The sequence below is a fragment of the Microcaecilia unicolor genome, chromosome 3, assembly GCF_901765095.1.
Source record: "Microcaecilia unicolor chromosome 3, aMicUni1.1, whole genome shotgun sequence".
Lineage (NCBI taxonomy): Eukaryota > Metazoa > Chordata > Amphibia > Gymnophiona > Siphonopidae > Microcaecilia > Microcaecilia unicolor.
In genome coordinates this window covers 213,111,517-213,222,438 of record NC_044033.1, presented here as the reverse complement: position 1 = coordinate 213,222,438, position 110,922 = coordinate 213,111,517, and the positions used below count along the sequence as shown (strand labels likewise).

At 45.7% G+C, this 110,922-nt stretch overlaps 2 protein-coding genes across 2 annotated transcripts; both read left to right on the top strand.

Annotated features, from left to right (window-relative positions):
• The first annotated feature begins 13,057 nt into the window (after nt 1-13,057).
• LOC115464953 (gastrula zinc finger protein XlCGF26.1-like) lies at nt 13,058-35,507 on the top strand. The gene is made up of 5 exons (XM_030195344.1): nt 13,058-13,169; nt 14,568-14,681; nt 14,798-14,911; nt 28,795-28,914; nt 33,913-35,507. The coding sequence occupies exons 2-5, from the start codon at nt 14,576-14,578 to the stop codon at nt 35,223-35,225; spliced, it is 1,653 nt and encodes a 550-aa protein (XP_030051204.1). The 5' UTR covers nt 13,058-13,169; nt 14,568-14,575; the 3' UTR covers nt 35,226-35,507.
• Nucleotides 35,508-40,337: 4,830 nt separating this feature from the next.
• On the top strand, nt 40,338-100,101 carry LOC115464344. Its single transcript, XM_030194733.1, has 15 exons — nt 40,338-40,382; nt 44,829-45,293; nt 49,799-49,894; nt 51,601-51,831; nt 55,040-55,062; nt 55,372-55,481; nt 61,301-61,330; nt 62,781-63,307; nt 72,702-73,142; nt 79,473-79,568; nt 81,983-82,213; nt 84,800-84,822; nt 85,568-85,677; nt 91,116-91,145; nt 98,877-100,101. The coding sequence occupies exons 1-15, from the start codon at nt 40,338-40,340 to the stop codon at nt 99,419-99,421; spliced, it is 3,003 nt and encodes a 1,000-aa protein (XP_030050593.1). The 3' UTR covers nt 99,422-100,101.
• Nucleotides 100,102-110,922: the final 10,821 nt, after the last annotated feature.

Here is a 110,922-nt window from a genome sequence, read left to right as displayed (position 1 = left end):
CTTAGTGAAAGGGCTCCTACATTTGTAGAGCCAAAGGAAGAGTAAACCTTTCAGAAATAATGATACATATAGAGCTACTATCGTAGACCTATTTCATAGCATCAACTGATCTAAAAGTACAAAAAAAAAAAGTGTTGAAGCCTGAAAGCAAACATCCACAATCCGGTTCCATCATTAAACTTGGACAGGCACCAGTTTGGACTGCGATGCTACACAGAGCCAGAAGTTGTTTGCGTGAATCGAGAGCCCTGCTAATCAGTATAAATGAGACGTGGACACATGTCAGCTGGATTTTATGAAATCAAAACAGTGAATACAGTGAAACTTGAAAAACTCCAAATGACCACAAAAACATAAAAGTGGGTATTTGGGGGGGGGGGGGAGGGGGGGAAAGGAGGAAAAGACCCATGTAAAACTGGTGCAAAATCCCTTTGATTGGTTAAAACATTTTTTTTCTTGAGTCAATCGTGGCTGCAACCAATTAAAAAGTAATCATTGCTCAGAAAAACCTCCTTTGTAGTGTTCAGAAACAAAATGTGCTCTTTTATAGACCAAAACTTAACTATAATTATTCCCGTTTGTATTTAAGTAGCACATTTTGGCTTAATTGAAGTCTCGTAGCAAAAGCACTCTCCATCCGTATGGCTGTCACTTTTCACGCAGCTCTTTTCTGCTTGAACTATGAGGCTGGACGGCATCGGTCCCAACGGGGACCCGTTTCGCCAACAGCTTCTTCTGGAGACCACAACCGTGCTCATGCTCCCGTTGCCTTTGCTGACTCAATTCTTAGCCCCTTCCCCTCAGATTCTATGTGGCACGCCTAAAGATCGGCGCTGAAATTGGCGCAGATTCTATAACTGCACATAATTTAACAAGCTAATGAGCCCTGATAACGGCACTTAACAAGCAATAATGAGCACTGATTGGAACTGATTAGAATTTACACGCACAACTCGCTAAGCGTATTCTGCAACTAAGTGCGCCGAACTTCTGACACGCACAGGCAAAAAGGCGTGGTTACGGGCGTTCTAAAATTTACATGCCTAGTTATAGAATGTGGCCTAGTGTGCAAGGATTTACACGCAAGTTTTCGCTGGTGTAAATGCATGCGCGTAGGTTTAGGCGCTGAAATATGAACCAAGTGTATTCTGTAATTGGAACCTAAATCTAGCCACCGATTATAGAATATGCTGAGTCGGCACTGATTTCAGCTCCAATTTTATAGACTGTAGAATCTCCTCCTTTGAGTTAAGTTTCACTGTATTGACTATTTTGACTTCAGGTTGCACCTATTGACTTTAGTTAGACTTTACAGCCGGGTCCCTCCCCTGGACACTGCTGCGGATACCTTTTGGTTCTTGACCAGTGCTTGTCGCTATTTTTGGCAATAAGGGATGGTTGGGGAACCTTTGTTCCTAATTTTGTTTTTTGTAGTTGTTCTTTACAATAAAAGACTTAATTAAAAAAAAAAAACGAGGACTGACATTCTGACAAACTGAAAAACAAATCAATTGATCAGGCAGTAAAACTACATCTCCTCCCAAAGGGAGATCAAAGTAACGTTCCCAAAAATTACAGACCAACAACTTATCTATAAACTATTTGCTGCAATAGATGCTGACAGAGTATATGATCGCATTGATCAGGGGTGTAGCCAGACCTCGGCGGGAGGGGGGTCCAGAGCCCAAGGTGGGGGAGCACATTTTAGCCTGCCTCCCCCAGCCGCCGACCCCCCTCCCACTGCCGCCGACCCTCTGTCGTCGTCGCCGCCGCCATCGCCAGGTACCTTTGCTAACTGGGGTCCCCAGCCCCCACCAGCCGAAGTCGTCTTCAGCGCTGGTCTCTGGCGCGTTCACTGATCTGTTTCTGTGAGTCCTGACTCTTGACGTCCTGCACGTTACGTGCATGCAAAACGACAGGAGTCAGGACTCTCAGAAACAGATCAGCGAACGCGCTAGAGACCGGCGCTGAAGAAGACTTCAGCTGGCGGGGGTTGGGGAACCCTTCCAGCAAAGGTACCTGGTGGCAGGAGGGGGGGGGGTCGAAAGTAGAGAGGGCCAAGGCTAAATCTGTGAGGGCCCATGCCCCTGTGGCCCCACCTAGCTACTCCCCTGGCATTGATTCCAATACGTTCATGGTGTTAGAACCAAAGACTAGTTAACTGTAAAGAGAAGGTCCCTGAATTTGTGGTTTCCCTGTACCAGGTGCCTTTTGGGTGAGTTTATTAGAAACTTGTTAGTTACAGCAAATATAGGGCCCTGTTTACTAATCAGCGTTATAGGCGTGTTAATATTTTTAGCGTGCATTAACCATATACATAGTAACATAGTATATGACGGTAGATAAAGGACCTGTATGGTCCATCCAGTCTGCCCAACAAGATAAGCTCATTTACATGGTATGTGATACTTTATACCCGAGTTTGATTTGTTCTTGCCTTTCTCAGGGCACAGACCGTAGAAGTCTGCCCAGCACTGTTCTTGTACTAAGTTATGGAGCTAACATCGAAGCCCCTTAAAATTTACACTCCATCCCATCCCTATCTGTTCAGTCATAATCAGGGCATAGACGGTAAAAGTCTGCTCAGCTCCCATTTTGTTTCCCAATTACCATCGTCGCCACCCAATCTCCGCTAAGCATCTGCAGAACCATTCCTTCTAAACAGGATTCCTTTGTGTTTATCCTACGCATGTTTGAATTCCATTATCGTTTTCATCTCCACCACCTCCTGTGGGAGGCCATTCCACATATCCACCACCCTCTCCGTGAAAAAATACTTCCTGATATTAGTCCTGAGTCTGCCCCCCTTCAACCTCAATTCATGTCCTCTAGTTCTACTGCCTTCCTGTCTCCGAAATAGATTCATTTGCGGATTAATACCTTTCAAATGTTTTTTTTTTGTTACATTTGTACCCCGCGCTTTCCCACTCATGGCAGGCTCAATGCGGCTTACATGGGGCAATGGAGGGTTAAGTGACTTGCCCAAAGTCACAAGGCCTGTGCCTGAGGTGGGAATCGAACTCAGTTCCCCAGGACCAAAGTCCACCACCCTAACCACTAGGCCACGTCTGTATCATGTCACCCTTGTTTCTCCTTTCCTCCAAGGTATACATGTTCAGGTCGGCAAGTCTCTCATACTGTTTGCAACGCAAATCCCATACCATTTTTGTAGCTTTTCTTTGCACCGCTTCCAGTCTTTTTACATCTTTAGCAACATACGGCCTCCAAAGCTGAACACAATACTCCAAGTGGGGCCTCACCAACGACTTGTAGAGGGGCATCAACTCCTCCTTTCTTCTGCTGGTTATGCCCCCTCTACGCAGCCTAGCATCCTTCTGACCACAGCCGTCGCCTTGTCGCATTGTTTCTTCACCTTCAGATCCTCAGACACCAACACCCCAAGGTCTCCGTCTGCTGAGTTGAGCTTACTAATCTCTCCTCTCCTATTCGTTATCTCTCTTTTGCCTACAATGTCCCTATAGATGCCTACACGGTTAGCGCACGTGCTAAAAACACTAACGCACCTTAGTAAACAGGGCCTATACAGAGTGAGAAATGCAGAAACTTAGAGAAACAGAGGAATAAGGAATATCCATTTGTATTACACATTATGGGCCAAATAGCAAAAAAGAAACACCAGGAGCCTTCAAAATCGGGACACAGTTCCTTTAATCATATAACTTGAACATCAATCTTCCATTAATGACCCAACACGGGCTGTGTTTCGGTGCACAGCGCCTGCATCAGGGGTCAAAGGTGTCTTGACATCTAATAGATTCAATGTTCAGCACCGGAGCGTTGTCCCATGCACATTACAAACTAATCGCTCAGTGCGTAAAAACTCCTTGAAGCTGATGTGTGGATGCTCTTCTAGTTTCACATTCTTTCTGTCTCCAGTCCTAACATTTCAAAACAAAACTTGGAAATCTGACCTCCAATTTTGATTTATATTAATAAAAATATGGGGGGTGGGGGTGGAAGTGTGAACACTATGTATTTGTTGAAAAAGAAAATCATTGGGGGTTTTTTTTTTTTTTTGTAAACCCAATTGTATTGATCTGGTGAAGAATGAGAATATTTTACAGTTCATAAATATGGAAGATTACAAAGCAAATATGCAGAACTGCAAGAATGTGGCCAAGAAAAAAAAATCAAAGTTTGGAGTTTTGCTAAATCCCCACTAGAACAAATGATCAAAAATCCTCCCAATCAGCAGAGCCCATGATTAATAATTATACCCAAGGAAAAGGAGAGGAATGATTTTTATGGTGGAAGAGCAGGGTATCATAGACCAGTGTTTCCCAATCTTTTTGCACTCATGGACTGCCAATTGGCTGAGAAACTCTGTGTTGGCTGCTTCTTCCCCCCCCACCCTTGCTGTCTGTCCTCTCTCTACTTAAAAATATCTGCGCTGGCAGGGTTCCTGAGCTCCTCCAGGTGAAGACTTCTCCCCAGTGGAGCCAAAATTACTGCTCTCCATCTCTGCAGCAGCTCTCTGAGCCATTTCCGGTGCTAGGGAAAATAGGTCTCTTTTTTTTTTTTTTTTTTAATCACAGCAATTACCTGGCAGTAATTGGGCAGCACTGTGCACCGCCTGGTTACCGCCATCTCAGTGGCTGGACCAGTGGCGTAGCCAAGGGTGGGCCCAGATCCACCCACTTTGGGCTTAGGCCCACCCAGTAACAGTACACCTATGATGTGGCTGGCAGGGATCCCCAAGCCCCACCAGCCGAAATCCCCCAACAACTGTTCCTCCTGCACACCTGCAGCAAGCAGTGACTGATACATACTGTTCGCACCTGATGTATTCCTGCTTTTGAGGAAACAGGAAGTTGCATCAGAGGGAAGGCTGTGGAGCCAACATGAGCAGTGTGTATTAGTTGCTGCTTGCTGCCGGTGAAAATCTGCTATTTAAAAGATATGCGGGGGAGGGGGAATGTTTGAGAGACTAAATGGCATGCAGGTGAGAGAGGGAGAGACTAAATTACTTGTGGGACAGGGCAGAGTTCTGCCCACCCATCTTGGGCCCAGGCCCACCCAAAATTGGGTGTCTGGCTATGCCCCTGGGCTGGACAGGAGCATTCCAATGCCCAGCGAGATACCAGCATTGCCTAATGGCCGACAGGCAGAGCATGAGTCTACAGGATGGGCTGGAGTGGCACCATGGTTGGTGCTGACACCCTCAATGCCCTAGCATCATGCTGAGCCAGGATGTGTCTCATCTCCTCCTGCAACATGACCTAGAGCCACTCTTTGAGGGCAGGCATTAGTAAAGGTGGGGTTGGTGCTGATGTGGAGACAGCATGTGAATATATTGGAACTGAATCAGAGGCAAAGTTCCAGCTTCACGGAGCCTGGCACATGGGCATCGCTTGTATGGAGGGGAGCAGTTCTCATGGCACCAATGCTTCGGTGAGGCGGGTGTCAACGGAGCTCCTGGCCTCACCGCTCGATGCCCAGTATCAGGGTCCTTTGGTTCTGATGAGGACAATGCAGAATCCTTACGAGTCCTCGGTGCTGGGTCCGATGATGCTAGATCCGAGCAGGCTCTACTAGTGCCGGACATTGAGGCAGGAGGAGACCTCCTTGATGTCGATGTGTCTCCAGTGTGCGATGCAGCTCCAGCAGCTGTACGCACCGATGCCCTTCAATGCCAACATCGATGGACCGCAGACTGCCAAAACGTCTCTCACGCAGAGCCTCTTGACTTTTCTGTGTTCTCTTCTGCATTTGAACGCAAACAGAGCAATGAGAGGACTTACATTCAGGGCCCAGACAGGTTAAGCACATGTCATGAGGGTCAGTCATCATAGGTGTCCTATGTACACAGTCTGTGCATTGCTTGAACCCACTGGAAGGTTTCTGGGACACGACAGGGAAGATAGCTACAGTATAATGGCTTGATTATCAAAAATAGTTGTTGGTTTGTTTTGGATTTGGGTTTGTTTGGTTTTTTTTTAAATCAAACCCAGCTGGGAGCTCAGGGCTAAGGAGGCTCTGAGCTGTGGAACAAAAAAAGAAAGCAAAAGGGCCAAAAAAAAAGAAATATAGGTACAAGGGAGAATATAGCAAAAAAATAAATGGTCCTGTTATGGTATAAGCCAATTGTCAGAATTCAGAGTTATTGATTTTATCAATATAAAAATGCAGCTTTTAAAAGATGTATTGAAACTGCATTTCAATACCTTCTTTCCCCTTTTCCTTGGGAACTTCTGATAGCAGGACTAGTCAATTACAAACACTTAACAGAGACAAAAGGGTACTGTGCTTCAAAGAGAAATAAAACTCTCTCTGCCCTCCCACCTAAAAAGACTGAACAAAAGCATGACTAAGGTGGATACTTGAAGAATCACATAGACATCTCCACCAGCAGACAGACAGTCTGGAAAAGGCATAACTCCAGCTATTGATAACAAAGACTTCAGAGGTGAAACCATAAACAAGACATTTGCTTGTCAAACCATTTGGTAGTTACCTCAGATATGTATACCTGCCCCCTCCCATCAGCTTTCAGACATGTGCAGAAAGGAAGGACTTATAATGTGTATCTGCTCCAGAGACTGAGCAGGAAGCCTTTTCACATCAAAAGACCATTTGTCAGCAAGATCCAGACAGCAAGTCTTGTGATGTCATAAGACATGAGACCAAGATACCACAATGCTTTGCAAATGCCCAAGGGTCGTGTGCAAACCAGGAAACCAAGACAGAGATTCACATGGCATGTCTTCCTGCAGCTTGCAAGAGTATAAAAGATAGAAGAAAAACTGCGAGTCCCACACAAATGCATGGTCGGGCCTGCCAAAAAGCTTCTGGGCAGTGGCCACACCAGGGCAGTAGCGTACCAAGGGTGTGGTGGTGGAAGCGGTCTGCCCTGTGTGCAGACAGCAAGGGGTTGCACAGAGCAGTCACATGGCTGTCGGCTGTGCCGGTCCCCTGCCCCCTCTGACGTTACTTCCTGTTCCGGGGCAGAGGACCGGTGGAGCCAACAGCCATTGCTCTGTGCAACCCCTTGCTAGGAGGAAGGGTGATTGGGGTGATGCACTTTGGGGAGGGTATGATGCACCTCGGAGGGTGACACATCAGAGTGGGGGTGTGACGCGCATCACCTTGGGGGGGCAGCAGCGACCCACCCTGGGTGACAAGCAAGCTAGATAGGCCACTACACCAGGGTTCCATGAGAAAACTGCCGTTTGTCCTCGGAGAATTTATTTTACTGCAGTATTTTGAACACATTGAAGTCTGTCTTTTAATATCTTTTTGTCTAAGGCTGGTGAAAAGAGTGTTACAATATTAATTCATTTATTCATTCAAGCACTCATATATATATATCAGTTTCATTTTACAGGGTACTGGGTCTGTCCCTAGTGGGCTCACAGTCTAAGTAGTACAGTAATCTGAGGGGTCCTTTTTACTAAGGCACGCCCAAAAGTGGCCTGCGCTGGTGTAGGCGTGTGTTTTGGATGAGTGCTGGTCCATGTCCTGAGCACGCTCGGAAAAAAACGATATTTTTAATGTGCCGGAAAATGGACGTGCGGCAAAATGAAAACCAGCAGCCATCCATTTTCAGCCTGAGACCTTAACACCACCCACTGACTTAGCGGTAAGGTCTCACAAGCTAACCAGGCGGGAAGCATTCTGTGCACGCCAACTGCCGATTACCACTGGGAAAACGCCCCACGGTAGAAAATAGAAAATATTAAATATTTTCTACCACGTCTTTTGGGCGTGCCCCAAAAATGGAATTAGTGCCCAGGGCATGGGATAGCCGGGCAGTAGCACCAATTTGACGCACATTGGACATGCATTAGCGCCTACATGACTTTGTAAAAAGCCCCTAAATGACTTAAAACAAAGGCATGTAGTATTTCCTAAGGACATTTTGATGAAAAATACCTTTATGGAGCAAATTTGCTTAATTTTAGAGAAGCATTTTTGAATTATTGAGAAAAAACGCATTTATTAGCAGAGGTCATCATTAATAATGGTACCACAAGATGGTTTTTTGTGTCTATTCAGGCTATGCCAAGGACTTTTTCTCAAACCAGTCGCAACAAGGGTGATAAAAGAAAGGGCTGCAGACGATATCATCACAATTCTCACCTTTATTGATCATCCAAGACTCTAAATGAGTTGTGTTTCAGCCAAAAAGGCCTTCCTCAGGATTCTTACGTAGGATGTGTGTTAATAAATATGTATCTGAGCCCTATTCCAAATGGAATGATCGATAAAGTCTTGCTATTGAAATTGGAAAACACACAGGCTGCTTGAGGTTGCGGTAATTCTATTTGGAATTGGGCTCAGATACATATTAACATACATCCTACTCCTGAGGAAGGCCTTTTTGGCCGAAACACAACTTGTGTCAACTCTTGGATGATCAATAAAGGTGATAATTGTGATAATTGCTAAAGTCTCCAATGATCTGTTCCTGGCCAGATCCAAAGGTCTCTATTCTATTCTATCCTCATCCTTCTCGATCTATCTGCTGCTTTTGATGCTGTTGATCACAGCCAGGGCCGGTCTTAGCAAGTGCGGGGCCCTATGCAGACCAATTTGATGGGGCCCCACCCTAGCCCTGCCCCCACCCTAACTCCACCCCCACCCTAGCTCCAGGGCCCGCCACCCCTCCCTCCGAGCTCCAAGGCCCCCAGCTCCAGGGCTTGTCGATCCTGCAGTCAGTGCCAACTGAAAGCCATGTCTTTTTCACAAACACAGATACACCCTAATCCACTATAGAATAAGTAATCATAAACTTTCTATTTAGACAAAAAATAAAATGAAACCCCAAGATGCCAGACTCTGCATACAATGCAACACCACAGAAACAGAAAATGTCCCCTAGTACTGTGCAAAATATAAAGACAGCAGATGTAAATTTGAAAAAAAACTAACAAATACCAATCACCACTTTACAAATTAACAAATAGAAATAAAACAAATATAGAAAATAAAATACCATTTTATTGAACTAATATATTTAACTTTCAGAGGCCAAAACATCCTTCCTCAGGTCAATACAGTATAGTACTGTTACAGTATCCTATCCTGACCTGAGGAAGGGGGTTTTGTTCTCCGAAAGTTAGCCAAAATGTATTAAAATTAGTCCAATAAAAAGATTACCTTGTTTGCATGTTCTATTATAAACATTTATTAACATATCTACAATACTACTTTATCCTAAAGCAAAAAAATTTAAATATATATTTTATTTACAGTTTGTTGCCTCTGGTTTCTGCTTTCCTCATCTTCTTTTCACTGTCTTCCTTCCATCCAGCATCTGTCTTCGGTCTCTCTCTCTGCCATCCAGTGTCTGCCCTCTCTGCTGTCCCCTCCATCCAATGTCTGCCCTCTCTTCCTGCTCCTTTCATCCACATCTGCCCTCTATCTCTGCCCCTTCCATCCACCATCTGCCCCTGTCTGCCCTCTCTCTCTCTCCCCCATCCATTCACTGTCTGCCCTTTCTATCCCTTCAATCCACTGTCTGCCCTTTCTCTCTGCTCCTTCAATCCACCATTTGCCCTCCCTCCCCATCCATCCAGGGTTTGCCCTCCCTCTTGCTCCCCCATCCAGGATCTGCCCCTCTCTCCGCCCCTTTTTTTCAGCCCCCAGTTCCAGCCCCACTATCCCACCAGTCCCCCATTTCAGCCCCAGCCCTTTTCTCCCACCAGTCCCGAGCTTCAGCCCCCCAGCCACTTCTCCCTGTCCCCTTTTCAGTCCCCAGTTTCAGCCCCTGCCCCTTTTCAGTCTCCAGCCTCATCCCACCTAACCTCCTTTTCAGCCCCCAGTTCCAGCCCCCTTCATCCACATGCCTTGTATTAGGGCCCCCCTTTTCAGAACCATTCTCCCACCTGACTCACGCATACCCCATTTTCCCACCAGCCCCAGGCATGGCCCCCATTTTTCCATATTGCCCCTTCTCAGACCCAGTCCCCTTCTCCCATCCAAGAACCCCAGTCTCCTCCCCACCCGTCCCCTTCTCCCATCTGAGAACCCCCTCCCCTGTCTCTCCCATCCAAAAACCCCAGTCCCCTCCCCACCCGTCCCCTTCAAGCATCCAAGAACCCCCTCCCCTTCTCCCATCCTTGAACCCCAGTCCTCTCCCCACCCGTCCCCTTCTCCCATCTGAGAACCCCCTCCACAGTCTCTCCCATCCAAGAACCCCAGTCCCCTCCCCACTTGTCCCCTTCAACTATCCAAGAACCCCCTCCCCACCCCCTTCTGCTTCTCCCATCCATGAACCCCCTCCCCACCTCAGTCTCCTTCCCATTTGAGAACCCCCTCCCCCCACCTGAAAGCCCCACACCCTTCTCCCATCTGAGTCCCTCCCCACCTACCAGCTCCATTCTCCTGCCGCCCAGGCCCACCACCCTCACTGCCTTTAAAAAAAAAAAACAATTTGAAGCGCTGGAGTAACAGGCTGCAGCGCCTCGCGTCTGCCCTGCTACTAAAAATCTCTTCGACGACGTCATTGGGCCTTCCCACATTGAGTCCCGCCCGCCCTCGCGGTAATTGGAAGTTACCTCAGAGGAGGGCGGGACTCAATGTGGGAAGGCCCAATGACGTCGTCGAAGAGATTTTTAGTAGAAGGGCAGATGCCAGGCTGCTGCCTGTTACTCCAGCGCTTCAAATTGGGTTTTTAAAGACAGGACGAGCAGCGCCGGGAGCGGACTCGGAGCAACCCCCCCTCGCCACTGAAATCTGGGGCGGACCGTCCCCACCACGTCGCCGTCGCGCGTTTATCAACTTCGAAGTTCGGAGGGAGGGAGAGTGGTGCTCGGGCGGTCGGGGCGGGGCGACCTGAGGCGCGCTGCGCGGGGCCCCCCTGAGCGCGAGGCCCTATGCGGCCGCCTCGGTCGCCTCGCCTTAAGACCGGCCCTGATCACAGCCTACTCTTTGATACGCTGTCCTCACTTGGATTTCAGGGCTCTGTTCTTTCCTGGTTTTCTTCTTATCTCTCCCAGCTTACCTTTAGTGTATACTCTAGTGGATCCTCTTCTACTTCTATCCCACTGTCAGTTGGTGTACCTCAGGGATCTGTCCTGGGACCTCTTCTCTTCTCCATCTATACTTCTTCCCTTGGTACTCTGATCTCATCCCATGGTTTTCAGTATCATCTTTACGCTGATTACTCCCAGATCTACCTCTCCACACCAGAAATCTCAGCTGAAACCCAGGCCAAAGTATCAGCCTGCCTGTCTGACATTGCTGCCTGGATGTCTCAGCGCCATCTGAAACTAAACATGACCAAGACTGAGCTTCTTCTCTTTCCCCCTAAACCAACCTCTCCTCCTCCCCCATTCTCTATTTGTGTGGATAACACTCTCATCCTTCCTGTCTCATCAGTTCGTAACCTTGGGGTCATCTTCGACTCCTCCCTCTCCTTCTCTGCACATATTCAGCAGACTGCTAAAACCTGTTGTTTCTTTCTCTATAATATCAGCAAAATTCGCCCTTTCCTTTCTGAGCACACTACCAGAACCCTCATCCACGCTCTTATCACCTATCGCTTAGACTATTGCAACTTGCTTCTCACAGGTCTCCCACTTAGCCATCTCTCTCCTCTTCAATCTGTTCAAAATTCTGCTGCACGACTAATATTCCGCCAGTGTCGTTATTAGCCCTCTCCTCAAGTCACTTCACTGGCTTCCTATCCGTTTCCGCATACAGTTCAAACTCCTCTTATTGACCTACAAGTGCATTCACTCTGCAGCTCCTCAGTACCTCTCCACTCTCATCTCTCCCTACATTCCTCCCCGGGAACTCCGTTCACTGGGTAAATCTCCCTTATCTGCACCCTTCTCCTCCACTGCTAACTCCAGACTCCGTTCCTTTTATCTTGCTGCACCTTATGCCTGGAATAGACTTCCTGAGCCGGTACCTCAAGCTCCATCTCTGACCGTCTTCAAATCTAAGCTAAAAGCCCACCTTTTTGATGCTGCTTTTAACTCCTAACCCTTACTCACTTGTTTCAGAACCCTTATTTTATCATCCTCACCTTAATATTCCCTTATCTCTTGTTTGTCCTGTTTGTCCTAATTAGATTGTAAGCTTTGTCGAGCAGGGACTGTCTCTTCATGTTCAAGTGTACAGCACTGCGTACGTCTAGTAGCGCAATAGAAATGATAAGTAGTAGTAATATCATCATCTGCAGCCCTTTCTTTTGTCACCCTTGTTGTGACTGATTGTCTGTTTGACCACAAGGGTTACAGTTCTTCTGTTGCCTTGCTGAAGATTTTTTCCCCACTAAGGTCCTTGATTTGGCACAGATCATTGGTTGCATAAACATGTTTGCAGCAGATTTATAGGTCTCATCACAACTGTTTACTCCTCCTGGTCAGTCACCAGCTGTGGAACTGCATTTGCCGGCTGTGATTGGCCAAAGTGGAATTACTTACCTTTAGCAGGGGTTCTCCGTAGACAGCATGAAATGCAATCCCACATTTCCCTCTCCACCAGACAAATCGTTTAGTTATAGCATAAACTGAAGCACGGGAATGGTTTCGGAGCCAGAAGGACAAAAGGGTTCAGCAGAGCAGTTTAAAAATTGCTTACTGAGCTACAGAGAAACCTCCCCAGCTGTGGGCCTGGAGAGTGGCTGATTTTTCTTTCTTTATGGTCAGACTTTAACTATTTTTTATTTTATTTATTCATACTTGTATCCCACAATTATCCAAAAACGAGTTTCGGTTCAATGTGGCTTACATTTAACAGTTGTTACTTTTCAAAATTATTGGAGGTGCTAAGCCCAGTGAAAATAACCCTTCCTTGGATACAAAACAAGGAATTTTCTCAATATTGGGGGTGCTCAAGTACCCACAGAGTCGGCTCCTATGAGTTAGAGATTACATTGATTCAGATTCAGTTACATTTACAAGGTTGTCTGATGCTGGGTTTTACAGTGGTTGGCAAGATAACTATTAGGTCGTATGGAATAGACAGATCATTGTGGGGTGTTTCCCCTTTAAGAGTAGCCTGCCTTCTCAGATTTCTTTCTGGGTTTTTTTTTTCCCAGCTGCCTGAGAAGCTGAGCTGCAGGATATCAGCCAGGGGGGAGACATTTGGTAAAGAAATTGCAACCTTTTTGCAACTTCCAGAGGCTGCTTGAAGCAAGAGGCAGGGAGTGGGCAGAGACTCTTTTCTCTGCAGCTTCGGATCTTAAGTGGCTGCTGGTAAGTCAGAGCTTTGTTTCCCCTTTCCCTCACCCCCATTAGTGTCTAGTCCTCTTTCTGAGCCCCCTTGGGCTTTGGCTCTTTTCTGCTTCCTTTTCAGTGTCTGCCTGTACCTCGATGAGACCCGTAGGCTGCTGCGATCAGACATGGCTTCCTGGTTAGGGTTTAATTTTATCGTTGCAGTGTGTTTTCTTTCTTTTAAAGAGGACAGTGCTCCTCCATTATTGCCAGCAGACTAGGAAGAATGAGGACGGAGGGGATCACATTGCATCACTAAGGGAAATTTTTCTGGCCTTTAGGAAGGCGGTGTCCCTTCAAGTTCAAGGAGCTGTCTGGTGATATCTTGTAGAGTATGAGGCACATACTAAAGGCACTGGGCTCAATATTAAAAACAAACAATCAAACAAACAAACATTCCTACAGTAAGGGGCCCTTTTATTAAAGTGTGCTAACTGATTTAGCACGGGCTAAATGTTAAGACACCAATTATATTCCTAGGGATGTCTTTTCGTTAGGTTCCAAGGGGGGGGGCCTTTTACTAAGCAATACTAGACACTTACACACATATCTTAATACAGCAAATAAATGTGGTTACAATCAATGGTACTAAGCCACTTAGATTACTGCAATGGAATTTATGCGGGATGTAAAGAACAAACCTTAAAGAAACTTCAGACTGCTCAAAGCACGGCAGCTAGGCTTATATTTGATAAACGCGATTTGACAGCGCAAAACTCCTCTGCGAAAAACTACACTGGCTCCCAATCAAAGAACGCATCGCCTTCAAAATCTGCACCCTGGTTCACAAAATCATCTACAGAGAAGCCCCGAGTTACATGACAGACTTGATCGACTTACCAATTAGAAATACATCCAAATCAACACGATCTTATCTAAATCTGCACTACCCAAGCTGCAAAGGACTTAAATACAAAAAACCTTACGCATCTAGTTTTTCCTACATAAGCACAGAACTGTGGAACGCATTAGCAAAAGCCTTGAAAACAATGTACGACCACCTAAACTTCCGGAAATCACTAAAAACCAACCTGTTTAAAAAGGCATACCCTACCTATCCAACTTAAATGCCTGATCTCTGCAACACAACCAAACTAAAGCACGTAATGGACATAACACAACTCTTCCGTTCTCCGATTCCCTAATGTGGCTGTGCCACATGAACTTGATCTTACCACAACATCACCCTGTATTTGTTCACACCGGAGCCTACAAAGGCCTCTCCAGTACTATGTAAGCCACATTGAGCCTACAAATAGGTGGGAAAATGTGGAATACAAATGTAACAAGTAAATAAACTCTGAAATCTATGCACACTAAAAACATTTTCTACACCAGGTTCTACAATTTAAATGTAATTATACTACGTTTTATTGACAGGTTATACAATGGCTAGTTCTGATGTTATACTGAAGATTAAAAAGGAAGATGAGAAATATTTCACTCAATATTGTGAGTGGGAGGGAAAAGAGAACCTGAATGATCCCACCATGAGTAAGTAAATTTAAAAGACTTTGAAATTTCAGATCACAGGAGATGGGTCATTACTATCAAAATTGGAGGCTTAAAATCAGTTTCCTGATAATAACATGCTTGTTTCTTCATCACAGGCTTTCCGATCATAACGTCTGTGGTCTCCCTGAGTGTTAAACAAGAGGAAGATCCCTCACTAATGGATCATCTTAAATCAGAGACAACCGAAGAGATTCACCCTCCTGTAACAGGTAAGTATAAAATTCCTTGTAGATGTCTTTACTAAGGACAGTCAGTACCATTTAGCAATTGGGCACTGGAAGGGCCAAAATCTGTTCTCTTCTCATTTGTTTTTTGTTTTTTTTTGAAATCATGTTATTTTTATTAAGTTATATGGATGAATTTTAAATTTAAAGAAACCAATTAGTGATGTGATAATGATTTTTTACACTGAGTAAAAACTTTCAATTGAACAAGCAATAATGGAGGAAATATGAAAAAAAAAAGGGTCAATACTGCTTATGAAGTAAATTGTCTAAGCAATCTTTCAATGAATTCAGTACCATGATAAACTTGTTACTTTTATCATAATGTACAGTTCTGCAATCATTAACACACTATCCACCTTATAATTGAAAGAGAAAAACGCCTAGATTTCGACCCAAATCGTGAGATAGATGTTTATCTCACAAAAACGAATAAATCGGTATAATGGAAAGCCGATTTTGGACGTTTTCAACTGCACTCCATCGCGGAAGCGTACAAAGTTGACGGGGGCATGTCGGAGGTGTGGCGAAGGTGGAACTGGGGTGTGGTTATCGGCCGAGGAGAGATGGGCGCCTTTCGCCAATAATGGAAAAAAAGTATGCGTTTGTAGCTAGAATTTAGGGCACTTTTCCTGGATCCTGTTTTTTCACGAATAAGGCCCCAAAAAGGGCCCTAAATGACCAGATTACCCTCAGAGGGAATCGGGGATGACCTCCCCTGACTCACCCAGTGGTCACTAACCCCCTCCCACCACAAAAAATGATGTTTCACAACTTTTTATTTTCACCCTCAAATGTCATACCCACCTCCCTGGCAGCAGTATGCAGGTCCCTGGAGCAGTTGTTAGGGGGTGCAGTGGACTTCAGGCAGGTGGACCCAGGCCCATCCCCACCCTACCTGTTACAATTGTGCTGCTTAATGCTTAGTCGTCCAACCCCCCCAAACCCACTGTACCCCCACATGTAGGTGCCCCCCTTCACCCCTTAGGGCTATAGTAATGGTGTAGACTTGTGGGCAGTGGGTTTTGAGGGGGATTTGGGGGGCTCAACACACAAGGGAAGGGTGCTATGCACCTGGGAGCTCTTTTACCTTTTTTTTTGTTTTTGTAAAAGTGCCCCCTAGGGTGCCCGGTTGGTGTTCTGGCTTGTGAGGGGGACCAGTGAACTACGAATCCTGGCCCCTCCCACGAACAAATGCCTTGGATTTATTTGTTTTTGAGCTGGGCGCTTTCATTTTCCATTATCACTGAAAAACAAAAACGCCCAGCTCACAAATTGTCGAATAAAACATGGATGTCTATTTTTTTTCGAAAATACGGTTCGGTCCGCCCCTTCACGGACCCGTTCTCGGAGATAAACGCCCATGGAGATAGACGTTTTCGTTCAATTATGCCCCTCTATGTACTAGTTTTACTGCACTGCATAAGCAGTTATGCATTCAGCACCTAATTTGCTATATACCATTTTGAGGCTCATTTTCAAAGCACTTAGACTTACAAAGTTCCATGTGTTACTATATAATTTTGTTTGAAAATACTCCTAATTACAACAGAAATCTAGATTCTAATCAAATGTTTGCCTCATTTATTTCTCCAGAGGAAAATGTTCTCTTCTCTTTTGGTCCCACTATTTCTTTCCCTACTTTGGATAAGTAAAGCTGACCAAGGGGGTGGGAAGGGGCGACACCTGCTGGAGATGGGGAACGTGGAGCAGGTCATGTTGACCTCTGCATTGTCTTGGTGTTTTGTTTTGTTTTTTAATTTAAAAGAGGTATTTATTAGTTCATATATAGCAGCTTAATACACAGCTTCATCTGCGCATAACGGAACAAATAATTACTGCAATTATATGACATGAAAGCGCAAACCAAATTGTACAAACCATTTAAAATAGCTTCCTGGCATAAAATATTTACATAACCCATATCAGAGCACCACCATTTTTACACTGATTTATACCCATTTAAAGACCCCCCCTTATGTCAACAATCCCTTTTAAACTCTCAGTTGTCTCCCCCCCTTTAAATCCTCCCCCCAAACCACATTGTCATGGTGTGTTTCTTAAAAAAAAAATAGGGGTGGGCAACGATTAAATAATTTAATCATGATTCATATTAATCACACAATTAATCGCGGCATGCATTTTTATTTTTTGTTTTTGTTACATTTGTACCCCGCGCTTTCCCACTCATGGCAGGCTCAATGGGGCTTACATGGGGCAATGGAGGGTTAAGTGACTTGCCCAGAGTCACAAGGAGCTGCCTGTGCCTGAAGTGGGAATTGAACTCAGTTCCACAGGACCAGAGTCCACCACCCTAAGCACTAGGCCACCTTCTATTGAAGCACAAATCAAGGCAGTTTACATATATAACTATTCTGGTACTTGCACTGTACTTGTACTTGATGGGCTTACAATCTAAGTATATTTGTACCTGGGGCAATGGAGGGTTAACTGACTTGCCCAGAGTCACAAGGAGCTGCCTGTGCCTGAAGTGGGGCATTTCTCTCACTCTTTCCTACTGGCTGTCTCCTGTTGAGCACAATCATCTCTCCCTATCTCTCTCACCCTCTTTGTTTCTTTCTCTCATGTCTCTCTCCCCAGCCGTCACTCACATTCTCTCATGCCCCTTCACCAAGTTTCTCCATGCCCCCTCCCCAGCCTTCAGCCAGTTTGTCTCATTCCTCTTCCCCAGCCTTCACCCATTTGTTTTTTTTTAATTTATTTTTATATATTAAGGTTTTATAAATACTTCCATTTCTCTCTTTGTGTTATGTTTTTCTTTTGTTTTTTTATGATATTTTCTGGAAAATGTTGTAAAATTTATAAATATTCAATTTAAAAACACTCTAGCCCTGTACATGCCTCCCCCAAAAGTACATGGCTGTGTGTTATGCATATTTTTACACCTCATACTAGTTTATCAGAGCCATTTTAGATTCAGATAGGGCTAAATATATGCAAAAATAATTTAGATGTGGCTTTGACTTTGGACTTATTTGGCACTTCAGGCACAGGCAGCTCCTTGTGACTCTGGGCAAGTCACATAACCCTCCATTGCCCCATGTAAGTCGTATTGAGCCTGCCATGAGTGGGAAAGCGCGGGGTACAAATGTAACATTAAAAAAAAAAAAAGTTGTATGGAATGGGACTTAGAGGACATGCATTGACTTGGTTTATCTCTTATTTGAAGGGGCAGAATTTTCAAGTATGTGTGAAAAGGGTGACCTGAAGGATGTTTCCAGTCAGTAGGGGTGTCCTGCAAGGATCTCATTATCTGCTTTATTATTTAACCTGTATTTAACAGCTTTGGGTGAGGTATTTTGGAAATTAGAGGTTTTATACAGAATTTATGCAGATAACATTTCCCCCCCTTTGGATATAAGAACAACCATACTGGGTCAGACCAATGGTCCATCTAGCCCAGTATCCTGTTTCCAGCAATGGCCAATGCAGTTCATAAGTACCTGGCAGAAACCCAGATAGTAGCAGCATTCCATGTAGAACCCCAAAGAGTAGCAAGATTCTGGAATCCTAAAGAGTAACAAGATTCCATGCAGAACCACAAAGAGAGCAAGATTCCATGCTACCAATCCCAGGGCATCCAGTGGCTTCCCCATGTCTGTCTCAATAGCATATAGACTTTTCCTCCAGGAACTTGTCAAAACCTTTTTTTAAACCCAGATATGCCAACTGCTTTTACCACATCCTCCAGCAACAAGCTCCAGAGATTAACTCTTTGTTGAATGAAAAACGTTTCCTCCTATTCGTTTTAAAAGTACTGCAGTGTAACTGTGATTTCAATACTAGATTGACTGTTTACCTGGATGGAATTAATGCTTGGGTGAGTAGGAATAGGTTAACTTTGCATCTTGCAAAAACTGAAGTTATGTAACTACATCATTGTTTAGATGTTACCTTGCCAACCGTTATACAATATCGAGATGTATTGTTGCCTGTAAATCAGTAAGAATTTGGGTGTCTTGGATGCAGTCCCAGGTTCCTTCTTTTTATCAGCTGCAACTTTTGAGTAAATTGAAATTAATGCTTTCTGTTGTTGATTTTCAGACAGCGGTTCAAAGTTTAGTACAATGACACTTGGATTATTGCAACTTGCCAGGGTTGCCAAGAGACAGAGCTGGGGCAGGGCCACTGCCCCCAAACTCGGGCCACCATCTCCCCTCCCTTACCTTCCTGCATCTGCTCCTTCCTCCGTCTGTCACTCTCCTGCTCCTGTGTGCCAGGACCCAGGTTATCGCGTTAACGCAATCATCCGGGTCCCGACACACAGGAGCAGGGGACACACATACCGAGGGAGCAGAACCTTCTGACGCCAGGAATCTTAAGGGCCGCCAAGAGGAAGGGGTGGGGGGAACAAAATTCCCTGACCTCCAAGAGCATGGTGCCACCCTCTTACCTTCCTGTGTCTGACTGCTCCTCCCTCGGTCTGCCTCTCTGCTCCAGATTTATCTTGTTTGAAGTTATACATTATGGGCAGTAATAATGACATTTATGAGATATTTTATACGTTGACAGGGTACTGCAGTACATGCTTTGAATCTGTCATTGTAGTGTGGAAACCTATGTAGTAAAGTTTGCGTTCTTACTATTATTTGTATGTAATCTAGTTTGATGATGATCTTTGTTATGTGTTTATTGATTTTATGATATTTATTGTCTGTAGACCCCTGACGAAGGTCTTTCCAAAACTTGGCCAGGTTGGGTCCTGTTTCCATTAAAGTTGACATTTGGATAAACTCTTGCTTCGTTTGACCTTCCTTTGATCACTGCTGCTCTTTGGTTGTCTGTCATGCTTCTGCAGTAGACTGTCTCCTGTTTGTTTCTGCTTTAAAAGATAAGCACCTTCCAGACACTCAAAGCTGCCGAGAGACTGGGCCGGGCCCAGGGCAAGACCGCCCCCCTCCGTCCGCCACCAGGCCGGGCCCCCTGCATTGAAATCACAGCGCTTCTCAGAGGTGTGAAAGCGCTGCAGGCAGCAGGAGATTGCCTCCCTTCAGGCCCCCTCCTTCCCTCTCTGTGTCCCACCTTCGTCTGATGTTACACCAGACGAAGGCGGGACACAGGGAGGGAAGGAGGGAGCCCGAAGGGAGGCGATCTGCTGCTGCCTGTAGCGCTTTCACACAGAGGTGAGAAGCGCAGTGATTTCAATGCAGGGGGCCCGGCCCGGTGGCAGACAGTTGACGACGGAGGGCGGGTGAGACTGCAATGCTGGGCCCGGGGAATTTTGTCCCCCTTGCCCCTCCTCTCGGCCCGGCCCGGTGGCAGTCGACGATGGAGGGCGGGTGGGACTGCGATGCCGGGCCCGGGGAATTTTGTCCCCCCTGCCCCCCCTCTCGGCAGCCTTGCAGACACTTGAAACAGCACTCTCTAAAGTCTGTAATGACCTTTCTCCGAGGACAAGCAGGCTGCTTGTTCTCACGACTGGGTGACGTCCGCGGCAGCCCCCACCAACCGGAAAGAAGCTTCGCGGGACGGTCGGCACGCAGGGCACGCCCACCGCGCATGCGCGGCCGTCTTCCCGCCCGTGCGCGACCGCTCCCGCCAGTTCCTTTTTTTCCGCGTCTGGAGAGAGTCGTGCCTCGCCGCTCTCTCTGTTCAGCCGCCGGATTTCGATCGCGTTTACGCCGATCGTGCTTTTTTCTTTGTTTATTTCGGTCTAGTTACCGTCCGGTTTCTTTTTTCAAAAAAAAAAAAAGAAACCCTGCGCGTGTGGAGCACGCGCTCCCCTTTTTCCCTCGCTTCCAGCGGGGACGCTGCGTTGCGGCCTAGTGGCCGCACGGTCGTTTTTCCTTTTTGTGGTGTGATTTCAGCCACCATTGACGACTTTGACTTCGCCGACGCGATTTTTCCGTCGATGTCCTCGAAGGTCCCGAGTGGATTTAAAAAGTGTGGTCGCTGCGGCCGGCCGATCTCGCAGACCGACACCCACGCTTGGTGCCTCCAGTGCCTCGGGCCGGAGCACAATATCAAGTCGTGTTCTCTGTGTCTCGGTCTCCGGAAACGGACTCAGGTTGCGAGGCAAGTTCTGCGGGACCGTCTTTTTGGAACTTGCGCCGGCCCCTCGACGTCGACCTCGAAGGCATCGGTATCGACGCCCGGCCCTTCGGTACCGGTATCGATGCCCGAGACATCGGCACCGATGGCAGCGACCCCAGGAGAACAGGTCCCGTCGGCCCGCCGGTCCTCCGGTGAGAGTGGGGGTGAGAGGCCGCGTGGGCAGTCGGCCCCGGTCACTCCCTCAGCTCGTGGGCCACGGGACCGAACCCTGTCTGACCCGGTACCTCGAGACCGAGGGGGATCGACCTCCTCCTCCTCCATGCCCTCCGGCGCCGGTGACGGGCATCGCAAGAAAGATAAGAAGCGTCGTCACCGGTCGCCCTCGGTGCATCCGGATATCGGAGAGGAGGCGACGCCGAAGCGTCATCGTCGAGAGGAGAGGTCTCCGTCGGTTGTGGAGGTACCGACGCATCGGGGTTCCGGCACCTCGGTGCCGTCTCCTGGCCCCCAGCAGCTTCTGGCGCCGACACCCCTACCGGCCCCACCGCCTTTCCCGGCAGCGGGCCTGGACGAGTGCCTCAGAGCCATCCTTCCGGGGATCCTGGAAGGGTTGATGCGCCAGGCTGTGCCGGCGCCGGGGGTGCTTGCGCCCTCGGCGCCGATGACTGTGGCGCCGGCGAGCTCTAGCCCGGCGCCGGGGCTGTCGACACCGCCGCCGCTTGCGGTGCCGGTCTCGACCGCCACGCAGGTGGAGTCCCCGTCGACGTCGATGGAGGGAGCTCCGTCCCCGCCGGCGCGGGAGTCCACCGCTCGACGACACCGAGACCTTGGTGCCTCGACGTCGAGCCGGGCCCGGTTCAGGACTCAGCTACATGAGCTTATGTCCGACACCGAGGATGAGGACTCGTGGGGGGAAGAGGAGGACCCTAGATATTTCTCCTCAGAGGAGTCTACGGGCCTTCCCTCGGACCCCACGCCTTCACCGGAGAGGAAACTCTCGCCTCCCGAGAGTCTCTCCTTTGCCTCCTTTGTGCGGGATATGTCTATCAGCATTCCCTTCCCCGTGGTCTCTGTGGAAGAGCCGAGGGCCGAGATGCTCGAGGTCCTCGACTATCCATCACCACCTAGAGAGTCCTCCACGGTGCCGCTGCACAATGTCCTTAAGGAGACGCTGCTTCGGAACTGGGTGCGACCATTAACTAACCCCACCATTCCCAAGAAAGCAGAGTCCCAGTACAGGATCCACTCCGACCCAGAGCTAATGCGGCCACAATTGCCCCATGACTCAGCGGTCGTGGATTCTGCTCTCAAGAGGGCACGGAGTTCGAGGGATACCGCCTCGGCGCCCCCGGGGCGGGAGTCTCGCACTCTGGACTCGTTTGGGAGGAAGGCCTACCAATCCTCCATGCTCGTGACCCGCATCCAATCATATCTGCTCTATATGAGCATTCACATGCGGACCTATGTGCAACAACTGGCGGACCTGGTCGAGAAGCTCCCGCCGGAGCAGTCCAGGCCTTATCAGGAGGTGGTCAGGCAGCTGAAGGCGTGCAGAAAGTTCCTGTCCAGGGGTATCTATGACACCTGTGACGTGGCATCTCGTGCTGCGGCCCAAGGTATAGTGATGCGCAGGCTCTCATGGCTGCGTGCCTCTGACCTGGACAACCGCACCCAGCAGAGACTGGCCGACGTCCCTTGCCGGGGGGATAACATTTTTGGTGAGAAGGTCGAGCAGATGGTGGACCAACTGCATCAGCGGGAAACCGCTCTCGACAAGCTCTCCCACCGGGCGCCTTCAGCATCCACCTCCACAGGTGGACGTTTTTCCTGGGCCCGGCAGGCTGCACCCTATTCTTTTGCGAAGCGTAGGTTCAACCAGCCGGCCCGAAGGCCTCGTCAGGCACAGGGACAGCCCCAGCGCGCTCGTTCTCGTCAACAGCGTGCGCCTAAGCAGCCCCCTGCGCCTCCACAGCAAAAGCCGGGGACGGGCTTTTGACTGGATCCACGGGAACATAGCCGCCCTACAAGTGTCCGTACCGGGCGATCTGCCGGTCGGAGGGAGGTTAAAATTTTTCACCAAAGGTGGCCTCTCATAACCTCCGACCAGTGGGTTCTCCAAATAGTGCGGTGCGGATACGCCCTGAATTTGGCCTCCCTGCCTCCAAATTGTCCTCCGGGAGCTCAGTCTTTCAGCTCCCATCACAAGCAGGTACTTGCAGAGGAACTCTCCGCCCTTCTCAGCGCCAATGCGGTCGAGCCCGTACCACCCGGGCAGGAAGGGCAGGGATTCTATTCCAGGTACTTCCTTGTGGAAAAGAAAACAGGGGGGATGCGTCCCATCCTAGACCTGAGAGGCCTGAACAAATTCCTGGTCAAAGAAAAGTTCAGGATGCTTTCCTTGGGCACCCTTCTGCCAATGATTCAGAAAAACGATTGGCTATGTTCCCTGGATTTAAAGGACGCATATACTCACATTCCGATACTGCCAGCTCACAGACAGTATCTCAGATTCCGCCTGGGAGCACGGCACTTTCAGTATTGTGTGCTGCCCTTTGGGCTCGCCTCTGCCCCACGAGTGTTTACCAAGTGCCTCGTGGTGGTAGCGGCCTACCTACGCAAGCTGGGAGTGCATGTGTTCCCATATCTCGACGATTGGCTGGTCAAGAACACCTCGGAGGCAGGAGCCCTCCGGTCCATGCAGTGCACTATTCAGCTTCTGGAGCTGCTGGGGTTTGTGATAAATTACCCAAAGTCCCATCTCCAGCCAACCCAGTCTCTGGAATTCATAGGAGCTCTGCTGAATACCCAGACGGCTCAGGCCTACCTTCCCGAAGCGAGGGCCACCAATCTCCTGGCCCTGGCTTTGAAGACCAGAGCGTCTCAGCAGATCACAGCTCGGCAGATGTTGAGACTTCTGGGTCATATGGCCTCCACAGTTCATGTGACTCCCATGGCTCGTCTTCACATGAGATCTGCTCAATGGGCCCTAGCTTCCCAGTGGTTCCAAGCCACCGGGAATCTAGAAGATGTCATCCGCCTCTCCACCAGTTGCCGCACTTCACTGCTCTGGTGGACCATCCGGTCCAATTTGACACTGGGACGTCCATTTCAAATTCCACAGCCCACGAAAGTGTTGACGACGGATGCATCTCGCCTGGGGTGGGGAGCTCATGTCGATGGGCTTCACACCCAGGGTCTGTGGTCCCTCCAGGAAAAGGATCTGCAGATCAACCTCCTGGAGCTCCGAGCGATCTGGAACGCACTGAAGGCTTTCAGAGATCGGCTGTCCTGCCAAATTATCCAAATTCGGACAGACAATCAGGTTGCAATGTATTACGTCAACAAGCAGGGGGGCACCGGATCTCGCCCCCTGTGTCAGGAGGCCGTCGGGATGTGGCGTTGGGCGTGTCGGTTCGGCATGCTCCTCCAAGCCACGTACCTGGCAGGCGTAAACAACAGTCTGGCCGACAGACTGAGCAGAGTCATGCAACCGCACGAGTGGTCGCTCCATGCCAGAGTGGTACGCAAGATCTTCCGAGAGTGGGGCACCCCCTCGGTGGACCTTTTCGCCTCTCAGACCAACCACAAGCTGCCTCTGTTCTGTTCCAGACTTCAGGCACACGGCAGGCTAGCGTCGGACGCCTTTCTCCTCCATTGGGGGACCGGCCTCCTGTATGCTTATCCTCCCCTACCTTTGGTGGGGAAGACCTTACTGAAGCTCAAGCAAGACCGCGGCACCATGATTCTGATAGCGCCCTTTTGGCCTCGTCAGATCTGGTTCCCTCTTCTTCTGGAGTTGTCCTCCGAGGAACCGTGGAGATTGGAGTGTTTTCCGACTCTCATCTTGCAGAACGACGGAGCGTTGCTGCACCCCAACCTTCAGTCCCTGGCTCTCACGGCCTGGATGTTGAGGGCGTAGACTTCACTGCGTTGGGTCTGTCTGAGGGTGTCTCCTGGGTCTTGCTTGCCTCTAGGAAGGATTCCACTAAAAAGAGTTACTTTTTCAAGTGGAGGAGGTTTGTCGTGTGGTGTGAGAGCAAGGCCCTAGAACCTCGTTCTTGCCCTGCACAGAACCTGCTTGAATACCTTCTGCACTTATCAGAGTCTGGCCTCAAGACCAACTCAGTAAGGAATCACCTTAGTGCGATTAGTGCTTACCATTATCGTGTGGAAGGTAAAGCCATCTCTGGAGAGCCTTTAGTCGTTCGATTCATGAGAGGCTTGCTTTGTCAAAGCCCCCTATCAAGCCTCCTACTGTGTCATGGGATCTCAACGTCGTCCTCACCCAGCTGATGAAACCTCCTTTTGAGCCACTGAATACCTGCCATCTGAAGTACTTGACCTGGAAGGTCATTTTCTTGGTGGCAGTTACTTCCGCTCGTAGGGTCAGTGAGCTTCAAGCCCTAGTAGCTCATGCTCCATATACCAAATTTCATCACAACAGAGTAGTGCTCCGCACCCACTCAAAGTTCCTGCCGAAGGTGGTGTCGGAGTTCCATCTTAACCAGTCAATTGTCTTGCCAACATTCTTCCCCAGGCCGCATACCCGCCCTGCTGAACGTCAGTTGCGCACATTAGACTGCAAGAGAGCATTGGCCTTCTACTTGGAGCGGACACAGCCCAACAGACAGTCCGCCAATTGTTTATTTCTTTCGACCCTAACAGGCTAGGGGTCGCTGTCGGGAAACGCACCATCTCCAATTGGCTAGCAGATTGCATTTCCTTCACTTACGCCCAGGCTGGGCTGACTCTTGAGGGTCATGTCACGGCTCATAGTGTCAGAGCCATGGCAGCGTCGGTGGCCCACTTGAAGTCAGCCACTATTGAAGAGATCTGCAAGGCTGCGACGTGGTCATCTGTCCACACATTCACATCTCATTACTGCCTCCAACAGGATACCCGACGCGACAGTCAGTTCGGGCAGTCGGTGCTGCAGAATCTGTTTGGGGTGTAAATCCAACTCCACCCTCCAGGACCCGAATTTATTCTGGTCAGGCTGCACTCTCAGTTAGTTGTTCTTCGTAGGTCAATTTCTGTTGTACCCTCGCCGTTGCGAGGTTCAATTGACCTGGGTTCTTGTTTTGAGTGAGCCTGAGAGCTAGGGATACCCCAGTCGTGAGAACAAGCAGCCTGCTTGTCCTCGGAGAAAGTGAATGATACATACCTGTAGCAGGTGTTCTCCGAGGACAGCAGGCTGATTGTTCTCACCTACCCTCCCTCCTCCCCTTTGGAGTTGTGTGTTTCATCTTTTGCTAGTCATTCAACTGGCGGGAGCGGTCGCGCACGGGCGGGAAGACGGCCGCGCATGCGCGGTGGGCGTGCCCTGCGTGCCGACCGTCCCGCGAAGCTTCTTTCCGGTTGGTGGGGGCTGCCGCGGACGTCACCCAGTCGTGAGAACAATCAGCCTGCTGTCCTCGGAGAACACCTGCTACAGGTATGTATCATTCACTGTTCCTTGCCAAATCCAGAGGCCACTACTCCATCCTCATCGATCTATCCGCCGCTTTTGACACTGTCAATCATGATTTACTTCTTGCCACACTGTCCTCATTTGGGTTCCAGGGCTCTGTCCTCTCCTGGTTCTCCTCCTATCTCTCCCACCGCACCTTCAGAGTACACTCTCATGGATCTTCCTCCACCCCCATCCCGCTCTCTGTTGGAGTTCCCCAGGGATCTGTCCTTGGACCCCTTCTTTTTTCAATCTACACCTTCTTCCCTGGGCTCACTGATCTCATCTCATGGTTTCCAGTATCATCTTTATGCTGATGACACCCAGCTGTATCTCTCCACACCAGACATCACCGCGGATACCCAGGCCAAGGTATCGGCCTGCTTATCCGACATTGCTGCCTGGATGTCCAACCGCCACCTGAAACTGAACATGGCCAAGACCGAGCTTATCCTCTTTCCACCAAAACCCAGTTCTCCTCTTCCACCACTCTCGATCTCAGTTGATAACACCCTCATCCTCTCCGTCTCATCCGCCCGCAACCTCGGAGTCATCTTCGACTCCTCCCTCTCCTTCTCTGCGCATATCCAGCAGATAGCCAAGACCTGTCGCTTCTTCCTCTTTAACATCAGCAAAATTTGCCCCTTCCTCTCTGAGCACACCACCCGAACTCTCGTCCACGCTCTCATTACCTCTCGCCTTGACTACTGCAACCTACTCCTCACTGGCCTCCCACTTAACCATCTATCCCCCCTTCAATCCATTCAGAACTCTGCTACACGTCTTATATTCCGCCTGAACCGATATACTCATATCACTCCTCTCCTCAGGTCACTTCACTGGCTTCCGATCAAATACCGCATACAGTTCAGGCTTCTCCTTCTTACCTACAAATGCACTCAGTCTGCAGCCCTCATTACCTCTCTACCCTCATTTCCCCTTACATTCCTGCCCGAGACCTCCGCTCACAGGACAAATCCCTCCTCTCAGCACCCTTCTCCACCACCGCCAACTCCAGGCTTCGCCTATTCTGCCTCGCCTCACCCTATGCTTGGAATAAACTTCCTGAGCCCTTACGCCAAGCCCCCTCCCTACCCATCTTCAAATCCTTGCTCAAAGCCCACCTCTTCAATGTTGCTTTCGACACCTAACCTTTATACCTTTCAGGAAATCTAGACTGCCCCAATTTGACTGCCCCTACTTGACTGACTGTACATTTGTCCTTTAGATTGTAAGCTCTTTGAGCAGGGACTGTCCTTCTATGTTAAATTGTACAGCGCTGCGTAACCCTAGTAGTGCTTTAGAAATGTTAAATAGTATAGTAGTAGTAGTACTTAACCTGGACACCCTGTTTTAAAATTTCCCTTCCACGTGACTTTTTCCATAGCAGTAAAGTTAATGTGATATGGGTATTATATCCCGCCAACTCCGACAAAGTGGTTCAAAGCAGGTTAGAATAAGAAAGGAAGAAACAGAATACTTTTGAAATAAATAGGTCTTTGAAATTTTATGAAAACTCAAGTATGTTGGTGTCAGGATAGCTGGACATACGCTGGACATACTTAAAGTTAATATAGAGTATTAATATAGACCTCTGAGAACTCACCCCTCCCTCAGGAACCACTGAGGATGGCAAAATGGACCAAATGGTGCTCAGAGGCCTGATAGCCCTTTTGTTTCTCAGTTGCTCCTGATCAACATACCTTTTGTCCTATCTGGGAGCAGGGCTTGAGAACAACGGAAGCCAGACATAGAGGCTCCATCACTAGGGACTTCAAACAGGAGAACTTGTGAAAATTCTCACCTTTCCTGACTTCAGAAAGTAATCTGGAGTTTTGTAAAGGAAGTAACTGGGAAGGAGAGAAGTTTTTGATCTCACTCTCTGCTCCTGTTCCCCCTCTGTTCTTATTAGGTATAAAGCAGAGCACAGGGGGGCACTTCTCTCTCTGTCTCTCGACAAGCAGATTGCACTTCTCTCTTTTTCTTTCCCTCTGCCCACCACCATCTTGAGCCCCAGAGCATAGGGCTCTGGGGGCTGGCAGCTTCTCTCTCTTCCTTTCTCTCTGCACACATATATACCTCTTGCAGCCCAACCCCAAGGCTTCTCTCTTCCTCTGAACAAACACCCTATCCTTTCTTTCTCTCCCTAAACACACACAGATACAGCCCTGTACCATTTACCTGTACTAAGTGCTCTGAGCCTATACATATCTGCAAATATAATATACTTTATATATCCAAACCCCTTGAGGATTGCGTATTCTTTGGGAACCCACTGCCTCTGTGAACTGGACCTGGGACCAACCCTAGACAACAATGCTGACATTTGCCATTTTTCTGAGAGAGATAGGAAGAGAAGACCAGATCTTAACAGTCGGATCGTACTCTTATTTTTATCCAACAGATAAAGGATCCTGGAATAATAGCGAGGGACACAGAACATGCGATGGACAGCAGAGAGAGGAATGGACGCACAATGACCCCTCCAAGGACAACCCAGATCCTTCAGCTGACTGTCAAGCAGGTATAGTAGAGTCAAACAATCCGGGGGGGGGGGGGGGGGGAGCAATTCTATAACCAGGCACCTCTATTTAGGTTACACACTGGTGTGTTCTGACCATACACCAGTTTTATAAATCTGGATGCATACAAATTAAGGCACCATATATAGAGTGGGGATAGTGGATAGGGATCAGTTACGGCAGTGTTCCCCAAGTCCGGTCCTGGAGTACCCCTTCCAGTCAGGTTTTTAGGATCTCCCCAAAGAGTATGCATGAAAGAGATTTGCATACAATGGAGGCAGTGAAAGCATCTTCACCCAACAAAAACACATCAACCACATTGTCAACATAACACCAACCCCCCTCCTCACAAATCAACCCAAGTATATCTCTAACATCCCAAATAACCTACCTCCTATCCACCCATAACCACTTAAAACCAACCGAACAAGTAATTACTCTAGATCACCAGCTCCCCTTCCCTATCTTTGAAGCTATCACGACGTACCCTAGTATCTTATGCTCATCCTAAACGTAACTCACTACCCAATGTTCATCTTAAATGTATCTCTCTACCATGTAAAATGTAACACTCTATGATCTTCCATTGTAAGCCACATTGAACCAAACATGTTTGGAAAATGTGGGATACAAATGCAGCTATAAATAAATAAATACTTTTTCTTATGTATATTCATTGTGGATATTTAGAAAACCAGACTGGCTTAGTATGTCCCTAGGACTGGGTTGAGAACCCTTGCTTTGACTGCAGCTGCTCTTTCCTGCCTTAAGAAATTGCTGCCCTAGGCCAGTGGAGTACCCCTTGCCAGTCAGGTTTTCAGGATATCCACAAATATGCATGAAAGAGATTTGCATATAATGGAGGCAGTATATGCAAATCAGGTTCATGCATATGCATTGTGGAGATCCTGAAAACCCAACTGGCAAGGGGTACACCAGGACCGGACTTGAGAAACATTGAGTTATGGAATGTGTGCAAATACGATCCATATAGATAAATGAGAAATAAATCATGACAGCCGATGTGCAGACATGCTCCGAGGTTCATAACAGAACAAAGATATAGTGAAGAATAGTTGTACTCGGAGAAAAAGTATGGTGCTTATGTAAAAAGAGCAAATATATTCTAAAAACTTATGTACCAGCAATTATGGCAGACTATACAAATTCCTCTCTCAAGGATAATAACGCTACTGTGATTTAAGATCTGTGTAAAGGGGAAAGTCTCAAAAAATGAGATAATCTAGGAAATCATTCAGAGCAACCTACTATACAACATCAAAGAATACACAAGCCAGAAACACGTCTATCTGCCAAACGATAATCCAAAGGGAGGAAGTGCTCAATGTACTTCCTGTTAATCTATTTCCTGGTGGTGAAGATATGGGCCAGCAAAATTATTACTACTTAATATTAAAACACAATATTATGGTCATTCTTTACCGCAGGTACAGGGTACTAAAATCGCAAAAAAAAAAAATCCTTGTGAAAAAATTAAAAACTGCAGTGAAAAGGTTGAAAAGCACTGGGAACGCTATTTATTCCACACACCATGTATGCGTTTCAGTGATATCATACGCAAATGTGTCCCATCGGGCATCATGATGGAAGATAAATTCTGCAAGCACGAAAAACTACTAGTGGTAAAGGAGAAAAAAAACATAAGAACATGGTGAATCCGGGTCACAAGTACCTGGCAGAAACCCAATTAGTAGCAGCATCCCATGCTATCAGTCCCAGGGCTCCGCCATGTCCATCTCAATAATAGACTATGGACATTTCCTCCAGGAACATGTCCAAACCTTTTTTAAACCTATATATGCTAACTGCTGTTACCACATCCTCCAACAGCGAGTTCCAGAGCTTAACTATTCTTTGAGTGAAAAAACATTTCCTTTAAAAGTATTTCCATGTAACTTCATTGAGTGTCCTCTGGTCTTTGTACTTTTTGAACGAGTGAAAAATCGATTCACTTTTACCTGTTCTAGACCACTCAGGATTTTATAGACCTCAATCCTATCCCCCCTCAGCCGTCTCTTTTCCAAGCTGAAGAGCCCTAACCTCTTTAGCCTTTCCTCAAATGAGAGGACTTCCATTCTGTTTATCATTTTAGTCACTCTCCTTTGAACTTTTTCTAATTCCGCTATATCCTTTTTGAAGTACGGCAACCAGAAATGAACACAGTACTCATGATGAGGTCGCACCATGGAGCGATACAGAGACATTATAATATTCTTGGTCTTATTTACCATCCCTTTCCTAATAATTCCTAGCATCCTGTTTGCTCTTTTTGCTGCCGCCTTACAGATCTTGAAGAAACATTGGCATGTTTTTCATAGTATTACATAAGTACAAAAGTATTGCCATACTGGGACAGACCGAAGGACCATCAAGCCCAGCATTCTGTTTCCAACAGTGGCCAATCCAGGTTACAAGTACCTGGCAAGATCCAAAAAATTACAATACATTTTATTCTGCTTATCCTAGAAATAAGCAGTGGATTTTCCCCAAGTCCATTTTAATAATGATCTATGGATATTTCCTTTAGGAAGCCATCCAAACCTTTTTTAAACCCCACTAAGCTAACTGCCTTTACCACATTCTCTGACAACAAATTAATTACATGTTGAGTGAAGAAAAATTTTCTCCAATTTGTTTTATTGAATTGAATTTTTATTGTATTGGATCTTTCTCTGTAAAGGAGCTGTTGGTGGCATACAAAAAGAGTAATCACTATCACCAATAGTGCAAGTTAGATTTAACAGTATCGAGTCCTATAATTTCAAAAGACATTTAATTCACAGCGCTGTGTATGCCTTGTAGCGCTATAGAAATGATTAGTAGTAGTAATTCAGAGGGAAAAAAGACTTCAGAAGCTCAGTGTATTCTGCTAACAACACGCTGGATTTGTGGCTGAGCAGCTTCCTCATGAGTCTTTAAAAAAAAACCTCATTACTTTTTATGTCTTTTTTTTCTGTTCTCATCTTTTCAATTTTTCATTTAATCTTTTCTTATTTCATTAATTCTTCCAAACTTCTTATCCAGTGCTTTCAAGAATAAAATGTAGCGGTCACTTATCTTTATTTTAATTACCGATCCGCTCTACAGTGCGCCACCATTTCACTTAATACTTCATCAGGAGCGGCATTGATTTAGAGTTCACGAGCCATACCCTTCCAAACATTCTTCTACCGTTACTTGGATAAGAAGTTTGGAAGAATGAATGAAATAAGAAAAGATTAAATGAAAAATTGAAAAGATGAGAACAGAAAAAAAAAAGACACAAGTACGGAGGTTTTTTTTTTTTTAAAGACTACAAATCTAACGTGTTGTTAGCCAATTAGTGGTGTTAACAGCAGTTAAGTAATAACGAGCACTAATTGGCAATAATCAGAATTTACGTACACAACTCGCTAAGTGTATGTTGTAACTCACTGCTTCTAAATTCTAATGCACACATCCAAAAAGGGACGGAGAAGTGGGCATTTCGTGGATGTTCCCAAATTTACGTGCGTTGTTAGAGAACATGGCCCAGTCCGCGTAAATCTACGTGCAGGGATTTACGCCACACTTTCATTGGCGTAGTTTTAGGCGCTGGGATATCAACTAAGCGTATTCTATGTACTGTGTCTAAATCTTATAGACTACGCTTAGGCGAAAATGATTTCCACGTGGATTTTCCAGACGCCATCTATAGAATCTTCCCCCGTTGTGTGGAAGGTATATTGTTCCCAGCGTTTTCAACCTTTTCACGGCAGTTTTTAACTGTTTTGCAGTGAAAAATGACCGTACTATTATGTTTTAATATTAAGTAACGATAATTTTGCTGGCCTATATCTTCTCCACAAAGAAATAGATTGGAAGTCCTTCATGCAGTTCTTCCCTTTGGATTACTGCTTTGCACTGACGTGTTTCTGGCTTGCATAGTCTTTGAAGTGTAAGTTGCTCTGAATGATTTCTTAGATTATCTCATTTTTTGAGATTTTCCCCTCTTGTAGGTATTTAAAGCTGCTAGAGGGGGATTTCTTTGGGGAGGGAGTCCACCATGTGGTTGGTGCTAGCGCAGAGAAGGTCTTCCTTGTCATAAGTACATAAGTATTGCCACACTGGGACAGACCAAAGGTTCATCAAGCCCAGTATCCTGTTTCCAACAGTGGCCAATCCAGGTCAAAAATACCTGGCAAGATCCCGAAAAAGTTCAACACATTTTATGCTGCTTATCCCAGAAATAAGCAGTGGATTTTCCCCAAGTTAATTTAATAATGGACTATGGACTTTTCCTTTAGGAAGCCGTCCAGACCTTTTTTAAACCCCGCTAAGCTAACCGCCTTTACCACATTCTATGGCAACGAATTACAGAGTTTAATTGCATGTTGAGTGAAGAAAAATTCTCTCCAATTCATATTAAATTTGTCGGGGGGGGGGGGCTGTATTCGGGAGGTGTGGGTCATGGGGGGGACTAGAATTGGAGAGTATTTGTTGTTGGGGATGCCAGGGGGGATGTTCACCAGGATAGCTGAAGGGCTTGAGGGGACAGTACATTCCGATGTTTGTTTTTTCAGTGAAGCACACATTCCCTTTGTGAAATGGGGAATGCAGGTCTACATTGCAGGCCCACCCACACCACTCCCTTTCCCTGCCTTGTCATATGAACTTTAGTAGAGGAGTAGCCTAATGGTTAGCGCAGCAGGCTTTGATCCTGGTGAACTGAGTTTGATTCCCACTGCAGCTCCTTGTGACTCTGGGCAAGTCACTTAACCCTCCAGTGCCCCAGGTACAAAATAAGTACCTGTATATAATATGTAAATCGCTTTGATTGTAAAGCGGTATATCAAGTCCCATCCCCTCTCCCTATCCCCTTTACTTAGCTTTGTAGTAACTAGGTTTAAATGCTACCATTTAAACATCGGGATGCTTCTAAACTAAGGACTTTAAGATTTCTGAATGTCATAAATGTTTCAGCTGTCTGACAAAACTATAATATAAATTAACTCGTACAGGGAAGAAGACATTAAAATGTTCTGAACACGATAAAAGCTTCAGTCTAAAAGAGTACTTAAGAAGACACGAAAGGAACCACACTGGAGAGAAAGCGTTTGAATGTTCTGAATGCGATAAAAGCTTCAATGAAAAGCAAAGCTTAAGAAAGCATAAAATAATTAAAAATTGTCCTCAACAAAAACTGTTTCAGTGTTCTGAATGTGATAAATGTTTCTCTCAGAAATGGAACTCAAGAACACATGAAAGAAGCCACACTGGAGAGAAACCGTTTAAATGTTTAGACTGCGATAAATGCTTCAGAGAGCTATCTAAATTACCTTATCATAAATTAACTCACTCAAGGGAGAAGCCATTTAAATGTTCTGAGTGTGATAAAAACTTTAGTCTAAAAGCCAGCTTAAAAAGACATGGAAAAATTCATACGGGAGAAAAACTGTTTAAATGTGCTGAATGCGAGAAGTGTTTCAGAGATGTATCTCAGTTCCAATATCATAAATTAACTCACACAGGAGAGAAACCATTTCAGTGCTCTGAATGTAATAAAAGCTTCAGTATAAAACAAAGCTTAAAAAACCATGAACAAATCCACGCTGGGGGATCAGTATTTCAGTTTGCTGAATGTGAGGAGTGTTATAAGAATCTGTCTAGTTTACAATATCGTAAAATAACTCACACAGGAAAGAAGCCATTTAAATGTTCTAAATGTGACAAAAGCTTCATTTTAAAAAGTAGCTTAAAAAAACACAGAACTGGAGAGAAACGATTTCCATGTTCAGAATGCAATAAAACCTTCAGATTAAAACGGAGCTTAAGAAGTCATGAAAGAATACACACTGGAGAGAAACCTTTTAAATGTTCCGAATGTGAAAAAAGCTTCAGTCAAAAACAAAGCTTAAGAAGTCATGAAAGAATACACACTGGAGAGAAACCATTTGAATGTTCGGAATGCAATAAAACCTTCAGGTTAAAACAGAGCTTAAGAAGTCATGAAAGAATACACACTAGAGAGAAGCCTTTTAAATGTTCCGAATGTGAAAAAAGCTTCAGTCAAAAACAAAGCTTAAGAAGGCATAAAAGAATACACACTGGAGAGAAACCATTTAAATGTTCTGAATGCAATGAAAGTTTCAGTCAAAACCGTAGTTTAAAAATCCATGGAAGACACACTGGAAGACACACTGGAGAGAAGCCATTTAAATGTTCTGAATGTGATAAAAGCTTCAGTCTAAAAATTTATTTAAGAAGACATGAAAGTGTCCACACTGGAGAGAAGCCGTATCAATGTTCTGAATGTGATAAATGTTTCAGATGAAAAGACAATTTGAGGATTCATGAGTTTACTCATACAGGAGAGAAAAGATATGAGTGTTCTGAATGTGATAAACGCTTCTATCAAAAATCTGATCTCAAAATACATGAAAGAATCCATACTGGAGAGAAACCATATAAATGTTCTGAATGTGGCAAATGTTTCAGTCGAATTTGCAGCCTAAAAATTCATGAAACTGCTCACACAGGAGTAAAATTGAGAGACTGAGATCCATACTCCACATGACCTGTTTTTGGAGTGAGATTTATTCCAGTCATGGTATGCGCAAAGAATGTCAAAGTCCACTTGGATGGGTTGCCTATACATGTTACATCTTATGAACTCCAGAAGGAAGCTTTCTTTGGCACAATGCAAGTATTGTGGCACGCGTTAGCAGTAAATTTGAGAGACGGAAATCATATACTTGCCTCCTGGCTTAGGAGTGAAGTTAATGGTGTATGGAGACACGGAGGGGCATTTTTGATATGACATTCAAGTCCAATTGTAGACGTTTTGCTGATAATGTCTACAAATCTCATCCTAAGTGTCTACTTTTTTGTTTCGAAAATCACTATTTTCCAGATGTTTTGTACTCTGTATTTATATCTTTAGGTACCACTTTTAAAAAAATGTCCTAGAGAAAAACACACAAAAACAAGCCAAAAACAAACCCGTGTGTCACAGGTTTTCGGCACTAAAACTGGCCTGAAATTCAGATTCAGGTTTTGACTGAAAAAACATGTGCATTTTCAGCTGAAACTATTTTCTCCCCCCCACCCCCCCCCCGAGACAGCAGGTCTCACTGGGTCGCCGCTACCCCACCCTCACCCCCACCTCCACAGAGACCAGGTCCTGATAAGCCAAACTGGCCATCAGACCCCAGAAGAGAGCAGGTGCCACCAAGGGGGTGCCCTAACCACTCAAAGGCCCTCCCCAGGCCTACCTTTAACTGTCCTGGTGGTCTAGTCACCTCTTTGGGGCAGGAGCTATCCCAGTCCTGTCCCCGCCGGTTCCTCCTTAAAAATGGTTGCTGAGAGTTCCCACGGCAGCCTCACTCTCTGCTTGTCGGGTCCTGGTCTCTGCAGGGGGGTAGTGGTGGTGGCGGTAGCCTGGTGGGACCCAGTTTCTGTGAGGAGGGGATAGTGGCGGTGGTAGCCTGGCTGGATCTGCTCTCTGCTGGGTGGGGGAGGAGGTGCTGGTTTCAGATGAAACCAATCAGCAAATTTTGGTTGCTGATTTGGTTTTCACCAAAACTGAAAAGTTTTAGGTTGGCCTCTACTGGAATGTATTATTTGAAGTTGTTTCTCTCTCACTTTATCATGACAGGTTTTGTAAGCCACATTGAGCCTGCAAATAGGTGGGAAAATGTGGGATACAAGTGCAATAAATAAATAAATAAATTTGTTAATTTTCTTTGATTATTGCCTTCATTGATGTGGAGAATATTACCTTTACTTATTTTGGATATTAATGTTTTCTTGTTAGTCACTGGAGCTGCACTGACCTTTAAATAAATCAACAAATATTAAAATTAAAAATACTGTGTATGACCCAAAGGAGGATAATGCAGATTCACAAAAGGTCCAAGAAACACTCAAAAACAGCGTAATTCAACCGACCCAATGTCATCAAAAGACACCAGAACTTATTGAAACTATAACAAGCTATACAGCTAGTTTGTTCGCCAGTGGTGCATCTCGTTGAATTGAAGTTATATTCAACCGAGATTGACAGCGCCCACCTCCTCATCGGCCAAACAATACTATTATTTTAAATTTCTTAAATATAATATTATTCATAGGCTTACCGCTCGCTCTTCCAGGACTATCGCCAGGCCAACGCGGCTGCCAGCGGTAGTCCCTTGCCGAGCGCACTCCATTTCCAGGGGAAAAATAGAAATCAAACAAAATAAAACATGGAAAAGAAAATAAGATGATACCTTTTTTATTGGACATAACTTAATACATTTCTTGATTAGCTTTCGAAGGTTGCCCTTCTTCGTCAGATCGGAAATAAGCAAATGTGCTAGCTGACACCCATCCTGTTAGAATATCAATGATATGCTTTGATGTCCCCATGCATACCTCCGACCCACCCCCATCCTCCCACCCTGTCAGACTGTCATAGTAATGCTTGAATGTTTTCACTTATATACACTGTCAGGTAGCACATTTGCTTATTTCCGATCTGAGGAAGAAGGGCAACCTTCAAAAGCTAATCAAGAAATGTATTAAGTTATGTCCAATAAAAAAGGTATCATCTTATTTTCTTTTCCATGTTTTATTTTGTTTGATTTCTATTGATAACCTTAAGAGTGGACTAACACGGCTACCACACTCCTCTACAGGGGAAAAATAAAACCCCCGGAAATGGCTTGCACGGTGATAACCTGGTGGTAATTGGTCATCGCCGCGTACTGCCGGTTAGCGAGGGAGCCTTTATCGCCACCTCAGTGGGTGGCAGTAAGGGCTCCCCGTTGCATGGAAAATGTGGTTAGCGTTCTGCTACCACATGGCCATGTGTGTCTGGGGGCTTTTTACCCACTGCGGTAAAAAGGGTCCTGGTGCACAGGAAAAACAGCCCCCACCGCTAGCACAGGGCCATTTTTCCCGTAGCTTGGTAAAAGGATCCCAGTATACTTATTGGGCTCATTTTCGAAAGAGAAGGACGTCCATCTTTCAACATAAAATCGGAAGATGGACGTCCTTCTCCCAGGGACGTCCAAATCGGTATAATCGAAACCCAATTTTGGACGTCTCCAACTGCAGTTGCAAATTTCAAGGGGGCATGTCGGAGGTGTAGCGAAGGTGGGACTTGGGCGTGCCAAACACTTGGACGTCTTTGACCCATAATCGAAAATAACAAGGACGTCCCTGACGAACACTTCAATGTTTTCACCTGGACGTGCTTTTCTTACGAATAAGGCACAAAAAGGTGCCTGAAATGACCAAATGACCACCGAAGAGAATCGGGGATGACCTCCCGTTACTCCCCCAGTGGTCACTAACCCCCTCCCACCCTCAAAAAACATCTTTAAAAATATGTGGTGCTTGCCTCAGATGTCATACTGAGGTCCATGACAGCGCATGCAGGTCCCAGGAGCAGTTTTAGTGGGTACTGCAGTGCACTTCAGACAAGCAGACCCAGACCCATACCCCCCCTACCTGTTACATATGTGGAGGAAACAGCGAGCTCTCCAAAACCCACCACAAACCCACTGAACCCACATCTAGTTGCCCCCCTTCACCCGTAAGGGCTATGGTAGTAGTGTACAGTTGGGGGTAATGGGTTTTTTGGGGGGGGGGTTGGGGGGCTCAGCACACAAGGTAAGGGAGCTGTGTACCTGGGAGCATTTTATGAAGTCCACTGCAGTGCCCCCTAGGGTGCCTGGTTGGTGTCCTGGCATGTCAGGGGGACCAGTGCACTACAAATGTTGGCTCCTCCCACGTCCAAATGGCTTGCTTTAGGACGTTTTTGACACGGACGTCTTTGGTTTTGAAAATCGCTGCAAGTCAGAAGCATCCATGTCTAGGGACGTCCAAATCTAAGGATTTGGACGTCTCTGACGATATTTTCGAAACGAAAGATGGACATCCATCCTTTTTCAAAAATACGGGTTTCTCCACCCCTGGATTTTATCATTTTCTAAGGATGTCCAAATCGCAACTTAGACGTTTCTTTTGAAAATGCCCCTCTTTGTGACATTGTATTTTAACTTTACCTTTAAGTTCAATGAATCTTAATTGTTTACTTATCTTTATACAGAAATTTCCTTAATGGAAAAGGTGCCGGTCAGGGGCCGGATTGTCCGACACACATGTTTCGCTCCTGATGCTGTATCAAGGACTAATCCCCTGTCACATAATGCCACCAGTCTTACCGGACCAAATTTTCAAATATTTTCAGATTTTCGCCTATTACCGCCGCTTTAGTAAAAGGTATCCCCTGTGTGTTAACTGCAACTATAGTTCCATGCACCAGTGGTCTTTTAACATGCAACCTGCAAAAAAAAAAAAAAAAATGCTGTGCACACAGCTTAAAATGGCTTACTGGAAGATGCGCTCGGGCATCCTGTGGTAAGTTCTTAATCTGCAGCATTACCGCAAGCTAAAAAATAGGGCTTTTTTCCTGCACGGAGGGGCCTTGTCTGGGGGGTAGAGACTGGGTGTTTCTTCGCTAATCAATTCATGGAGCTACATTGTCGCGCACTGATTGACACGGGATTCCTGCGTGAGCCATTACCGCCCACAAAATAAATATCTGTAAGTTCTAGCATGGTAATTTCTTTTAATGGCAGCGTGCTCATGGTGACGCTAGTGCGTTTTTTAAATCTGACCGACGGCGTTTTTACAGGAGCTTAATGAAGCATTTGGCTGTTGTAGCTGAGACAACGCTTTTGCAACGATATCTTTCCAACTTTACACACTTTACAATTAAAAATTGGACCCCTGAGGCAGGCATAGTTGACGCCGAAACACAGCCCGTGTAGGGTCTCTTTTTTTTGTTGTTGTTACATTTGTACCCCACGCTTTTCCCACTCATGGCAGGCTCAATGCGGCTTAGATGGGGCAATGGAGGGTTAAGTGACTTGCCCAGAGTCACAAGGAGCTGCCTGTGCCTGAATAAAGGACTCCTGTTGTCTCAGTCTTGAAGGCCCAGTTGTGCTTTTTTTCTTTGTATACTTTCTGTGTATGGTGTATTTCCCTCTCTGTTTGCTTAGACGCTAGTGCTTGGTCATTAATGCAAAAAAAGAAAAATCGGCCATTTGACTGCTGCGAGAAAAACCTGTGTAAGGGGCACGCCAAGACCGCGTCATACCACAGCTTTGTAAAAGGACCCCTTACCTTTCTGTAACAGTAGATGAAATAGTGCCATGTTACCATGTTAGCCTGATTTAAAAGCAATAAATGGAAATGAAAAAAGATGACACCTTTTTTTGTTGGACTAACTTGATACCTTAATAGGTTAATGTATTAAGGGACCCTTTTAAAAAGGCAGGCCAAAAAGTAGCCTGCGGTAGTGTGAGCAGGCTGGACCATTTTTCCACGGCGTCTGGTAAAAAAGGGGGGATTTGGGACAGGAAATGGACGTGCAGCAAAATTAAAACCAACTCGCATGTATTTACAGCCTGAGCCTTTAATGCCACCTGTTGATGTACCGGTAAGCAGTGGCATACCAAGGGGGGGGGGGAGCGGTGGGGGTGATCCGCCCCGGGTGTACGCCGCTGGGGGGGGGGGGTGCCGTGCGTCTGTCGGCAACGCTTGTTCCCTGCCCTGGAAAATATGTGGTGCTTGCCTCAGATGTCATACTCGGGTCCGTGACAGCGCATGCAGGTCCCAGGAGCAGTTTTAGTGGGTACTGCAGTGCACTTCAACAGGTGGACCCAGGCCCATACCCCTCCTATTTGTTACATGTGGAGGAAACAGTGAGCCCTCCAAAATCCACCAGAAACCCTCTATACCCACATATAGGTGCCCCCTTCACCTGTAAGGGCTATGGTGGTGGCATACAGTTGGGAGTAGTGGGTTTTGGGGGGGAATTGGGGGGGCTGAACACACAAGGTAAGGGAGCTGTGTACATGGGAGCATTTTATGAAGTCCACTGCAGTGCCCCCTAGGGTGCCCTATTGCTGTCCTGGCATGTCAGGGGGACCAGTCTACTACAAATGCTGGCACCTCCCACGCCTAAATGACTTTGGATATTTTAGACTTGGACGTCTTTGCGTTCGAAAATCACCGAAAATCAAAGACGTTCACATCCAAGGACGTCTAAGGTATTTTTAAACACAAAGATGGACGTCCATCTTTTTTTGAAAGTGACCTTTTCCCCACCTCCGAATTTGGATGTTCTACAAAGACGTCTAAATTCCCCACCTCCGAATTTGGACGTTCTACAAAGACGTCTAAATTCCAACTTAGACATTGCTTTCAAAAATGCCCCTCAAGTCCCTTCTTACTTTTTTATTTTTTTTTTAGCATGGACCGAGCTAGATCTGTGAAAACTTCCACTTTGTAATTTCCCCAGGTGATGGGTTTTTAGTGTCTACCCTCTTCAGGGCTGATGTTAAACATTCATGGGCCAGAGCAGAAACCACGGAGGGGGCCCAAAAGGCTGGCCTTCTATCTATGTAGCCTTGGGACCCTCCATGGTATGGGGGTCCAGGGCAATTCCCTATTTGTCACACCCTAACACCGGCCCTGACCCTCTCCTTCCCCTGCAAATCATGGTAGCATGCTGTATCTCTAGGGCGATTCTCTTGTTGCTGTCCCAAGGCTCTGTGCGTCGTGTGCTCAATTTTAATATTAAGATTTCACTGCTTCCAAGTGTGGGCTGTGGAAGATCTCTGGACCCCCTTCTCTGTAGTCCACAAATTCTCTTATACACCTCTGAATCTTGGCCGGTTTCGTTGTTATATTCCATCTCATTTTTTGCAATATCTTCTTTTCTCTTGGAACCAGCTGCACAGCTCCTGTATGGGAGATGCTGGGAGATGTTTATCTGTCACTTCTCTGTGTCACTGCTCGGAGAGCTGCCCTCATCAGCGTCACTATGCGCGAAGGCTTCTGACCACTTGGAAAAAAGACAGATGAGAGGAGATATGATTGAGATCTACAAAATCCTAAGTGGTGTAGAACGAGTAGAAATAAATCGATTTTTTACTCGTTCCAAAAGTACAAAGACTAGGGGACACTCAAGGAAGTTACATGGAAATACTTTTATACTTTTAAAACAAATAGGAGGAAATATTTTTTCACTCAACAAATAGTTAAGCTCTGGAACTCTTTGCTGGAGGATGAGGTAACAGTGGGTAGCGTATCTGGGTTTAAAAAGGGTTTGGACAAGTTCCTGGAAGAAAAGTCCATAGTCTGCTATTGAGACATGGGGAAGCAACTGCTTGCCTTGGGATTTGTATTATGGAATGTTGCTACTCTGAGATTCTGCATGAAATCTTGTCACTCTTTAGGATTCCAGAATCTTGCTATTCTTTGGGATTCTACATGGAATCTAGTCACTCTTTAGGATTCCAGAATCTTGTTATTCTTTGGGGTTCTACGTGGAGTGTTGCCATGATTTGGGTTTCTGCAGGTACTTGTGACCTGGCTTGGCCACTGTTTGGAAAACAGGATACGGGTCTACATGAACCATTGGTCTGACCCAGTATGGCTACACTTATGTTCTTATGTAAATTCAAGCAACCATATAGAGCAGTGGTGTCACTTCCTTGTCCTCCTGGTGAGATGTTGAACACTGCTTTGGAGGATTTACTCTTCCTACTTGCTGACTCGGAGACTACAGAGTGATGTGATAGTTGAGGAAGATAGGATCTGGGGCTTTTTGTATCTTGTATTTCAGCTCAGGGCACCTGGAAGTGGGTGGTGTCAAGTAGCGAATCTGCCAATTAATGAGCTGAATATCTTGTAAGGTTTGATGGCTTTGGAAGGGCAAGGACCTCCTTGGTGGGTGAGATCGATGGAAAGTGGGTTGAAACAGGCAAGTAAAAGGTAGTCATCAGTATAATAATAGGCACTGAAACCATTATCTTGAATGAGACTCAGGAAAATATTGAATTATAAGGGTGCCACTGCCAAGATGGAGCCTTGGGGGGACACTGCATTGAAGGGCATACTGAGAGGATGTAGAATGTCCATTTGAGACTGATGAGAACCAGGGCCGCCAAGAGACTGGGCCGGGCCTGGGGCAAGGCAGCCGCCGGGCCCCACCGCCACCCCCCAAGGTCACCGCTGCCACCGCCCCCCCCCCCCCCCCCCCCGAGGCCACCGTACCACATTCCCCAGTCTCCACCCACCCACCCCCGGCCCTGTCGACAGCCCTCCTCTGCCCACCACCAGGCCGGGCCCGCTTCATTCAAATCACAGCACCTGACCTCCGTGTGAAAGCGCAGCAGCAGCAAATCGCCTCCCTTCGGGCTTTCCTTCCTTTTGTCCCGCCCTTGCGGAAGTTACATCAGATGAGGGTGGGACACAGGGAGAGAAAGCTCGAAGGGAGGCGATCTGCCGCTGCTGCACTTTCACACGGAGGTGAGGCGCTGTGATTTGAATACAGGGTACAGGGGGCCCGGCCAGTGGCGGACGGTCAACGGAGCCAAGGGCAGGCAGGTGAGACCGTGGACTGCGGCGCCGGGCCCCCTTTGGAGGCCCGGACCCAGGGAATTTTGTCCCCCCTGCCCCCCCCCCCATCAGCGGCCCTGATGAGAACCAGCAGAAGATTGTCCCAGTACGATTGGTTTTCCAAGGATGGGGGAGGAACACCAGCCCGGTTTAGATCTGCCTGGAAGGACGCCAGGGAATGAGCCCATGATGCCATAGAGATTTTTAGAAGGTGGTTTGGAGGCATAGTCGCAACCTCTGTGGACTGGGACCATTATTGAGGCTAGCGTGTACCCTGCGGTCCCCAGGAGGAGAAGAGTTTCTGTGAAAGAGCCACCAGTGACTGCTGAAGCTGGAAGGCACCGTCCTGCCCAAACCTGTGCAGTAGATGGAGGAAGGATGCTGCCTGACCCTGTGGTGGGGGGAGAGTTGGCTCTGGGGTGAATAGCTGCATGGAGGAGGCAAGAGTGGCTTGGACCCGGGATGCAATGGGCAAAAGAGCATATTTTCTCCCCTGGAGGCCTCATGGGTTTGATTTTTTTTTTATTTTCCTGGGGCTTTACTACTACAGTCAGTGGGTTGATGGGCCAAGGGAGGGATCTTTTGGTCTGCTGCTTATTTTGCTTTTGGCCTGAAGGGTTTTGTTGGAAGTTGGTTGTGTGCTATGTGAGCTGAATTAATCCTTTAGTGCTCTGGATCTGTTTCATGGTGGGGTAGGGGTGAAGCAATGGTCTGAAGACTTGTCAGCCACAGTCTCCCTTGAAGAGCTCCCTGTGCTGCATCGGGGAGGGTGGGAGAAGCTGGTGTCGAAAGCACTGTCTTGTTCACCCCCCAGTGGTGCTGAAACAGGGACCAGTGGAGAGGGAGAATGCAATGTTAATGGAGCAGTGGAGGCTGCAGAGTACTGAAGCAGTTGCTGGAACCTGGAACTGCTGCTGATGATTTTTCAAACTTTGCTTTTTTTTTTTTTTTTGTAGTCTGTGAGCATATGGTTTTTGTTTTTTAATTTTATACTTGGAACTGCTTAAGATCCCCTAAGGTTGAGAGGAGAGACGAGAGCAACCCACTAGGAGTGGCAGAGAAAACAAAACTGAAGAAACAGGGGATTTTGCACCACGCCACTCAAAGGCTTCCTTCACAGTCAGGAGACTTCACCAGCAAGTGAACTGCTGCTTCCAGAGCCCTAGGAAGGTGGGGAGGTACTAGGGGGCAGGAGGGAGAGCAGGCAACCCAGGGACCTTTCAAATACACATGGCAAAGATCCTATCCTGGGGAGACGTTCCCTGACTTTCAAACTTGCTGCCAGTCAGAGGAGCATAGCCATGGGTGGGGCTGGGTGGTCCATTCTGCCTTCTCCCGCTTTGGAGTTGGACCAACCAACCCAGTCAGAGACAGCAGCACAGGCCAATGAAAGGCAAACTTAGACAATAGCAACATCTGTACGTAGACAATATCTTATACCCATCCAAATTAAGCTTAAGCCACACCAACAACTCAGATCTGGAAACGAAACGTTAAAATCTTGTTCTCATTTCCTGTAAGAATCATGGCTGCAGCCAGCTCTGCTGCTGAGAATCTGCAGGAGGAAGTTTCTTGTCCCATCTGCCTGGATTATTTCATAGATCCAGTCAGCACAGAGTGTGGACACAACTACTGTCATTCCTGTATCATTCAGAGCTGGGAGGGGATAGAAACAAACTTCCCTTGTCCCCAGTGCAGAAAAACGTCTCAGCAGAGGATCCTCAGAGTTAACCGTCAGCTGGCAAATATCACTGAAATGGTGAAAAAGCTTTCTGGGTGCCCAGTGAGACCCAAAGAGGAGGATCGATGTGAAAAGCATGACGAGAAATTGAAGCTGTTCTGTGAGGAGGATCAGAGAGCAATCTGTGTGGTGTGTGATCGATCCCGAGATCACAGGTCTCACACCACGATCCCCATAGAGGAGGCTGTGCAGGAATACAAGGTGTGTGTCAGTATCGTTATTATCACTGTGTGTCCCGGGATCACAGATCTCACAGTGTGATCAGTAGCATAGCCAGGTTGAGGGTGCGGGGATGGGGGGGGGGGGGGGGAGCAGAAAGCGGACTGTGGACAGTGCGTATTTCAGATTGCATGAAAAATAGGCATTGGCACCATCAGAAGTCCGTTTGAGGGAGGGTCCACTCCCCTGGCGATCCATCTAGCTACACCGCCTAGTGTGATCCCCATAGAGGAGGCTGTGCAGGAATACAAGTAGGGGCATTTTTGAAAGAGAAGGGCGCCCATTTTCTGACACAAATCAGGAGATGGGCATCCTCTCAGGGTCGCCCAAATCGACATAATCAAAAGCCGATTTTGGGCGTCCTCAGCTACAGTCCATCGCGGGGATGACCAAAGTTCACAGGGGCGTGTCAGAGGCATAGTGAAGGCAGGACGGGCGTGCTTAAGAGATGGGCGTCCTCGGCTGATAATGGAAAACAGAAGGGCATTCCTGAAAAGCGTTTGGTCAACTTTACTTGGTCCATTTGTTTTCACGACCAAGCCCCAAAAAGGTGCCCAAACTGACCAGATGACCACTGGTGGGAATCGGGGATGACCTCCCCTTACTGCCCCAGTGGTCACCAACCCCCTCCCACCCTAAAAAAAAATGTACATTTTTAGCCAGCCTCTATGCCAGCCTCAAATGTCATACCCAGCTCCATCACAGCAGGATGCAGGTCCCTGGAGCAGTTTTAGTGAGTGCAGTGCACTTCAAGCAGGCCCATCCCCCCCTACCTGTTAAACTTGTGCTGGTAAATGTGAGCCCTTCAAAATCCACCTGAAACCCACTGTACCCACATGTAGGTGCCCCCCTTCACCCCTTAGGGCTATGGTAGTGGTGTACAGTTGTTTGGAGTGGGTTTTTGGAGGGCTCAGTACCGAAGGTAAGGGAGCTTTGCACCTGGGAGCAATTTGTGAAGTCTACTGCAGTGCCCCCTAGGGTGCCCGGTTGGTGTCCTGGCATGTCAGGGGGACCAGTGCACTACGAATGCTGGCTCCTCCCACGACCAAATGCCTTGGATTTGGTCATTTTTGAGATGGGCATCTTTGGTTTCCATTATCGCTGAAAACCAGGGACGACCATTTCAACATTTAGGTCGACCATCTCTAAGGTCAACCTAAATGCTGACATTTGGGTGTCCCTGACCGTATTATTGAAACAAAAGATGGACGCCCATCTTGTTTCGATAATGGCGGTTTCCCCGCCCCTTCGCCGGGATGTCCTTAGAGATGGTCATCCCCGTTCGATTATGCCCCTCATGGTGTGTGTCAGTATCTTTATAACTCAGACAGCTGTTAGCTTCCTGTCCACCACCACCACCAGAATAACTACTTGGACACATTGTAGTCTCGGGGTACTAGGTTACAGCTTTGTTGGTTGCACAGTCATGACATTACCTGAGCCAGTTATCTCAGTCCATCCCTTCACATGCATCTAAACTTGCCAGCGCTGACCAGCCCACAACCTTTTCTCTCGTATCTCCAACTGGTTGACCAGGTGACCTTGTCCATAACCTTACATAATATAGCCCAGTCTTCTCCCCCCCCCCCCCCCCCCCCCCACATACACACACACTTGGGGAAGGGGCTTAAGTATCTCCTTCCTGAAAGCAGCAACAAATCTCCCTATCACATCCAGAAGATATAGCCATAGGGGCAAGTTGATGGGTAGCAGGAACATAAAATTCAATTCAATTCAATTTGGACTTATATATTGCTAAAATCCCCTTTCCATGGTTCAGTGTGGTTAACATCAGTTAGACCACATTGCTTAGCACATCACAAGAGAAATCGAACCTATAAATAGTGAGATAATACAGAGACATAGAATAGCTATACTGAGTCAGACCAATGGTTCATCTAGCCCCATATCCTGTTTCCAACAGTGGCCAATCCAGTTCACACGTACCTGATGGAAACCCAATTAGTAGCAACATTCCATACAGAACCCCAAAGAATAGCAAGATTCTAGAATCCTAAAGAGTAACAACATTCCATTTAGAATCTCAGATAATAGCAACATTCCATACTGCTGATCCCAGGGCAAGCAGTGGCTTCCCCATATCCATCTCAATAACAGACTATGGACTTTTCCTCCAGGAACTCTTTTATAGCCAGATACGCTAACCGCTGTTACCACACCCTCCGGCAAAGAATTCCAGAGCTTAACTATTCACTGAGTGAAAAAATATTTCCTCCTAGTTGTAAAAGTATTTCCATGTAACTTCCTTGAGTGTACCCTAGTCTGTACTTTTGGAATGAGTAAAAAAGCTTCTACTCGTTCTACACTACTCAGGATGTCAATGGGAAGGTAGTTCCATTGTGAAGTTCCTGACGTAGGGAAGAGTGAGCTAAAAGTCTTCTGCGATCTAATCCCCTTGTAGGACAGAGAGGACAGGAACAAGTGTTCTTTGAGTCTATTGGATTGGGCAGACATAATGATGATACGTTAATTAATAGACTGGATGTGATGCCATAGAGAATATGAAAAACTATACAATCGGCTTTAAACTTGATTCTTGCAGCTATGAGGAGTCAATGCAATTTAACCAGATATGATACACTGTTGTATCTATTTAATTAAAAAAAAAAAAGGCTGACTGACTGATATGACCCCTTTTAACCTTTTCCCCTTTCCTCAAGTGATGCTGCCCAGTATCCACAGACCACTATGTTGGGGAGGCGGTGGATAAGTCTCCCCCAGCTCTCTCCTGGAGGTGCAAATTCATCTAGTTCCTGGGCACTCTGGCCCAGGGACTTTCTCTTATTACAGTGGGTCGTGGAACTGGAATCACAAAGCTCACACTGTGATCCCCACAGAAGATGCATCTTACGAACTCCAGAAGGAACCTCTGGCACAGTGCAAGTTTTACTGGGAGACTGAGATAATACCCCACAGGCCCTGGCTTAGGAATGTCCTGGTATGCACAAGACTAACCCATTTGGAGAACTTGCCCCCAAGGCAGGATCACAAATATAAAAGTGTGAGTCATTACCTTCATTATTGCAGTATGTCCTATTCATGTATTTAGATGCATTATAAGTCATTGAATTGGCACAAGTTTGAAACTTGTGAGCAGCTGCAGAAATCATCAAGGCTTCCATCCTGAGTAACATAGAGGGGCATAATCGAACGAGGCCGGCCATCTCCGGGAGCAGGCTCCGTAAAGGGGCGGAGCCAACCGTATTATCAAAAAAGATGGCCGGCCATCTTTTCTTTCGATAATACAGTCGAGGCCGGCCAAATCTCAACATTTGGGTCAAATGTTGAGATCGCCGGATTTAGAGATGGCCGGCTTCAGTTTTCGGCCATAATGGAAACCGGGCCCAGCCATCTCAAACCTGGTCAAATGCAAGCCCTTTGGTCGTGGGAGGAGCCAGCATTTGTAGTGCACTGGTCCCCCTGACATGCCAGGACACCAACCGGGCACCCTAGGGGGCACTGCAGTGGACTTCAGAAATTGCTCCCAGGTGCATAGCTCCCTTACCTTGTGTGCTGAGCCCCCCAAATCCCCCCCAAAACCCACTCCCCACAACTCTACACCACTACCATAGCCCTTAGGGATGAAGGGTGGCACCTACATGTGGGTACAGTGGGTTTTGGGGTGGTTTGGAGGGCTCAACATTTACCACCACAGGTGTAACAGGTAGGGGGGGATGGGCCTGGGTTCACCTGCCTGAAGTGCACTGCACCCACTAAAAACTGCTCCAGGGACCTGCATACTGCTGTCAGGGAGCTGGGTATGACATTTGAGGCTGGCATAGAGGCTGGCAAAAAAAAAAAAAATATTTAGGGTGGGAGGGGGTTGGTGACCACTTGGGGAGTAAAGGGAGGTGATTCACGATTCTCTCCGGTGGTCATCTGGTCAGGTGGGGCACCTTTTTGAGGCTTGGTCCTGAAAAAAAAGGGACCAAGTGAAGCCCGCCAAATGCTCATCAGGGCCGGCTTTGTTTTTTCCATTATCAGGCGAAACCGGCCATCTTGTAACCACGCCCCATCCCGCCCCCGTCCTGCCTTTGCTACCCTGCCGACACGCCCCCTTGAACTTTCGTTGGCTCTGCGACAGAAAACAGTTGGAGCCGGCCAAAATCGGCTTTCGATTATACCGATTTGGCTGGGTTTAGGAGATGGAGATATTTTGAAACCTAACATTCAACAGGGGAAGGTTTTTTTCAAAGCCGATGATTAGTAATAGATCATATAGATCGCTATACATATCAGTTTGATCTCTAGAAGCCCTGTAGACTGTTGAGCTCCATGAGGCTTTTTCCTTCCCACAATTGGAGTGTGTTTTGTATTTTGCGCACACACATTGTTTGGTTTATTAAGTGGGTCACTGATACAGTTTTGAAATTTGTTTTCCTACGAATGTACCATACTGTAGGTCTATAGAGGTACTCTACTGTTTTGTCATATGGTATTTAGATCCCTACAATTATTTGTCACAGGAGAAAATTAAACTGCACCTGGAGCCTCTGAGAAAGGAACTGGAAACTCTTCTAATGTTCAAATCTAATAAAGAGAAGACAGAAGAAAAGTTAAGGGTAAGTGTCTGTGTCTCCCCCTGAGGAAGTGGCTGCAGGGATATTGTTTTGCTCATCACCTCAATGGCCCCCGACAAAAAAGCTCCTGACATAACAGCCACTGTCAAAAGGGCCTGCCCACAATATAGGCCTTGACAAATTACCCCCCCCCCCCCCACACACACACACAAAAGGGCCCGATCAGGCTGCCCAGAATATGGCACTGCATATTTTTTTTCCTAATAATCTTACCTTGCCAAACAGGATAAGATTGGTAAGACTATGAAAATGATGACAATATTGTATTTTGTTTTGTTTTAATTAGCATGTTAATGAAAGAATAGTTTCCTTAAACAGCAGAACAAATCGTGAATACCAGTTGGTAGCTATAGAATTTTGTTTATTTTATATATGCTTTATACAATGCAATGCTGATAGGACCCTTTTTCAGTGAAGATTTCACTTGTAGTTTATCATCTTTTTTTGTGATGTGTTAATTTTTTTCTAGGGGGCTATTTTGTTAAGGGTTGTTTTGTGGGAGGGGCCATTTTGTCAAGGGCTATTTTGTTACAAGGCTGTTTTGTCGGGGTGCCGCCAGGAATCATAGGTGCAGACTCCGTGGGTGCTGTGGGTGCTCGAGCACCCCCAATATTTCACCCACTGGAAGTTCGTTCCCTCCCTCCCTCCGAGTTCCAGGGTCATCGTCCCTCCCTTCCGCCCTCCCTCCCTTTGAGTTCCAGGCCCCCTCCCTCCGAATTATAAAAGTCATCTTGACTTACCTCGTCTGTGTTACAGCGGCCGGCAGCAGCAGTAAAAAGCGTGCAGGCTCGGCCCTTAGTTCAGCTTTCCCTTCTCTCTCTCAGCTCTGGTCCCGCCCTTGCAGAAACAGGAAATGAGGGAACTCGGAGGGAGGGACGACAACCCTGGAACTAGGAGGGGGAGATGACACTGGAACACAGAGGGAGGGAGGGAGGACCCCCTGTGGAGGGAGGGGGGACCCTGTGGAACTCGGATGGGGGACCCTGGAACTGGGAAGGAGGGAGGGAGGGACTCTGGAACTGGGAGCGACGGGGGGACCCTGGAACTCGGAGGGAGGGACGGGGAGGGAAAGGAGAGAGAGAGGGGAGGGAGGGGGGCCTGGAACTGGGAGGGAGGGAGGGAGGGGACCTGGAACTCGGAGGGGGGACAGGGGAGGGGGAGGAGGAGATGGAGATGGAGGGGGACAGGAGGAGGGGAACAGGGGAGAGGGAGGGGGGATGAGGGAGAGGGGGGAATGCACCACCTATAAAAAAAAATTTCAGCACCCCCAATCATTTTGAAAAGTTGGCTCCTATGCCAGGAATACGTCTGTCCTGATGGATTTTCAGTCTTTTTCTTTATTATAAAATATCCCAACATCTGGATGACAGATTGCACATTTCAAAGCAATGGGTCCAATATTCAAGTTCAATTTTATTTGAAATAAGGCCTATAAAAATATATATATATAAGCAGTTTACGGTAGTTAAAATAAAACCATTTAACCTGGTGGAAGAGGCTGCTACCTGGTTAAACAACGCTCAGTTATTGGTAACTTTTGATGGGCTTGTGAGAGCCCAGGATGTAGTTTTAATTAAGTTTGGAAAGATTCCATGTTTATTGCAGGGTCTGAATCCCAGAGCATTGGGGGAGGGGGAGCGGAACGACTACAAATATTAATGAGATTTATATCATGTTGTTTAATGCAGAATGATACAGAGATCAAGAGAGAGAAAATTGAGTCTGAGTTTGAGAAGTTATACCAATTTCTAAAAGAGGAGAAGCAGATCCTTCTGTTGACGTTGGAAGAAGAAGAGAAGATAATTCTCCAGAGAATCAGGAAAAATGTTACTCGGTTAGAAGTGCAAATCTCCTCACTCACAAAATTAATCTCCGAGATAGAAGACAAGAGTCAACAGCCAGCCGCTGAGTTACTGAAGGTAAGATCTACAGATACAGTTCTACGGGAGTCTCAGATCTGTCATGAGGAATCGGGAAATTCACTTAAATATGCTTTGAGAAAAGGCAGCTGAGGGAAGATATGATAGAGGTCTATAAAATAATGAGTGGAGTTGAACGGGTAGATGTGAAGCGTCTGTTTACGCTTTCCAAAAATACTAGGACTAGGGGGCATGCGATGAAGCTACAATGTAGTAAATTTAAAACGAATCGGAGAAACTTTTTCTTCACGCAACGTGTAATTAAACTCTGGAATTCGTTGCCAGAGAATGTGGTAAAGGTGGTTAGCTTAGCGGAGTTTTAAAAAGGTTTGGACGGCTTCCTAAAGGAAAAGTCCATAGACCATTATTAAATGGACTTGGGGAAAATCCACTATTTCTGGGATAAGCAGTATAAAATGTTTTGTACTTTTTTGGGATCTTGCCAGGCTATTTGTGACCTCGATTGGCCACTGTTGGAAACAGGATGCTGGGCTTGATGGCAATACTTATGTACTTTTATCATAAGTATTTTCAAATAATGTTTTTAATATTTAAATTTCAGCTTTAGCAATCTATAAGGCAGAATAAAACACACCTGAATAATATGGGGGAGAATCTCTAGTAGGAATCATTATGGGGCCTTTTTACTAAGCTGCGTAGGTGCCTACGCGCACTCAACACGCAACAAATTGGAGTTACTGCCTGGTTATCAAATGGCCCTTGCGCTAATTTCAATTTTGGCGCACATCAGCTACGCGCATCTGAAAAATAGTTTTTTTGTTTTCTGGCGTGTGGCAGCTACGCATGTCAAGTGGCAGACCCAAAATGGACGCACGGCAATTTTCATTTTACCACATGTCCGTTTTCGGCAAAAATTTTGAAAAGGCATTTTTTTGTAGCTGCGCTAAAAATTAATTCTGCGCACACCCAAAACACGCGTCTACACTACCGCAGGCCATTTTTCAGTGCACCTTAGTAAAAGGACCTTTTTTGGTTCTTATTTTACAAGTCCTATGTGTGATTTACAGGCGTGTATCAAGTAACCATTGAAAACCCAGTTTTGGAAAGATGGGATTGAAATGTGCAAATCTGCAGGGTTTTGGTGAGGCTGTAGCGAGACCAAAACCTACGTGTGTATTCCCCGTTTAAGAAGGAGGATATACATCGTGATTGCTGAGATCAACGTCTGGATTTACAGCTGCCTCTGGGTAGATACAGATTTCGGCAATGTTCTACAGGAAAGATTAAGGGAGGTCACCCCCTTAATCCTCTGCTGTCCTCCTTCCCCCCAGTGACCATTGTGCCTGTGTATTTATTTGGAACATACTATAAGGAATCAAATGCCTATAGGCATATAGGGTTAGATTCTGTATATGGCACCCGAAAATTCCATCTAAATGTCAAAACATAGTAACATATCATCAAGTCTCTTTCAATTTCATTTCCCCCCTATGCACATAAAAATGTGCATAGGGACGTTCTCATATGTTTTCTAAGGACAATCGCTGATTCGAGGATTCAAATATCTTCAAAACACAGTCCAGATACATAATCATAGCACGTCTCCCATAAACTGTGCAAAAACTTCTTTTTGAATTTTTAGAAAAGGCTTTCACTTAGCTTAAAGGATGAAAACGGGTCTCGACATGGTCCATGTTTCACCGAGGCTGTTTCAAGACCCCCACCAGTGAAGCTTGTAAATTTTTAACAGTGAAAAGCATCTTAAAATACTTATAAATCCAAACAAAGGAGTAAATGCAATATTTTTAAGACAGCTACTTAAATTAGCAGGCTGAAGCAGGATGTCCTCACCTAAATTCTTATCCTGTCAACTGAAATGTAGACGCTCTGGGTAACCGGAAGAGCAGCGGCTCCATTTCAGGGACGCTTTTCACGTGTTAAAAATCTACAAGCTGCACTGGCGGGTGTCTTGAAACAGCCTCAGTGAAACATGGACCATGTTGAGACCCGTTTTCATCCTTTAAGCTAAGTGAAAGCCTTTTCTAAAAAGTTAAAAAGACGTTTTGCACTGAGAATGTTATAAAAAGTGGCACTTGGAGGCGTTTACTGCACTTTATGGGAGACGTGCTATGATTATATACCTGGACAGTTTTTTTGAAGATTTTTGAATCCTCGAATCGGCGATTGACCCTAAATAAACAATGATGTAATAATTTAAAAACTGTGTTGTGTTTACTCAGGTTCTCTTTGTGCCAAGTGAGACTCCAGCCCCTGACCAATTGCTTTGTCTTGTGGTGTAGAAGCTAATCAGAGCCTCATTCTGTCTGACCTCTTTTCTTCACATCTTCCAGGAGAAAAACCTATCAAATCCAGCCTCTCTCCTTATTCCTTTCCATGCAGCTTTATTAAGAGCTCCCAATGCCTGACCCTTAACCAGTGCGTATTTCCTAGTAAAAAAGGTGCCGGTACTCAAATGCTAGGCCCCAATGCTAGGGGTGGGGTAATCACTGAGGGACCCACCCCATAATAGCCAGGCCCCCTGCAACCGGTCACAGAATGTATGACATGGCAGGTTTGGTGTGTAGAGCCTCAGCTCTTTCATTAAAACTTGGGGTCCATGGGTCAATTTTAGCAGACAACAGAAAAGGTGCCGGTACTCAGTACCCCTAAGTACCCCCTCAAAAAAAGCCCTGCCCTTAACACAGTACTACCTGCCTCTAAAGCAGGAGACATAATCTTGTTACACTGGTTCAACTTTCTTTTCTCCATAAACAGGCTGTGATGCGACTTTACAAAGCTGTGTGTGGATTATCCTAGAGCAAGCTTGTCCAAGTTCAGTCCTCAAGGGCTGCAAACTGGCTGGATTTCCCTAATGAATATGCATGAGAGAGATTTGTATGCCTACCGCCTCCATGGTATGGTTATAAGTTCTTCATAGAATTATACATTTTTTAGAAAAATGCTTAAAACTTACCTTTTTGGAAGATTTGTAAACGGTAGTTAAATTTTAATATCCTAGGAATGCATTGTCACTTGTTTGTAAACCACATAGGACTCTTGGGGGAAATGCAGGATAGAAATGTTAATTGTATTATATTGTATAAATTTGTCTCATGCATATTCATTAGGGAAATCTAGATTTGCAGTTCTCAAGGACTGAGCTTGGACAACCCTGTCTAGACTATCTTATGTCTATTTAAAATCTGTGGAGTAACTTAAATTAATCTCTATCTTATTTCCCCTCTAGGGTGTGAAGGACACCTTGAGCAGGTACAAATTGTGTTTTTTTACCTTTCCATTGTGGCTGGATAAATCTTCTCCTTGGGTGGGGAAGAAGGGAATTCATCGATTGGTGAGAGAGAGGGCCAAGGGGGTTTAAGATTAGAAAAGAAGAGGTGGGACCGAGTGAATGAGTGAAGATAGAGAAAATCTAGAGGATACACTGGGAAATGGAGGCGCAGAGGAGGCGAGAAGAGGGAAGGAGGATCGCAAAGCTTCTTGATAATTCCTCATCTTTTCTGACTCCCATTGGCAGAACCTTTCTCCCAGAATAACCCCAGTGACTCTCTTTACACACAGATGTCAGAAAGTGAAGTTTCCAGAACCGGAGGCTGTTTCTACTGACCTGAAAGTGGATTTCCTGTTGTGCTACCCTCAGAAACTGAAGAGAATGATGATGGAATTTGGAGGTAGGGAAGAATCCTCCTCTCGTACTCCTGATTTCTGTATTCTATCAAATCATCATCAAGCAAAATATGAACTTTCTCAGATGAAAGATTCATTTTTCTCCTTTCTTAGCCTGTGCTCTGAACTTTACTATTTCCCTTTGTCTAATGGGCTTTTTTAAAATATTCTGTCATGTACATTTGCTAAAACGTTTTCTTATAGACTAAGTTTTATATAAGGTGGTCTGGTTTAGTTTGTTGGATTTGGTTTGTTGCTTCATTGCCCTAATAGATAAGTATAAATTAAAAATATATGGGGTAAGGCGCCAGCGTTGAATGTCTAGTTTTGTGCGGCCAGGTATCTCATCTGGTTAAGTGTGATATTTAGGAAAACCTTTTAGCGTTCTGACTTTTCTGATTAGCTTAGGGGCCCTTTTTCTAAGCCTATGCACGCCCAACGCACGCCAATTTGGAAGTACTGCCAAGCTACCACATGGCCTGGGCACTAATTTCATTTTTTAGGTGTGCCAGAAAATATATTTTATTTTCCGGTGCGCAGCGCTAACCAGGTGGTAATTGGCATTGTACGCGTGCTGACGATTACCGCCTGGTTAACGTGTGAGACCTTACCACTAAGTCAATGGGTGACGATAAGGTCTGGGGCCCAAAATGGATGCACGCCAATTTTCATTTTGCCGCATGGCCATTTTCGGCCAAAAAAAGGCCTTTTTTTGCAGGTGCACTGAAAAGTGGATTTACGCATGTCCAATACACGCATCTACACCAGCGCTGGCCACTTTTTGGCACACCTTAGTAAAAGGACCCCTTAGGCGGTTAACCCAGAGATACATGACAGACTTGATCGACTTACCAATTAGAAACACATCTGAATCAACACAAACTTATCTAAATCTGCACTACTGAAGCTGCAAAGGACTTAAATAAAAAACAACTTACGCATCTAGTTTTTCCTACATAAGCACACAACTGTGGAATGCACTACCAAAAGCCTTGAAAATGACGTACGACCACCTAAACTTCCGGAAATCACTAAAAACCAACCTGTTTAAAAAGGCATACCCTACCGATCCAACTTAAATGCCTGATCTCTGCAACACAACCAAACTAAAGCACGTAATGGACATAACACAACTCTTCCGTTCTCCGATTCCCTAATGTGGCTGTGCCACATGAACTTGATCGTACCACAACATCACCCTGTATTTGTTCACACCGGAGCCTACAAAGGCCTCTCTGGTACTATGTAAGCCACATTGAGCCTACAAATAGGTGAGAAAATGTGGGATACAAATGTAACAAATAAATACAACTTCTGAATATTGGCATTTAACTGCATAATTGGCAACTCTGCCCCTAAACCACTCACAAAATAGCCTATTTTCAGCATACAGGTAGTGCTGATATTTCATGGCATAATAATGGCCACTGACTATCAGCTGATAGCTCTACACAGTCAATTTAACCAGCCAGGAGTCTGTCCTGGCCAGTTAAATTTTATGTATTTATTCATCCAGGGGCCCTTTTACTAAGCCACATAGGTGCCTATCGGGCATAATCGAAAGAGAAGGATGCCTATCTTTTGACACAGATCAGGAGATGGGTGTTCTTCTCTCAGGGTTGCCCAAATCGGCATAATCGAAAGCCGATTTTGGGCGTCCTCAACAGCTTTCCGTCGCGGGGATGAGCAAACTTCCCGGGGGCGTGTCAGCAGTGTACCAAAGGTGGGATGGGGGCATGCGTAAGAGATGGGAATCCTCGAGCAATAATGGAAAAAAAGAAGGGCGTCCCTGACGAACATTTGGTTGACTTACTTGGTCCAATTTTTTTCACGACCAAGCCTTGAAAAGGTGCCCGAACTGACCAGATGACCACCGGAGGGAATCGAGGATGACCTTCCCTTACTTCCCCAGTAGTCACCAACCCACTCCCACCAAAAAAAATTAAAAAACATTTTTTCCAGCCTCTATGCCAGCCTCAAATGTCATACCCAGCTCCATCACAGCAGTATGCAGGTCCCTGGAGCAGTTTTTAGTGGGTGCAGTGCACTCCAGGCAGGCAGACCCAGGCCCATCCCCCCCTTACCTGTGACACTTGTGGTAAATGTGAGCCCTCCAAAATACACCCAGCTTTCGCCAGCTCGGCAACGAGAAAGCGGCGAAGATGTCAAAAATGCACCTTTCAATTATACCGATTTCACCGCTTTTGAGAGATCACCGGCCATCTCCTGATTTATGTTGGGAAATGGCCGGCGATCACTTTCGAAAATGAACTGGTTGGGCGTCCCCGACCGTATTATTGAAACGAAAGATGGGATGCCCCACCCCTTCACGGGGATGTCCTCAGAGATGGGCGCCCTTAGAGATGGTCGTCCCCTTTTGATTATGCCCCTCCACGTGCGCCCAATGCACGCCAGTTTGGAACTACTAACCAGTTACTGTGAGGCCAAGGAGGTAATTTAATTTTTTACATGCATCCACTATGCACGCCGGAAAATTTATTTTCTGGTGAGCAGCGCTAACCGGGCTCTGGCCCCCAAGGCCCCCCTGCAGCTATGTTCCCTATTTGCAAAGTGTGCACACAATTGGGAAAGAATGCATACTCTTTCGGAAATAATACACTCCTTTTCCTGATAGTGCTGCATACCTTATCGGGAAAAAGTCCCCCCTATCTAAGAAAGAGTGCTTACTGTTTGCCAATAGCACACATTCTTTAGGGGAAATTCTATAAAAATCGGCACTGAAAATTTAAAGCACTTAGAGGACCTTTTACTAAGCTGCGGTAAAAAGTGGCCTGCAATAGTGTGGTTTGGCGCATGCTGATCCATTTTTTTTACCACAACTGCGGAAAAGGGCATATTTAAATGGGCCGGGAAATGGGCGTGAGCTAAAATTAAAAGTAGCTTGTGCCTGTTTATGGCCTGAGCCCTTACAGCCACCCACTAACCCAGCGGTAAGGGCTCACATGCTACACACTCAGTAACCGTGCAGCATGCGCCAATGTGGCTGTGCTTCTGATTACCACTGGGAACCTCCCCCCACGGTAGAAAATAGAAAAATATTTTCTACTGCCTGCATGCACCAACTTTTAAATTACCACTGGGGGGGAGGGCATGCTAACCCGAGGGCAGTCTTGATTTGGCATGTGCTACCTGCGCATAAGCCCCACCGTGTCTTCATAAAAGACCCCCTCAGTGCATTTCTGTAAGGATTATGCGTACTTTATAGAATCACGCTTGGTGCTAAACTGTGCCTAACTGTAGACGCATGTTATAAGTAGGCTTAAATGCCATGGTTTGCCCATATTATTTGTTAGATTGAGATTTTGCTCACACCTTTTTCAGTAGTAGCTCAAGGTGAGTTACATTCAGGTACTCTGGATATTTCTCTGTCCCAGGAGGGCTCACAATCTAAGTTTGTACCTGAGGCAATGGAGGGTTAAGTGACTTGCCCAAGATCACAAGGAGCAGCAGCGGGACTTGAACTGGCCACCTCTGGATTGCAAGACCAGTGCTCTAACCACTAGGCCACTGTGCATAAATTATGGGAATGCCCCTAAAATGCCGCTATCCATGCCCCCAAATATTTATACGCATTAGGATATACGTGCAGATCACTATAGAATACAATATACGCATAAATCCTAATTATTGCCAATTATCAGCACTGATTGTCTTGTGATTCAATTAAGTTATGTGAGTAAATTGCGCACACGCCCAATTTAACACGCGTAACTCGTAGCGCTATGTATAGAAACTGTGAATAGGATACATTCTTTCAGAAGAGGGCACACTATCAATGACACAGAAAAAAAACAATTTTTTTTTCCTTTTAATCCTGCCATTTTGGGCAAAAAAACACATCCCTAGTTGTTAGTGTTACAGAAGTAAGCAGCAACAATAGGCAAAGTGTTTAGTTAACAGCTTTATTTTGGTAAGTTGTACTTTTTATATAGTTCATGGGACATATGACACAATTTATAACATTAATAAAACATTTAAATTGAAAAAAAAAAAGGTTTGGACTAGTTCCTGGAGGAAAAGCCCATTAGCTTTTATTAAGGTAGATTTGGGGGGAAATCCACTGCTTATCCATGGGGATAAGTAACATGAAATCTATTTACTTTTTGGGATCCTGCCAGGTAAGTGGGTTATCTGAAAACTGCCCATCCTCCCTACAGGTAATAGTACATGTTACTTCTGTCCGTATCAGGACCTATTGTTTTGCCTTGAATACAGCTGCCCCTTTCTGTTTCCCAGAAGCTGCTGCCCTAAGCCGCTACCTAGTTTGCCTATTGAATAAGCCAGCCCTGCCCTGCCCTCCCACATCAGTGGGCCAATGATCAGAAGCAAACGCGGGCTCTAGAGGCTATTACTGCCATACTAGCACCCATGTTTGTTACCGCCCCATGATCAGAGCCCCCGAGCATGTGAAACAATGTGCTCGCAGCCTCTGACCACAAGTAACATGCAGATGCATGCTAAACAGTCATTTTATTATTCCTCCCCAATGATCAGTGTGGCATTTCACCAAACATTGGCACGCTGCCCATGGCAAATCCTATACCAGCTCCGAACTGGTGTTAGGACTGTCTTTCTTCTATGTTTGTGCAGTGCTGCGTACGCCTTGTAGCGCTATAGAAATGCTAAATAGTAGTAGTAGGGTTTGTGGAACATTGGGAAGGAATGGGGAGCCCTATCCAGCATGCATTTTCATGCTAGCAGGCCCCCATCCCCCAATGGAACCCTCTCCCCCTACAGGAGCCCCGAGCCCCTGTGATACCAGGGCTGGAGGTCCAGCGGGCCTCTAGTCCCCCGCCCCCCCCCCCCCCGACAGAAGTTCATGTGGCATTGGAAGAGGAGGGGATGTATTACTTCCTCCTCTACCACCAGGGTATGGGGGGTGGGGAAAGGGACTGCTAGACCATCAGGTTGGGGGGGGGGCTTTCATTTGTGGCCCACTGGGCCACCAGGGCTTATTTTAGGTGTGTGGGGGGGGGTAGGAGGGCTGGAGATCCCCTGAACTTGAGTCAGGGGGACTGGAGGACTACTGGACCTCCAGCCCCCATGTCGCTGGCTAAGGGTGGGGGAGCACCAGACCTGTCAAGCAAGTGCATGCTATTATCTCTGATCAAAAGGGCAGTAAAGCCCCACTCTATTCCAGCGCTGTTTGGAACAGCGCAGGGCTTTTGATCATCTGCATCCATGTTGGTATGACCTACAGCTTAAGTGTTACCACTTCTGTTGCACCCTTCCTGCCTGACCCAGCTGAGCATCACAGAAATCAGATTTGCGGAGGAGTGGCTTAGTGGTTAGTGCAGTGGACTTTGATCCTGGGGAACTGAGTTCGATTCCCACTGCAGCTCCTTGTGACTCTGGGCAAGTCACTTAACCTTCCATTGCCCTGGTACAAAATAAGTACCTGAATATACTATGTAAACCGCTTTGAATGTAGTTGCAAAAACCACAGAAAGGCAGTATATCAAGTTCCATTTCCCTTTCCCTATCTAGGCAGGTTTACATATTCATGATCGGAAGTAGCAGATAGGGGGCTTTTGGAGAACTAACACAGGGTATGCAGGGTTAACCGGTGCATACAAAAATGCCAAAATCTTAGTTAATAGCAGAGGAAATGTCACAGATTCATTAATGGTCATTTTTATAAATTGGAATCTCTACCATTTATCTTTTTCTTGCTTTTCCACAAAATACTAACAGCAGGACCTGGTAAATTTTATTCAATGTCAGATAAATGTCAGTTTTCATATCATTGTATTTATTTCCCTTGTCTGACATCTGATCACTGTTTATCTTTGATTTAATACAGAGTGGTGGATGGAGTACAGCAGATGTACAGGTAACTCAATCTGATCTATAACTATTAGTACACAATAATCAAATTCACAAAATATGACCATCTGATCCTTCATTTAATTATTTTCATATAGAGTCGGGTGCAAAAATGGGGTCAGAAAACCTGCATTTGGGTTCACAGCCTGGGTGGGATCTCCATAGGTGCATTGTAATTCTGCACCTGTGGGGGGGAGGGTGAGAACAGTGTCACACAATTTATTTAGCCATGATCACAGGGTCATGGCTACAAAAAGATTAATAAGCAGTGCTGTAGAGTGACAATACACACTTACAGCCAGTGCCAGGGATCATTTTGTCTGTGATAGAGAAGAGTGTGTTATTTCTGATCATACACTGCAAGGTCAGGGAGTGATCTCTCTGATCAGGGCCGCCGAGAAGGGGGGAAAAATTACCCCGGCCCGAGCCTCCAAGGGGGGCCGGGTGCCGAGGTCTCTCTCTCCTGCTCCTAACGGGACCCAGGTGATCGTGTCCCGACAGGAGCAGGAGAGACAAAACTCCAGCGCTGGGCCCCTCTTGGAGGCTGGGGAGGACCCGGAGGAACAGACACTACAGGTCTTCCTCCAGCGCTGCTCTTCACTCTGCCCATCGCTTGCCAAGTAGCTGCTTTTCCTCTCAGGCCGCACATGCTAGATTTTGAAGCCGAGCATGCGCTGAGAGAAAAAGCAGCCACAGGGTCAGGTAATCGGCAGAGTGAAGAGCTTCTGCTGGCAGGGCCTCGGCATCCCCACCAGCCAAGGTATTTACATTGCAGTTGTGGCAGCAGCAGCAATCCGGGGAGCAGCGGCAAAGACTGGGGGGGGGGGGGGGGTGGCAGCGGCCCTGCCCCGGTCCCGGCTCAGTCTCTCAGCGGTCCTGCCTCTGATAAGGAGAGAATAGGGACAGAATGTTTCTCTGCTGTGATAAAGATCCCAATAAATAAATAATGAAGGCCATTGAATGATTATATCAGTTCAAGAAAGAACACATCCTGTGCTTTCTACTTCCTTGTCACTGTGCAGTAATTGTGCATGAAATACTTTGAGTATCTCTATGCTGTCGATGAAACTCGGGCATCTCTGGGACTCAACTAATAAGGGACATCCTGTATTCCCATTTCCTATTGGGTGGTTTCACTATAAAACGAAAGAGAAATGCCCGAATGTGAATTCAGTAATCGGAGGTTCCCTGTACTTAACTTATTTAGAAATGCTTTGAGGGGAACCAAATCCATTATCAATGTAAGACCTGATCACTAATAGAATCATTGGTATTTCTTGTTGTGACACTGATAGCCAATGGCAGAGCTCCTCTCGGAGAATAAGTGAGTGACTCAGAAAGCGATCAATGAAACTTAGAGGGTGGGAGCATAAGAAGCCGTGAGATTTAAAAGCAGAAGCGTGAGAAGTCGATGAGAAATCTCTGCCCATATTTATTTGTATGTCTTCTCTGTGCAGTGAACGTGACCCTGGATGCCGAAACTGCTCATCCTGAGCTCATCCTGTCGAAGGATCAGAAAAGTGTCAGACACGGAGACGTAACACAGAAACCGCTGAAGAATTCACAAAGATTTGATTATTGTGTCAGTGTCCTAGGGTGCGAGAGCTTCACCTCAGGAAGACATTACTGGGAAGTAGAGGTTGGCGACAAGACTGACTGGAGTTTAGGGGTTTGTAAAGATTCTGTGACAAAGAAAGGGAGGGTCACACTAACACCCGGAAATGGATACTGGGCAGTATGGCTGAGGAATGGAAGTGAGTACAAGGCCTGCTCCTCCCCTACCACCTTGCTCCCCCTGAGCTTGAGACCCCGAGCAGTAGGAATTTTCCTGAACTACGAGGCAGGGAAGGTCTCATTTTACAATGCAGATAACAACTCTCATCTTTTCACCTTCACCGACACCTTCACCGAGAAACTCCGACCATATTTCTGTCCGTGTCTCAGTGAAGGAGGTAGAAATGCTGGAACCCTGAGAATACGACCAGTTCCTTACTGAGAATGAGAAAGGCAGACTCGGGTTTCATTTCCTATACTAAATTACAATTTTTCCAGCTCTGGATTCTATGTCCTTTCAAAGGAAACTCTCTCTGAGGTGTTTTCTTTTCACTGTAGTGGGTTTTCCCTGGGTGTTTTAAATGAAGAGTCAATCTTCCTGGAAATCTTGTGGCTTGGCTGTGTATAATGGACTTCTTTGTATGTGAAGGATGGAAGCTGGAATTATGGAGGTAGCTGGATGTGTCAGTTTGTTTCTTTCAATCACATATCGCTTATCATAGGATCCCACGGTTACCTACATAGGAAGAACATTCAACATAAAGGTTCCTGCTCATGCTGGTCCTTAAATATTATTCAATGCAGAGTACTGGGGAGACAGGCCAGATGCTAAAGACAAGAATCAACTCTTGAAGGCACCACATAAGTCATCTTACAGAAAACCAACACGACACTGATGTGGGTGAGCAATTTCTCCGAAGGCAAGCAGAATGTAGTATACTCGCTAATGGATTATGTCATCCATCGGAGTCTGGTGTTGCAGGCACTCTCCAGCATTCGTACTTTGGAAGCAATCTACCATGCATACGTGCGTCTTCGCCCACCTTTGTCTCGCGAGGCCGGCTAAGTCTTTTTTTTCCATGGAGCAATGTGGATTTCCCTGGCACTCCACTTCCCATGATTCAGGAAAGAGATTGGCTGTGTTGTCTGGACTTCAAGGATGCCCTATATCCATAAACAGATACGTTCCAGTCAAAGGAAGTATCTAAGATGCCTAGTACAGTGTATTGCCATTTGGCCTTGCAACAGAATCCAGGGTCTTCACAAAATGTCTAGCTGTGCAGATTGGGAGTCCACTTGTTTCCCTATTTAGACAGTTGGTTGGTCAAGTGCACATCAGAAGGGGCAAAATAATTCATATGCAGAATCATTCGGATGCTGGAGCTACTAGGGTTAGTCATAAACTACCCCATGCCCTGCCTTAAGCCATCCCAGGAATTGGAATTCATCGGACCCCTGCTCGACATGGTTCAAACTTGCATTTTCTTACCGTCTCAGTGAATAGAGGCTCTCTCCACGGTGGTTCAGAATTTGTGCCAGAGTCAGCAGGTATCAACTTGGCAGTTGTTGAAATTGCTAGACCACATGGCCTCTACCCCTCCATATTACACCCTAAAGCACACCTAGAGGACCTAGCTTCCCAATGGACTTGGGCTAGAGGAAACCTTCAAGATGTAATCTCTGTCACAGCTCCTCTGCAACAGTCTCTATCTAATTCGCACAATTTGGCAAGGGACCACCGTTCCAAATTCCTCAACCCCAGAAGATGCTACTGATGGTTGGTTACGACTATGGTTTATTGACTTCTGTGCTGCCTATATCTAAGCAGTATACAAATTTACATACATAAAATTTATTGAAAAAAATCTACAATGGCGTTTAAAATTACAAAATAAAATAAAACAATCTAATAATAGCATGAAATAGCAGAAAATTTCCAACAAAATTTTACCCCCAGAAAATCACAAAATATAACAACAAGTGCTTCAGTAAATCTACTAAGCTGTTTCTCCAGTTTTTAGACAAGTAATCAAACCTGCTGGGCATTCCTATCGATTCTATCAACTTTGATACATCCAACATATTCAGAAGAGACATGAAATCAATCTCCTGGAACTAAGGACTATATAAATAAGATGCCCTGAAGGCTTTTAGAGATCGGCTGATGAACCAAATTATCTTAATCCAAACAGACAATCAGGCTGTAGTGTCCTGTGTCAACAAGCAGGGAGGAATGGGGTCATACTTCCTGTGTCAGGAGGCAGTCAAGATATGGAAATGGTCCATCTCCCATGGGATTGTGACAGAGCCACTTACTTGGCTGGGAAAGATAACTGTCTGGAGCTAATGAGTGGTCCTTGAATATAAGTGTTGCCCAGAAGATCTTTCAAGAGTGGGGCATCCCCTTGACATTTTCGCCACTTACCTCAACAAGAAGCAGACTAGCTTCAGGTGATTTTCTTCTCAATTGGGGGAGAAGTCTTCTGTACACATAGTCTCCCAAACCTCTCACAGCAAAATCTCTCTCCTGAAAATGAAGCAGGTTCGGGGAACCATGAATCTCATCACACCATACTCGCCATGGCAGATCTGGTTCCCTCTACTTCTGAAGCTAGTCTCTGAAGATCCCTAGAGACTGAAATGCTTTCTGACCCTCATCACTCAGAACAAGGGGGACCCTTCTACGTCCCTACCTGAGTCCCTAACCCTCACAACTTGGATATTGAAAGGCTATGTATCAAGTGTACAGCACTTCGTACGTCTAGTAGCGCTATAGAAATGATAAGTAGAAGTAGTAGTAGGTTAGTATTGGACTCTTGAACTTGCTGGAGGGTGTCTCTCAGGTTCTACTTGCTTCCAAAAGAAATTCTACTAGGAGATTGTATGGTTTCAAGTGGAACAGGTTTGCCATCTGGTGTGAGGGCAAAGCTCTAGATCTTTTTTCCTATTCTACATCAAATCTGCTTGAATACCTTCTACCCCTGTCTAAGTCAGGTCTCAAGATCATAAGGATTCACCTCAGTGCAATTAGAGCTTATCTACTCAGCCTTTAGTTGCTCGCTTCATGAGGGACTTGCTTCTATTAAAACCTCCTATCAAGCCAACTATAGTCAGGGGATCTCAATGTCATCCTTGCCAGGCTGATAAAAGCTCCCTTTGAGCGACTTGAAGTACCTGACCTGGAATGTCTTGTTTTTGGTGATAACCACTTCAACACAGAGGATCAGCGAGCTCCAAGCCTTAATAGATGATCCACCTTACACAAAGTTTTACGACAACATAATGTTTTGTTTTTCCACACATCTTAAGTTTCCTCCTAAGATAATGTTGGAATCCCATCGTACTCAGTCAATTGTTCTGCCGTTTTGCCCGAAGCCATGTGCCCATCAGAGTGAAAGCGTGCTGCACACTTGGCCTTCTATCTGGAAAGGAGTAAAGCCCATAGAAAGTATCCCTTATGGTCAGAATACTAATAGGCAATTTTTAAACAATCCAGAAATGTAAAACCTTTGAAAATAAGATGACGTACTTTAGCACCAAAGTGACAGGACTAAGATCTGGGTTTCCTATCATATTATAAATCATAAAATTATACTGCTTTGTCACTTTTGATCACCCATCCATCTCTCCTGTTTGTCACTTCCTATTAAAACTCTCATTGGCATGCTTTTATATTTCACTAGTATATTCTGATTTTATCATCTTTTGTTCATACTGTCCTGACCTGAGGAAGAAGGTTCTGGCCTTTGAAAGCTTGTCAAGAAATGTATTAATTTACTCCAATAAAAAAGGTATCATCTTATTTTTTGTCCTTTTTTTAGTTTTCTTCTAATTCTGTTTATTAGCAACCACACGGAATGAGAGGGCCAGATTCAGATTTCATTTCATATGGTGAAATTGGTTCTAACCTGCTAATTTCCTTTCTTTGAATCCCGCTAGACCAGTCCAGACAAATGGGCTGTGACCTGTTTCTACCAACAGATGGGCAGAGAACTGACAAATCAGTGATATCATCATCAGTATTAGCAATGGGTCAATCTTGGACCTTGCCAGTGTTCTATTGACAAAGCAGATCTAAAGGGTGAGGTTCGTAATACAATGTTATAAAATAACCCAATAAATATAACCTTGGATGATATGAGAACATGATATCACTAAATGTGCCCTAAAGGGCCAATATATTGAGATAACAGAAAGAGGTAGAAGAAAAAGTAGTAAAATAGGTACATAGCTTTTTTTTCCCACCAAACACTTAATCAGGATCTGGAACCCCCACAGGAAAATGATTTATCCAAAGACTCTATGAAAAAAAAGACTAGAAAATTAGCCTAGCATGTAGCATCAGTGCCTAGCCTGCTTATTTTCGAAGGAGAAGGGCGCCCATCTTCCGACACAAATCGGGAGATGGGCGTCCTTCTCCTAAGGTTGCCAAAATTGGCATAATCGAAAGCCGATTTTGGGCATCCCCGCTTTCTGTCGCGGGGACAACCAAAGTTCAAGGGGGCATGTCGGCAGTGTACCGAAGGTGGGACTGGGGCGTGGTTAACAGATGGGCATCCTCGGCCGATAATGGAAAAAAGAAGGGCATCCCAGATGAGCATTTAGCCGACTTTACTTGGTCCATTTTTTTTCATGACCAAGCATCAAAAAGGTGCCTGAACTGACCACCAGAGGGAATCGGGGATGACCTCCCCTGACTTCCCCAGTGGTCACTAACCACCTCCCATCCCGAAAAAAACAACTTCAAAAACTTTTGTCTTTTTTTGGAATATGTCCTTTGCTATGCCTCCATTGGCAAAATGTGGATGTTTCTGTGAGAAGGACATCCTCTTTATTTATTTATTTGGATTTTGGATCACAAGTAGCAGCAGTGGGATTTGAACCAGCCACCTCTGGATTACAAGACCAGTGCTCTAACCACTAGGCCTCCACCACTCCTCCACTCCTCTCCCTTGAAATTTGGCCATCCCTGTGGAGGGGGGCAGTATGCAGGTCCCTAGGGTGGGGGAGAGGTATGTTTGTGTCAGCAGAGGCATAACAAAGGCATGGATGTCCTTCTTTCAAACATTTTGGACATCCTCAACTGCCCCCCACAGGGATGGCCAAATTTCAAGGGAGTGGAGGCGTGCTAATGGTTAGAGCACTGGTCTTGCAATCTAGAGGTGGCTAGTTCAAATCCCACTGCTGCTACTTGTGATCCAAAATCTAAATAAATAAAGAGGGTGTCAGAGGCATCGCAAAGGCATGGATGTCCTTCTCACAGAAACATCCACATTTTGGACATCCTCAACTGCCGTCAATACCCCTCCTTAGGAAGGGAATCGTGTGCAAATGAGCTAACAGCAAACAGCTCATTTGCATGCAATTTCCTTCATGCATGCCTGTTCCTTTCCAGATCGGTAAGGGAAGGGCTTTTTCCATTCAGTTAGTGGGACCAGTGCACTATGAATGCTGGCTCCTCCCACGTCCAAATGGCTTGGATTTGGTCGTTTCTGAGATGGGCGTCCTCACTTTCCATTATCGCCGAAAACCAGGGACAACCACCTCTAAGGTCAATCTAAATTTCATGATTGTGGCGTCCCCGACCGTATTATCGAAATGAAAGATGGACGTCCATTTTGATTCGATAATACGGGTTGCCCCGCCCCTTTACAGGGCCGTTCGATTATCCATCTCTAGGTCAACTAGCTAACCCTCCTGTAGCACAAGCCCGGTGGGGATGGTGAAACTCTACAAGCCGGGATTCCTGAGAACCATATTGAGATGAAGGGCCACACCTATGAAATGCAACCACTGTTTTCCTGGGTGGGTCCTGAACAGGAATCAAGGAAATGAAATTAGAAGGTAAGAACAAATTTCATCTTTTTATCATCCTGTTAGACCAGACCAGACAAGTGGGATATACCAAAACTTTAGTCCCTAGAATGGGAACACATAGATCAGAGGTTTTCAACCCAGGCCTCAGGGCACACCTGGCCAGTCAGAGTTTTCAGGATATCCCCATTGAAATCAGTGGGGACATACCGAAAACCCTGATATGCTAGGAGTGCCGCGAAGACTGGGTTGATTGGACAAAGTCAGCATGGATTCAGCCAAGCGAAGTCTTGCCTCAACAATTTGCTTAATTTCTTTGACGGTGTAAATAAACATGTCGGTAAGGGTGAGACAGTTGATGCAGTGTATCTAGATTTTCACAAAGCTTTTGACAAAGTTCCTCATGAGAGACTCCTGAGAAAATTTGAGCGTCATGGGATAGGAGACAATGTTCTGTTGTGGATTAGGAATTGGTTATTGGACAGAAAACAAAGAGTAGGGTCAAATGGCCATTTCTCTCAATGGAGGAGGGTGAATAGTGGAATGCCACAGGGATCTGTATTAAGACCGGTGCTACTTAACATATTTATAAAACTATATGGAAATCAGAATGACGAGTGAGGTGATTAAATTTGCAGATGACACAAAACTATTCGAGGCTGAGAGGGATACAATTTGAGAGGCAAAAAAAAAATCTATCGGAGGAAGCTGAGCATGAAAAAATCAATGAGTGGAAGAAATTAAGATAGGAGGAGAGAAAAGCATGGCAAATGGACAGGAGGCCCTAGAGAGCAATCTAAGAGATAAAAAAAAAAAGCAAAGACTGGGGACCACTATGCTTAGAAAAATAAAATCACCAGGCATTAAAATAATTGTATTTTCCATTTATTGATTGCAATGTGTCAGTTTTGGGAACTGAGAGCTGCTATTTTTATACTTTGCACTGTACAAGGATATGCAACATTTTCTATTTCTCTGGTGTTGTGCTGCATGTAGAGTCTGGCTTCTTGAGCTTTCAAGCTAATTGTTGTTTACATGTTTCTACTCTTAGGGGCCCTTTTACTAAAGCTTAGTACAGAGCTGCCAAGGGGGATGATCCACTCGGTGGGAGATTTAGGGTCCTCCCTAAGCCCACCCCAGCTCCGCCCCACCCATTGTTCCCAGCTCCACCCACAACCGCCCATTTCTCCACCCCAGCACAGCTGATTCATGGCCAGCAGCTACAGGAGTGGTCTCCCAGTCCAGCAGCAGCAGGAAGCGCCTTCATAAAACCTCGTCTGCTGCCATGGGGCATGGGATCAGCGGTAGCAGGAGATAGTGCTTTATGACCCACAAAAGGGAGACTTGGCGAGTATGCACTAACAGAAATTAGCGTGCACTAAGTTCCCTGTGACCCATAGGTATAGGACAGGACATGGAGCTTTAGTGCCCCTTTGCGGTCACTTGTCCTGTATTTGTGTTTGTAGATGTTCTGTTAGTGTTGTTTGTTGAGACCTGTAGTAGTAATCCAGCTTGTTCAATTTCCCGATAAGTGTATTGATGCTCTGGGCTCACTGCAATATTTCCAATGCTGTCTTTTCCTAGGAAGATCCTTGTTGGTGCTGTTATGGAATGGTAGATTTGTGTCATACAGGTCCTGAGTGAGTGACTTTTGTAGGGTTTTGTATAAATTCATAATATGCCTTCTACTGGAGAGAGGTTATGCTGTTGTGTTCCTCAGATTAATGTGTTTGTTTTTCTCTTTGTCTCCTCGTTAATGTAGATTTTGTGATTTTATTTATTTATTTATTGCATTTGTATCCCACATTTTCTCACCGTATGGCAGGTTCAATGTGGATTACATATTGTTAAAAAGGCGGTTACAAAATTTAGATTTATAGAAGTCTAGTACATAATACAGAAGTACAATAAAAGTTTAGGTTGATATATTAGCATATTGTGATAGAGGTTAATATTATTGTTTTCCATTTCCGAACTTTTCGTGATGTACGTTGGTGTGGGATTAGGCAGATCCAGGGGGGAAAGATTTCTTGAAAAGATGTGTTTTTAAGTTTTTTTCTGAATTGTAGGTAGTTTTCTGTGGTCTGGGCCTCAGCGGCATAGCAAGGTGGGGGCGGTCCGCCCCGGGTGCATGCCGCTGGAGGGGTTCAGAGAGCAGCCGCACGCCTGTCTGCTCTGCTGTTTTCCTGCTCGCTCTGCCCCGGATCATGTCACTTCCTGTTCCAGGGCAGAGGGAGCCAGCAGAGCCAAGAGCCGCATGTCTGCTCCTAGCAGCCAAGAATGTGTACCCGGGGGGGGGGGGGGGGGGGGGGGGTTGATGCGCTGGGGGTGGGGGTGTCGTGCTGCACCTGGGGGGGGGGTGCGCATCAGCGATCCGTCCTGGGTGGCAGCCGACCTAGGATCATCAACAGTCTCAGGTGTCTCACATGCACAAAAAGTATTAAACATGAAAGTAAACATCCAGAGTCTATCTCCATCATTAACTTGGACAAGCATTCTGATGAGCCGCAATGAGTGAGAAACCACCGGTGCACATAGGAAAGCACCAATACAGGATTTGCACAATAAGAGGAAAAAAACTCTTAAGATTTAGATCAACAGACAAGGAAAAACAAGTGACAAATGCACAAATACAGTAGGACATACAAAATGTTAATTCAGAAGCCAAATGTTAATCAAACCTGGACACGTGGATTCCTACAAAGAGATGGACTGAAACCCAAAGAATGAAAGACTAATAGTTGCAGCCTGGACAGTGAATTACAGACAAGAGATGGTTCACAGCAAATATAGAGGTCCTTTTATTAAATTGCAGTAAGAATTGGCCTTGGCATGCCCTTACACGGGTTTTTCCCATGCACTGAGGCCTTTTTTTATCATGGCTGAGAAAAACTTCTGTTTTTTATTTATTTCATTTGTGGCCATGGGCCAATGTTACCATTAGAATGCAGCCATTTTAAAGAAATTACTGCCGGAGCGTTTGACGCTGCTGCAGCCTATTAAGCTAGTGATAAGAGCTCCTGCCTTAATTGTGTAACTGGATACAGGGCTGCCAAGAGACTGGGCCGGGCCCCCGTCGCCGCCCCCCTCCACCCGCCCCCTCCGTCCACCACCGGGCCCCCCTGAATTCAAATCATAGCGCCTCACCTCGACCTCGCTCCGTGTGAAAGAAGCGCAAAAGTGCCAGTCTGCAGATCGGCTCCCTTCAGGCCTTCCCTCCCTGTGTCCCGCCCTCGCTCAAGTTACGTCAGACAAGGGCGGGACACAGGGAGGGAAGGCCCGAAGGAAGGCAATCTGCAGACTGCCGCTGCTGTGCTTCTTTCACATTGAGCGAGGTCAAAGGTGAGGTGCTATGATTTGAATTCAGGGGGCCCGGCCCAGTGGTGGATGGAGGGGGGCAGGTGGAGGGGACTGTGGCGCTGGACCTGGGGAATTTTGTCCCCCCTGCCTCCCCCCCTCTCGGCGGCCCTGCTGGATAGCGCAGGAACAGCCATTCCCCGCCCTGACATGCCCCTTCAAAAAAAAAAGAAAATAGCGCCTGCACATGCCAAAACTAATGTGGAACGCATTAGCACATCTCAGCTTAGGTGCATGTTAGTGTCTAATGCAGCTCAGTAAAAGTGCCCTATAGTAAAATAATTGTAAAACAGACATATATTCGTTTGATAATCTCTTTTTAAGTACATTTTCAATTTAAAAAACCCAATTATGTTCTATTTATTGATTAGAATACGTCAGTTTTAAGAATGTACATAGGCTAGAGCTGGTTTAAGGCTTGGCAGGAACCCGTGTGAGAAATCGCACTAATTGCAGTGGTAAATATCTAGGTTAAGGTGACTTCTGAATCAGTCTGAGAACCGGTGAGCAGTGCACACTAGCCGAAAAGGGATGAATGGGGCACAGGATTTTGCACTGTTCCTGTTCAGCCTCTGTCACTGTTTTCAGTCTAAGCCACGCCTCAGGAAATGAAGCAGAAAGTAAATAACCAATCATTATCGATCTCTCACTAGTCTCATGCATTTCCTGTAAGAATCATGGCTGCAGCCAGCACTGCTGCTGAGAATCTTCAGGAGGAAGTTTCTTGTTCCATCTGCCTGGATTATTTCATAGATCCAGTCAGCACAGAGTGTGGACACAACTACTGCCGTTCCTGTATCACTCAGAGCTGGGAGGGGATAGAAACAAACTTTCCTTGTCCCCAGTGCAGAAAAACGTCTCAGCAGAGGATCCTCAGAGTTAACCGTCAGCTGGCAAATATCACTGAAATGGTGAAAAAGCTTTCTGGGTGCTCAGTGAGACCCAAAGAGGAGGATCAATGTGAAAAGCATGCCGAGAAATTGAAGCTGTTCTGCGAAGAGGATCAGAGCATTATCTGCCTTATTTGCAGAGAGTCCCAAGATCACAAGTCTCACACTGTGATCCCCATAGAGGAGGCTGTGCAGGAATACAAGGTGTGTGTCAATATCGTTATTATCACTGTGTGTCCCGGGGATGCAGATCTCAAATTATGCTACCTGGTGTGTGTTAGTATCTGTGAATCAGAAGTGGAGGAGTAGCCTGGCCTGAGAACCAGGGGAACGGGTTTCAGATGCCACTGCAGCTCCTTGTGACTTTGAACATTTTACTTAATCTTCCATTGCCCTAGGTACAAAATAAGTACAGTACTTATATATAGTATGTAAACTGCTTTGATTGCAGGGCCACCGAGAGACTGAACTGGGCCAGGGCTGCCACCACCAGGTCCGGGACAGGGCCACTACCCAGGGGCGTAGCCAGACAACAGATTTTGGGTGGGCCTAGGGAAGAACTGGGTGGGCACCAATTGTTTCCCCCCCCCCCAACCACCACCCAAAACATATCTCAGCTGGTGGGAAAGCGCTTCTTTACACCTTGGCAGTCTGTAGCAGGCATACACTGAAAACTGAACATATGCAGGTGCCGGTATCATGGAGAGTAGCATTTTCGTTACCATCTGGAGGAAGTCTTCAGCTGGCCGAGCTTGGGATCCCACAGCTACCACTAAACGTGTGCTACTGTTGGGTGGGCCAGAGCCCGAAGTGGGTGGACCGGGGCCCACCAAGGCCCACCTGTGGCTACGCCACTGCCGCTCCCCCCTGATCACTGCTGCTGCCTAAATACCTTGGCTGACAGGGATCCCGAGGCCCCGCCAGCAGAAGACGTCTTCTTCCAGCGCTGACTGCCTGCGCCTGCTTTTCCTCTCAGGGCTTGCTTGATTTCAAAACCAAGCATGTGCGCCTGAGAGGAAAATCAGCTGTTCAGCAATGGGTAGAAGAGCAGTGCTGGAGATTGCTCCGGGTCCTCCCCCAGCCTGCAAGGGGGGCCCAGCACTGGAGTTTTCTCTCTCCTGCTCATGTCGGGACGCGATCACTCGCGTCCCATGTGGGAGCAGGAGAGAGAGAGAGACCCCGGCGCTAGCCCCCCCCCCCTTGGAGGCCAGGGGAATTTTGCCCTTCCCTCTCGGCGGCCCTGTTTGATTGTAGCCACAGAAAGGCAGTGTATCAAATCCCATTACCCCTTCGCTCCCTTCCCCTGTCAGAATAACATTCCACTCTTGTTGAGTAAAGTGACAGCTTTATTGACTGAACATTCCTGACACTGCCCAAGCCAGTTAACTCAAACCATCCATTAACATGCACCCAAGCCTGCCATCCTTGACCAGCTCAGCTTTGTGCTGACCCCCCCAATCTGCACAAGGTTGAGGGAGGGCTTAAGACTCGAGTATCTGTTTGCTGAAAGGTAAAATATGGCCTCTGCTCATCCCATCCTTCCACAAGATAGACACAGGGATAAAGTACAATGGGGGATAGCAGGACTCGACCCCTTTTAATCTGACCCTGCCCATTAGTTGCAGCCCACCAGTCAGTGAGAGGGAGAGGAAGGCCCTGCCACTCCTCTCCTTGGCCCTGCCACTCCTCTCCTCTCAGTGGCCCCTGGGCAGTGGGCATATATATTTAGTCACATTGTTAAAAACATTAGGCGAGCCCGGCCCAATGGTAGGGGCCATCTGAAGTGGCACTGTCTGGACCCCTGCCCTCCCCTCCCCTGATCCTCCAAACAATGCAGTACATCACCAGCAGAGGCCGCAGTGAAAGCGGCCTCTCTGGCCAGCGTACCATTTCTTCTGCTCCTCCCGCCCACAGGAAGTTGCATCGTTGAGTTGGAGCACATAGAGAAAAGGCTACATTGACCAGAGAGACCGTTTTTACTGCAGCCTCTGCCAACACTGTGCTGCAGCATTGGGAAGACCGGCAGGGGGTGGGAGGAGAGGCTAGACAGATCCCAGGCACAGACCTGGAGCAAAGCAGAAGGGAAGAGGGGGGAGAGATACTAGACCTGAGGGGGGGGGGAGCAAAGGGCAGGAAGAGAGACTGAGCAAAGGGGAGGGGGAGAGAGGGAGCAGATGCTGGACTGGTGGGGGGAGAGCGGAGGGAAGAGAGAGAGGGCAAGACACTAGACCAACAGAAGGAGGGAGAGAGAGATGCCAGACAAGGGAGGTCAGGATGGGGATGCAGGAGGAAGAGAAGAGAAAGTGGTGTTACTTGGCTGCCACCCGGGGTGGATCACTGCTGCACACCTCCCAGATGCATCAAGCCCTCAGCATATCACCTCCAACACCACCACCACCCCCCCCCCCCCCCCAGGTGCATTGCTCTTACCTCCTGGGGGTGCTGGGAGGGCCAGCTCCATCCATATGTCCAGATTCTCTCTTTTCCCAGTGGCGTACTGAGGGTGGGGCAGTGGGGGCGGTCCACCCCAGGTGCATGCGGCAGGAGGGTGCAGAGAGCAGCGGCATGACTGTTGGATCTGCCAGTTTCCTGGCCTGGAACAGGAAGTAATATCAGAGGGAGCAGGAAACCGGTGGAGCCGACAGAGGTTAAGTTCAGATAAGTCTGTATTTGAATATCGTCAGCATAGAATAAGGGTAGGCAGTGATTGGACTGAATGACTGTGAGGAGTGGCGCAAGAAAGATGTTAAAGAGAGTTGGGCAAGGATAGAGCCCTGAGGGACACCAGAATCAACAGAACAAGAACGAGTTTGCTGATGAGCAACCTGAAAGGAACAGTCAGAAAGATAACAGTATCAATGATACCAATAGAATGGAGATGTGACAGGAGGAGAGAGTGATCAAGCAGGTCAAAAGCAGAGGATAGATCAAGAGAAACAATGACAACCGAGAAACGCTGGTCAAGGAAAGTTATAATAGAGCCATAGAGAGCTGTAAGAACATAGTAACATAGTAGATGACGGCAGAAAAAGACCTGCACGGTCCATCCAGTCTGCCCAACAAGATAACTCATATTTGCTACTTTTTGTGTATACCTTACCTTGATTTGTACCTGTGCTCTTCAGGGCACAGACCATATAAGTCTGCCCAGCACTATCCCTGCCTCCCAACCACCAGCCCCGCCTCCCGATCTTGACTAAGCTCCTGAGGATCCATTCCTTCTGCACAGGATTCCTTTATGTTTATCCCACACATGTTTGAATTCCGTTACCGTTTTCATTTCCACCACCTCCTGCGGGAGGGCATTCCAAGCATCCACTACTCTCTCCGTGAAAAAATACTTCCTGACATTTTTCTTGAGTCTGCCCCCCTTTGATCTCATTTCATGTTCTCTCGTTCTACCATCTTCCCATCTCCGGAAAAGGTTCGTTTGCGGATTAATACCTTTCAAATATTTGAACGTCTGTATCATATCACCCCTGTTTCTCCTTTCCTCCAGAGTATACATGTTTAGTTCAGCAAGTCTCTCCTCATACGTCTTGTAACGCAAATCCCATACCATTCTCGTAGCTTTTCTTTGCACCGCTTCAATTCTTTTTACATCCTTAACAAGATACGGCCTCCAAAACTGAACACAATACTCCAGGTGGGGCCTCACCAACGACTTATACAGGGTCAGTGCTGTGGCCATTGTGGAAGCCTGCCTGATACAGATGAAGTACAAGACAGGACTCAAGAAAATGTGTAAGGTAGTGATGAACAATCTTTTCCAGTAATTTAGAGAGGAATGGAAGATTTGAAATCAGCCGATAGTTCACTGGGTTGGCGGGGTCCAGAGTGTTTTTTTTTTTTAAAGGAGAGGAGTAATTAAGGCATGCTTCCAGGAAATAGGAACCTGGCCAGTAGATAGACTAAGCTGAACAAGGGGGAGGAGAAGAGGGAGAATTTGAGGTGAAGCGCGTTTGAAAAGAGATGCTGGCCGTGGATCAAGGGCAGAGCCAGAGGGATTGGTTGCAGCAAGAGCAATTTTAAGTGCGGTCAGAGTTAGTACGAGAAGGCAAACCAGGTAGATGGAACAGGGAACAGGGATGGTGAGGGTGTAGAGGAGGTGGGGGCAGGGTGATAGTGGAAGTCTGTGGATGAGATGTTTGAAAAGAGGAGTGTATGGCTTGCACCTTCTGGTGCCAAAAGGAGCCTAAGGCAATCGGAGAATGGAGGGGTCATAAGGAGGAGGAGAGGTACCAGAGGGGGGCTACTGATTCATTGAGTTGAAATAGAGCACGAGCTTTGGAGGCTGCCAGAGAAATACAGCGAGAAATAAAGTTTCTTTTAGTTTGACGCAGAAAGGCCCGATAACTGATAACGCTCATGAAAAATGGTTGTTACTTATACTATATAGATAATGCAGGATAGAAACTTGTTAAATAAATGAGAAAATGAATATCTGAAGTAGGCTTAAAAACTGTAAGGGCCCTGTTTACAAAGGTGTGCTAGCGTTTTTAGCGTGCCCAAACCATGTAGATGCCTATAATATTCCTATCGGCGTCTACACAGCGCACACTAAAATCTCTCGTGCACCTTTGTAAACAGGGCTCTTAAGGCTGTTTGTAGCAGTTCTTCTGTTTTAGATTCTTTAACTTGTAATTCTCCAATTTCTATTTATATTTCTTACCTTTCCATTACTTTTTATTCTTTAATTTTTTTTTTTAAGGCTGCATTTTGATTAAAATTTGTAATTTGCAGTGGAGGAGTGGCCTAGTGGTTAGAGCACTGGTCTTGCAATCCAGAGGTGGCCGGTTCAAATCCCACTGCTGCTCCTTGTGATCTTGGGCAAGTCACTTAACCCTCCATTGCCTCAGGTACAAACTTAGATTGTGAGCCCTCCTCAGACAGAGAAATATCCAGAGTACCTGAATGTAACTCAACTTGAGCTACTACGGAAAAAGGTGTGAGCAAAATCCAAATAAATAATAATAATCTTGATTAATCTTACAATTAAAGGGATTGTTTAGGGCCCTAAGGTGCGTTTTTAGCACGCCTACAATTAGCATACGCATTAACCATGTAGGCACCTATAGGGTTAGCAAGCGTACATGTTTAACGCAAGTTAAAGACGCTAACGCGCCTATAACACTGCTTAGTAAATAGGGCTGTATTCATTTTTTTTCCCACTGCAGCTCCATATGACTAGGCAATGAAGGGTTAAGGGCCCTGTTCACCAAGCCGCGTTATAGGCACATTAACCATGTACATTCATTAACTGTGTACACGCCTACACGGTTGGCACATGTGCTAATTGTAGGCATGTTAAAAATGCTCACGTGCCTTAGTAAACAGGGTCCTAAGAGGGGCATTTTCGAAAGAAACGTCTTACAAAGATGTCCAAATTCCAAGGCGGGGAGAAGGTCATTTTCGAAAAAGATGGATGTCCATCTTTTGTGTTTGAAAATACCATGGACGTCCTTGGATTTGGACGTCTTGCGATTTGGACGTCTTTGATTTTTGGCCATTTTCGAAAACAAAACGTTCAAATTCAAGCCATTTGGACGTGGGAGCAGCCAGCATTTTTAGTAGACTGGTCCCCCTGACATGTCAGGACAGCATTCGGGCACCCTAGGGGGCACTGCAATGGACTTCATAAAATGCTCCCAGGTACACAGCTCCCTTACCTTGTGTGTTGAGCCCCACAACCCCCCCCAAAACCCACTACCCCCAACTGTACTCCACTACCATAGCCCTTACAGGTGAAGGGGGCACCTATATGTGGGTACAGAGGATTTCTGGTGGGTTTTGGAGGGCTCGCTGTTTCCTTCACATGTAACAAGTAGGGGGGGGGTATGGGCCTGGGTCCACCTGTCTGAAGTGCACTGCACCTACTACTAAACTACTCCAGGGACCTGCATGCGCTGTCATGGACCTGAGTATGACATCTGAGGCTGGCAAGTAATATTTTTAATCATGTTTTTTGAGGGTGGGAGGGGGTTAGTGACCACTGGGGGAGTAACGGGAGGTCATCCCTGATTCCCTCCAGTGTTCATCCAGTCATTTTGGGCACCTTTTTGTGCCTTATTCGCAATAAAAACAGGTCCAGCTCAAAACGTCCAAGTTTTAGTGCTGGACGTCTTTGCTTTTTTTGCTTATGGCTCAAAGACGTCCAAGTCTTAGGAATGCCAAAGACCCAGCTTAAACACACCTCCGATACGCCCCCTTGAGATTTGGACGTCCTTGTGACAGACTTCTGAGAGAGACGTCCAAAATTGGGTTTTGATTATACCGATTTGAACGTCTCTGTGAGATGGACGTCCAAATGCCGATTTATGTCACTTTTTGGACGTCCCTCTCTTTCGAAAATGAGCCTGTGACTTACCCAGAGTCACAAGGAGCTCCAGTGGAAGAAAATATATATATTATACCTTTAATTGCGTGATTAATTGTGATTAAAATCAAACTGCAGGCCTAAACGGCCTGAAGTCTGAAAATATCCTTTTAAAAAATACTCTTTAAATTGTAACTAAAGATATTTAATGTTCACAGGAGAAAATTAAAGAGCAGCTGAAGCTTCTGAAAATGGAGCTAAAATTTCTTCAAATGTTTAAATCTAATGAAGAGCGGAAAGAAGAAGACATGAGGGTGAGTGTCTGTGGGGGACTTTTATGTAGGCACGCTGGCGTTTTTAGCATGCATTAAAAATAGGCGCGTGCTATGTAAATAAATCCTAATAAAATAAATAAATGCTAAAGATGCCCATAGGAATACATTGGCGTGTTTAGTGGAGGAGTAGCCTAGTGGTTAGTGCAGTGGACTTTGATCCTGTGGAACTGAGTTCAATTCCAACTGCAGCTCCTTGTGACTGAGCAAGTCTCTTAACCCTCCTCCATTGCCCCTGGTACAAATAAGTACCTGAATATACTATGTAAACTGCTTTGAATGTAGTTGCAAAAACCTGAGAAAGGCGGTATATCAAGTCCCATTTCCTTTTCCCTATTTGAGATTCTACATGGAATGTTGCTACTATTGGAGATTCTGTTGCTACTATTTGAGATTCTACATGGAATGTTAATGTTGCTATTCCACTAACAACATTCCATGTAGAAGCCTGTCCTTGCAGATCAGCAACGCGGCCGCGCAGGCTTCTGTTTCTGTGAGTCTGACGTCCTGCACATACGTGCAGGACGTCAGACTCACAGAAACAGAAGCCTGCGCGGCCGCGTTGCTGATCTGCAAGGGCAGGCTTCTACATGGAATGTTGCTAGTGGAGGAGTGGCCTAGTGGTTAGTGCAGTGAATTTTGATCCTGGGGAACTGAGTTCGATTCCCACTGTAGCTCCATGTGACTCTGGGTAAGTCACTTAACCCTCCTCCATTGCCCCTGGTACAAATAAGTACCTGAATATACTATGTAAACCGCTTTGAATGTAGTTGCAAAAACCACAGAAAGGCAGTATATCAAGTCCCATTTCCCTTTCCCTTCCCTTTCCCCTGTTGTATATAGGGCACTCCCTTCTTGCCTCTAAAAGGAAGCTGAACAGAAGAAGCTAAAAAAAAAACAAGCCCTTCTAGCAAAGGAAAAACACTTTAGAGTTCAGTTTGTCTCTTTTATAATAATGCTAAAAATTATTAGGGTTACAATAAAAATTATTTTATCCCAGTATTACAGACAATTAAGTTACTATTTATATCAGTCCAAATTTCAGTATAAGGAAAATAGAATCTCTTTCTCTCTCTGTGTTTTTCCTTCGGAAGCTGTCAGACTACTGAAGCTTCATTTTGTCCACTCACTTAATGTCTTGTATTTTCTCTCTTACTTATCTGGTATTCTTCAACTCTGACCTCTAAGGTCACCTTCACATAATTCTGTTTCTTTGATATTTTTCTCAAATATTCATCATTTGCCCTTTGTAACCTTCTTCCCTTGAATACCTATCACTCATACTGATCCTTCACTGAAAATGGCTCTGTGTTAATTCAGAGCCTCTTTGAAATAAATAAGCAGACACTTGTTAAAGTTTATGGCCCATTACTAGGGCTAAGCAAGCCTGTCTATGGTCTGTGAGAAAACCAAGACACAAGCTAGCTAATTGCCCTACTAGATAAAAAAAAAAAAAAAAAGGAATGTTATACAAAGCTGACTGATTTGAAAAAACAAACTGCTCTATACACTATGTTTAATGAGCGCTAAAAACGCCAGAGCGCCTACGTAAATGACCCGTGTCTCCCTCTCAGCAAGTGTCTGCAGTGACACTGTTGGGAATGGGTAAAATCCGGAAGATCTAGAGCATCCAGTTTTTACCCATTTCCAAAATTGTTTTCACCACCTCCATCCTCTGAGTCAGATCAATAATAGAATAATAAGATTCAATCTGCCTTGTTATGCAGAGCATAGAAAGTATTTCTTGCTTCTTTATTGCCTGAAAACAGGCAGATTCTGAATTTCTACTGCCTCCTTTCAAAGAATAGGGGGCATGCAATGAAGCTGCTAAGTAATTAATTTAAAACAAACCAGAGAAAATATTTCTTCGCTCAGTGTGTGGTTGAACTCTGGAATACGTTGCCAGAGAATGTGGTAAAAGCCGTTAGCTTAGCAGGGTTTAAAAAGGGTTTGGATAATTTTCTAAAAAAAGTCCATAAGCCATTATTAAAATGGACTTGAGAAAATCCATTGCTTATTTCTAGGATAAGCAGCATAAAACATTGTACTGTTTTGGGATCTTGCCAGGTACTTGTGACCTGGATTGGCCACGGTTGGAAACAGGATACTAGACTTGATGGACCTTCAGTCTGTCCCAATATGGCAGCTCTTATGTTCTTGTAAGGCATTTTAATGAACTGAATTGCAGGATACAGGTTTCAATATTAAAGAAACTACTGTGTAGAGAAATATATTTTTAATTTGTACAGCTACAAATACTTATTTATAACTTTTGATGGGCTTGTGAAAGCCCCTGAAAATTTAATTCTGACTCCTTGCTTGGTAGGACAATGAATCCAGAGCTCTGTGCAGAAAAACAACTACTAATGAGATTTATATCATATTGTTTAACCCAGAATGATACAGAGATCAAGAGAAAGAAAATCGAGTCCGACTTTGAGGAGTTATACCAATTTCTGAATGAGGAGAAGCGGATCTTTCTCTTGAGGCTGGAGGAGGAAGAGAAGATGATTTTGCAGAGAATCAGGGAAAAGGTGACCCAGCTAGAAGAGCAAAGCTCTTCCCTAATACAGCTGATCTCTGAGATAGAGGAGAAAAGTCAGCAGCCAGCCGCTGAGTTACTGAAGGTGAGATCAGGGCCAGCACAACCCAGTAAGAACAATAAGTGTGGCGAGGGGTGCCGACTTCTGGACCTCGTGTACAATGGTACAAGCCTTTAAATGTGTCCTAGCTTTACCCTCCTATTAAATTTTGGATAATTTAGTTTGTTGTTTGAAGTGTTTAATGAAGATGTCTTACAAAATGGCCACCTAGACATCCATGCAGAGCAAAGGGGTAGGTTGAATAAACTCCCTGAGCCCATATGCCAAGCCCCCTCCCTGCCCATCTTCAAATCCTTGCTCAAAGCCCACCTTTTCAGTGTCGCTTTCGGCACCTAACCATTGTACCTGTATCCAGGAAATCTAGACTGCCCCCAATTTGATTGACTGCATTTTTTTGTCCTTTAGATTGTAAGCTCCTTTGAGCAGGGACTGTCCTTCTTTGTTAGATTGTACAGCGCTGCGTAACCCTGGTAGCGCTTTAGAAATGTTAAATAGTAGTAGTAGTAGATATCAGAGGAGCCGGTTTCAAATCTCACTTTGACTGTTTGTGAATTAAAAAACAAATTGTGAGCCCTCTAGGAATAGAAAAATACCTACTGTACCTGAATGTACACCACGTCAATCAGACTTGCAGGTGGCTTTATATTTAGGTACGGTAGGTATTTTGCTGGTCCTGGAGGACTCACAGTTTAAAAAAAAAAAAAAAAAAAGTTGAAATAGGATTTGAACCTCAGGGACACTTTTACTAAGCTGTGTATGCGTGTCCTACCTGCGTCAATTTTGAACGTAATTTCATTTTTTATGCACGTCCACTTAGCGCGCGGCGGTAATCAGCGTTGTATGCACGTAGACCATTACCACCTGGTCACCACGTGAGACTTTACCGCTAGATCAATGGGTGGCGGTAAGGTCTCAGGCCCAAAATGGACACATGCCAATTTTTATTTTGACGTACGTCCATTTTCGCCCCCCCCCCCCCCCCAAAAAAAGGCCTTTTTTACAGGTGCGCTGAAAAGTGGACCTGTGCACATCCAATACACGCGTCTACACCAGCGCAGGCCACGTTTTGGCGCACCTTAGTAAAAGGACCCCTCAGTCCCTTGGTTCTCAGTCCACTACACTAACCTATTTTTTTGCATATTGTTGTTTTCAATGATATTTACTACCTTACTTATTGTATAATTGTACTTGATGCACTGTAGCCTTACTACAGTTTTCTGTAAGCCACATTGAGCCTGCAATTAGCGGGAAAATGTGGGATATAAATGTATTAAATAAATAAATTAGGCTACTCCTCAGATCTGCATATTGCTCTGTTAAGAGTGTCTGTCATACATCCCGTTATCTCTTGCTGGTTCTACATTAAGGAGATTGGGAGGCGGACAGCAACCACTGGGGGATTAGGGAGATCTTGTGCCTCAATCAGAGCACATTTCTGTAAGCTGGTGTAATGGAAGGATTTTAGAGATTGCTTTTCAACTCTGCCTTGACAGACAGTGCACTCGGGGTCTGTATTTTTGATTAGAAGTAATTCTGTTTGTGTGAAACTGATTTGGGATGTGGAAGAAGATCAGACACCGCTCTAATTAATTTGCTATGTGAAGAGGGAAGTGGAACCTGTTTCGAGTTAAGACTGGCCACCTGGACAGAGAAACATGTGACCATATTCCCATATTATGGCTTGTTTACCTAAACAGAGAAATTCTCAAGCATTCTGTAATTTTCCTTAGCTCTGAATATGAGTTCTAAGCCTAATAAAAAAAGGGAGTTTCTGTCAGTGAAATTGGCAGCTCGTCTGTGAGTAACGTACATACTGCGCCGAGAACTATGTTTCCTGGTCAAAGGACTCCTCTCTTTCGCTGTGAACAGGCCCCCCCCACCCCCAGCTGATGATAAAAGCCTGGATGTAGAGATTAAGGACCAGTGATGTATGTATGTTATGATATATTATTGCTTTTCCTGGTCTGGAAACTCCTAGCATTGCTTGGATGTAGTGACCTGTGATGTAATGACTGTTTCTTTTTAACTATAGATAGGTATTGTTTCTTTTTAGGTATATATATATATAATATCTCTTAATCAGTGTGTATCTTAGACAATAATGAACCTCTAATAAAAGCCACATAGAGCCTGCCTTGGTGGGATTATGTGGGATATAAATGTTCACAATAAATAAATAAATTTACCTAATATGAATCCAAAAGCATCCACAGTAATTGTTGAGTAGTCTGTGTTAGTGAGACAGAATGTAAAACCAGGTCAGAACACCTGGATGTGACAAGTACAAGGTCCTAAATAACAATGGTTATCTTTTTAGCCACGGACATCCTTCCCCTTCTGTGGCCGGAGTTGGATGCCATATTTTGGACCCCCTCTAGACAACTCAAAACATGCCCAGACCACGCCTCCTCGTCATATGGACGTACTGCAGTGTTAGTCCGTATCCTGCCTTTGTAAAGTTAGGATTTTGGACATCCATGCAATTTGGACGTGTAAATGCCAGTCTTCAGATGCCCAGAACAAGAATAAAGCTTCTAAAATAACCATCAACGTCTACTTAAAATCTGTGTGATGTTACTTGAGCTAATTTCTCTCTCTTTTCCCTTCTAGGATGTAAAGGACACTTTGAACAGGTACAAGTTATGTTTCCCACCGTTCCTGTGTGGCTGGATAATTTCTTTCTTTGGGTGGGGCAGAAGGGAAATCATTGATTGGTGAGAGAGGGAGAAGGGGGGGAGAAAGAGGGGTGTGACTGAGTGAAGAGAGGGAAAATCCAGAGGGAAGCACTGGGGAATGGAGGAGAAGAGGGAAGGAGAATCGCAAAGCTTCCTTACATTCCTGATCTTTTCTGCCTGCCATTGGCAGAACTTCTCTCCCACCTAACCCAGTGGTGTAGCTAGGTGGGGCCACGGGGGCCTGGGCCCCCCTCCCCCCAAAAAAATTTAGTCTGGGCCCCTGGTTTTGCTGGCGGGGGTCCCCAACCCCCGCCAGTTGAAGCCTTCTTCAGCGCCGGTCTCCGGCACGCCGCATTCCATGCCCTGTGCCCTTTATTCCTCCTGATATCCTGCACATTCCTTTAAGTGAAACTGAGCATGCTCAGTTTCACTTAAAGGAGCGTGCACAGGACGTCAAGAGAAAGAAAGAGTAGGGCAGCGAATGCGGCAGCGCCGGAGACCAGCACTGAAGAAGGCTTCATCTGGTGGGGGGCCCCCGCCAGCAAAGGTATTTGCTGATGTGGGTGCGGAGGGGGAGTGGCGGCAGACTAAAATGTGCCCCCCACCTTGGGCTCTGGCCCCCTCCCCCCATGAGGTCTGGCTATGCCCCCATCCCCATTTCTGTCCCTGGGACAAATAACCCCAGTGACTCTCTTGCACACAGATATGAGAAGGTGAAGTCAACCGAACTGGAGATTGTTTCTACTGACCTGAAAATGGAGTTTCATTTGTTCTACTCTCAGAAACTGAAGAAAATGATCACAAAATTTGGAGGTAGGGAAGAATCCTTCTCTCTTACTCTTGATTTCAGTATTCTTATCAAATCATTATCGGAGAAAATATGAAGTTTCTCAGAGGAGAGATTTCTTTTTTTCCCATTTCTTGGTTTGTGGTCTGAGCTTCACTCTCCCTTTGTCTGTTACTTAATTTTGTCATTTGCATTTGCTAAAATCTCAATCTTGCAAAACTTTGTCATATGAAATATATATATATATTTTTAAATATAATTTCAGATTTTCATTGGATCAGCCTATTGTGTACAGCATCAAAGTTCACAGCTTTCCCAATGCATAACAACTCTTAATACACAAATTTGTTTTTTGGGGGTTTTTCAGTATTACTTGGCCCTCTATCACTTCAGGCGTGCACATGCACACAGGGGTTGGAAAGAATTCTGTGAGCCGTGCTCTGCATGCTTTCCCCACTTGTTTCAGTATTATGATGCCCCCAGACCACATCCCCTCTTCCCTTTTGAGACAAGGTGTTCTCTTAAGTATAACTAAAAAACAACGTTTGCTAAACAACTGACCTACTGTTTTGCAATTCACCTTTTTCTGTATAGCTTAAAATCACTTGGCATTGGTAGAGTATATCATTTCAGGTCTCTATGATATTTCCTAGATAATGATTGTGAAGTAGGGATGTGCATTCATTCGAAATGATTTGTCACTTTGTGTTATTTTAAAAATAAAACAATAGTGTTACATATTTACCTTGCAGGACTCAGGTCATACAAAGAAAGTGAGCTCAGGTCTCTTCTCGCTTTTATACTAAGTACATAAGTACACAAGTATTGCCACACTGGGACAGACCAAAGGTCCATCAAGCCCAGCATCATGTTTCCAACAGTGGCCAATCTAGGTCACAAATACCTGGCAATATCCCGAAAAAGTTAAATACATTTTATGCTGCTTATCCCAGAAATAAGCAGTGGGTTTTCCCCAAGTCCATTTTAATAATGTTCTATGGACTTTTCCTTTAGGAAGCCATCCAGACCCTTTTTAAACCCCACTAAGCTAACTGCCTTTACCACATTCTCTGGCAACGAATTCCAGAGTTTAATTACACATTGCGTGAACAAAAACTTTCTCCGATTCATTTTAAATTTACTACTTTGTAGCTTCATCACATGCCCCCTAGTCCTAGTATTTTTGGAAAGCATAAACAGATGCTTCACGTCTACCCGTTGCACTCCACTCATTATTTTATAGACCTCTATCATATCTCCCCTCAGCCATCTTTTCTCCAAGCTGCAGCCCAAGCCGTTTTAGCCTTTCCTCATAAAGAAGTCATCCCATCCCCTTTATCATTTTTGTCGCCCTTCTCTGCACCTTTTCTAATTCCACTATATCTTGAGATGCAGTGACCAGAATTGAACACAATATTGCCTGTTCCTGCTTTATGAGGTGACACCATGTGATTGGTCTTTTCCTAGATTCCGAGGGCTGATTGGTTCTTGGCTTTGAGTGGATGGGTCCCACCTCAGTACCCTGTGCTTAATGTTCTGGAAGCTCCTGAGTTCTAGAGAGCTCAACCCAACACAAACAGAGGCTATTACAGAGGAAGTGATGTCACAGAGGGTGATGGAAGCTGAAGAACGGAGCTCCATTCAGGATGCATTAAAATAGCAATTTTTAGCGTATTTCCAGCAAGATGCATTGTCAGAGATACAGAAACAGGCATAGCTGTCGCATTTGAAGTGGCTGGAAAATTAGAGGACCTGGAAAATCGTGTATTCATTATCAGAAAACTGTGTGCACTTTTTCAGAAGAGGACTCACTAGTAACGACATAGGGAAAAACCTGAAATTTGGGGGACTTTTCCTGTTGTTTTGGGCAAAAACGAATGCGTGTCCCTAAATGCTTTTATACTAAGTACATAAGTACATTTTAAATTTACTACTTTGTAGCTTCATCACATGCCCCCTAGTCCTAGTATTTTTGGAAAGCTTAAACAGATGCTTCACATCTACCCGTTGCACTCCACTCATTATTTTATAGACCTCTATCATATCTCCCTCAGCCATCTTTTCTCCAAGCTGAAGAGCCCAAGCCGTTTTAGCCTTTCCTCATAAAGAAGTCATCCCATCCCCTTTATCATTTTTGTCGCCCTTCTCTGCACCTTTTCTAATTCCACTATATCTTGAGATGCACAGTTATGGAACGCATTACCGCGCAACTTAAAAACTATTTATGAACTAACTAACTTTTGTAAATCTCTGAAGACCCACCTCTTCAACAAGGCATACCACAAAGATCAGCAATTGCAAATGTAACACATCTCCACCTTACCTATAATTAGAACTGTTTTTTTTTCTTATAGCTGCTTATTTAATTTCTACTAGGTTATTCAGGTTCTCTATGTAACACTAATTGTTATCTTCCAATCTATTATCTACCAACTAGTAAAAAAGCCCCGTTTCTGATGCAAATGAAACGGGGGCTAGCAAGGTTTTCTTCGGTGTGCATGTGGGAGTGTGTGTGTCCCTGCCCTCTGCCATCTCTCTCCCTTCCCCTGTGCTGTCTGTCCCCTCCCCCCTGGGAGTCGAGTCCTTCAGTGTTAAGTTTCCTGCTGTGCTGTGTTTGTGTTACAGAGATAGTGAGGGCTTCTGCCCTCTCTCCCCTCCCCCCTCTGAGTCATTCACTGTTACAGAGAGCGATTTGGTTTCGTGCTTTGCTGTTTTCCTTCACTGTTTGTGTTACAGAGAGGGCGGGGCAGACACTCATGGGGAAACAGGATATCTCTCCCCCTTCACACTTCCGGCTGGAGGCTTCATTTAGAACGTTGGTGGTGCCTTTTATATATAGAGATATCGATACATTGTAAGCCACATTGAGCCTGCAAATAGGTGGGAAAATGTGGGATACAAATGCAACAAATAAATAAATAAATAATTGTTAGCATGAGAAAGGTAAACAACAGGCAATTAGGACTAGATTCAGTAAACAGCACTGAAAAACAGCGCCCCAAAAAATACCGCATTCCGAGTTGAGTGCTGTTTACAGAATACTGCTTACGGCCACTTTCCACACCAAATTTTGGTAACAAGGATTTACACCAACGGAAACCTGGTCTGAATCCTGGCGCATAAGTTAGATGCATATCCACGGTATTCAGTAATACTGCGCACATCTTTTGTGAATGCTGATGACCCGCCCACGCCCCTCCCATGGCCACACCCCTTTTGAGTTTCATGCTAAAAGATTTACACGCAGATCTTTATAGAATAGCGCTTAGCAAGACACGCGGGATGAAAATGTTGGAAATCACTGCTGTAGTAGCTGATCCACCTTACAATTTTCTTTTAAGATTTTATATGGTATCAATCATGATGATTTTAATGCATTTTGCATGTTTTGATGTCAGCCGCTGAGGATGGTAGGTCAGTGGCATATAAATTTTTTATATAAAAAAATAAATCACAACAGATTAGTTCTGCACTTGGATCCTAGGTCTCTTTCTGCCAACATTCTTCCCAAAACCTCACACCTATCCTGGTGAAACCTTACTGCACACTTTGGACTGCAAGAGAGTCTTGGCCTCCTGTCTGGAGCGGATTAGGGCCTACAAACAGTCTACCTACTTTTTGTTTTGTTTGATCCAAATAGGATGGAAGCAGTCGTCGGTAAATGCACATTATCCAATTGGCTGGAGGACTGCATCTCCTTCGCTTATGCCCAAGCTGGGCTGATTCTAGAGAGTCATGTTACAGCTCATAATGTCAGAGCCACATTATGTTGAGGAGATCTGCAAAGCTGCAACACGGGCATCTGTCCACTCCAGTGGCATAGCTACAGGGGGGCCACAGGGGCCTGGGCCCTCTCAAAGTGGCGCTGGAGCCCCCGGTTTGGCTGGCGGGGGTCTCCACCCCCCGCCAGCTAAGGCGTCTGTCCTGCGCTGATCTTCCATTGCTGGCGCCCTGTCCTGTTTTTCAGCGCTGCGCATGCTCAGTTTCATTAAAACGAGCGTGCACAGCGCTGAAAGCAGGACATGGTGCCAGCAATGTAAGACCAGAACGGGATAAATGCTTTAACTGGGGTGGGGGGTTGGGTACACCTGCCAGCCAAGGTACCTTGCGGTGGTGGGGGGGAAGGCAGCGTCAGCTGTGGCAGCGGGGAGGCAGAAGCGGCAGGGGGGGGGCAAAGTTGGGGGCGGGAGGGTGGCAGCAGGGGGATGGGCCAAAATATGCCCCCCACCTTGGACCCTGCCCCCCCCCCTCCCGTCGAGGGCTGGCTGCGCCGCTGGTCCACATACATCTCACTAGAACAAGATTCCTGATGCAACGGGCCTTTAGAATTTAGTTGGGGTGTGGAATCCAACTCCTGCCTCCCCCCTCCCCCAAAGCCCTTTTTCTTCTGTTCAAGACTGTACCAAAAAAAAAAAAAAAAAGACATTATTATTGGCCTTAGCCTGTTGTAGGCCTTGTTCTTGTTCCCTGATGTTTTTTGTTTTGTTCAAAAAAAGACCACAGAAAGTGGAAAGAGAACGACGATCAAACTGGATCAGGCTCTTCAAAAACAGACTCAGGACTCCAAAATAAAGTTATAGGTGTTTATTTAAGCTGATTCGACATGGTACCATGTTTCGGCACCCACGTGCCTGCCTCAGGAGTCTATGCAAATAAAAAAAATTTAAATTAACAAAACAAATAAATAAATGAACAATCTTAAAATCATACATTGTGATAAACGACAGTAATATAAAATAAATACAATTAAATGGGAAAAACAATAAATAAAATACAATACAGATTGAGATTAGCCACTGAAGGGCAAGGATAAGAATCATTATATGTCTTTTATAAACATAGATGAAATAGAATATATGTTGTTGAAAACAGGTGACCAAACCTTGATGTGTATGCTTGACAATCACGTGTCCTTGGCAATGCATCTAGTAAAATGAACGTAAGCTGGTCTGAAAAGAGAAAGTAGCTAGTAATTTTCCATATGTGGAAATATTGTGCCTGCTTGTCCTTGGAGAAATTGGAGCTACTTGCCTGTAGCAGATGTTCTCCGAGGACAGCCAGTCACATATTCCAACATACTCGCCCTCCTCCCCTAGGAGTTGCATTCTCTTAGCCTTTGTACTAGACTGACTTGGTCCCACGTGGTGCTCACAGGCAAGAAGGTGTGGCCGCTTCCAAACACTCCTTGAATTAGATGCTGTGGAGCGCCTTCGCAGCGGGCTCCGTCAGAGTGACGTCACCCTTACAAAATGCCAAATTCTAACAGTTGAAATGTCACAAAATCCCTGATTCACATTTTTATAAGCTGGAATCTCTAACATTTATCTATTTTGTACTTGTTCTTTTCCAGAAAAAAAATCACAATCTGTTATCTTCAAAGTTAGATAAATAGAATTCATCGTACCATTGTATTTATTTCTCTTGTCTGACATCTGATCACTGTTTGTCTTTTCTTTTGGTACAGGTTGGTGTATGGCGTACGGCAGATATGCAGGTAACTGAATCTGATCTATTGCCCTTAGTACACAACGATCAAATTCACAAAATGTGATCTTCCGATTGTAAGGGCAGAACTGTGGCGCCCCCAACTGGAGAATATTATGATAGACGTTTAACTAATGGCACTAAGTCTAGGGGGAAAACATGTCTACACAGAAGGTCCCAAAATTCATAATTACCTCTTATTATTCACTATCTGCCACACAGACCACACGGAGCATAAACAGAAAGGGGGGGGGGGAAGTTTCATTTGTCACTGGGTCTTAGTTACTAATGGGTTTTACCTATTTACCCAGTGCTGAAGACCAGTGTACAAAGACCCAGTGACAAATGAGACTTTTCCCCCCTACAGAATAGCTTTTTTTTAAAAAGGGAACTCAGTGTGAAAGTAAAGGGAGGCCAGAGGACTGAATTTGATGGCATAAAATATTACATTTATATCAGATTCTGTAATCTATTCAGGGCCAGTGTTCAGCAAACAGAAGCGGTGTAACGTGGTCATATTTCCTGTGGCACAGGATAAATTTGACCGCAGTGTTCTGAATTAAAGTCTGGGAAGTTGATAGGTAGGTGGACCCACAAAAAGTGAATTACAGTAGTCCAGCTTTGACAGCACAAATGCACGTACAAGAAAGAATCTGTACTGAGGAGATGTGTGTGTTAAGGGACGAGGCATTATCAGTGGTAACACCGAGAATTTTATACGTGTAATTAAACTCTGGAATTCGTTGCCAGAGAATGAAGTAAAAGCGGTTAGCTAAAAGGTTTGGATGGCTTCCTAAAGGAAAGGTCCATAGACCATTATTAAAATGGACTTGGGGAAAATCCATTGCTTATTTCTAGGATAAGCAGCATAAAATGTATTGTTTTGGGATCTTGCCTGGTACTTGTGACCTGAATTGGCCACTGTTGGAAACAGGATGCTGGGCTTGATGGACCTGTGGTCTTTCCCTGTATAGCAATACTTTTGTACTTTGTGGTTTCATGGACTGGGAGGGGGACCCCTTTGATATTAAAAGTCTGCATAATGTCAGTAGGAGATCCTGCTTGAAAGATCATGGCAACAGTTTTAGTGGGGTTACGTTTTAACTTACTGCGTTGGCAGAATGATTGACTGGTTAAGGTGGAATTTTGACACAACCTTGGGAAGGCACTTAAGATGCTTGAGTAGAATTATTCTCTCGTGATTTATTTAATTTTTTTTTTTTAATGTATATGCTATTTGATCTACCTTCCTGCATGTAGTTTTTTTTTTTTGAGAGAGAGAAGCACATGTGAAGGCAGGTGAGGGTTCAAGAGGAAGAAGGAATTGGAGGTCATCGTCGGCATATGTAAAGTGAATTCAGGTGTCTGTAGGAGAAGGGTTAGGGGCACTAGGAAAATATTAAAGAGTATCGGGCCCAGAATCAATCTCTTCGGGACCCCAGAGAGCAGGCTGGAGGTTTGTGGGTGGAACGTCAGGTGGGGCTGCAGGTGAGTTAGGAAACAGTGACAGATATGAGGACAACCCTAGAGACTGGAGGCAAAACATGAACAAACAAGCACAGTTGACAGTAAGCTGGTGAGAGTCAGATGGAATAACACACGCTTCCTACTTGCAAAATCCCTACTGTCTACTGGAGAGAGGGGATATCATATGATAGAGACGTTTAAGTACCTCAGTGGCGTTAATGTACAGGAGAAGAGCTTTTTTTTTCAAATGAAAGAAAACTCTGGAATGAGAGGGCGTAGGGTGAAGTTAAGAGGAAATAGGCTTAGGAGGAATCTGAGGAAATACTCTTTCACAGAAAGGGTGGTGGAAGCACGGAATGGCCTCCCGGTGCAGGTTGTGGAGACAAAGAATACGTCAGAATTGAAGGAAGCGTGGGACAGGCACGTGGGATCTCTTAGGAAAAGGAGGAGTTTAGTGGGTACTGAGGAAGAGCAGACTGGATGGGCCATTTGGCCCTATCTGCCGTCATGTTTCTATGTTTTTCTAAAAGTCACCTGTAAAACCCAGCTGGAACAGTGATCACAGGCCTTAAATTATACAACCTTAGTCTGTTAGTATCAGGTCATCTTCTCAGCTGGCAGCTGAAACGGCAGGCGAGAGGTGCTCTTCTGTTGTTGTATCAGGGCACATCGTGGTTGTTATGACATTGTGTGTCATCGTACCTTTTGCAGGTGTCTCTTATTGAAGCTTTCTTATCAAAAGTGGCCACTTCATGATATCATCATGGTAGGTGATTGGTCTGTGCCCTTTTGTTATAGTTATTGGCAGACCACAAGAATATCTTTGACATCATCTCGGACATCTCCCCAGTTCTGGAGGTTTGGGGCTACATAAACAAAAGTCCTTGTCCAAGGTTATCGGTATACCTCTGGACTGAGCCAGATGAACCCCTTCATTGATGTTCAAGAGTCACGACCAAGAGTCCTTCTCAGATGCAAGGCAGGCACAGAGCGTAGCACAGTCAGATGACATCATAAGCTAGCACCACAGGTTTTAAGTAGTTTAAAGAAGTGTGATGCACTGGTTATATTATGGCAGGAGGCTTTACTTCCCCACAGAATCCTTCATTTAATTACTCCCACTGTAGACTGATAAGCTGCCTATACATGTTACATCTTATGAACTCCAGAAAGAAGCTCTGATTGGCACGATGCAAGTACTACAGTGAGCTTTAGAAGTAAATTTGAGAGTCTGAGATCATACTCCACATGCCCTGACTTAGGAGTGAGGTTCATTCCTGTCATGGTGTGCGCAAAACTAACCCATTTGGAGAAATTGCCCCCCTAGTGATCCCATGTGACAGAGGATTAGTGATCGATTCCTTTGAAATGTGGTAACATATGCACACTGCAGACCCCATAACACTGATGTTTGGGTTTCAAAATATTTGACCACATTATATGTGAATCCATGTTATATGGGAGCCAAAGAATTACAAGTAATAGCAGAAAGAAAAGGAGGGGTCCACCATTCTAAGCAACCCCGTGTTATATAGGGGTCTACACTATAATAATAAGAAAAGATGAGGAATGAAGCCACAAAGCAGTAAATTTAAAACGAATTGGAGAAAATGTTTCTTCACTCAACATGTAATTAAACTCTAGAACTCGTCGCCAGAAATGTGGTAGTTAGCTTAGCAGGGTTTAAAAAAGGTTTGAACGGCTTCCTACAGGAAAAGTCCATAGACCATTACTAAAATGGACTTGGGGAAAATCCACTGCTTATTTCTGGGATATCAAAAAAATCCACAGAGTATGTGCATGCAAATATGATAGTCTTAGATAATTCTAGACTAAAGTGAAGGAGAGTCTCATATACAATACTCAGTAATATTGCTTTCACTCAATAGGTGAATACATTACATGTGTTCATGTTATAATCATGGACTCGACCTCCACCAACCCAATTACAATAACAGAAAAGACTTGCTCTGCTTTTTCCAAACACACTGCACTTATCTTAGGCAGATTGGTGCGCTCTTGAAACCCCGACAGGTTCCCGTTTCGTATTTACTTTGTCAAGGGGGAGTGACACCAGTTCTGTCAGAAAAACAACCAAAAAACAGACGTCAAGACTCTAATAAATATGGCTTAACCTTCTTATTTAACTTATCTAAATATTCGCATATATTTTCTAAAAGCGGCTATTGGCTTACCCGATTACTGCCCCAGGCTTTAATGTGTGCTGGCTTGTATACTTTGAACTAATCAAAATGGCGACAGCGTCTTTTTATTATTACCATGTCCACAGCTGATCATATTACGTCAGACGTTAATGCGTAAAGTTACTAATGGATTCTTAAAGAAATAGACCATTTTAATCGCCTCTGCTGGTATTACGTCAGACGTTGATGCATAAAAAACCTAATGAACTCTTAAAGACATAAACCGTTTTAATGATTTTAATGAAAGCATATAATGGAAAACAGCATGGGAAAACCCTTGTAAAAGCTTATCTAAGCGTTAGGTTCAAAACTTCAAAAAAAGATATATTCAAGACAACTGTGAAAAACCTACAGAGGGTCTATTCAGATGAACCTACAGGGAATTTATTAAAAGAAACAACTCCATTGGATGTATGTGTTTAAACCTGCTGGCTCTGTTGTTTCTAATGTGAAGATCCAATAGGTTTCACGTTGCAGAATTCTTCTATTGAGATCACCTCCTCTCTTCTGGGGAAGTACTTGCTCAATTACCATACATTTTAAATCTTCTATAGTATGCTTATGAGCCACCCAATGCTGAACTAAAGGGGCTCCGAAATTTTGGGCATTTATACGTGAGCGATGTTCAATCAATCTTTCATGTGGGTTTCAACTGTTCGTTGTTGCTTGATGGAATTGGCAAAACAGCCGGACTCAAAATCTCTTTCAAATTTTTAGACCGTGAAAATGCAGTCCTTATGCAGTTGAAACCCACAGGACATTACAAATGCATGAAATCCCGGTGCAAAACTTGCCCGGCTACCATTGAGGGCACAAGATTTACCCTCAATGATAGAACATTTACATTGAAAAGTTACACCACTTGTCGTTCAGTAGGCATTATTTATTACATAGTATGCCCGTGTGGTAAATATTACATTGGCAAATCAACCAGATCCATACATGAAAGATTGATTGAACATCGCTCACGTATAAATGCCCAAAATTTCGGAGCCCCTTTAGTTCAGCATTGGGTGGCTCATAAGCATACTATAGAAGATTTAAAATGTATGGTAATTGAGCAAGTACTTCCCCAGAAGAGAGGAGGTGATCTCAATAGAAGAATTCTGCAACGTGAAACCTATTGGATCTTCACATTAGAAACAACAGAGCCAGCAGGTTTAAACACATACATCCAATGGAGTTGTTTCTTTTAATAAATTCCCTGTAGGTTCATCTGAATAGACCCTCTGTAGGTTTTTCACAGTTGTCTTGAATATATCTTTTTTTGAAGTTTTGAACCTAACGCTTAGATAAGCTTTTACAAGGGTTTTCCCATGCTGTTTTCCATTATATGCTTTCATTAAAATCATTAAAACGGTTTATGTCTTTAAGAGTTCATTAGGTTTTTTATGCATCAACGTCTGACGTAATACCAGCAGAGGCGATTAAAATGGTCTATTTCTTTAAGAATCCATTAGTAACTTTACGCATTAACGTCTGACGTAATATGATCAGCTGTGGACATGGTAATAATAAAAAGACGCTGTCGCCATTTTGATTAGTTCAAAGTATACAAGCCAGCACACATTAAAGCCTGGGGCAGTAATCGGGTAAGCCAATAGCCGCTTTTAGAAAATATATGCGAATATTTAGATAAGTTAAATAAGAAGGTTAAGCCATATTTATTAGAGTCTTGACGTCTGTTTTTTGGTTGTTTTTCTGACAGAACTGGTGTCACTCCCCCTTGACAAAGTAAATACGAAACGGGAACCTGTCGGGGTTTCAAGAGCGCACCAATCTGCCTAAGATAAGTGCAGTGTGTTTGGAAAAAGCAGAGCAAGTCTTTTCTGTTATTGTAATTGGGTTGGTGGAGGTCGAGTCCATGATTATAACATGAACACATGTAATGTATTCACCTATTGAGTGAAAGCAATATTACTGAGTATTGTATATGAGACTCTCATTCACTTTAGTCTAGAATTATCTAAGACTATCATATTTGCATGCACATACTCTGTGGATTTTTCTGATATCGTACTACAGTGGTGGAAATAAGTATTTGATCCCTTGCTGATTTTGTAAGTTTGCCCACTGACAAAGACATGAGCAGCCCATAATTGAAGGGTAGGTTATTAGTAACAGTGAGAGATAGCACATCACAAATTAAATCCGGAAAATCACATTGTGGAAAGTATATGAATTTATTTGCATTCTGCAGAGGGAAATAAGTATTTAATCCCTCTGGCAAACAAGACCTAATACTTGGTGGCAAAACCCTTGTTGGCAAGCACAGCGGTCAGACGTCTTCTGTAGTTGATGATGAGGTTTGCACACATGTCAGGAGGAATTTTGGTCCACTCCTCTTTGCAGATCATCTCTAAATCATTAAGAGTTCTGGGCTGTCGCTTGGCAACTCGCAGCTTCAGCTCCCTCCATAAGTTTTCAATGGGATTAAGGTCTGGTGACTGGCTAGGCCACTCCATGACCCTAATGTGCTTCTTCCTGAGCCACTCCTTTGTTGCCTTGGCTGTATGTTTTGGGTCATTGTCGTGCTGGAAGACCCAGCCACGACCCATTTTTAAGGCCCTGGCGGAGGGAAGGAGGTTGTCACTCAGAATTGTACGGTACATGGCCCCATCCATTCTCCCATTGATGCGGTGAAGTAGTCCTGTGCCCTTAGCAGAGAAACACCCCCAAAACATAACATTTCCACCTCCATGCTTGACAGTGGGGACGGTGTTCTTTGGGTCATAGGCAGCATTTCTCTTCCTCCAAACACGGCGAGTTGAGTTCATGCCAAAGAGCTCAATTTTTGTCTCATCTGACCACAGCACCTTCTCCCAATCACTCTCGGCATCATCCAGGTGTTCACTGGCAAACTTCAGACGGGCCGTCACATGTGCCTTCCGGAGCAGGGGGACCTTGCGGGCACTGCAGGATTGCAATCCGTTATGTCGTAATGTGTTACCAATGGTTTTCGTGGTGACAGTGGTCCCAGCTGCCTTGAGATCATTGACAAGTTCCCCCCTTGTAGTTGTAGGCTGATTTCTAACCTTCCTCATGATCAAGGATACCCCACGAGGTGAGATTTTGCGTGGAGCCCCAGATCTTTGTCGATTGACAGTCATTTTGTACTTCTTCCATTTTCTTACTATGGCACCAACAGTTGTCTCCTTCTCGCCCAGCGTCTTACTGATGGTTTTGTAGCCCATTCCAGCCTTGTGCAGGTGTATGATCTTGTCCCTGACATCCTTAGACAGCTCCTTGCTCTTGGCCATTTTGTAGAGGTTAGAGTCTGACTGATTCACTGAGTCTGTGGACAGGTGTCTTTCATACAGGTGACCATTGCCGACAGCTGTCTGTCATGCAGGTAACGAGTTGATTTGGAGCATCTACCTGGTCTGTAGGGGCCAGATCTCTTACTGGTTGGTGGGGGATCAAATACTTATTTCCCTCTGCAGAATGCAAATAAATTCATATACTTTCCACAATGTGATTTTCCGGATTTAATTTGTGATGTGCTATCTCTCACTGTTACCAATAACCTACCCTTCAATTATGGGCTGCTCATGTCTTTGTCAGTGGGCAAACTTACAAAATCAGCAAGGGATCAAATACTTATTTCCACCACTGTATATGGGACAGAGTGTCGGTCTTGAATCAATTTATAGTTATTTCTGGGATAAGCAGCATAAAATGTATTGAGTTTTTCTGGGATCTTGCTAGGTAATTGTGACCTGGATTGGCCACTGTTGGAAACTCAGTAGCTCTGGGCTATAAAAGGATAGATAAATGCCAGTATGAATGCCTGGGTGTGAATTCACCAATCAGAGACTTCCAGTCATTGACTCGTTCAGAAATACTGGGAGGGGAATCAATTGATTGGTCAAGTTCAAAACTTGATCACCAAAGGGATCACTGGTATCTTATCGTGCCACTGAGTGATAGCCAATAGCAGAGCTTGTTTCAGAGAATAAGTGAGTGGCTCAGGAAGCAATCAGTGAAGGTTAGAGGTTTAAAAGCAGATGTGTCTGGTGCCAATGAGAAGTGTCTGCTCATGTTTATTAATGTATCTCTTCTCTTTGCAGTAAATGTGACTCTGGATCTTGAAACTGCTTGTCCCAACCTCATCCTGTCTGAGGATCGGAAAAGTGTCAGATATGGAGACACAAGTCAGAATCTACCTTACAGTCCCCAGAGATTTTATCGTTCTTACACTGTCCTGGGGTGTGAGGGCTTCACCTCAGGGAGACATTACTGGGAGGTGGAGGTGGGAGACAAGACTGACTGGGAATTGGGGGTTTGTAAAGATTCTGTCAGCAGGAACAGATTGGTCATACCGACATCGGAGAGAGGATACTGGCTACTGATAATGAGGGATGGAGATCAATGCAAGGCCTGCATCTCCCTTGACGTCCAGCAATATTTCAGTGTGAGACTCCGGGCAGTGGGAATTTTCCTGGACTACGAGGCAGGAAAGGTCTCATTTTACAATGCAGATAATAAAGCTCATCTCTACACCTTCACCGACACCTTCACTGAGAAACTCTGGCCATATTTCAATCCTTGTTTCAACAGAGAAGGTAAAAATGCCGGAGCTCTGAGAATCCAGCCAGTGCCAGACTGGGAATGAGAGAGCCAGGCTCAGGGGCCTGATATATAATCTAGGAGTTCATTTTTCAGATCTGGATAAGAAGAACCAGAGAGTGTTCATTGTAAGCTGTGTTATTCAGGTTCATTACCTACAATCTGTGATCTGATTTTCCAGATGTAGACTACCTTGTAAAGAAAATGTACTGTTAAAGCAATAATAAAGTAAAATGATTTTAAAATAATTTTAGAGAATTCAAATAAAAATGAATGAAGTTTCATGAATTTGTAAGAGCTGGAGAGATGGTATTTGTGGCGAAACAGTGGGTTTTCAAGCCTGTGAATTGTATTAATTTTATGAAGTGCATTTCTCCTAATTGGCCAGAAGATGGTGTTTGTTTTGTGTTTTAAAGCTGTTGCAGAAAAGACTATTTTCTTTTCAGTGTAAGCTTTATGGAAAGGCACTTTCAAAGTTGGTGCTCTGGGCTCTGATTGGCCCTGGAGTTCAAATCTAGCCAGGAGGTACTGGATTTTCCCCAGTCTCAGGAAGAGCAAAGGGTAAATATCTCTGTGTTGAGACCCTGTTCAGAACCTGTGAGCAGTTATTTTTCTGAAACACCCCAGGCACTACCTAGGTAGTGACAAAGTGTTAGAAAGTTTTAATAATTGATCCTTATTCAGTTACCTGTTATTGCTTGTTGTTTTTCCACCTGTTTTTTTATGGTTCACTGTTCCAGTTTGATAATAAACCTGCTAGTTTATTAACTCTGTTGTCCTGGACTGAGAATCCTGGTGGTTGTGTTTTGGGTCTGTGAGTGCTTTCTAGGAACTGTGGGACCCCTGGAGTGTGGCCCCAGTGTTCTAGAAATCACTGGGGAATAACTTATGAGCGGGAGACTAGCCCAGAGGCAAGTGGGACCCAGTCGGTGGGAGGAGAGTGCAGTATAGAGCACATGCCCAGGTGCAGGTGGGCCTGAGCAGTGTTGGGGACAGACCCTCTAGGTAGGCTCAGGATTAGCCCCAGGCAAGTGCTAGGCGTTTTGTGACAGTATTATAGTCCTTGAATATGAGGAGGGGTCTTAGTGACATAGTGAGAGTGACAGAGATGGGATTAGAGTCTTTGAACATAAGGAGGGGTCACAGTGACACAGTGAGATGGAGTGGCCTAGTGGTTAGGGTGGTGGACTTTGGTCCTGGGGAACTGAGGAACTGAGTTTGATTCCCGGCACAGGCAGCTCCTTGTGACTCTGGGCAAGTCTCTTAACCCTCCATTGCCCCATGTAAGCCGCATTGAGCCTGCCATGAGTGGGATAGCGCAGGGTACAAATGTAACAAAAATAAATAAAAATAAAAAGACCAGTACGGTCCATCCAGGCTGCCCAACAAGATAAACTGATATGTGCTACTTTATATGTATACCTGACCTTAATTTGTATCTGCCATTTTCAGGGCACAGACCATAAAAGTCTGCCCAGCACTAGCCCAGCCTCCCAACCACTAGCCCCACCTCCTAACCACCGGTGCTGCCACCCAATCTCTGCTAAGCTTCTGAGGATCCATTTCTTTTGAACAGGATTCCTTTATGTTTATCCTGCGCTTTTTTGAATTAATAGAAATCATTGGCATGACAATAGTAAGCATTTGAGGATTTCTTTGTTTCAGGAGTGAGTTGTAGCCAATATCCAGGGCTGGATCAGGAAGCCAGGGAAAAGGGATGCTAGTCAAGGACTTAGATACCATAGAATGAGCCCAGCAAAATACCCAAGGCTTCCAAAGGTAGGGGCTGCCTAAGGTGGTGAATCCTCCACTCCCTCTCACTGTGCACAAGTCTGGCATCCTCCCTTTATATACCTGCCCTCCCCCTCCCCCGCGGTGCATTTTGAAGACTGCAGTTGGATGGGTGAGGGGGTTGAGAGATGCTGGGCCCATGTGGGAATGGGAGGAGGGTTAGAAAGATTAGATGTGGCTACTCGGGAAGATGCCAGATTTGGGGCGGGAGTGTTGGCACGGGGAGCGTGGGCTTCCCAAGCTACTTAAGGATTGCTGATAATTTTCTTTCCTTTAACTGCAGCAGATGAATCTAGGATCCCTGTTTTCGTTTTCTGCGGGGAATAGATGTTTTTCCTTCCGGGTTCTTTCTTGCAGAGTTCAGACAGATATGGGGACACGGAAGGGATTCCTGTTTGTAGAACAAGTGGAAGTTGATTCAAGTTTGTTGTTTGGTTCTCTGTTTTTAATAGTGAGGATGGTTTCTTGTTGTTGTTTGTTTCTTATTCTTGCCTTGGTTACTGCTTACAAATTACATACTAAGGGGGGTCATGATCAAAAGCAAACTCCGGCGCTAGAGGCTGCAGCCGACCCATGATCAGAGCCCTCGAGCGCCTGAAACAGCGCACTCGAGGGCTCTCAGCGCAAGTAGCATGCAAATGCATGCTAAACAGGGCTTCTAGCGCAATTAGCTTGCAAATGCATGCTAATTGGTGCTTAACGCATTCATCCCCAATGATCAGCGACCAGTGCGCCAAAGATTGGGTCGCTGGCCGCAGCAAAATCAATGCCAGCTCCGAGCTGGCATTAGATTTTGCGGATCATTGGGGAGGAATGGTGAGCCCTGTCCAGCATCCAGTTGCATGCTGGCAGGCCCCCCTTCCCTCTCAAGGCAAACGCGAATGGGGGGCTGGAGGTCCGGATGACCTCCGGTCCCCCCGACGATCCCCCCCCATGTTCACAGAGGGCACCCCCGAACCCATGCCGCCTCCAGAAAAACGCTGTCCTACCCTCCCACCACTGTGATCCATCGACGGGGGGTGGGGGCGGGGGCTGGAGGTCCGGTGGACCTCCAGCCTACCCCAAATCCTCCCCCCAGCGTTGTCCTTAGATTCCCTGGTGGTCCGTGGTGTGCTTTGGTGTCGTGACACCCCCCCTCCCGGCCCCCCTACCTTTTCTTGGAGAAGGTACGCAGCCTGCCTGCCTCCCTCCTCTTCCAGTCAGTCAACGCCCAAAATGGCGGCGCCCAGCCCCGCCCATTGCATCCTGGGATGCCCTGGGTGTGGCTACAGACCATGTAAGGGAGCAATTCCCTTACATGGTCTGTAGCCCGGCCCAGGTCATCCCAGGATGCAATGGGTGGGGCTGGGCGTCAACTGACTGGAAGAGGAGGGAGGCAGGCAGGCTGCGAACCTCCTCCAACAAAAGGTAGGGGGGCCGGGAGGGGGGGTGTCACGACACCAAAGCACACCACAGACCACCAGGGAATCTAAGGACAACGCTGGGGGGAGGATTTGGGGTAGGCTGGAGGTCCATCGGTGGGTGGGAGGGTAGGACAGCATTTTTCTCAGGGAGGCGGCGTGGGTTCGGGGGTGCAGCCACTTAAGGATTGGGTTCGGGGGTGGGGATGCTGGAGACCCACCGGACCTCCAGCCCCCCCCCCCCCCCCCCCCCCCCCGTCGCTGGGCGGGAGGGTGGGAGACAGTTTGCGTGGCATACTGTTTGACAGGTTTGGGCGTTTGACAGCCCAGACCTGTCAAACAAGTGCGGGAGGATTGTGCTGAGCGCATGCTCGGCACAATTCTCCCGCACTAAAACATGATGATCAAAGATAATAGCGCTGCTTAGATTTGCATGCATTATCTTTGATCATCGATGCAGAAAAGCCCTGCGCTATTTTTAGGGCGCTGTTTGGAACAACGCAGGGCTTTTGATCATCTGGGCATGACTGAAAAGGTGGCTGGCCGTCTAGCATCACTGCCTTCAGTTTGTGTATCTCTATCTTCACCTGCTGGTAGACAGACTTAACCCACCAGTTCCTAGATTCATCTGCTGTGGTTAAAGGAAAGAAAATGATCAGGTAAGACATAATTTTACCATAAGCATTGTATACAGTACAAATTAAGTGCTTAGTAGAGAATGACACGGGGACAAAGTCTGTCCCTGCCCCATCCCCGTGAGCTCAGGATCTGTCCTCATCTGAACAAGCCTCAAACATTTATGATTTTATATTTAAATCTTTTTATTAAAGTATAAAAAGGAACAATGTTCTGTACCACTGTTGTTTATAAATCACAAATAGAAAGCACGAATAATAACGAGCAACTATAATAACTCCACCCCCCCCCCCCCCCCCTCCACAACCCTCTACCCTTCCAACCTCAACAATAGCTGACTTCTACTCCAAGGAACCCTAATCCATCTTGTTAAAATGTCCAGAGGTACCTGTATGCCCTAGCGGGGGACAAGTATGCCCTACAAAGCACTGTTACGATTTTTAAATCTGTGGATGAATAAGAAGTCATCAAGAATCTCAGGATTCAGTCTAGCTCTCCTGTCTTCCACAGTCCTTCCCGCAATAGAAAATGTCCTCTCAGAAGACATGCTGGTAGCAGGAAACCACAGGATCTCCCCCTCCCCCCCCCCCCCCGTACAAGTTTTACCAGTTTTGGCCAGCACTTTTTTCCCCCCCCCCCAAAAAAATCAAAACATTGTCATCTGCATTAGAGAATGCCATGGGGCTGGAGACATAGTTTGTCCCCCATCCCCATGGGGGGGGGCTCTGTCCCTGTCTCCGTGTCATTCTCTAATACAACCCTCCAAGTCTTGATAGAGAGACGATGCTTCCTGTGCTGCAGAGGTTACAGAAGTCAAGAAAAGGATGCTTGAGCCTTTTCAGCCACAGCAAAGAGATATTGCACTATGTGGAACCGATGACCCAATATCCTTGCTGCAAGCGTAGAGTTTCCCAACACAATCTAGCAGTTTGGATTGGAATCTTTCCCTGGCAGCATGTTGGAGCAGTGGCATAGCCAGACATGACATTTTGGGTGGGCCCAGAGCTAGTATGGGTGGGCACCATGGGGTTGACATTCAACTGCTGGCAGGCTGTGCAGTTAAACCCTGCTGCCAGTGCTGAACCAGGAAATTCAATGTTGTGCCCCATCCAGCAATCGGCATTGAATTTCTGGTTTTATTTTTGGCCGCTGGAACTTAAAACGGTTAACAGATATTCAGCGCTAAATGGTTAAGGTCCTATCTTTAGATAGGACTGCTATTTATGCAGTACTATTTAACTGCTTAACTCAGCACTGACCATCGGCACTAACTGGCTATAACGGGCGACATCGCTGGTTAGCCGCTATGTGCTAGCCGCAAATATTCAGCGGAGATTACTGGCTATCTTCTGCTGAATATTTGCGGTTAGCCAGTTAAATGATATTTAAGTGGTCAGTGGATGTTGCTGACTGGTTAAATAGCACTGAATATTGGGGGGGGGGGTATGTATATATAAATTGGGGAGGGGGTGGTATGTATATATAAATAATGCCTTAGAATGCTTTTGATGATGGATATCTAAGTAAATAGTCTGCCCAACAGCTGTCCTGCATCAACATAAATAGAGAAGAAAAACAACCAAGAAAGCGCCAACCAAGGGATATTTATGAAAAATATCAAAAACAAAATAAATTGATGTGTAGCCTGGCATAAACAGTAGCCTTCCCTACTCCCCCATCCCTCCCTGTAGTCCAGCATCAGCCCTGCCCTTTCCAATCTCCCACCCCCAACTAGAAACACATCAGCATGAAATATAAAACTTTTTTTTAACCTGGGGATTGCAGAGCCCAAGTCCACCAAAATGAAATTATACAACTTTTTTTAAAATCACCATTATACATACAACTGTTTTGTTTAACCTGACTAGTGCAAAGCCCTCCCCACCCAACCCCCCCCCCCCCCCCCCCCCAGCAATCCAACTTTACACAGAAACTTGGTTTGTTTGTTTTTTTAACTGGGTAGCACTTGGCTGCAGAGTCTACTGTAGTACCCCCTGATGAGGCCCTGAAGCAGTGTGCTGAAGAGGAGGCCACGGGCAGAGTAGGCTTGACTAGGGGGGGGGGGGGGGGAATGCCGCACTTCTAGCTTCTGCTCCTGCCCCCACACACCAGGTACAGCACTGCTGCTTCCACTGTGCAGCAAAATCGGCCCAGAAGTTGTTTATTTGGAGCTCTGGCACTGCTTGTTTTTAACTTAGCTTCTGCCCTCCCCCCACCCCACCCCCAGTGCTGTGCCATGCTGCTGGAGAAATATGGATCAGCCCCAGATGCTGAACCCCACATCTGGGGCTGATGAGTGTCCAAATTTCTTCAGCTGCATGGCACAGCATGAGGAGAGGGGGGGCAGCTGCTAAGTTTAAAAAAAAAAAAGCAGTGCCAGAGCTCCAAAACTTCCTCCCCCTCCCGAATCCCAACACTTCAGGGCAGCCCAAACAGCAGCAAATCAGTTTATAAAGCACCTGATTGGTGCAGAGGCTGAGACAGGGTGGGCCTAGGCCCACCTGTAGCTACGCCCCTGCCAAGGTGGAAAGAAGTGTTTTCCTGCCAGCTGAGAGATTTTTTTTTGTGGTGGGGGGGAGGGGAGAACACTTGTTGCCCACCCACTGCTTGCCTAGGCCTACCCAAAATCTGTTCTCTGGCTACGCCCCTGCTCCCAATAGCTCCCCTTTCAGCGCATGCCCCCCTTAACATCTCCTTTCTGTTACTTCTAGCCTTTCACTACAGAATTCCCCTCCCCCAGTCACTTACCCCTTACTGTTCCTCTCCCAATAGCTCCATTAGGACTACCTGCGCCAATCACCCAGCCTTGTCCGCCTTACAATTCCTTTCAGTTTCTTCTAGCCTTTTACAGCTCCATTCTCCCTCCCATGTAGTAATTCTGTCCTATTCATCCTCTCCCTACAGTTCCATTCAGTCTCCATCAACCAGACTCTCTTCCCCTATAGCTATTTTCTGCCTCTTTCATCTTTTCACAGCAAACTTCTCATGGGAAAACATCAAGCAGGTACTACCAGATACTCTTCTGATTACAATGGGTGTAGAATCACTATACAGCAACATTTCCCTATGCAGGTGGCACAGCTGCATGTGATAAATTTGTAAAAACATCCACCTTGGACCCCAATACACACCAGAAGCTATTATAAAATTAAATTCATTCTAACCCACAACTATTTCCTTATTAATAAAAGAGATATTCCCGGTTCCACCTATGCTGGACTAATCTAAAACAAGAATTAGTGAAAAGCAGGTATATCATAGAAGCTCAAAAAGAACAGAATGACACACGTCCCTACAATATACCAAGCTGCAAACTATGCCCGACACATATCACAGGACCCCACAATCATTCACACAGGAAAATCTTTCAGCATAAGGGGATCCTACACATGCTCATCTGCAAATGTGACATATATCATTCAGTACAAGAAATGTGAAGGCAGATGCTGTGTTGGAGAGACAGGTCAAATGCTTAAGACAAGAATGAACTTATACAGGCCCCACATCAAACATCACAGTGTTAACCAGGTTGACACCTCTGGGGGACAGAGTTATGCCAGACCAGAGCACTTTATGGTGAGAATACTAAAAGGAAACTTCAAAAACACCCAGTAAGCCAGAAAAAAAAACATACTTGAGGGTTTGAAATAGACTGTCCTAAACCTCCTGACGTTAGGGAGTATATGAGAGACTGTCTTGTTAGAGGGTACAAGACCTCCTCACATTACAGAGTAATAGAGGGTTTAAGGGTAAATGTCCTGATCTCTGGCGTTAATATTCCACCCCCTGGTACTGTACAAAAAATAAAAATCCCAATAAATATATAAATAAATTCTCCAGGAAGAGGTGGGTTTAATGGAAAAGTCTCTTTAGTGTTCCTCCCTCACATGAAAACCTCCCCAGTGTCCTGATCTCTACTCCATTCCCAATCAGCTCCTTGTGACTCTGGGCAAGTCACTTAACCCTCCATTGCCCCATGTAAGCCGCATTGAGCCTGCCATGAGTGGGAAAGCGCAGGGTACAAATGTAACAAAAATAAAATAGATACTACTGGAGATTCTACATGGAATGTTGCTACTATTGAAGATTCTACATGGAATGTTGCCATTCCAGTCTAGCAACATTCCATGTAGAAGGCTGCGCAGGCTTCTGTTTCTGTGAGTCTGGCGTCCTGCACATACGTGCAGGACGTCGGACTCACGAAGGCAGAGGCCTGCGCGGCCACATTGGTGATCTGCGGGGGCCGACTTCTGCGTGGAATGTTGCTAGTGGAATAGCAACATTCCATGTAGAATCTCAAATAGTAGCAATAGTCAGTGGAGGAGTGGCCTAGTGGTTAGGGGGTTAGGGTGGTGGACTTTGGTCCTGGGGAACTGAGCTCAATTCCCACTTCAGGCACAGGCAGCTCCTTGTGACTCTGGGCAAGTCACTTAACCCTCCATTGCCCCAAGTAAGCCGCATTGAGCCTGCCATGAGTGGGAAAGCGCGGGGTACAATTGTAACAAAAATTAAATAAATCCCACTCCAATTTTCAGAGCTGTGCTGTCCAGTCAAACTCATTAGCTGGAGTTCCAGTTCCTAAACAGATGGGAGATTTCAGCTGCAGGCAAGTGGAGGAGCTGGATTTTAGTCTCAGGATCACAACAGAAAGGAAATGCATTTCCCACTTCCTGCCCTTAGGACAAAGCAGTGTGGGATTTGTTGTTCCTGATCCTAAATCAGTGCAACACATCCCATAATGCACCAGGATAGGGTCAGAAATCCAGGACTAGCCCCAAAATCTCTCTTCTGGAACTGGGTAGCTTGGAAGCTCTGTTAATGAGGAGCTTGATTCCAGTCAAACTGCAATACCAGAGCGCCACAAATCAATCAGGTTTTCAGGATATCCTTAGTGAACATGATTGAAAATATTTGCAAATAACGGACCAAGCATGCTCCTGACATAACATAGGCAGCCGAGACCCCTCGGGCCCCTTGTTTACTGCATTTACCCTTCACTGAATAAAGACTTCACACATATTGTTGATTTGGCACAACTTGGCCGCAGCTTTATTTAATTACAACAACATATCTTAACCCTGGGCATACCCAAGCCGCTTTCAGCCTCAGGCTCAATAACCCCCAAGCCGAGTCCGCCGCACTAGCAAGACTGGCTAATCTTGAACAGGGCTCCCCGCCGCACAGCAAGGGAGCCGTATGATAACCGCAGCTGCTAGCTGCCTAGCAAAATGTTAGATTCCAGTCAAACTGCAATACCAGAGCGCCACAAATCAATCAGGTTTTCAGGATATCCTTAGTGAACGTGAATGAAAATATTTGCAAATAACAGACCAAGCACGCTCCTGACATCTTCTGTTAATCAAACCTCCTTGTCTCAAACCTCTGGAGGCACACTTAGCAGGGCAGCAAAGCAAAGCAGGAAGGGTTTCTGTATCCCAGTTACTGCTCCCGCCTGAACAGATGGGAGATCTCAGTTGAAGCCTTTCAAGAATTGTGACATAACGTCATCCTCAGTTAATGAAGCCTCTTTTACAGATAATCTCAACCAAGGAGGTTTAACAGGAGACGGCAAGTGCGTGCTTGGCCCATTATCTGGCCTGAAGCCAGTAGGCAGAGCTTGTTGCCCTATCAATTACATTGTTTTGAGTGTACCAAGATGATGGCAGCTGCATCGGGGAGAAATAAAACCTCCTTGGGTGGAGAAGGCTGTCACTCTGTCTCCTGTTAATCAAACCTCCTTAGTTTGAGAAGCCCTGCCCTCAGTGATAACCCAGTCTGATTAGCAGTTCCTCATAACAGAGCTCCCAAGATACCCAGTTCCAGGAGGGAGATTCTGGGCCAGTCCTGGATCTCTGACCCTATCCTGGTGCATTATGGGAACTGTAGCACTGATTTAGGATCAGGAACTACAAATCTCACACTGCTCTGTCCTAAGGGCAGGAAGTGGGAAATGCATATCCTCTACTTTGTGATCCTGAGACTAAATTCCCAGCTCCTAAACCTCCCTGCAGCTAAAAGCTCCCATCTGTTTAGGACCTGGGATTGGGACTCCAGCTAATGAGTTTGACTGGTCAGCACAGCTCTGAAAACTTGAGTGGATTTGGGAATACTGGAGTACAGATCAGGATACTAGGGAGGTTTTCATGTGAAGGAGGAACACTAAAGAGATTTATTTGTACAGTACTAGGGAGTGAAATATAAACACAGGAGATCAGGACACTTTCCCTTAAACCCTCTAATAAGACTGTCTTCCTCATAGTCTCCAACGTCAGGAGGTTTAGGACTGTCTCCCTTGTACCCTCTGACAAGGCAGTCTCTCTTATATTCGATAATGTCAGGAGTTTAGGACAGTCTCTTTCCGCCCCTCAAGTATGCCCTGAAGTGTTTTTCTGGCTTACTTTGTGCCTCTGGGTCTGGAGCAGTTTCCCTTATTTTCTCAGTATTTGCCCTGTGTCAGTCACCTACAAACTACCATTTAGACATTTAACACACCAGTTTTAGCGATCGGAGTTTGGGCTGTTTAACACTGGTGTGAGGGTAGCCAACTCTCCACACTTATCTTAGGTGTAGCTCTTGTCCCCTTAAAACAGGCCCTGGAAAGCAGAAATTCAAATCCCTGAAGTCCTTTTTCTGATAAGTGTCCAAGAAAGAGAGGTATATAAATGGGAGAAAAGTATGATGCATTCTTAAGTGGGTGACCTGTGGCTCAGAGGAACCTGGTCCTAAGCTCTGTAAAAAAAAGTTCCTGGGTTCAGGTCTCTCTCTTGCAGGACTCCCCCCCGCCCCCCCCCCCCCCCCCCCCCCCCCCCCCCCACCACCACCACCACCTGCTTTACTGCCGAGTCAAAATGTAAGCTCTGAGTAACTGGTGGCCCGGCAGCTAAAGAGCCTTTGATCAAATATAGGAGGTCGCGAGTTCTAGTCTAGCTTAGTCAGAGCTAGGTGGGGCCAGAGCAGGTAAGTGGAGGGGGCAACAGCACAGACCTGCATACTGAGTTTATTTGGTGAAAACTCGATAACTGCAAGGATGGGCCACCAGGAGCCAGGGTTATGCTGCTTTTTCCTATGAAAAATGGCCAAAATATTACTAAAACTACCTGCTGTCTCTTCAGTTGGAGATAGTGGAACTTAAAACTCACAGCCTTACTGTTACTAACCCAGCAGCCAACTTCAAGGGCAGCTAGGCTTTCACACTGGACTAGTTTTGGAACTTCTACGTCACCTCATCTGGGCTCAGAACTCTAGAGAAGAATAAGTGGATAGAGCTTAATGCTCAGGGGCTGCTGCTGGCTCAGAGGTAACACCCACATAGTGAAATGCAGGGAATCAAGGGCTCAAATCCCACATCTTAAATCAAGTTTAAAGACATTACAATTACTAAAATGCAAAGCCAATAAGTTGCTTCTTTTGTATTGACCTTCATAACTAATACTAAAAAAATTTTCCCTAATCAGATTTTTAGTACAACTATATCTTAATCCTGTCAGGTGATACTAAGTTGCAGCCCTGCCACAAGCCCCCGATCTTGTCCAGTGCCTGTCCCCTCAGTACAGAGCCAGTGTCTCACGTCTGATTTCTGTTCGATGCATTCAGAGGAAGGGGCTGGTGGGGTCCATGGCCAGCGGCCAGGTTTTCATGGGACAGTAAAAGGCATCACAGCATAGAGAGGTTCCCGTTTTCTCCAGGAATGATCCTGTGACCAGGTCGCTGCAGTACCGAC

Coding starts and splice junctions, on each gene's coding strand:
- LOC115464953 (XM_030195344.1), top strand. CDS start 14,576: ATGGCTAGTTCTGATGTTATACTGAAGATTAAAAAGGAAGATGAGAAA. Junction 14,682..14,797: donor CCTGAATGATCCCACCATGA/GTAAGTAAATTT, acceptor TCTTCATCACAG/GCTTTCCGATCATAACGTCT. Junction 14,912..28,794: donor GATTCACCCTCCTGTAACAG/GTAAGTATAAAA, acceptor TTTATCCAACAG/ATAAAGGATCCTGGAATAAT.
- LOC115464344 (XM_030194733.1), top strand. CDS start 40,338: ATGTATTTACAGCCTGAGCCTTTAATGCCACCTGTTGATGTACCG. Junction 45,294..49,798: donor AGGCTGTGCAGGAATACAAG/GTGTGTGTCAGT, acceptor TATTTGTCACAG/GAGAAAATTAAACTGCACCT. Junction 55,063..55,371: donor GTGAAGGACACCTTGAGCAG/GTACAAATTGTG, acceptor CTTTACACACAG/ATGTCAGAAAGTGAAGTTTC.